This window comes from Rhinolophus ferrumequinum, chromosome 7 (genome assembly GCF_004115265.2).
Source record: "Rhinolophus ferrumequinum isolate MPI-CBG mRhiFer1 chromosome 7, mRhiFer1_v1.p, whole genome shotgun sequence".
NCBI classification, from domain to species: Eukaryota; Metazoa; Chordata; class Mammalia; order Chiroptera; family Rhinolophidae; genus Rhinolophus; species Rhinolophus ferrumequinum.
Genome location: NC_046290.1, coordinates 85,547,269 through 85,691,447, shown reverse-complemented (window position 1 = coordinate 85,691,447; position 144,179 = coordinate 85,547,269). Strand labels below are relative to the sequence as shown.

The 144,179-nt window shown below is 39.6% G+C and overlaps 1 pseudogene; it reads right to left on the bottom strand.

Annotated features, from left to right (window-relative positions):
- Nucleotides 1-68,446: 68,446 nt before the first annotated feature.
- Nucleotides 68,447-69,788, bottom strand: LOC117024635 (tubulin alpha-1 chain-like; annotated as a pseudogene).
- Nucleotides 69,789-144,179: the final 74,391 nt, after the last annotated feature.

Here is a 144,179-nt window from a genome sequence, read left to right as displayed (position 1 = left end):
ATCTGAAAGATGGGGAAATTGACTTGACAAGAGTCACACAGTTAAACTTGAACCACAAATCCAGTGCTCTTTCTATATACACTGTTTTTCAGTTTCAAAATTCTGTCCTGAATCATTTTATTGCTATCACTTGCATCACCCTAAAGAATGAATGCTCTGATCTCAGGGAAGCTTTGTGTAAAGAAAGGGAACCACAGAAGCAGAAGGATATTTAATCGACCCAGAAACTTGTGAGAATGCCAAAGGTGCTGTTATGTGGAGTTATGTGCTACTTAATTGGAACCAACTTCTAGCAAGTGGCTTACCAAGGGGGAAGCAAAGGTAACTGCTGAGAGGGAAAAGGTGGCTTGCTGCACTGGTTTTAGTTTAGAATCTGTCAGTGAAGGTCCTCGCAGGAACATCACTCTCAGGCTGAGTGTTTGATAAGAATTCTAAGAGGTCCTGTACAGGATTTTGTGAAAGCGACTAAGGATGGCGCAGCATCCCCAAGGCATGTTAAGAGTACAGAGCTATCACTACCCAGGCCTGCGGGGGAAAGTGGAGGGAACAATTATAGGAACTCAGAGAGAGAATTGTGTGGGAAAGGCCCCTGATGGAAGCTTTGACCTTCAGTGGAGAGTCACAGCCTGCCCCCCGTGACCCTCATTCTCCTCTTACCCTCTGCTCTCTGCATATAGGAGAGATGGGACCAGGGAGTTAACCCAAACAGAAGCCCCCATGGGCAAAGATTTGGATCAGCACCTCCTAATCATAGCCTCCCAGTACCCCATGGTCTGGCTGTACCTGCCTTCCTGCTGTCATCGAATACCACTCACTGTGCTCAGTGACACTGATTTTGGGACTTTGACCATTTGTACTATTAAAATATATATATATTTGCATATATATTTGCATATATATTTTAAATATATATATGTATATGTGTATATATATATATATATACATATATATATATTAAAGATACTAGTTTGTGTTTTTTTTAATTGTATTGGGGAATATTGGGGAACAGTGTGTTTCTCCAGGGCCCATCAGCTCCAAGTCATTGTCCTTCAATCTAGTTGTGGAGGGTGCAGCTCAGCTCCAAGTCTAGTCACTGTTTTCAATCTTTAGTTGCAGGTGGCGCAACCCACCATCCCATGCGGGAATTGAACCAGCAACCTTCTTGCTGAGACCTCGAGCTGTAACCAACTGAGCCATCTGGCCGCCCCTCTGGAAGCTCAGTGGCAGCTCGTTGTCTTCAATCTAGTTGTGGAGGGTGCAGTTCACTGGCCCATGGGGGAATTGAACCAGCAACCCTGTTGTTCAGAGCTCGTGCTCTAACCAACTGAGCCATCCAGCTGCATATATATATATATATATATATATATATATATATATATATATATATATATATTGACACCTGTTAAAGATGGCGAGGTACACTTTATTTGGGAGCATTGTATTAGGTATAGGGGCCACTGCAGTGAGATTTTTATAGTGGGGGAGAGCAACTGGGCTCAATTCCAAATATACCGTGAGCAAGTGGGAATTTATAGCCAAGGAGCAGATTGGGGGTTGGGGATCAGTGGATGAAAAATTACTAAGAGGAAACATCAGGGGTCAGGGGGATTCTGACTAAACTGTCCTAGCAGGCTTCTCACTGCAGACAGGCCAGGGTGATCAGATGTCACCTGGGGGGATGCTGGAGGATGAAGAACCTGATCAGATATCCAGGGGGATCAGATATGGAGCTTGGCAGGTTGGTTTTAGTTCAATCAACTTACCACGGTTCTTACCAAAACTGACTTTTATATGGAAGCACACAGAAGGGCCTAGGAGAAGATTTAGTTTGAATCTTTGTTAGGGCTACTCTGCCTGGCATTGTTCTCCCTCAGATCAACATCACCTTTTTGGAGAGACCTCCTCCCTCCACCCTAGTTTCTGCTGTACCCTCAGTTCCCCGTTTTCAGCCCCGTGGGGCCCCACTCCCTCTTCTGTCACCGTTTTCTTTCCTTCATGCATCTAGTGGTTTCTCAGGTTGTTACCGCATCTATCCGTATCACTCCCTGCGTAGAGAAAGCTCTGTAAGAGCAGGGCCTTGTCTGTTTTGTTCTGAGCTCTAACCCCAGCCCCTGGAACAGTTCTTGGCATGTTATGGACTCTCAAGATACATAAGATATATGTGCTAATCAATGAATGAGTGAATGAATGAACGAGTTAAGTGTTTTGGGTATGCAGTATAAAGTACAGCCTCATAACCATGAGGCTGGAATGCAGCAAACAGATAAGGCAGCCCAGGGCCCTGGCTGAAATATGTGGAGTTCTGTAACCACATCAAATTATGTCTGTACATTGTCTCTGCTGAATTTACTGGCCTCGGGATTACACTGAACAAAGTCATTGCTGAACCCATCATTTCAACAGTGCTAAACTTGCTGCCTGTTGGAAAGCATAAACTGGAGTTCTTAATAAGTGGCAACAAATACTCTTGTTTTCAGAGAGAATCTCAGAAACATCAGAGACGAGGTCAATTTCATTCTTTTTTGAGAAAGTCTAACAGTTTAGGTTGATGCAGTTATACTTTTGCATACTACACTATTTAACACTCCATGCTGTGCCTATATCAAAGATAGTTTATGATCTTGGATTTTTGACCAGGATTTTTAATATTTTTATTAAATTAATTTTTTTTTCTTTTTACTCACTTGGCAGGTCGAGAGGATCCAGTATGCCCTGTTAGCTGGAGTGACCACAAATTCTATCTTTTTCTGCCAAGTTCAGTTCCTTTTCAACAATTTGCAATTATGTTTGTCCAGGGAAATTCTTTTCTCCACCCTTACTTTTAGCTCTTTCAGGAGTGAGTACTTCTCATTTTTTTGTGATTCACAAAAATCAGTTTTTCTTTTAGAAACAATTAAAGCTTAAATTTTGGGATTCATACCCCATTTTATTAACTTAAGGGAAAAAGAATGAGTGCATTAATTAATTTAGATTTACTGAGGGTCTCGATTGTGCGGAGTGCTATCCTGGACACTGAAAAAATCATAAAGAATGAGAAAGACCTGGTTCAGTTCTCATAGAGCTTCTTGGGGGAGGACGGAATTTTTTTTAAAAACCAAGAAAGTTGAAAATAAAGAATTGTATGTTGTGCAAGGTAGCACATCCACAGGGGCCTTGCTTGTGCCAGGGGTAGCATGTGCCAGGGGACCCTTTCTGAGGGGTGATCTATAGAGTGGGCTGGAGGCAGTCAGGAGGGGTGCAGCAGTCCAGACAAAGGAATCAGGCCAAGCCCCTAAGTGAGAAAGCAAACCTGGGTGCATTGAGACCTGGCAGTGCAAAGAGGCCAGCAGGGGTGAGGAGATGGAGTCAGGGAGGCGTGGCTTGCGGTGAAGTTGGAGAGAAAAGCAGGACCCTGCAGGTCATGGTGAGGACCTTAGATTTTTATCTAACTGCAGTGGGATGCCTTTGACAGTTTTAAAACTGGAGAGTGATGTGATATCGTTCCCATTCTAGGATACATTTGTCCATCCATGGTGAGTGGCTCAGAGGTGGAAAAAATGGCAGAAGGTCAATCAGTGAGGAGGCTGAAACTGTGGGCTGCATGAGACTGAAATGGTGGTAGAAGATATGGAGAAAAGTGGCCAGGTTCATGGTATATTTTTAGAGCTAGAGTTAAACAGACCTGCTGATACTTTTAGATGTAGGGGACAAGGGGAATAGTAATCAATACAATTCTTAGGTTCCTAGGGAGAACACACCGTAATGTATTGGCTATAAACAGTGGTCCTTGAGCCAGAATGCCTGGGTCCTAATTCTGTCTGAGATTTTTTTTTTTTTTGAGGGCACAGCTCACAGTGGCCCATGTGGGGATTGAACCGGCAACTTTGGTGTTATTAGCACCACGCTCTAACCAACTGAGCTAACTGGTCACCCCCGTGTCTGAGATTCTTATTAGCTGTCGACCTTGGCAAAGTGAACCTCTCTGTGCCTTGGTTTTCTCCTCTATAAAATAGGAATAATGAACATATCTACACCAAAGGGATTTGTGAGCATTAAGGGAAATTATGCATAGCTGACTTGCTTATTGGCACATAGTATGCATTGAGTCAGTGCTAACTATTGTTATTGCCGAAACAGGAAGACTGAATAGGGGTGAGAGGAACAGGGCACGGTTTTGAGGGGGAACTATCAAGTGTTCTGTTATTGACATAGTTTAAATTATCTGTTGGAAACACAAGTGGAGACATAAATTAGACAAGTGGAATCACAAACCTGGAGCTCAGAAGAGAGGTCTAGGTCTGAAGATACAAAATTACAAGTCATCAGTATAAAGACAATTTTGAAACCCACGTATGAGGTCGGACAATTAAGTTCAAGAATTCATCCTAGAAAAACTGCCACATACTGCATTGCTGAATATAACTATGGTCACCTATGAAGTACTCCCCTTGGGAAGCTATGCACTGAAGCCAGTGCCTAGTCCACCCTTCAAAGCAATTTTGGAACTCTTTTTCTGGAATGGCCATCAGAACTGTCATCGTATTACCCTTGATGGCCTGAATGTCATCAAAATGTCTTCCTTTATCTTTGGATAAAGAAAGAAGTCACGGGGGGCCAGATCAGGTGAGTAGGGAGGGTGTTTCAATACAGTTATTTGTTTACTGGCTAAAAACTCCCTCACAGACAGTGCCGTGTGAGCTGGTGCATTGTCGTGATGCAAGAGCCATGAATTGTTGGTGAAAAGTTCAGGTCGTCTAACTTTTTCACACAGCCTTCTTAGCATTTCAAATAGTAAACTTGGTTAACTGTTTGTCCAGTTGGTACAAATTCATAATGAATAAACCCTCTGATATCCAAAAAGGTTAGCAACATCGTTGCTACAAGTTAGCAAACTTAATTGTCAGGCCTGGGAGACACAGGCAAGATCCAGGGCTAATAGCTGAGCTCAGGCAGAGGAGGAAAAGCCAGGAAAAAAAGATAAGAAGTACCATCTGGTGTGGAAGGAAGTAAATCTTGAGAGAACATAAGGCAAACATAGGCAAGAATGAGGAAATAAACACTGGTATTTGGAATGCTGCTGAAAGGTCTAGCAAGAGTCCATTGGGTTTGATCACATGGAGATCACTGGCCACTTTGACAAGGACAGTTTCAGTGTGTTTGGGGTTAGGAGGACAAAGGGGTGTGTTGATAATTTTTTTTTGGGGGGGTGAAGTAGTGGGGATCGCACTTGTAGACAACTCTTGAGAGGATTTACTTGGAAGGGCTGTAGAAAGACTGAGCAGACACTTGGAGAGGACATATTTTGTTCTGTTTGTTTTATTTCAATAAGGGAACAACTAGAGTGGGAATTTTCCATTACAAAGTGGGAGGTCGATGACGCAGGAGAAGTAGAACATGACTGAAGGAGTGAAATCCTTGAGAAGTGATAGGTAGGAGTCCAGAGCAAATGGGGAGAGATTGGCTTTTAGTGAGAGGAGGTCTTGAATGCTCAGGAAGGAAGAATAATAGAGTGGGATTGTGGGCGTGGGGTGGTACGATGAAGGATTTGTATTTACTTTCTTCTTCTTCTTTTTTTTTTTTTAAATGAAGTATTTAGGTAAAGCTGTCAGCTGAGAGTGAGGGCAAAGGAGGTGTAAGAGATTTGAGGCAAGGGGAGGTATGGAATAGCCATCTTGGGAAGTGGGGAAGACTCAATTAAAGGAAAAGAATAGAATTGTTGGCTATATGGAGTCCCCATTTGAGCTTTGAGAACCTGAATTTAAAATTCGACCACTGTATTTGATTGCACAGTTTTCTGCCTGCAGTGTTCAGTTGCTGGAAATCTTAATCTGTTAAAAGTAAGGATATTCCGATGTCCTTTAAGCTCAGGGATTGAAGTAGAAGAATCTGCTAGTCTCGTGGCGGTAGTTATATTAATGAAAGCTATTCTTAAAATTTAAGGAAGCACTCACTGTCCTTTCATCATGTTAGACTGCTGTAATAGCCACTTACAAAATGAAATAGACACCACGTGGGGATTGCAGGCTAAGTGTCTATTTGTGACATACTGTGAGCACGTAGGAGGCCGAGCCCACAGTTCTTTGTGTCCTAAGGTGGCATGCTGAGAAGACATTGTGCTTACAGCAACAGTCATTGAAACTGTTTCCTGTTCCAAAGGAGGGCTATCTGATGCTACATACGAGTAGGTTGAAGATGTCCGGGAGAAATACCCCACACCAGTTATTTCCATACTAGATTTTTGAGCAGACTGAAAATCACACTGAGTTGTGGCAAACTGACTGACGTTGCTTTCAATTTCTTGCCATTTCCCAACCAATTTTAGATTAGGTTTGTGAGAATGTGTGTGTGGAGGTGTGGGCGGGTGGGAGGGTGGGCGGGGGGTGGACGGTGATCATTTTCGCTTTGAGAAACTTTAAGCATGTGTTCCCAGCATCAGTTCTTACCACATGTGCACAAAAGCAGAGAGATCCAGTTGGTTATGAGAACAGGTGAATATTTCTAAACACGTCCTCTACTCAGGTTACCTACTCAGGAAGCTTTTCTACACCACGGCTGTGTAACCCTGTTCTGAATATGTTCTCTCCACTATGGCAGGCAAATCCATGCCCCTGAGAATGTGGGCCCTGTGAGGGGCTTTTATTTGATACAACAGCCATTATGAGAATTAGCTTTGAAATGGGATCCATATGAGCTTAAAATGTACTAGAGCAAGGATTTCTACCTTTTGGGAATTATAACATCTTACTTTGCAAAAGGAAAGGGTTTCATATAGAAGCCCTGTTGCTTATACTTTAAATATTAGCTAAAATTCATTTTGTTTGGAGGCTTTTATGATATGCATTGACAGAACTGGCAACAGCCTGGTGGTGGGTTGTAAATTATTTCAGCTACGAGACCATGGCTCATGCCTCTACTGAGACATAATGTTGTGCACACAAAGGGCTGCAAGAAATCATCTGTGGGGAGGTTTTGCACTCGGGGTCTGTCTTAGTCCTTTGGGCTGCTCTAAGAAAACACCACAGACTGGGTGGCTTGTAAACAACAAAAATTTAATTCTCACAGTTCTGAAGGCTGGAAGTTTGAGATCAGGATGGCACCATGGTTGGGTGAGGGCCCTCTTCCTTTCACAGACCTCTCCTCGTATCCCCATGTGGCAGAGAGGTCTAGGGATCTTGGGTGCTCCGTGGAGTATCCTTTATAAAAGCGCTAATTCCGTTCACCAGGGCTCCACCCTCAAGGCCAATTCACATCCCAAGGGCCTCACCTACTAATACCATCCCCTTCGGGGGTTAGGATTTCGATATGTGAATTTCATGGGGACACAAACATTCAGACCACAGCAGACTCCGAACACTGTGAGAAGAGAGGGCAGGAGAAAATCCAAGTCTTCTCCCTTCCTACCAGAAAAGCGTGGCCTCTGCCTCAGGTAACAACCAGCTCTGTCTCACACAGGAAACTATTTAACTATTGTGAAAATCAATAGACAGGAATTCAGAACCTGGCTCTCCCCTTTAATAGCTGTGAAACCTTGAGCTCAAATTCAGTTGGAAGCTTGTAGGGTTGTTATCAAGCTTAAGTGAGCCTCAGAGATTGGGATATCAAATTTGGGGATGTCATGTGAGTCTCTCAGTGCTTCTCAGCAATATTATCAATAGTCAGTTTGTTCTTCTGCTTTCCTTACCAGCTTCTCTCCTCAAGTGTCTAATCCCAGAAATTTCTTATACTTCTATTTCACAAAATATCAAGTATGAGCTCCCCCAGCTTCCTAACTTTCTGTCCACAGAGTTCTCTTCCTTTGAGTCAGGCCTTATCCCCTCACGTGCTCCCACGTCCTTGCAGATCTTATTCTTCATTATCCTCTTGGCTCCTATATCAACTTTCCCCCTTCATTGTCTTCTTTCTCTCATCAGTTATCAAGCACAAGTGCCTTCTACTTAGAAAACAGACCATCTCTTGGACATGAGTCTCTTAGTTTCTTAAGCCTGAGATGTATTAGCACCCTAGGTTCTTTTCCATCTCTCGCTCTGAGAAACTAGTTAATGAATAAATGCTCACACTCTCTTTTCTCTCTCCATTCCTCTAGTCACTTCCTTAATTTGAGCCCTCGTCATCTCTAATTAGGACTATAACAATCATCTCTTAGCCAGTCTTCTTGTCTCTTCTCCTGCTGCCCTTGGCTCGGTACGCCACAGAACAGAGAGAAGCAAGGATCAGGTGGTTTCCCAATGCAGTGGTTCTCAGCCTGTGGTCTGGAAGGATCAGCAGAGTCTGCATCACCTGGGACTTGTTAGAGATGCAAATTATCCAGCCCCATCCAAGGCCTGCTGGGTAAAAGCTTGGGGGTGGGGTTCATCAACCTGTGTTTGACAAGCCCTCCAGATGATTCTTATGGTGTGAAGTTTGAGTACTACTGCCTTCAAAGATGGATGCTGGGAGGCAAAGCCTTGTCTACCACAGGGTTCTATCCTACTGTAGGCACCCCAAGGACCTCGGCTTTAAAGGGCTGCATCCCTGGGTGTTAGCCCACAACCAGTCATCTGATTTCTGGAATGACTTCCCGAACGCACGCCACCCTCCACACTTGGCTATCCAGCGGCAGAATCCAGGTTAGTCTCTTTTCTTTGGTTATTTTGTTTTCAGTGTGTTTTAGAGGTTGAAACTTGCTTGGAAGCACCAGGCTATGATTTAGAATTGTGAGAACAAATGACCTCTTGGCTGGGAGCCGAGTTGTCTCCCTAAAACTTTATGACAGCAGAAGTCCCTGGTACCACGACCCTTGTGCCCCAACCTTCTGTGGCTTTGTCTCGTGTCTCCGTTAATTTTGACCTCACTGGGTAGATGGCATTTGAGTGGGACTTGAGGGTTAAGAAGGCATTTGGTAAGTGGAGAATGAGGGGACGGATATTTCAGGCTGAAGGAATGTTATAAACAAAGACAAGAGGGATGAAATTACAAGACACGTTATACCACCAACAAAAGTAGAACAGTATGGGCTGAGAAGAAACAAGACAGAAAGAGCAGTTTGTAATCAGTCCTGAAGAGCCCACTCAGGGCTTTGGACTTTATTTAGAAGGCTTGTAATGGATAAGTATGTAAGAGTTATAATGTTAGATGTGTTATATTACATGTTTGTATCTCTATGTAATTTTACTTCCTGACCAAAGACATGGAAAGGCAGGCAGCGTGTGTCTAAGTAGATGCAGAGCTGAGCTGAATAAGGCTGATAGATCTCCCTGACCTGTTGCCTGGGGAACTGAGGTAACAGCTGCAGCTCCATTTACATACTAGGAAACAGTAAGAGATCAGCTTAGACTGAGCTGCAGATGTCTGATTGTTCTTTCCTTGCTTTCTAAGGTGTTGACACTGGCTCTCCAGGTGTGGGATTCTTCAGTGGTGACATATTAGCTCAGGGGCTAGAGATAGCTGTGTGGTTGTGAGAAAGCACCTTAAATGAGTCTGATTCCTTCTTGAACACTGTCTCCCCGCCATCTCCGCTCGTCCACCTTGACATCTCTTACTAAGGGGATGATTTTGATCTTCCAGCATAAGGATTGTGACTTATTAAAGAAAACAACTGTTAGGTTCCTATTACGTTACTGGTTTTGAACAGGCACCAAGACGTTTTCCATCAGACGGGGAGCGTTCACCTTCTTAAAAGGCCGAAAAGCTAACTCTCCCTGCAGGTGATCAATGTGATCCTCAGTCATTAGTTTAGCCTCTGGCTGCTTTGATTTCAGGGTGATAATAAAGAACTTAGTGAAGAAGCCACTGCAGAACCGGGCCAAGCCCACAGAGGAGCTTCACAAGCCTGCCTCTGGTTAAAATGGATTTATTTGATCAGGTTAAAAGGTTGGCTGCCCAGGCCCTGGCTTATATGTCGAAGACAAAGACTTAATAAGGAGAGGAAACAGGAGAAGGTGGTTTGAAAGTTTTAAAAATAATGTCGGTTTTTCTTGTGGCTTAATTTCCCTTCATTATATGTTGGGAAATTAAAGGAAGAAACGATTCATCTTTTGACTTCTACTACAAGACATCTCGCCCTCGACGGATAATAAAAATGAGCTGGATGGTAGGAAGCCCCAGAAATGCAGCTCAATCACTCCCCGCAATTACTGTGTCTTATTGATAACTTGCAGCCCTCTCCAGCAAATGCCATCTCTGGAACAAAGCCTGTCACAGATCAGACTGAATCCATTAAAAAGCTTTGATTAACATGTCCCTGGGGTGTGCTGTGGAAACTTTTTACGCCAAATGACAGCCTATTGCTGCGGCTTCGAAATTGTCCTCCTGCAATACTCTTGTGTTTTAATCTAGTGCACAGTTTAAATTAAAAAACGGCAATGACTTTGTGTGACCTAAATACGAGCCTCTTCTTTCAGGCTGGGATTTATCAACTGCTTGCAGATTAAGTGTTCAGAGAAGCCACAATTAACCTAACTGTGTGGTGGCTAATATTAATTTTATATATACATTATATGTAGGTTGTGTGTATAATCCCTTGTTCTTTCTTCTGTTCTTAAACGTGCCCCAGAGAAAGGGTCGTAGTTAATGTGCTTAATTTAGTGGATACAAAGCCTTGTCCTCACCCTCAGTGAGAAAACAAATTTGTTTGTGTTGCAGGAGCACAATAATCACTCTCCCTGGTGCTTTTTTATTGGTCTCTGACATGGATGCTGTAATGAACTGCCGCCTTTTGAAGCAAAGATAAAGCTCAGTCTTCTAACTGTGGAGTCGTTAGGGGCAGGGCCCTGCCTGTTTTCATACAAATATCTCACTTTCATCCTAGGGGGAAAATTCAATCTTGATCGACCCTGTCTGTATGGGGTGTGGTGTGTGTGTGTGTGTGTGTGTGTGTGTGTGTGTGTCTGTATTACTATACACTCTCCTAAAATACAAGTGTTGAATGGTTACATTTCAAAACTGTCATGAATTACATTAGACAATAAAAAATGATTCTCTTAGATGCCATAAAAAGACACAGCAAAAACTACATACAGAAGGAGGGTACCTACCTTGCTGTTCTTTACAGTATTTTAAAGTTTCTGGAGTTGGTGGAAGACAAAACATACTTTTGTTAACAAGATTCTTGGAAATTAAACTTATAAATGAGAGAATATCACCTATGTAATGTCACAGCACTGGGGGCTCCTATACTGTCCCTCTAACTCTACAAAGATAGGCTTTTCTCTTCTAACACCCTAAAATTGAAGTCCAATTCTCCGTTTAAGCTTAGCGTCTTGCTGTGGGCTGGGAACTTGTGGCACGTCCATCTTTCATTATATAGTAGTGCTATGTAGCTCCAGAGGGAAGTCTAGGATAGAGATCACTTTTAAAGAAGGATTTTCTAATTAATTTTGGATATACAAAAATGTAATGGGTTGCATTGTGAAATAGCAAGCTGCTGGTCGGTAAAACAGGCTGGGTAAGATGCATCAAGTGAGAGTGGGGAAGACATAATTTATGACATTGAGAAAAGTAAACTAGTTAGCTAAATTGTGGATCAAAACGTTTGATAGTTCCTTCTTGGGAATTGAAAATGGTTTTCTTTCTTTTCCTTCAAAACTCATCCAAACCTCACCAGAATATAAGCTTCATGAAAGTATGTATCTTGTATTTTGTTTATCACTATAGCTTCTAGAATATTATAAGCACCTAGTTATTGATAGTACCCAACAAATATTTGTTGAATGAAGAAGCTACTAGTTTATAGTACATTTATTTGCCCTGACTTCTCAGAAAAGAGCAGCGCATGGCACATTCTTACCAAAATGGGCAAACTGCGGATGTCCCCACTCTGGGCTTATCTCATCACAGGGATGCTTGGCATCCTCGTGGCCAACAGTGTACATCTTCCCCTTGGCATCACTGTTATCCTTGGACATCTGCTAGTAGATATTCATGCCAAGAGCAGTGAATTTGGTTTTGACAAATCTAGACCTTCAGCACTTCAAGGGCATCCAACAGTGAGCTTACCTACCATTGGCGAGCTCACCAGTTTATATTTAGTCCAGGTTCTGTTCCACATCTCTATTAATAGATAGCTTCTGGCAGCCCAGGGTAAACTGGGGTCAAAGTATATTAGAATAAATAGGATGGTGACTGGATCTTTTCGAGCAGGATCTTTCGGTCAGATTAGTTTCTAATCTGGTTAACTGTAACTGACCTCTTTTCCACTGATCTGGAATACCCTGAACCAGCACAATAGCATCTGATGTGAGTAAAACATGAGACTGGCTTGGAAAAACTCTCCTTAAAGAAAAATAGAGAGGTAGATGTGGAACAATGGCCCATGTGGTCACAAAACAGGACATCATCCTCAATGCCATAACTTGTCCAGAAGAAGCTCTAATATTCTAAACATGTTTTATACTTGGCTTTAAAAATTCACTTATCCCTTTCATGGCTGCCTTTGAATTTGGTAGTCGATTTCCACTATTTCTCAGACAAGGAAGTGGTCCAAAGACATGAGAAAAACGAACTCTACAGAAACAGTAAAAGGACATTCTTCACGTCTTTTGGACATTCTTCGGTTTTCTGTAGGTAAAACTGGGGAAAATTCAAATGTTCCAAGTAGTAAATGACTTTCTAGCAATATAATCATATACTAGATGACCACTGAAAAGGCAAATATATATATAATGTATATAACTGCACATATAAAAGAAGGAAAAGGACATCAATAAACATCGCAGAAGTAAATTTCGTGGAAGTGGGGAAGGTCAAAAAGCATTATTATTTCCTAGGACCTTCACAAATATTCTCATGACAAGTTTATGCAGTAGATATTAGCATCACCATCTTACACATGGAGATACTGACCTTCAGAGAGCTTAAATAACACATCGAAGGGCAAACTGGGAGGAAGAGACAAAAGTGGGAATTCCAATGCAGATTTGTTGGATGCCAAAACCAAACTCTATTCATTACAACAAATAATTTAATGTTCTTTTGGTTATTCTTTTCTGGGAAGTTGCATAAAATAGCAATTTTGAAAATGTAGTTTGATATAATTGCTTCAAATATTAGTGTATCATGAGTGAGCACTCATGTTGCCCTGGTTCATTTCAGGCAAAATAAAAAGTGTTGTTAGCTGATATGGTAGAAAATAATCTCTCTCAGGCAGTTTGACTTTTGTTTCCTTTTTAATATAGAACACAAGGGAATGAAGTGCAAACGCATTTGCTGGTGATCTTTGGGTTTAGAGTACAGGCTCATCTATGAGGGAGTAATACTAATTTAGGTATTGTGGCTAACTTGATATTAAGAGGTGAATAAGCATGTGACCTTTCTACCCTTCTAAATATTAGATCTATCCAATTTAGAAAGTTAAACTTATAAATCTATATACCCATAAATATCCATTCCCTATGAGTCCCGACCCCTCTCCCCATCACTTCTCCACGTCCCTGTTCACTAGTAGAGTAAAAGATGTTCCCAATGTCTTGACTTAAAATCTCAATACTGACAGCATCTTAGGTCATGACGATCCTCTCCTTACCTGTATGATGTACTGAGTTATCTCACAAATTGCTAATATGCACAAAATGATTTTATTTTCTAAGCAATGTATCAAGCCAGTGTCACTATTCTACCTTTCCCAGGAAATCTTAATTATCATTGTGCATTATATGACATTGGCATTTTGTATAAGGCACATCCTGGGGTTACTCTAGACCTAGTCAGTTTGGTAGACCACACAGCCTGGAAGGATGGGGTGGGCTGCTGAGAACATCTTGGGCATGGAGCGTCAGCCTTCAGTTTGGGTCCTGACTCTGCTGCTGACCATCACTGTGGTCCTGTGCACATTATCTAAGTTCCCAGAACTTAATTTTCCTCAGGTATGAAATAGAGATAACATCCGCCTTCTGAGGGTTAAAAATGTGTAACATGTATGTGGACGATCTGGGATAACCGATTCTACTTATTGCTTACAAGTAATATTAGTACAGCTCAGTGCAGTGGTTGCCAAACTGTGGCCCCCAGGCCAGCAGCATCAACATCACATGTTAAGAAGGAAAATTCTTGGGCCCAGACCCAAACCTATTGAATCCGAAGCACTGGGGTAGAGCTCAGCACAGTTTTAACAAGCCCTCCAGGTGATTCTGAAGCTTGCTGAAGTTTGAGAACTACTGGGTAGAGCAGTTAACTGTGGAGACCTCATCTGGAAAATGGGGTAAAAAAGATACTTACCTCATAGGATAGTTGTGAAGAGCATATAATAGGGTTTGGCATTTAATATACACATGATAAACGTCATTATTATTACAGTTGAGAGACAGAGTTTATATGCTGAAAAGAATATTTGCGCTAAATGTCCTTAGGTAGGCAAAATATAGTAGCTGTTAAGTGCATGGGGGTTGGAGAGAGACAACTGTGTTCAAATCCCACTTCTGCCCCATAAAAGCCATTAGTCTTGAGAAAGTCTCCTTATCTCTCTAGGTCTCAATGTCCTAATCTGTAAAATGGGAAGGGTAGCAGTGTCGACGTCAAGTAATTGTGATGGCACATGCTTAGTAGAGTGTCTTGGATGAAAATGCAAGTTGTTAAGAATTATTCTTCAAATAGAAATCGTCTAATTGAATGACAAATGCTCACCCAATGATTTTTATGTCTTAAAATGGTCATGGTTAATTATCCTATCACTGATTCTTGCTTACTTTTGAAGCTTCAGTCCATTTCTATAACACTTATTTTTTTAAACTTTAAGAGTACAAAATATCCTGCAACTGTCGTTAAGAAAACAAAATTCAGCTGAGCAAATGTAAAGATCTAATTGGCTTTATTCAACAGTTCATGAATTGGACAGCATCCCAACTAGCAAATAGAAAGGAGTTCGGAAGAGCTGTATAAAATGGAAGACTTTTATAGGCAGAAGGGCAAGGAGGTTATTCTAGCAGAGTGAATTGTTTCAGGCAAGGTCACCTTCCTTTGGGGTTAGGTTGGAGTCTGTCAGGCAGATTTCCTAGGTAGTGTTGACCAGGAAATTCCAGACTGACTGGTTTGGATTACATTCCTGGGAGAGGCTGAAACTGCAAGTAGTTTAGGTATTAAGTCTCAGTTTGGTAACATGGGTCTTAGAAAAGCGACTCCATTTTGGACCTGTTGTCTCTTTTTTAACACTTCCAATGAGATTCATGTGGGCATTTAATTTGATGTTCCATTTGAAAAACAATACTGTGGTCTCTGAAAGTTCCTTAGAAACAGGTATAACCAGCAGCTGCCATCCTATGTGAGGGTTACTCTGTCTGCCCATCTCTTGATGAAGAACAACTCAGAATAAGACTAATATAGTTGTATACAGTGCAATGCTATGTCCAGTTTCACACTCTCAGGTGAGGCTTTGTTCTTCTGGAAGACAAAGGTATCTTCTGGAAGATACCTTAGGTAGACCAGAAAAACCATTCACAAGAGGCTTTGAATAGAGGATGTACATGCTTAACAAACCTGCTTTTGCTAGACTCCATTGCCTTCTTTCAGCAGGTGTAACGTTTTATACCTGATATTCCCTTCCACTGCCTGGCTCTAAATCTTCTTTGTTTCTACCCAGATGCCAGCTTCTGGTTAACTATTCTTTTTTTCTTTCTTTTTCTTTTTTGTTAAAGCTATCAACCATCTGGAAGAAAACTGATTGGGGCTAGGGTAATTTTGTGTACCTTTTAAAACTACCATGTAGGTAAAAGGATTTGTCAGACCCATGAAAGACCCTTCTCAGGTCTCAGGAAGAAGCTGATTCAAGCAGAGGTAGCAATAGAGGCAAAGAGGAGCATGTTCAAGCTACAAAATGAGTTGAGACATACAGATCTGTCCAATTATAATTCAAACAAAAACAAGTGAGAAACTGTAGTCAGTTGAGGCAGTCTTGGCCAAACATCTGGGCTTTGCATGCATGCATGCATAATTAAGTTTCAGGCAGCTGCAGGCTTCTACAGTGCAACCGGGAGGGCAGGATATCATAATACACAGTAGGTTGCATATCAATGGAACTCTTTTTAAATTCACACGAAGCCTCAGATAAAAAGACATCAGCAAAAATTAAACAGCATTCAAAACGTCAGTGAATAGTGACACAGGCCACCAGAAAACAATGGAAACCGACCTGGTTTCCCCCATTGTTCTGGTTCCTCTCCACAAATAGATTAGAGCAACGGTGCTGACTTTGTTTTAAAATACACACTTGTTAGATCAAAGGGATCAATGCACATTTAAGCAACTTTCAAGGCTTAAATCGCAGGAAGAGTGAAATGATCTGTTTTATTTTAAAAGACGACAGAAAACCACACGCATGCATTGGGACATTGTGATACGCAGATAGCTCCCAGAAGAATGAAATATTCATGGAAGATAAAAATCTCTCCCATTATATTGTTAATGTATATGAGGTTTTGGGGCTCAATGCCCTCTGTGTTCACATAACAGACAGACCCTGTTCTCTGCACACACAGTGTTGTGCACAAGGGTGGCTCAGATCACATCTGTGACGTCACCCTCGCCTGGGCAGTCAGGCCTTCCGTAGCTGGACTGCCCTAGGGTAGCTAGTTACATCATTGAAAGAATTTGTCGGAGCTTGGCTTTTATTGCCTTGGATACAGAGTCTACGGCCAAAGACTCTTAGTGGTGTTTTGTTTACTAATTGCCCCAAGCTTTCATAAAGCCTGAAAGCTTATGTACTAGGGCCACAGCTAGTCTTTCAGACCTCTGACAGGTAGAGGGAGGTCTGAGGTACCTGGGCACATGGTAGAGTCACATTTGCTTCTCTTACTAACCCAGGTGTACCATTATACTCTTCCTGCTTTTTTTGTTTTGTTTTGTTTTGTTTGTTTTATTGCAGACCTTTTTTTGACAGGGAACCAAAGACATTTTTCTCCGAGGCTTTTAATCTGATCCGCCACTCAGGCCTAACACCATAAAGGTTGAGAGGCTACAGGACAGGGAGGCGTTGTGAACAGAACTGGATTTGCCATCTCAGAATCTCCACATCCTCCTCCCCTTGTTCTCTCCCAGCACACTCCCAGTGTTACCCTCTCTCCACCCCATATGCCAGCTCACACAGAAAACACGATTCAAAGGGGAGCTTTTGTTTAGGAAGAAAGATGAAAAAGATGGATTTGCTCTTCATAGACTGCTGAAATAAAGAATTTATTAGTCATAGATCAGTGAGATGAAAGAAAACTACACCTGTTCACAGGACATTAAGAAGGTGGGGAAAATAAATATTCCTCTGGATTTCAGTTTGATTTTTTGAATTTAGTTCATCTTAATCCAGTTAGGGAACTGACTCTACCTACGCGATTAATTGAAGGGTCTACTCTGTCACGATGCAATTATGTGACCATTGCTTCTCCGCGCATTCTGTCTCCCCCTCCTTTCAGATGACATTCTTTATAGAAGATGAGTAATTAAACGATGGCTAAGGCAGAATAACTGCAGCATTTTGTTGTCATTCAGGTAATGGTACTCAAACTGTGAGTTAGATACTTGATCAGTTTCTGTGTAACGTACTGGTCCACTGCTTTTTTTTTTTGACTGCTATTGTCTTCAAATAAATTCCACCTTATCTCCAAGTTAGACTTCAAATCATTTGTTTCCTGGATGTTTGTATCTATATACATTTTAAATTAAATCTGTTGGGGTGACAATGGTTAATAAAGTTGCATAGGTTTCAAATGTACAATTCTATAATACGTCACCTATATATCACATTGTATGCTCACCATCCAGACTCAGTTCTCCTTCCATCACCATATATTTGACCCTATTTATCCTCTTCTACCTACCACCCGCCTCCCCGCTTACCCTCTGGTAACAAGTAAACTGTTGTCTGTGTCTATGAGCTTATGTTTCTGTTGTTGTTTGTCTTGTGTCTATATTTTAAATGCAAGCATAAATGTGCTTACATTTCTGGACTCCCGAATATTAATAGGTATGACACTCAGGAATCAGACCTAATTTCCTCTTTCCCCCCTACCTGGGAACCGTTCTTGGTGTAGAAAATAATGTTTTCCTGATGGGAACTTATAGATTTTGTTCTTTTACATAACCTCCAAAGCCCTGATTTAAATAGGACCCCAAATTTCTTCTTCCAGTGAGTGGAATAGTAAAATAATATAGATGCTAGGGATTAAATAGAGGACTGAAAAATCTTCCCCCCACCTCCGGTGTCACCAGGTGCCGCACTGCATCCGCGTCATCAGCGGGCCGCATGCTGGGCACAGCTCCAGCCTTGTTGCCAGAGGCCAAGCGGTGAGCAGGACTGGCAGGAGGCCATCTCCCTGTGCAGAGGCTCCAATATGGATGTGAAACATCTCACAAATACAGCATACCCCTTTAATTCATCAGGCCCCCCGTCGTTCTGGAGAAGGCTGTTTACTTATTCTTCTACAAGAGGAAGCAGTGATGGTTGATACCTTTGCATTTGACCAATTGCTATCAAAGCCCTGGTCTCTGGGGAGAGGGAGAAACTGTGCCTGCACTATAATCACACTGTCTACTTCACAAGTGTGAAATAGCACCATTCATTTTAGCACCCCTTAAAAAAAACACCTCTCATCTTTTTTCCCTGCTGCCCTCCCTCCCAGCCCCCACACACCCTTTTGACAGCTCAGCGGTGTGATTTTCTGATCTTTCTTCGAAGGATGTCTCAAAAGAGATAAGTGGTAGGAATCAATGCACTTCATCTTAATTACCAAATATAGTTTATTTTATTGTACGTCATTTATCTGCCAATGGCCACAAGACACAAGCCTGGTCTTAGTGCTAAGGATTTGTCTACTTTCCTCAAATGGTATAGAAGCATTTGTGGGGTAATACAAACATCCCCTAACTGAACTTTCTATTCAAGGTATCCTGACCTATAAGGAAAAAAAAATGCCTCAAAATTTAGTTTAATATGTTGAGGCTACTTATTTTAAAGTGTCCTAGTATCTGATATGCATCTTCTTTCCTTTATCATGATTTCCTGTCATGCATAGATGGTTACGGCACTAGCTGGGGAAGGTTGGGGTTCTCCTCAGATAATATTTGTAAATAAATTTTCAACATATCATGTTTCCCCAAAAATAAGACTGGGTCTTACATTAATTTTTGCTCCAAAAGACGCATTAGGGCGTATTTTCAGAGGATGTCTTATTTTTTCACGTACAACAATCTACATTTATTCAAATACAGTCGTGTCATCTTCTTCTGGAACATCGTCATAACATACTAAATGTGTCTGTCTAGTTGATGATCTTAACGGGGGCTTATTTTTGGGGTGGGTCTTATTTTCAGGGAAACACGGTGCAGGAGGCCCCAGGCCATATGTGTGCAGGTTCTCTGGGCATGCAGGGGAGGCCGGGACTGTCCCTGCCCCTACCTCATCTAGACAGCAGCACAATGGCGGTGCCCATATGCCCCACTGTGGCTGGTCACTCGCCTACCCTTTGACATGGATGGCCTCCTTCTGGACACTGAATGGCTGTGTTCAGTGGTGTTTCAAAAAATAGGTGATCGGTATGAGAAGAAATACACCTGGGATGTAAAGTCCCTCGTTATGGGCAAAAAGGCATTAGATCCCAGATCGTAGTCAATGTTCTGCAGCTCCCTATGTCCAGAGGGGAAATGGTGGGAGCAAGCCAGACAAGGCTAAAAGAAGTGTTCCCCATGTTGACCTCTGTAAACAGGAGTCTGATGCCAATTCCCCTTAAAATCCCTCAATAAATCCCCATGTCCTGCACGATAAAGGCCAGCAAACCATGTGTTTGGGCTCCACCCAACCTCATAGCCACATCTCCTGTCAATACCACCCTGAAGTGCCGCCAACACGAGGATCCACACAGGAATAGTTTTAGCTTCTGGGCCTTACTTGGTGCTGTCCCTTCTGCCTGCATGACCATCTCCGTCACTCCTGCCACACTTGCTCCTACTCATCCACTGGTGCTCAGGTTAGGGATCCACCTCGTCCTTGAAGCCTTTTCTGGTTCCTCACTTCCCCAGGGGTTGTGCAAGTACCCCTGCTCTGTTTTCCCATGATACTGCGAGCATCTCTCAGTTCTCAACGGAATAGATGAAATTCCACCCAGACCTTAGTTTAGAGCTATTCCTGGTGGGAATGTTGCCTGGAGAGGCACTGCTTTGAGCATTCACGGGCATTTTTCACCTGTAAGAAGAAAGGACAGCAGTGGAAAGAGAAGTTAAGGGGAGAGGGCAGAGAGTGCTGAGACTGCAGCACAGGAGAGAGGCCCCCAGACCTCAGTGAGGGAAAAGGGAGCAGGAGGAAATGGGCCTACACAAGACCCACTGGCCTATTCTATAGAGATGTTGATACAGCCATTCCCTTCCATTTGAAGAAAGGAGGTAGAATGGAAACCAAGATATTACTATCAGTTCAGTTTTGGGCTGGAAAAAAATTGCTTTTTTGGCTGAACTAGAGGCTTATATTAACCTGATTGGGTTTTTTTTAGTATTATGGAAAATGTGCCTGTGTGATTTAAGATTATATCACTGCAGTGTTGCTTTCTTTGGCCATACTTGCTTCTAGAGCAGCTGCCATTGGAGACTACTAAAAATCACATTTTTTAACAGCTAAACTTGGCTTTCTTCAGCCTCTTGTAAAATAAATTTTGAGCAATGTATGTGCTGTAAATCTAGTTTTTATGTTAAATGTTACATGTAAATATGGCCATAAATATGAATTCCTTTTTTTTTTTTTTTTTTTTTTTTTTTTTTTTTTTTTTTTTTTTAGTATCTAACGTATTTTCTGTTAAACTTAAATCTGGAGAGTCATAATCTGTAACAGAGAGAAAGGGCCTAGACATAATCTAATTGCCTAATTTTACAAGCAAACATGCTAAAGTAAGAGCATAAACTCAGGAGCTGAGTTTGTCTTCTGGCACAGAATTGCTATGTGACCTTTAGCAGATTACTTAATCTCTGTGTCAGCTTCCTCCTTGGTAAAATGCGGATACAAAGAGTATCTACTTCGTAGGGTTGTGTGGAAAATTAAATCAGTTAATAGAAAGTGCTCAATAATGTTTGCTATTATTATTGTTGTTGTTTTGTACATCTCCTGGCAAATTAACCAAGACTAAAATTCAGGTAAATCCTTAGATAAAATCTAGTGCCATAACACGACTGAAATTCGACTCTTATCCAAAGTTCTTTCCACAACTCTCTCTTTTTCCACATCTACCCAATTTTCCTACATTTTCTATAAGATTGTATAGGCATGGTTAAAAAGCATGTTTCCTTGCTTTAGTCGCATGATGTCTACATCAGGGCTCTGTATACAGTGCCACATGCCTTTTTCTGTCTAGGTTCATCTAACTCTCTTGTCTATTACACTCTTTAATTCAATGTATACCAGCACACAGGTGCCTTAGGCTAGTCAAACACTTGCAGGGTATAATCAGCCACCTTCCCTGGAGGACCTCGTTCAAAAAGGGAAATCTTAAATTCGTAATTCTTAAAGATGATGTACAGAAGGCTGGTTGAGAACCAGCCCTCCTCACAGGCCCACAGGCATTAGGGCAGATTCCCTCACAGGCCAGGGCTCGCTGCTCTGGACCACGGCCCTCTGTGCTGCTATGTACATTCTCAAAAGCCCCTAGTGAGACCCTAACCCTCACTGATATTCACCCATTGGACAGACGCTGCCCAGGACCAAGGCCCTGCAACCCCATGTGCCTGTAGCTCTCAGACCAAACATGGCCCAGGGTGTATGGGCAGCTCAGGAGCCAGAGTGCGTTGTGCTAAATGAGGGCTATCGGTCACCAGGATGTCATTATTTCCATTCCTGGTCACCACCTAAAACTTGGTGAACATACTTGCTGACTTGTCTGGGATAATTTGATTTACATTTGTTGCCCTGGTATAATTATAAATAAGATTTTTATTTACTCTCAGAAATACCATTTAATACAGGATAAGACCACACTCATCTCCCCTAAGCATGTTATCTTCTAGGATTTCTGTATTTTCTTCCTTTAGCAGTGGGCATTTTCTGCACCACAACTCTTCCCAATGTATATATTAGCCCCTTTTGTTTCCCCCTTGTTTCTCTCCTCTGCCCTCTGGTAGTCACTCCATTGTGAAATAACCCTCCTATACTCTTAGCCTCTAGAGAATGTATCTCAGCTTCCCAGGCCAGCTGCTCTCCTGACACACATGTTGCTAGGGTGCCTGCAGCTCAGCCTTGGGTCGGGAACCAGTTCTCCTCACTGGTGATTTAGGTCTTGTCCTCAGTGGATCTCAACAGTCTGCCCACCTGAGTTCCTCCTCATGTGATGACAAGAGATGGAGGAGACCTGTTCATTTGTGTAGGTTCGTGGCTTCTGTTAGTCTCATGCAGTCTGTGTAGTAAAGAACTCAGCCTTGTCCAAAGGGAGGTGTGGCCTTTGCCCTTTGTTTCTGGGAGGTTATCTATATCATACCTGACATGAGTATTTTGGTTTAGGGCAGGAGCTGACCACACTGAATGATAGAGTGGGGCCAGCCTCACCCAGTAGACATGGGGTGCAGTCAGGCCATACCAGCAAGTTCAGCCATGTGAATTAAGGTCAGAGCTTTGGGTCACCTGGGGTTAGTTGGCCATTGGCCTGGAGACAGGTCAACCAGGTGGGCAATCAATCAGTCAAGCCTGTATAATGGAGCCCCAATAAAAACACTGGGCAACAAAGCTTGGGTGAGCTTTCCTGTTTTTTCTTGGTTGGCAATAGTTTGTACTTATTGCCACATGTTGATATCAGGAGGGTGATGCCTCAGGACTCCACAGGAAGGGAACAACAGAAACTTCATGTTTAAGGCCCCTCCCTTCTCCTCGGACTCTGCCCTATGTGCTTCTTCCCTTGGCTGCTTTTGACCTGTATCCTTTTCTCATAATAAACATAACCATAGTTATAACAGCCCTCAGTGAGGTCTGTGAGTCCTCCTAGTGACTTATTGAACATGAGGGTAGTTTGGGAATCTCCTGAACTTGCATGTGGTGTCAGGAGTCAGGGCTCTGTTGGATGGAGACTATACCCGCCAACTTTTGCAGTCTGGCCGACTCTGGGTAGGGTCCATCTTCATATCTTTGCATTTCATAGGAGAGGGGACAAGTTCCAGCTCCTTTTCTCTCAAGAGGCCCTGGTTCCTATCTACAAGGCAGAATTGTCAAGGAAGGAACGCTCACTCTTCCAGTACCAATGTGATGCCTCCCTTCTTGGCCAACAAGGTCTGAGTCTCATTTTTCAAGTTCAGCTAAACATGTCCTTTATTCCTGTGCCTAGATAATGAAAACATTGAACCACTTTCATAGCTGACACTAGAATCCCTCTTCACAGCCTATGTGAAACACTTGATAAGCCTGTACTAAGACATTAGAAGTAGGGAGATGATCTGCATGATAAAAAGGAATAACTGATTATTTTTCACTTCTTAAAGGAAGAAATGTTGATAAGTGAAGAGGAGGAAAGGAGGGAGAGGAGGAAGAGGAGCCCTTGGAAAGAGGAGATGCAGCCAGTATGAATAAGAGCAGCAGTCAACGGGAAGCTGAGCTGTGGGTGGCCTAAGGACACTGTAAGAACGCCGATGCCCTGGCTCCCCTCGGTGTCCTTTGGCTGCCCCCATCTATGGCTCCTCTGGGGAGCTCGCACCCTTCCCCATTTTAGAAGCTGAGAGAGAGCCTGAATTTCTTAGCTGTACGGACAGAGTGCAGAGCACAAAACGGGGCAGGGAAGCAGATCCTCTGGAGGCAGCAGAGGCCTTGAGACCAATCTGTTGTGGCAGTGTGCAGAAGCCATAGGGAGGACTTTGGACTTGGGGGCATTGAGATAATTGTACTTGAGATCTCCAGGGTGGATGGCATTTTGGTCACATAGGTATTTACTGTCTCCGACTTTCCTGAGCACTGACCTGTGTTAGCCACTATGCTACATGGTTTCCTCCCTATTTAATCCTCCCCACCGCCCTATGGGTTGGGTACTGTCATCTCCATTTTACAGTAGAGGAGCCTGACATGCAAATTCACAGGTGGTTAGTAGTACATTGATTCTGGCTCCTGGTTGGAATTCCCCAGTGGCTTCTCATGATGTACATGTGAAATTCCAGGGTTCTTATCTGGCCCACGAGGCCCTGTGGGATCTGACCCTGCTGGCCCCTGGGACCTGACTTGCCCCTCCCTGCTCCAGCTTACTGGACGGGAGTGTTGTCAGAAACCAGCTCATGCTCATTTCTACCTCCAGGTCCTAGAGTTGTTGCTTCCTCTTCCCATCCAACTTTTCCCTCCCTCTTGTCCTGGATGCCCCCAAGTGCTCTGTTGCCCACACGCCGTTATGTCTCCCTGTCCAAGTGTGGCGCACACTCAGTGCCACCACAGTGCTTCATGTATGCTCTGTCCCAGTGTTCACCTCAAGGTGCTGAGAGCCTGTGAAGTCCTCCCTGGCTGGGATGGCCAGAGAGCATGCTCTGTGAAGGGTTAAGGAGCAGCATTCAGGTTAGCAAAAGAATGATTATGAAGGATGGTAAGAGTCAGACAGGTTTTGGTTTTTCTAGTTGAGCTGCGAGGAAAGTGTCTTAGAATGCTGGAGCTTGGTTGCATTCACTTTCTGACTGAATGATAAAGTTGTAGGGGAATGAGCAAATGTCAGGCATCGAGAGGACTTAAGGATCTCAGATTCACGTATCCATGCACGGTAAATTCTGTCAATATTTTTTTCTCATTCACCTACTCTCCTCTCTTTCTTATATGTCATTCTGAATTCTAATACTTTAAATCGGCTTGAATTTTTAGATTCTTTGCTTATGGCATTAGTGGATGTGGTAGACAGAATAAAGGTCTCCCAAAGATGTCCATGTCCTAATTCCTGGAACCTGTGAATATATTAGGTTACATGGTAAAAGGAAATTAAGGTTGCTAATCAGCTGACCTTAAAATAGGGAGATTATCCTGGTGGACCTAATGTATTCACAAGGGTCCTTGAAAGTGGGAGAGGGAGGCAGAAGAGGCCAGAGTCAGAGGGAGATGAGACTAGGGAAGACGAACCAGAGAGATGCAATGTTGTATCATTTCAGCAAGTAAGTAAGTTTGTTACAGCAGCAATAGAAAACTAACACAGTGATGTCTACAAAAATGTCCATGGAAAATTCCTCTATTTAGGCCTACTGTTAAGGAGCCCAGGTTCTGAGGCTACAAAGGGTTCAAATTTGGGCTCTTGGGATGTTGATTTAAGTCCTTTCTAGTGTGATGGTAAGAATTAAGCGAGTTCGTATATCTAAAGTGCTGAAAATGGTGTCACTGAGCCCTTAGTAAGCTATTGCTGTAACTATCATTTTTATATTCTACTCTAGCGAGGACTAGTTCTAATTTGCAAAACATTATTATAGTTAGTAAAGATTTGCTTCACGTAATACATAGAAAAACTTAAAACCCAGCAGCCTAACTTCACGATCTGAGTGCAGGTCTTAGCTTTGCATAAAAGCCTTGGCGGTGGTCCATTAGAAGAGCACTGTCTTCGAGATGTGAAAACATTTTCAACCTAAGCACATAGCTTTGAGAGTACACAAGGGAAGCTCTGCATTTAAATCAGGGGGAGCTTGGTACTTCCCACAATTAGCTGATTGCCAGTGAGTAAGGCAGGTTTTGATGCTTCTTCCATAGTTGAGTTGCTGGGAAGGTGGGGTTAGGATACAGGTTAGGTAATGGCATTCTGGAGCCATTTCATGAAAGTACAGCAAGGCAAGAGTTGTTTAGAAATATACTGTCAAGGTAGGGGTGGAGGTCAGATTGAGGTTGTTTAGAGAACTCATTTGTCAACACAAAAGCAAAGGCAGGTTTTTTTGGCAATGTCTAATTTGGAGATTTTCAATAGTTCCATTTACGCATGCAAAGAATATTTGCATTCCTGTATAGAATGGTTTTATACTTTAGTTGCAAGTCCAGCTGACAGTTTCCAATGCAAATCAGAGTACTTGTACTTGCAAAAGGCACTCACCTGCAGTCTGAGGATGATCTAGTAGAGTTCGATGTATGTCTACATTTGAATGCCCATTCATTCATACCTGCTCTCCATTTCTGGTGGCCTTTCCATTAGTCCCTAATTCTCATATAAACACTTTTCTGAAGTGAGGTTTTGATATGTGGTAACTCCAATTTGCACAACACTTGCACGTCTCTTTCTGGATCCTCAATTAAATAGCGGTCCCTTGTCCCAAAAACCAAGGCCTGTTGTCCATTCTTAGTACATCCTGAGGTTTCCTTCTCCACAGACCCTGAGGCTGCCTAGGTTTATGCTGCTTCCTCCTTCGGAAATGGCTTTCTCAGTTCCTCTTTTGCCTGTTTGAGGTCCTACCTATTATTTAACCAAATTTTGAATCATGTCTCTTGGTTGTTCCTGGTTACCTCTATACATACATATTATATTTTTAACAGAATTTTTATTTTACAGACATGTTTACTTGCATTTCCCCAGTATAAGTTCTTTGAGGATAGGGACTATGAGTGCCCCAGATCTGTGAGTGTCTCCTATATTTGGCACATCACCTTGAACATGGTAGTGTCTAAAGATATAAATTAAGTTTTATCATTTGTGAAGCTACAATTTTCTTTTTTTAAAAAGGAAGATAGGAAAAGTATATGAAGTATGAAATATACATTCTAAGGTGAGAGTCTATAAAATGAGTAAATATGGCATGTCTTGGGGTTCTTGAGTTGTATTCTGCATTGTGGCATAAAAGAGACTTATGGCTGAATGAATTCCCCCAACACATACGCGCGCGCGCGCACACACACACACACACACACACACACACACCATGTCATTATTTATGGAAAAGCTTCAAGGTAAAAGAATACAGTCAAGCAGTTTAAGATTACTCTTATGTAGTAGTTATCTATTGCTAGGTAACAAATTACCCCCAAACTTAGTGGCTTAAAACAAACATTAGTTATCTCACACAGCGTCTATGGGTCAGGAATCTGGGAATGTCCTAGCTGGGTGGTTCTGGTTCAGAGTCTTTCATGAGATTGTGGTCACGGAACACTAGACTGAGGCTGGAAGGTCTGGTTCAAGAAGACTCACTCAAATGGCAAATTAGAGGTGCTGGTGGACAAGGGTCCTTCCTTAGTTCCTCACCATATGGCGTGGTCTTCTCCACTGTTCACCTTGAGTGTTTACTGACACTGTGATTGGCTTCCCTCTCTGAGATCAGAGAGAGAGGGGGTGGGGAGAAAAGTGGCAATGCCTTTTATGACTCGGCCTGGGAGGAGGTACAATGTCATTTCCACGATATTCTATTGGTTACATAGTAGGCCTTATTCAAAGTAGAAGGGGACTACATAGGGCATGGCTATCAGGAAGTGGGAGTCATTGGAATCCCCTTGGAGGCTGGCTACCACAGCCCAGTAATGATTGTCTAATTGTATCTTTGGGACCCTAGCAGAAAGAGAATTTGTTGTCTTCTCTTTCGTTTCATAGGGTTTCATGAGTCCTAAGGGATGGTTCCTTAGCTACAGAATTCCTGGATTGGCCTTCTGAGAACCCCTTGCCCTCTGTGCCCCACTCTGAACATGCCTAACTAGCGGGGCCTCTAGTCCTGAACCTCTCATTCACCTTTGAAAAAAATGCGGCAGCCTCACAATAAGTCTACAGCCGTCTGTGGTTTTTGGACAAGAATTTGACTGAACATTGTGAAATAAGTCTTGATGCTGCCAGAATGCCCTTAGTACCTTTGACTTGTTTGTGGGGCTGAAATTAAGGGCTGCTTTCTCCCGAATGGAAGGTATTTCTCTCTCCCTTTGGAAACCCATTCTTTTAATAAGGCTCTGGAATGGCTTCAGTTATTTACTTGACACTCTCAGCTGCAAGATGATTATTTCCAAGATGATACATTCCATTTCAGTGACACACACATTTGAAAGGATTCATGCTTCTAATCATAAAAAGATAAAGTTTTTTTTCCCTTTCTTAACATCTGTAGTCTGATGAATAATTACTATAATTAAACAAGAGGCCGTTGTATATTTGGGTATTTTTTTAAGCTTCAAATGCCTCTCTGTGTGCAAGATTCATGTTGCATCCTCTTTGTTCTGAAGCATTCTACTGTGCAGCGCTCACAACCTACTGAGCAGTCTTAGTGGCTGGCGTTAAAAGTAGGTCATTACGGCCTTATCTTATCACTCCCTTATTCCGCTTCTCCGAAAACCCTTAATAAGTAAACCCATTTTTCCACTCAGGGTTCCATACTTTGTCCTCCCACGTCTCATAGCACAGCAGGCACAGGAGCTGGACTGGTTATTGGGCGTGGCTGCTAGCTCCTCCCATCACCATTACGGATTCAGTGACATCATCTTGATAAGTAATGCCCATCAATGGTTGTTAAGATTACTAGGGATGCGTTTTAGGTGAACCAATGTAAAATATGCGATTAAAGCAATCCGCGGTTAGATTTATAGTGCAAGAGTGCCATCTTCTATTTCTTTGGTGCCTGTCCCCCACTAAATGATACCAGCCCTGTCACCATCCTGTCATCTGATCACACCCCCAGGTTTATTTGCCTTGATATTAGAACATGTTTACTCTTCTGCAGAATCCTGGTGCTTTGCTAGGAAGGCTGACCTTGGCACTGGGTCTACTACCCAAGAACTTGCATCTGCAGATGGGCTGGGTACCCAGCTTTGTGATAGAAGCCATGGAAATACACCAAATTACCCAGAGCTCCAAGAAGCTCCGGGAAGGCTTGAAATCTTCATTTCTCTTTGAGTTTAGCACTTGTTAAAGTTCATAGATGTTAGTTATTTTTGGCAGGCAAGAAATTACAAAAAATTCTGGATGCTCTTATGAAGAAATTGCTTTATATTTCACAATATTCCTTAAGTGCCTTGTGCATGGTAAGTACTCCATAAATTCTTAGCAATTAATTGAAATAAATTTTCAAGAGTTTGTTGTTTGATATTTATGTTTGGCCTATCAGATCATGATCCCAGAGGCAAAATAACTGGAAGGGGGATGGTATGAAGTGAAGCTGGACCAAATTAATATAAAATGTTGGGATGTTGATCATTATAGAAAATCCTTTATTAGTCTATACTAGTATTTAAATAAATGTTTACTATTCTATGGAATGTAATATTGAGCTTGTTACAAGAGAATAAATGATACAAGCATTTGATGAGCAAACATTCTGCCTGTGGCGTCCTGAATAATTTAGGGCACAATCACACCCAGGAATTATAGGCTAATGAGCATTTTCACCTCTTCTCATTCACCCTGAAGAGGTTTTTGTGAAAGTCAGAAAACAGACATTCAACATTAAAGATGTTGAAATGAAACGTACGTTAGTATTTTGTGATTTTGTTTTTCTTTTTTTTTAAAGTAATCCAAGTGAGGTTAATGAATGCATACACTCAGTCTGATCAAAAGAAGTCTGCTGGGGTAATAAATATTTAGGTAGCTATTATAAAGAAGAAAGCACTTATTTTTAAGGCAGAAAGAAAAATGTTTTTATATTAAATATATACCATGTTTCCCTGAAAATAAGACCTAGCCAGACAATCAGCTTTAATGCGTCTTTTGGAGCAAAAATTAATATGAGACCCAGTCTTATTTTACTATAATGTAAGATTAGGTATAATATAATATAATATAATATAATATAATATAATTATATTACCGGGTATACTATAATGTAATACCAGGTCTTATATTAATTTTTCCTCCAAAAGATGCATTAGAGCTGATTGTCCGGCTAAGTTTTATTTTGGGGGAAACACGGTATATTAAAACTGCACATACCTGCATATTAGATACACACAGAGTTAGAGGCATGGCTCATATATCATTTTGGAGAAAAATCAAAGTGAAAATTATCCTTTATAAAGAGTTACTGGTGTCAAGTGGCAGAATCCCAAGTGAGTGGATTCATTTATCCCCACAATGTATCAGATGATCAGCTCTCATAAAAACTACTATTAACCTAAAAAATTAGGATCAGTAAAAGCCTACCTCTACTTCACAAATCTCAAAAAACTGAACCATTAGACCCAATGAGCTCATCATGATAGATTAAAGACCAAACTTAAAGACATTATGAAATTTGTGATTTTAATATGTTCGATTATATCAGAGCAACCCTTTCCGCAACATGATTGTATCATGGAACCTCATATGTTTTCCTTAAAACCAAGAAGACAATCTAAAATAATTTAACTCATTCTTGTTTCATAGCTTGTAGCTCCATCTTGATTTAATTTGGTAAACCGGGCTGAAAAGGTGTTATTCTGGCACAGCCCATCATGACAGCAAACATGACATCAGCCACTCCTATAGCTGAACTCCAAATTTCACTCCATCTGCCACTAACATAGTAATAATATCAAGGGCTAACCTCTAGGCTTGAACCCCAATCATGCACCCTATTCTGGATTACAGCAGTCCACACCCATTTCCTTTTATAAGGTCCTAGCCCAAAACAACCAACCTAGGTAGGGTTTGTAATAACGAAAACCAAAACCAACCCCAAACAACAAACCTAATTAGATTTTTACAATGAAACAGGACTTAAAAAAGTACCTTCTATCAGAATTAGTAACCTTACTTCAAATAGGAACTCTTGCAGCTCTTACCAAAAATGGGCCAACCCATGCCCAACAATACAGTTTATAAGAACAATTTCTACCTTGCTAGAATGAGCTACATGTTATCTCACTCAACCTTCCAGATAATTCTATTTTCTACCATTGCTTCCAATTCCCAAATGAGGATATAGAAACACCTGATTTGAAATTCCCTGGATTTTCCACTGTGCTGAGGTTAGGGTCAATTCTAGAATTACATGCAAATACAGGAAAGTGGTCCCATCTCATCATAGAATTGCTAAAAGAACAGGCAATCCCCATAGGTGATGGTTTCACAGACGGAAATCACCTTTAATAATTTCTTTATCTGGAGCTGATGTTTTGATGGTTAATTTTTTTGACCATGAGGTAATGAAAAAAAATTCTCCAAATGTACCCTCGAAGCCAATTGCGTGTACTTCCTTGCTTCCTGTGGGGAAGTGTATAAGGTCAGGGACAGGCCTCTCCAGACCCAGGGTAGAGGGGCACTATTATTTATGCCCAGGGCAGTTGAGCCCAACCACGCTATGAGAGAGATGCTGAGAATAAACGAGATGGAGATGCAGGGAAACAAGACAGCTGAATTAACAGGATTTTCTTGTTTGCTAACAACTAGTTCACACATTGAAAAAGATGAATTACACTTTTTATCTATGAAGAATGGGACAGTCACCTGACATCCCATTGCAGTGAGTACCATAAGAGCAAAGCTCTCTAAAAGACAGTCATTTCCATGAATGGGTGGCAGAGGATTGAGCTTTGCCGTCATAATGATTTGACAGACCCACATGGATGTCTGCATGTTTGTTTCCCCCTCAAATTTATTTTGAAATTCTAATGCCCTAGTGATATTATTAGAAGGTGTGGACTCTGGAGTTGCTTAGATTCTGAGGGTGGAGCTCTCATGAATAGGATTAGTGCCATTATAAAAGAGGCTCCGGAGAGAGCCCTAGGTCCTTCAAACATGTGAGGACACAGAGAGAAAGTGCTGGCTAGGAACAAAGAAGTGGGTCCTCACCAAATGCAATGATCCTGGTGGCCTTGATCTTGGACTTCCCATCCTCTGGAACAGTGAGAAATAAATTTCTGTTATTTATTAGCCATCTCCAGTCTGTGATATTCTGTTATAGTAACCCGAATGAATTAAGACAGAGACGGTGGGCATCCTTGCAGGTTAATAATTTGATTGCTTTCAAATCATAATCTATAAAGATTTTTACATTTACTTTGAAGAGAGTCTGAGCTCAGTCTAGGAGAAAGGTGGTGGGGGGACATCAGGGTCCCTTTTTTCCCGTCTCAAGTTAGCTTTCCCAGACTTGAAAATTCCACTCAGCAGAACTGTGTTCGTAGCTACCTGGCTCACTCTTCTTGGAAGTCAGGCTCAAATAATGCCTCTTGGAGTCTCAGCTCAACCCCAGTGTTTCATCCAAACACATTGGTTCTCTCTCCATAAGATGCAATGTGGTAAATGCAATTTTCTTCATCTTGTGACATTTCCATGACTCTTTTAGTACCTTTTAGAGAACAGTGCCCTTAGAAACAGCCTAGCCTGCCTGGTCTGCCCTTAATTCAGCGCTGTTTCTGACATGTTTTATGGAAAAGAGAATCTTGTATATCAGGTGTTTTCTATTTTCAGTACCCCAAAATCATGATTTGCTTACATATGTATTTGCAAGGGTAGACAAAAACAATGATGAAAAGATTTTTACTACATTATTTCTTCAATTAAGAAAAGAATGGTCTTCAATTTTCTCTCTATTCTTTTTTTTCAAATTCTTTGTTACCTTCATTTAAATACCTGTCCCAACTAGAATGGTCTTCAATTTTCTCTCTATTCTTTTTTTTCAAATTCTTTGTTACCTTCATTTAAATACCTGTCCCAACTAGGAAAGCCCAGTTTTACCACTATGGTGCATACATACCCACATACTAAAATTTACAAATAGGAATGGGGAGAATTTTAGGGGAAAAATACTACTTTGGGGGAAAGAAGATATAATTTACTTTTATTTCAAAATTCACTATAGAGAGCGAAGTAAACCTCAGATCCACTTCCTGGACATAGGATTTCTAGCTACATGTTAACTTCAATAACATTTTAATGTTATTAACAACAACAACAACAACAAAAATTAAAAGATTCAGGTATTTGTAATGAAATAATTTTGCCTATATTTATTTTATTTCCAAGGCACCTGCATCAATTTGATTTAGTAACATTTCAAATTATTTGACATAAATCCTTCCAACCTTTGCGCTACAGTAATATTAAAACTCTTATTTTTGGTGGCCAAAATCTTTTTGTTCATTTCAGTTATGAAGACATTCTACTTTGTTTTATTTTTAGATTAAAAAGTTTGGGAAAAGTATTAACATTTGTGGCTATGTAAGCTTTTAAGTTATTTGTACTTTTTTAAGGCTGCTTTAATAATAAATTAAATAATATTGAAAAAGAAAAAGCAGAATAAATTTCACTTGAAATTGCATTTTCTTTAGACATATAGTCAGAAAAAAAATCCTCTCAGATTAAAAAACCTTAAATTCTACTTTAAATAAAAATTATTTTCATATATCCTTTAATAATTTTATGTAATTCCTTTTCATAGTTTTTATAAAGCTGATAAAATGCTTCATAAGCTGATGTATTAATTTAGCCATATAATAAGTTATTATAGCACTTTATTCCAAATTTCGAGAGAGGCATAGATATGAAAACTTTGCCAAACTTTGTCTCACTTTTGGGACTCTCAGGGTCAGCCAAGTTCAGTTTCTTTGTGAGTCAGCCATTGCTGGGTTCTTGGCCCTGGGTTTGGAGCTGGCCAAGGAAACTGCTAATGCTGAGAGGAGGCTGCAGGAGGGACAGGATCTGAGGTAGTCTGACTAGTTAGGAAACCACTGCATCAGGAAGGTTGATTGCGGATTTACTCTGGGCCAGACACTGTTCTAGGTGCTGGACACAGAGGTGTGTAGGTACCAAAGTCCTTGATTTCAGGATATTATTTCTTCTAGTAAACCAACCAACAAACAGGAAACAGGGATAATCATTGATATGAAGAACACTAAACTGAGGGCGGCCAGATGGCTCAGCTGGTTACAGCATGAGCTCTGAACAACAGTGTTGCCAGTTTGATTCCCACATGGGATGGTGGGCTGCGCCCCCTGCAGCACCTAAGATTGAAAACAGTGACTGGACTTGGTGTTGAGCTGCGCCCTCCTTGAAGAACAACGACTTGGAGCTGATAGGACCTGGAGAAACACGCTGTTCCCCAACAGTCTCCAATAAAATTTATAAAAAAAAAAAAAAAAAGAAAAAGAAAAAGAGGAAGAAAGAAAGAAAGGAAGGAAGAAAGAAAGAAAGGAAGAAAGAAAGAGAAAACGAAACTGGATCGTGTCGTAGTGATAGACACATGATTGATGGAAGGGCTTGTGTGTGTTTGTGTCTTTTATGTTGGATAAACAAATCAGGGTTCATCCTTGGAGTTGGGGGTAAGGGTTAGTCCTACCCAGAATAAGGAGAAATGTTTTTCATTTTCTTTTCATTTTATTCATTACCATTGTTTGCCTTCCCAAATAAACAAAGATGTAGGCACTGGTCCAGGAACCTTTGGAATCCAGGGTCCGGTTGTGGGGTGGGGAGTAGAATAAGGAGAAAGGAGAGGGAAATATGGTCAATCTTCACACTGTGCTTATTTTCATTCTTGTTACAAATTAAGTTGTTAATCTCTGTTACATACATTTTTTAAGTTATCAAAGTGATTCTTATAGCCCAAGTGCCTCAGGTAGCAAGCATAATATATGCCCCCTGGTGACAAAATAGTTCTCATCTACTCGGAGTGTTTTCTATAGTTAAAAATTAAAAATGAAAATAAACGTGGGAATGGGAATCATTAAAAAAAGAATTTTAAAAAAGGCTTAGTCTTTGAAAAGTGGTTAAATTACAGTAGCTACCTAATATAGGAATTAAGTTTTACCGTTTCGCTCTGTAGTGAAAACCAGCTCATCTAACAGGATTGTCCATGTTTAGCCTTATTATTACATCAAGATGGGTACGTGCACAGAGTCCCACGCCATGGGTGGCACCACGGCAAGAGACATGAATGAGGGGCAGCGTCTACACTGCAGGTCATTACTGTAATCAGCCTTCTTCTTGTCAGACCTTATTTGGAAAGGATTACTGTTTTAATGTTTACAAATGGTCCTCATGATTTTGTTGTCGGCTCTGAGCCCCGAGTTATCACGTCACAGTTTCACTAGAAAATATTCTTGTTTCACTAACCTCAGGAAAACAGGAGGAGTGGGCAGTGCTCCTGGCTCTAGACTCACAGGGCGCAGGGAAGGTCTGTTACTGGCAGGGCTGGGTCGTCCGGTCAAAGTGCTTTTACAACACACACAGGACAAATTAAGCAACGAGCCACCTCCTCTGAGGTTCATAGAAAGTTCTGCTGAAATCCGTTAATGTCTTCCACAGAAGGGCAAGTGGAGACAATGAGGAACCAAGGTGTGGGTAGAAGAAATGTGATAAGCAGCTCTATTTTGTTTACATCTCTGGTGGCTTAGGAATGTGGAGTTTTTCTGAGACTCAAACAGAGAAACTGAGAAACCGCAACAGCTTTCGTTGATTGTGAATACGTGGGTTGCTCTTTACATTAGAAGCTTCACGTAGTTTAATCTGAAAACTCAACAGTCTTTGTACGTTTTTAAAAGCAGAATTCTCCTTATACCCTGTGTCCTGAATAGCCATCTGATAAAGGCTCTCCTACTTTAGGGTCCAAGTGCACTTTTAAAAAGGAAATGACCTAATCTGGGATTATAAGTAAAATCTAAATAAACACACCTAAGCAACTCCCTGAGATTTAAATACGTGTCTTATGTTCGCCCAGCTATAGTTAATTATAAAAGAATAAATGTACCAGGGGCCTAACACTGAGACAAATTAGGAAATCAAGGAAGTTTGTTTTTGGCATCTTCAGGTTTCACTGTGGATGCTTTCCCCTTCCTTCTTGACAATCCCAGCAGCACACTTCTCTCTCCTGGCTCCTTGCCGCGCAGATAAACACGCGCACATTTTATCCAACCCCTTAGCATCTGTTCTGTTCCTGTTCTCAATTTGCTGCTCCCAGCTCTGCTCAGTCATTAAGAATAATTCACCTTTGAACAGATAACAACACACACACACAGTCCTCTGAGGTGTGACGTTCAAGACTCAGGATGGGGGAGAGTGGAGTGGAGTGGGCAGGTCGTGGGTGGGTTTGGAACTTCAGGGCAGGACGTTCCACCTGCGGCCTTCTCAAATCCATCAGCTCAGCCCTGGTCTGTCACTCCCATTGCCACCACAGACATTGCTTTTGCTGACTGAAGTCACTGGATTTTCAATCTTGTCTTTGTTTACCTCATACATCCCCAGATCTCCAGAAAACCAGAAAAAGTTCAAAACAAGCAATTTAAAGAATCGAACTGAAAACAATAATTTAAGAGTCAGCCCTGGCTATTTCAGGTGTGGTTCCTGGACCAGTGGCATTAACGTCACCTGGCAGCTGGTTAGAAATGCAGAGTCTTGGACTCAGACCATACCCGCTGAATTGAAATATAAGGAGATTCCCAGGTGATTGTACACGTATTAACGCCTGAGAAGTCCTGCTTTGGCCCTCAATACTTACCCACTAAGGATTTGAACTGTGGACTCTTTCTTGATCATGGAGCATGCCATGGTGACACGGAGACTGCTTTTCGCAGTTAACCTTGAAAGAATGATTGGAGAAAGAAATATTAATATTGAGTGTTCATGTTGAAGGGCGTTCTCATGGGGAAGGGGTATGCTGTTACCTGAGTGTTATGGGGTCAAATTTGGAGGAAAGAGGGTGGGATAGGACAATCAGACAGATTCATTTCAAGCCAGAAAGGTTTTCAGTGTTTGGAAGAGGGCATTCTGGGGCTGTTATAAGGTATAAACCAACAGAATGATAAAGGAAATTAGAATTATTTAGAAATTTAGTTATGAGGTATGTATCTTCTTCATGGTGTTAGAGAAATGCAGGTTACTAATGTGAGTTATTTTAAAACTACGTTTTGATTTGTGGACCATGATTTTTTCTTTTCTCTTTTCTTTTCTTTCTTTCTTTTTTTCTTTTTGGTCAAAGTGAAAAATTATTTATGAGTTTACAGAAAACAGAGCTGTAGAATGTAAAATGCCAGAAAGTCAGGTGGAGCTGCATAAGGCATTTTCACTTTGGCTTAGGAGAAAGGAGTTATATGGAAACTTCTTGATTTCCTCCCCATTCCTCCATGTCCAAAGTTGAAGGCAGGTTATACTGTAGGGTCCAGTCCATCTTCTGAGCAGAAAAACCCCATATGCCACTTTTCTTCCAGCCTAGCAGCACAGAAAATCAAGTCTCAAGTGCTATATAGGACTGTAAAAGAGAATGAAGTAATTTGTAATATAGCAGCTTCTCATCCTACAGAGGGGAATAGTGTCCATCACTGGACTCAGAACTTTTGTTTCCTTTTACCAACCTTTTACTAAATCCAAGTATGCATTCATAGGGTTAGCATCTGCCCAATGTGATCCTTCCTTAAAACACCAACACACACACACACACACACACACACACACACACACACACACACATACAACAAAACAAAACCCCAAAACATTTAAAAATACCAAATGTCAAGGACTTCTGCAAAAGAACAACTTCCTTCTCTAGCAGAAAAATCCCTCTTCTTATTCAAAAGTGTGAATTTACACATGTAAAAAAATGTATCTGGCAGAGACTGTAAGGGTTTATTCACATATGAAATTAACCTTGTGATATTTTGTCTTTATGCTTCTTTATCACATAAAAGGTTTTATTGCAAAATTGGACCTTTGTTCTTATCCAGTTAATCTATGTCACAGGATGAGTCAGGATTTAGATACATATGTAATTTTTTAGCATCTCTTTCATTTCAAATTTTAACACATATTTGGAATTTGCTACTGCAGTCTCAACTGTGCTTGTCATGATTGTGGCTGAAACTGGAAGCCATTTAAATAAAAATCGTGATGTCATCCATACTTGCTATTTATATAGTCTTCTTGATGAGAACAAAAGGTAAAAAATTCACAAACACCACCATCTAAGTACCTGTTTCAAATTAAATATCAGCCTTCAGCTTGTAAAATAATTTCTTTACAATTAAGCAAATAGCAGCAGAAGATATGTCAGTTGCTTCTTTCTTCCCAAAGAAATCTGCACGATGACTGTACCCTAGGAACTTCTCTGTGTTGAATTTGAGAGGTGGATAAAAGAAAAGAAAAGCAGCCTTTTCCAATCCAAATCATGGAGGTAAAATATAGAGGAGAGATATTCACATTTCAAGATTAGAGAAAGTGGTGGAATAAACAAAGCAGAACTACTCACTCCAGGAGGCAACACAGAAATAGTTGCCAAATCCTCAGTTCAGAATTTTGTTTTCTTTCTTGAGATGAATATAAAAGTACCTAAAAGTCAAGGGACATGTTCTTCCTCACACGAGCCAGCAGAAGCACTTGACTGCCCCGGGGGCCAACCCACGCCTGACCCAAAGGCCAGTTCACCATGGAAAGCCTCACTCTGCCGTCTTTGCTCCTTCCCAAGTTGGACCATGTCTTTTGATGGCAGCACCCAGCCTGGATCTGACTACATAAGTAATAGGTTCAATAGGGTTATGAAGGATTACACTTTGGAAAGCACCATTGTCAGATTCGACTGTTACTGCTTAAACTGTGAAATATAACACCAGGGAACATTATGTTTGAGGTCATGCTTATCTGCTGACAGCAAACTAGACAGTGATGAAAATTGTAGGGTCTAGGACCATGCTTTCACTGCCTGCATCACCCTTGGCCTAGTATTTTCTAGAATCTAAAGATGAATGCATTTGTTCTTTGATCGTTTGCTTGTTGTGTTACATTATCCCATCATCTCTGGGACAAATTTTTCTTTTATTTCATAAGGCATATGATAGTAAAGTGTGGAACTGGACTTACCTTATTCTGTTCATCATTAATCATATCTAGTATTTTTGAAAAGAATAATTTACAACATGCAAATAAAAACGATCACATATATGACTTTTTCAAAGCATCCCTAATTAAAAAACAAAAAAACAAAACCACAACACAACCACTATGTAAAAATCAAACTGTTGAATAGCTATCTGAAACTGTTATTTGGTAGAGAGATGGCAGGATCCAGAAATCAGGAATTCCCTTAAAAAATATGAATCTACTCTAATAGCCCACTGTATAGTTTAAAGATGGTCACGAAAACCATTTTACATCTCACATGCTTTTACAATGTGATTTTGACATTCTTTCCAACAAAGTCTATGCCACGTCCTCTTGGCATGGGGCAGGCTTTAATGGCTGTTTTGATCAACAGAAGGTGGTAGAAGTGATCTATATGAATTATGAGACTAGATCATACAAGACAATTTAAATTTTGCCTTGCTTGCTGGAATAGTTGCTCTTTAAGCTTTCAGCTTCTAAGTAAGTGGTCCTACTGTGAGAACTTCCAAATCAGCCCATATAGAGAGTACATAGAGGAGACCCAAGAGTACACACACACACACACACACACACACACACACAGAGAGAGAGAGAGAGAGAGAGAGAGAGAGAGAGAGAGGCTCTGGATAGTTCAGCCCTCCACTGTTCCAAACCTATCACATGAGAGACCTTGAGTCAAAACCACCCAGTTGAACTCTTGTCCCACAGAAATGACAAGAAAAGATAAAATAATTGTACTTCTTTGAAGCTACTAAGATACTGGCTACAAATATTTTACTGGTTCCTGGCCAACAACATTTTGTGTTTTCATGCCAGTTTTCTGTGGTGATGTCTAAATCTGAGATCTAATTACTGTTGTCACAGTAGGGATGATGTTGTCTAAGTGGCAGGGAAGATCTTGAAAGAAGGGCGAGACTTAGGAAAATGTGGGACAGTGGAAGTGAGATGTTGGAGTCCTATCAGAGTAAAGGAGAACAGCTTGAGCACATTGGCGGAGAAGAAAATGGAAATCACTCATGCAGGAATTACTTTGTTGGCCCAGATAGAGAGCAAGGAGGATTAGGTAACAGTAAAAAGTTGGGGCCAGAATATGGGGGTTATTAAGTGGCAAGTTGAGTTTTGGCTTTCATCTGTGGACAAAGAAAACTGATTGACACTTCATTTTATGTTGTGGCGGATTGGGGTAGGGAGGATGGTTGTGCTTAACTAATTGCTATGTAGCACAGTTTTGATTGTGCATAATATGAAATGTGTCTGATAATCTTCATTGTGAATCTCATCTGAATACAATGCCAAAATCTGTTCTTTCATGCTTGGTCTTCATAATTTGTTTCTCATGTGGCAAGGGTGCATGCTCACACTTTATAAAAACACGGAATATTGCTCACAGCTGTATTTGGACCACTCTTACACTCCAGAGATTTCATTCCTTTTTTCTATTTTTATAACCATCTTTGTCACTTTCACTTCTTTCCTTTTTCCTCTTTTTGATTCAACTGCAGCCGTATCCAATAAAACACAGTGACAGATAGATGGATCTTACAGAAAATCTGCTGATTGCTGTCTCTGTAAACCTCAAATGTAAACAATAGAAGGACATTTGTTTCTCTGTCATTTTGATTTTTTATTTTTTTAAGTATATAAAGATGAAGAACCAAATCAATGCTGGGAAAAAAGAAAAAAAGAATGTGTTTTTGTTGTCTCCTGGCTGGCGTTTTGATAGCCATTCTCCCTTAAATCGGCTTTTACATTTTGCCTGCGGACAAAAGAATTTCTATTCTTCTAATTTTCAAATTTTTCACTGAGGAGACTCTACAGAAAGCCAAAATCCTAGTTATTGAAGTTGTGTGTGTGTGTGTGTGTGTGTGTGTGTGTGTGTGTTTCTGATTCTATGAAGTACTGTAATTAGAATATGACATAAAAAGAACATCTCAAAAATTATGTGGAATATTCAAGAGTATGCTAAGCTTTTGCTTCAATAAAAATCTAAATGTGAATTATTTTATTTTGAAAAGAGCCAGGATATTAACAAAATGAAGTTCACCACTCTTTTCCCACCTCCCTTTTTAAATATCTCACCACCCCGCAACCAGTAATTGAGATGGACGTTGAAAAATCTTTGAGTTCACCACACAATTTTTTCTCAGTTTAGTCTTGGTTGTACAAATACACCCTTTGCCTTGGTAAAGATCCGTTAGCTGTACCTGGATGCCAGTATTTCTTTCACTTCTGAATATAACCTTTGTATTTATACTTTTCACAGCTGGAAAATGCATTCCTTGGTCAATAATATAAGGCACAGAAATTATTCCTTTGTGGTTAATAGCAGGTGAGTGACTCTAGTCCCTTGTGGAGTCAGATGGACAAGGATCCAAATAGCAATACAGATGGATAATTTAGGCACCAGGGGGTCCCTTGGGGTTTGTACTGCTGGAAAACATTTTCAGCCCCAAGTAATAAAAATGACAGACAGTCACTCAGCCTACATGGAATTGTATCCTGTCATCTTTAGTCAGGAAAATCTCCCTCTGAAGTCAGTGGGGGGTTTTAGACTTAAGAATGGGTCTCAGAGTATGCCCCTTTATGTAAAGACAATGGAATTAATGCTTAGAAGAGCAATTCAGAACACATTTCGGTGACATGTATGAGGAAATGATGTATATTTTTATAATTTCCCTTATAAGTGTATCATCACATTACTAGGGATCATGGTAGCCACGAATTTGTCTACGAGGATGGATTGAACTGGCTTATCCATAATATTCCAGGGAAAATTGCTCTTCTTCCTAAAAAGTCTATTAAGAGCTTCACTCTGTCGTCGAATTCTAGCTAGTTGATAACTGCATGAAGTGCCAGATAGGGATTTCAAAATAACGCCCTTTACTCAATTCTGAGGGTTTATGCATAGAGTTAATATTGGAATGAACATGGTAGCTGGAACTCAAATGTTATTCCCATGAAGGATAGAGAAAACTATACCAATCACAGGACAAGTTGTTGGAGACAGCCAGAGCCAGACCCAGATTCCTGATCTGTGGTCCAAACATGGGAAGACGTGTTCTCCCTTCCCCTAACACACAGGCATGATAACATCCTGCAGATAGTGATGGTGCCAGCTGTAAATAACCTTATATAACGTGATTGCTTGTCATCCTCAAAATATTGTTATTCTTTAAGTTAAACTTCTCTTTTAGTTTCCATTGTTTACTTTTGGTAGCTCTTTAAGATGAGGACAGAGGATTGATTGCAATCCCCTCAGCAATCTTAACAAATTTCTGAGACTCTAATAGTGTATATTATCAGATATCAAATACATACATATTATGTCATATGATATATATATGTGTGTGTGTGTATAATATTTATTTAAATCCCACAATGTCCAACAGATTCAAACCTTAGAATTAACGTGTTTTTTATATTTTTTGAGGCAGTGGGATTGATAAAGGATAGGCAAGATGCATGGGCTGTGGGAGGGGCAGGGACTTGATTTGATGCTTCAGGTTTAGCATTAAGTGTTGGTGCGATACAAAAAGAAAAAATAAGATTGATATATACAATCACTGAGAAATGTAGCCCAGATGCATGTATTCAGTTGTAGAACTTTTATCATACTAGTATTGCTTTATTCCTTCCTTATAATTCTCTTCTACTTCTCCTCTTCTGTTTCTCCCCTTGGAATATTTTCTTTTTTTATCAATACACGTTTGGCCAATTTTCTATTAGAATTTGGTTGGATGATGGGCTCGGTAAGTGTTTCCTCTCCACTCTGCCACACACTTGAACAGTACATTTTTTAATATATTGATGAACTGGAATACCTGAACCATGACAGATAGTACATGTGACGGTTCTCACTTTGTTGTCCCTTTGCTGTGTTGCACAGCTGCTGTCTCCCTTCATCCCTTCTTTCCAACCTGCAGACCGTATCACAGGATTCTGACATCAGTTCAACTACCATTTCCCTCAGATTTTTTTCTTTCCTTTTGCCAAGCTCATTTTTGTCCCGCAAAGTTTTTTGCGTAAGTGCCAACAACCCAGTGATCCTCCCAGAAAATTTTGTTGACATTATAGGTACTGTCTTGTTAGCTTCAGATTACTGTTGTAGTATATTTGCATACACAAGAGGCAGTGAGTAAATGAACATAGATTGTTGGCTGAGTTACCATCAAATAGGATGCAGCCATAGATACTGCCCTCAACCAAAACTATGAGGTCTGGGAATTAAAAATCAAAACAGATCTCTCTGAATATCTTCCACTTTCTGCCTGATGGCAATTTGTCCAGTTTTCTTTTGAAAAAAAGAAATGACTCCCAGATAAATGTCTTGACATTATTTCCTAATACATTTCTGATCCCGGTGGCTTACATTCCTGTCAGAATCCAAGTGTGAAAACTAAGTGAATAAAACAGATACTTCTGTTCCTCAGTTCTTTGCTTTGAGAAGTAGAGTAAGATGGGCCCCGACACTAGATACTACTGTACGCGGGGCCACTGGGTGCTTCTTTCCCTGCCAGCACACTGTAATTAAAGAAGAGAGACATCAACGTGGAACCAGATCCCAGGCGCCGTCCAGTTGAAAAGGTCACTGCCGCAAATGAGCAATTAGAGCTCCCTGCTGTCGCTGAGGCTTTGGCTGCAGAAAGAGCTGCAGCAACACAATGCCGGGATAAACCAGCTTTGTAATCTGCTTGTCACAAGTCCAGTCGTCTGGGGTCTGCCCAAGCTCATGCTGTCCGGATTGGGAAAAGTTAGATGTTAAAAATGAGGCGGTCAACAGAACAGAGCAAAGGTGTATTTCATTTGTTGGCTGTGAGGATGTGGTAGACCAAGCATGGGGGCTGTGGTTTTGAAGCCTTATTATAAACTTTTAATATTTGGGAGCTGCTTTTTCTGGCAGCCTCAGAGCTCGGCAGCAAAACTTTGTTGTCTATTAAAATAGGGATTTGAAAAAATGGATATGAATGCCAGAATTACACTGATTGTATTATTAGCACATTCTCTAAGAATCAGCTGCTGTATTAGAGATTGTTCTTAAGATTGTTTCATTTAAAACCCCAAACCTCTGCTTTGCCTTAATAGGAGTGGGAGGTTGGAGCAGTAACAGGAATGGTGGAAGGCCAGTGACAAGGAATGGGTGTGGAAGGAGAAGTGGGGAGTGGAAATGTCCCCCCACAGGCTCCCTGTGGCTGAGCCTGGCCCTGTCTAATCCCCCACTTTCCAAACCCCAGAATGAGGTAAGCAGAGAGGGCTTTTGTGAGTCTCCCAGGAGCCAGAGGTTTGACCCTGAAGGCAGGTGACCCCCTCTCTAAGGTAGCCTGCTATAAACTTCATTTCTTTGCCCACTTCAGTCAAATCCAGAGAAAGAATGAAGACAGTTCTCATCTTCTCAGCCCCAAAGGCAAGATTTTGTTTGATATTACAGACAAAGCCCTGAAATTGCATTTGACGAGCGAGGCCCCCAAATAGCAATCTTCTAAGGTTTTGACACATGAATTGGGATTTTCCCTTTTGTGTTGTAAGGTGAGCTTTCAAATTGTAAAGTAGAATGATCAAGCTCTTTGTGTTTTATAAAGAGGAAGGAGGCAGCAGCCTCGCCCCAGCCTCTCCTCCTTAGAGTGTCTCCTTAAACTCATAATAAACCCTGTTTTTTTTATAGCCTTAGACTCTGGATTTTGCAGTGCTAGGTCATGGATCTTCTGATGCTCAGAACTGTAAATACATGCCTGTAAGATTAATTTAGACTCCTTCGCAGTCATACATTAGGTAATCTCGAGAAAGCACATTTTAATTGTTTTCTATTTTGCTATATAAACTTGTATGAAATCCTGCCCTGACTCTGTCCGTGTTTCGTGTGTGTGTGTAAATCTGTGTAATGCCTAATCGTTAATAAATGGAGTTCTCTCTCTTGTCTGCATTGGTATGGAGAGGTCTTTGGTTGGCGGGATTGATTTATTTCCCTAAAATTGGTCAAGAGAGTGAGAGATACAGAGCCAGCCAGGAGGCAAGGAATGAACATAAGGGTAACTCAGGGCAGTCCAGGTGCTAGAGCATGAGGGAGTGTGGGGCTAAGAAGTCAACGTCCTGGTGGATGGGGAGCGTTGCAGCCTCTCTGCCTCCTTGGGAAGGACCCAAGTCATTCCTCTGCTCATCTGACAGGGGGCGGGGAGTTAGAGGGCTCCACCACGCACTCTGCTTCCAACTTTTTCCAGAGTAGATTCTTCTCAGTTTGGTTTTTTCGATTCCATTTATCTGTTTTTATTATGCAACTTGTCTGAGACTGATGGAGGTGGAGACAGCATTTGGCGCTAAAAGCTGCTTTTCTTTACAGAGACATTTACAGAGAGCTTGTTTCAGGAGACATTTTGTTGTCAAGTCTGGAGTTGATAGCATGGAGTGCTATCACTCCAACAGAAACCAAGTTTATAACTTATAATTAGTGTTTAATGATTACTATTTACACAGAGCTTTACACAGCTCAAGACATTCTAGAAAAAGAAAGGGGAAAGTAAGTAAGGAGAAAGAAAGAGAGAGAGAGAGAGAGAGAGAGAGAGAGAGAGAGAGAGAGAGGTCTTCCTTCTGAATAACTTATGAAAATTTTTAGATTATTCCTGAGGCATATTCTTATTGTGTTATTGTATTTTATTCAGAAATCATTACTGTGATTACTTTAGAAGTAATACTATTTGATGTTTTATTGAGTCCACGTTCGCTGACACTTAGGGGTTCTGGCCATAGCATTCAGGAGTTTATTAATATGTGTATATCATGTATACATGGAAAATACCTAGGGAAAAAATAAGTAACTCTTTGAGGTGGCTTAAGGTACTAGCTTAAATACCATCTTTAGTTGAAGACAAAAGAAAGGTGTGTGTGTGTGTGTGTGTGTGTGTGTGTGTGTGTGTGTGTTTGTGTGCGTGTGCGTGCGCGTAGGAGCAGTTATGGGAGATTACCAGGAAAAACAAGGGTGAACAACAGTAAAGTTTGTTATATGTATTTAAGTAGGTGCCATCAACACTGATAATGTTTTCTTATGATTTAGTCAACCTGTTTCTTACAAATGGAGATTTCCTTTATAAATGTAAATGTCCCTTCCAAAAGGATAACTTCTCTGTTTTCAGAGCTTCACCTGTTTCTCAAAATAATCCTTAAGCCAAAGAACATATTTTGGGGTGGCATATTGTGCTATGCTTCATATTGAATAGGCTGCTTTTCTGCTCAGGACTCGAGCTCTTTCTCCTTTTCCTCATGTCATTGATTTCTTTTCATTCAGTCTAGTTTAATATTTAAATTCATAATAATACAAGAATGTCTTCTTATGGTAAGATTACTGATAAAGGCAAAAATTCCCCGGACTCATCTCTAAGCCAAATTCCCTCTGCACTCATAACCACTATTTCCAGATTGGTGTAAGAGGTTGGACAATTAAGTTCACGAACTCATTGCAATGATGTTGCTAACCTTTTTTTTGATATCAGAGGGATCATTCATTATAAATTTGTACCAACTGGACAGACAGTTAACCAAGTTTACTATTTGGAAGTGCTGAAAAGGCTGCATTAAAAAGTTAGACGACCTGAACTTTTCGCCAACAATTCATGGCTCTTGTATCACAACAATGCACCAGCTCAGATGGCACTGTCTGTGAGGGAGTTTTTAGCCAGTAAACAAATAACTGTATTGGAACACCCTCCCTCCTCACCTGATCTGGCCCCAAAGACTTCTTCCTTTACCTGAAGATAAAGGAAATATCGAAAGGAAGACATTTTAATGACATTTAGGACATCAAGGGTAATATGATGACAGCTCTGACGGCCATTCCAGAAAAAGGGTTCCAAAATGGCTTTGAAGGGTGGACTAGGCGCTGGTGTCAGTACTTATCTTCCCAAGGGGAGCACTTCGAAGGTGACCATAGTGATATTCAGCAATGAGGTATGGAGCACTTTTTCTAGGATGAGTTCACGAACTTAATTGTGAGACATTTGTATATCCTTCAGAATCACTTACTTTGCATATATAAGTGTGTGTGTGTGTGTGTGTGTAATGGTGTGTGTGTACAAAGAGAATACTTAATTTGCTTGTGAAGTTTTAGAAGAATAATAATGATAACCAACATTTCTTTAGTACTTATTTGTGCCAGGCGCTGCTGTACATGTTAAATTTCATCCCCACAACAATGCTGTGAGGTGAAGTATTGCTCATAACTACTTTTTAGTTTTGAGAAAACTAGGAACCCAGAAAAGTTAAATAACTTGCCTAGGATTGCATAGTCAGAAAGTGGCAGGGCCAATATTTATATCCAGGTCCGTATTTGTAACCTCTATACTCTATTTTTCTCTGAAATAAATAACATCCTTATGTAGAAATTGTAAATCCGTATAAGCAATAATGTGTCTGGGAGCTTTTTCTATACCAGTGCATTCTGGATTACGTGTTTCTTCTTAATTGTTGTATGGTTTTCCATTTTATAGGTGGGCCATATTTTATTTAGCCAGTCCTCATTGCTCAACCTCTTGGTTTTTACTACTTTTTCACGATAAATATTTGGTGTGAAGCAAAGCCTTGTATTTGTATTTTCATGAATATATATGCATTTATTTCTCAATGGCAGAGAAGTGGGAATTTTTACACTGATATGATATAATATATATTGCCAAGTTGCCTTCAAAAGCTTGCACTCATTGCCATTTCAAACCTATACTGTATGAGAGTACATGCTTCCCTTTCGTCTTGTCTATACTTGATGTTATTGGTGTTTGAAATGTTTGCCAATTAGATGAGAAAAAGACGCTATATCCCATTGTTTAAATCTGTATTTTTCATATCTGTATTGGTCATATTTTCCCCACTTCAATTTTCTCTTTATGTTTTGCTGTTGAGAGCAGCCACTCTAAAATTTTATTGCCATCACGTTTTTCCCAGGCCATCCCATCTGGGGCTGCAGATGGAGTCACTCACTTTACCAGCAATAATCCATGCCCAGCACAATGCCTAGAACACAGCCAGTACTCAATAAGTAATGACTGACTGAATAGATCATCCAAATTTCACTGATGTCTGACTTAACCTACTTCTGTAGGACCTTTAATCTCCTAACAATGAATTCTCCCCAAGTATAACGGGGAGCCCTCAGGGTCCGTGTCACACATGCTCACAAACATGCCCGTTTAGCTGACCATGCCAGAGCTCTCTGGGGCATCGTCATTTGCAGTAGTCACATTATCATTTTGTGCCGCTCTCCAACTCCAGGTGCCATAGTGTCTCTGGCTCCTCTACCAGTTGCACTGCTCCCTGCCAGCGGCATTATTGATCACCCGGATTGCCACAATGCATGCTCTGACTGTGGGCCCGGGGCTGTGCACCGCGAGACAAGGAAAGACTCACTCCTCATGTTCCATTTTGTTAGAGGACCCTCAGAGCAGTCCCTCCTGCATGTTACTTATTGAAAAGTTTAGAGAGACAGTTTTTTTTTTCACTGTTTACCTACAAGTTCTTTTTCTTCCTTCAATGAGGCAAAGTTAAATGCCCAGTTTCTTTTTCTCTTGGGATCCTTTTTGTCACCCTCCTAGTAACCCTGGCTCCCTGCAAATACACCTTCACCCACTCTGTTTTACCAATGCATCAAACACTTCCAGGCACGCCTGAATGCCAGCATGAAGCCATAGTGAGTTCTTTAGTCTTGCCATCTCCGCAATTCCATGAAATCTCATGCTTTGAATTGTTAGAAAATATAATTATTAATAAAATTAATTGCTTAATTAGAGACAAAAGAGTAGGGTCCAAAGCAATGATTTTGGGATTTTTGTATAAGGAATTTTTTGATAACTGTTTTAAAAGAAGATCTTTCCATATGAAAGATTTCTTCATTTATTCGGCAAACATGTATTTGATGCCTCCTGTACAGTGGCACTGGGGCATAAACACGTAGCCATGCCTTTCAGGGGTGTATAGGGAGGACGATGAAGTAAAAAAAAAAAAAAAAAAAAGAAAATGAGTGTATCCAAGCCTAGCACATTCTCTGATGGTCCGGAGAGGATTCAGAGGGGCCACAGAGCAGGATGCGGTGAATTCTATTATAGGGGATCAGGAATCCCTCATTGTCAAGGTGATGCTTCAGCAAAAAGGATCCACATTTTCAGACGTGGGTGGCTGAAGTTAAGATGGTTTTTTTGTTGTCAAACTTCAGCCATGATGATTGATAGTAGCTCAAAAAGGATCCAACCCCTAATTGACATTTAACCTGGAACTAACCCCAAACCATTCCCAATAAATGTGAGGACATTTTCAAAGTCTAATAACACAAGTTTTGTGAATATTATTCTAAAAATGCTCCATCGTTGTGATAACAGTAAATAAGACAAATGTTAGGAAGCCTCTGAGAAACTTGTAATCACAGGTTACTTTGAGAGAAATATGATCATCATGGTAAAGAGAAAATCAATACCATTTGCCTAGTATAGGAACTGGTCTACGTCTTTAATTTTCATAGTCTATATCTTTAAATTTATATATTCTATGTTACTTATATTCTATGTTTTTCTAAATGAGGTTTTAAAGCAATAGAAAACAATTTAGATGAATTCAAGCGTTTCTGATGCTTTCTGTCTTCAAGTTCCTAATAAATTGTATTTTTTTAAAAGAGATACTTATAAATGGAAGATGAAAGCAGGAGAATGCTAACATCTATGTGATGGTTCCTATTTTATTTTCAAAGTCAGAGGACAACATATAGCTATAGTCTCCTGGAATTGTTTTAGAAAAACAGCTGAAAGCGTACATTGTTCTCTAATTTTAGATGTTCCTAAATGAACCTAGGAAAAAGGAGGGTGGAAATGAGAGGGTGAGCTGAGTGAGCATTAGCCCTTTGACAGAAATATGTTCACAGACCATGTTCATTTATTCATACAGCAAAAACAACATATTTATGCTGGGGTAGGGCATAAAAAGGTAACGTAATGTTTTTCTCTTTAAAGAATTTATAGTCTACTCTAGTAGACATAGACCTAAATGTATAATTAGAATGCAATAGAATAAGCACTCTGTTTATAGCCAGTCTTTTACTAAATTAGGACTACAGACAAAATTGTGTGCTATAGGAACTTAAATGTGGGAATTACTTATTTCACATTAGGTGGGGTTGTCAAAGAGACTTCACAGAGAAGGTAATGTTTTATGGATAAAGAAGTGTATAAGTTTTTAATTTTCCCTTAAAAATAGACAATTACACAACCCAGGAAAGGATAAAGCAAACAAATACAACAAAAGTGTTACAAGAGAATAGTGGCCCAACCAAGAAGCAAACTCAAGTATGAAATGATTTCTTGTAGTTAATAATGATTTTTAAGAAAAGGTCATTCATGTGACTGCATGTTTAGTGCACTTGATCCATCTCCTTTGAATGACACAAAGATCATGACTTTGGACCTGTGAAGAAAGAAAGAAAATCCTGGCACCCTGCTTAGCTCTACAGTGAACTATTTTACATGTCAGATTAACCCAATCATTTTGATTAGTTTTCAGTCTTCACTTAGCTAAATCCTCATCTTCAAGTTGAAAAAGAATGCCCAAAGAAAATCAATAATTTCAGTATAACATGTTATTTAAGGTTAACTAAATCATTAAAAACAATAAAATTAAGGTGGTTATTTCTGGGAAGCAGGATCCTGGAGTAGAAAGGATGAGGACAGTTTTTAAAAATTGAAAATTACTTTGTAATATTTGACTTTTTTTTTTTAACAATTTGTATGTATTACTGTGGTTTTTAAAAGAGGATTAAAACCCTAAGATAGTTTATTAAATTAGTTCAATGCAGAGAATCATAATAATTCAAATGACCACCCTTAATTTTATGAAATCTACAGGTACAATGGATACTTTCATTTCCATTTTTTGTTTCTGATAACACTATATGCAATCCTGTCATCCTCACTCACAGTGGGACATTTACTGTGCCATGCATGTGATTTTGTGTTTTTAGTATTTTAGAGTTACATTATACTCCCTCAGTCTCCCATTCCCTTTTTTTTTCCTACCAAACTAAGACAGGTAGAAGGAAAGGAATTGAAGAAATATGGTTCAGTAGCCATTTGTCCAGAAGATAAATGGTTACAAGAGCTTTTGCCACTAAATTATGCTAATCCACTCTGTAATCCAATCACTATTTTCTAAATGACAAGGGACCCTAGAGCCAAAGGAACTGTAGTCAATTTTCTCCTTTATCCCAATAGGTCAATTGTTCTTTTTTTCCTGAGGTAAAAGAATAACTTTCTTTCCCTGGAACTTGTGAGGGCTCTGAAATGTACACCACATGCAAGATCTGCCAAACTATTATCGCTCCATTAGAACTGGCTGAGATCATAATTACCTAAGAAATACCATTCTTCAACTCTCCTTTCCAGGATGTTGCTGATTTCAAGCACCTCAGCTCATTCAAGAGTCAAGGTTCATATATCCTGTCCTTTATTTTTCCCTCTGGACTTCATGATTCCACATGCTGAAGAATCCACAGAGCATTGCCTTAGAGTTAGTTAATGGGAGTAAAACCCCAGCCATTTGGAACTAATTCATCTATCTATTGCAGGATCCATAAGATACATGGTATGAAATACTCCTATTTTTAAGAAACATGAAAATTCCTCACACTTTGGTTCCTGAAATAATACCATACACACAGGCAAAAATTAGAAAGAGCTGTGGATCGATTTCTCATCATTCAGATGGTTGGTATAGAGATCCAGGAATAAAACACAAATACATGTAGGGCACACACTTTTTTTGAACATTGATGAGACTCGGAATTGCAGCTGCAATAGCATGCGAAGTGAATAGGGGGACTCAGATAATGTCCCCCAAAAGAACTGACTTGGAAGATGTTTTTTCCTTTTACTCCTTGTTTCTACCTTAGGACACTATTAATCTGCCTTGTTTGCAAGGCTTTGATTTGTGTGTGTGTATGTGTGTGTAGGGGAGAGGGTGTCTTGATTAGCTTTGAAGTGTTCTTGCATAATCAATATCATTCTGGCAAGAGCTGGCTCATTGTTGGCGTGTGGCTTTATCAGGCATTTTGCTCAGGCCCTGAACATTCAAAAGAATGTTATCAGTGATTTTTCATCCTTTGAGAGTATGTTTGGATTTGAAACTGTCAAAACGTATTTGGAACCAAGCCTGTTGAATAAATGGATGGGTGACGAATCTAGGAAATAGGATATTTAGAGAAGTGATGAAAAAGAAATGATCCTAAAACTTTTTTTTTTTTTTTTAGCTGTGTACATTTTGGAATAAATAGAATATTTAACACCCCAAGGTGACTTGAAACAGGACTTAAGCTTGTTCTCTATAGAAACCAGAGAAAGGCTATCAGAGGCCTACTTCTCTGAGAAAATGCCAGGTGGGTAGCCATGTTATTTATATAGACAAATAACTTGAGAACTTTCTCAATACTCTCGTCAGATGAATAGAGGATATTATTCCTGAGATACAGCCTCCTGGCTCCTTGTCTCCGGTTCCCAATGCTTCAGTAATCACCTGGGCTTCACAGCAAATGTCATTAACCTGTGGAAAGAAAAAAGGAAATTTGATCTACTTCCACATCTTTGTCTGTCAGATGTGTAGACAACAGAGAGCTATGGAGAAGGTCAAAGAAAGCAGCAAATTGTGAACACTAACTCTTTCCCTCCCTCCCCTCTACATACAGTAGGACTCACTCATACTCCAAAGATATTTATGTACTCTCTAAATAATTATGTGTACAACTTTTTTTTTTAATGGAATAAAGAGAGAATGGGAAGGTTGCAAAAGAATTGCTTCTTTGTAATAATCTAAGATTTTTCTTTCAGAAGAGAACTCTAAAGAAAAAAAAAAAAAACTGTATCAACCTTACTCCCATTCTGCCCTCCCCCCAAATCACACCCTGCAAGATTAGTCTCTTGATTTTCCAAAACACTTTGCTTGCTTTTGGCACTACTTGATTTTCATATCAAGAGTAGTTATCTATAGAAATATTAACCATGTGCTTAACCTGCAACAGGGAGCAATATATTAAAAAACAGTAAAAGTACTAACAAATCACTAAGCTAGAAGAAGAAAATTGGTAAAGGAAGGCAGAAGAGTTAAGAGAGGTAATCAAATTTGACCGTCAGTCTTAACATTGAACTTGATGCTATACAACCATTACTCTAGGAACTATTTATTATTTTAGATCTGTTTTTCATCTAGGGAAAAAAAAAAACAGTTTCATGGATCTCTTTCCATAGTGATTTGGAGATGTTCCTATTGGCATATCATATAATTAATTATGTGATCATTGAAATTTATATAAATCCTTTTATTCTTTCCAGCTTCACTTCCTGTATTTGTTTGGCTTACTGGTTATTTTTAGACTTTGACTTATGTTTTCGGGCCATAACGATTTTAGTTTTGGTTCAATAAATCAATTTTGTAAAAATTAAGAAACAAATAAAATCAAAGCAACAGAACAAACTTAGTTAATACATACCCAAGCATACCAATAGAATCAAGTATTTTAATTCGTGCATGCATATATGTGTAGATATTAAGGGAGGGTATTTTTTTCACAATTTCCCTGTTGTAAAAGAACATCTGATTTTCACATTTGGGGACTTCAAAGAAACATTTTGCCCCAGATTTTCCATATAAAGTAACAAAATGGCTATTATTTATGAACTACATATTATCTAGATGGTGTCGTGTGTATAATAAAAGGGCCTAGAATAGATGTTGACAGGGAGCAGACGTTGATAAGCAGAAATTTTTTATATAAATAAAAAATTGTAAAGCCTGCATGAATTCAACACCTTCATGAACTCATTCCTGTCATGTTTGTTTCTTTAGTGCTCATATTTCAAGCATTTTCGTGAAGGGTTCTCTCTTCTAAATTGAGGAATATTGTAGGATTGTAAAGCAGGTGATACCAGGAATTGAGTTTTTTCTTACTTTCGTATGAGAAACACTTGTTCCAAGAGAGGAGCCTGATAGTGATGCTGGGCCTAGAAGACCTAGTTTGTAGTTTGTTATGTTATTGGGTGGAGGGGCCTCAAGGCTTGTGCTTTGGGGTGATTTCTCGGTGCTGTGATTCTAGCCGGAACTATTTGCCTTCTCTACCAAACAGCGCCAAGGGCCTGAAATGCGATTTCAGGCAAATTATGTAGTGATTTTAAGTTCCAAAAGAATATTATTACTGGCTTCAGATGAAACTTGTAGTAATCAGTTAAGTTTCAATGATGCTTTCAATTTAGTCCTTCTAGAAATAAAGAAAGACGTCTAGAATTCTTTGCAGTTAGAGGAATCATTTCTGCCCCTGCGAGGCCTATTTTCAGACCCCTTTTGATTCGTGTCAGTACCGTTTTGTATAATAGACGTGTTTATTTTTGTTTCCAGGAAACTATTTCCTTCTACACAGTGATGATAAACTTAGGTATCTCTCTTCTCAAAGGCAACAGTTACAGGTGACGTGAGAGCCAATATGCCATGGCTTTAATCTTTCCAAATGTAAATATATCACCCTGCTTTGGTCGGTCTCCATTAATATCGCTGCAGTATATTACAGAATATTTTGACATTTAGATCCCTGGGTATTAAAAGGGAAATTTAAAGAGAGCACCATGATATAGTCACATGAATGCAAAAGAACATGGCTATTTCCAGTGAATTTGTCTTTCTTATGCTGCTTCTTGGGGAACAGACGAGGGCTTCATACCTCACTGCGGTAAGTGCAAAGAACACTGATTATGAGACCAAGAATCTTGGGTTTGGGGACACTTTGTTGCTCTGACAACACGGACAGGTTGTTGAAACCCTTTGAGTCTTCGTTTTTTCCCCATGTATCAAATAATAAATAATGCGTGCTCTACTCGTGTCCGAGGGTTGGGGGAGTGAGATGTGGGTACTAAATGAACGAACACGTTGTAAACTGTCATCCATTGTATAAATATTGGAGTAAATTAGTTACTTGCCTTTGGTTACAAGCCATGGAAATCAATCTTAGCTAACTAAATCTAGAAGGAATGTATTGGGAGGATATCAGAGGCTCACAAAAGTGCCAGGAGCCTAGAAGACCTTGCTGGGATGTGGCAAGACATAAAGCATCTCCAGAGACAAATCAGCAGGGCACTGTAGAAGCCCTGGCAGGAACTTTCTAGGGGAAGGAGTGGAGCTCTAGAACTTCCAGGCCCTTTGACCTTGTGCTCAGATTTAACACTGGGGAAGGGGTACCCAGTTTGCTCAATCTGAATCTGGTGCTAGTGTTCAGGGTAGCGAAGGGCATGGTCCCTGATAGTTGTCCCACCAGATTGTGTCTGACGGGTAAGAAGTCGTTTCTTGAAAGGAATCAGAGCCGACAGAAAATGAATGGATGGTGGACAACCCTTATATCCAGCAATGTGAAATCAATATTCCTTATTTCCCAGTTTTGGATATAAAATGTACACATTCAAATTTAGTGACTCTGAGACTTTGTCCCTTGCAACTAAAGAGATGGCAATTTTTTTCCTTCTTGGAGTTTCACCAGACAACTCCCAAGAACCTAATGATTGCTCAGACCAAAGGTTCAGTCCTGATTATCGTGGTCTCAAACAGAGAAGAGAAAACCTGAGATCTGCCTCCGCCTACTGAGGAGTCAGTCCTCTTTGGAGCTGCCATTGATGTTGCTGTCCATTGTGACCCTATTGAACTCCGATAGTCCATCTCCTCTGGCGCCAGCCTCCTTGTCCACTTCTTAAAGTTGGGGTTGGCTGGATACTCATTGTAAATCAGGGGGCCTGATAACTGAAGAAACAAGCTGTCTGTTATTGAAAGCTGCTGCCGAGCTGGGGTCCTTGCTATAGTTTCTCTCTGCATGTAGAGGTGAAAGAGGGCACCTCCCTGTTCCCTAACTTCCTCCAGGCTTGGCCGTGATGCTGGTGACGGGGTCCAGAGGATTTATTTTCTCTGTCATATGCTGTGTCTAGACTATTCCTTTCTCCTGATCTCTGAGCACCGGTCCTGGGGGTGGAGGAAGTCCCTCCCACTTTCTGTCCCAACGCCCAGCCCTGTGTGCTACCCTAGTACAAGTGAAAGGTTGTTTTGTTTTGTTTTGTTTTTCATGAGGAAACACAATCTTTTAAGGGTACTTTTTACTGCCTTTATGATCTTTCTTAAAGACTCAGAGGGAAATACAAGCATGTTGTGATTTAGCTAGTATGTCTAACCACTCCTTCAGATGGGAGAGCAACTTGGTTTTGAATAAAAATTGAGTCAGAGAAAATTAAGGCACTTAAAATAAGGACTGAAATGTAGCTAGGGAAGTATGACTGACTGGTCAGTTTGGTGAGGCAAGAGCTATGTGTCTTTTTGCTCCCCTTCTCCTGCCCAGTTCGAATTCCTTCCATTCTCTTTACAGGGTTTGCTTACTTGGCTCATTTGTAGATAGCTTATTTTTCCATGGGTCCCCACATGTTCCCGGTTGGTATAATCAAGTAAAGAAAAAAAGTGATAGTGCTTGAGTTGGTAGTGGCAGGACAGCAGTGAGGAGGAAGCCAGGTGAATTTGAGGTAAAAGACTGTGGTAGACATTAGAGAAAGCATGTGGAGCTGGCCTCTCAAGCTGCTGAGGCAAGGCCAAGAGAAAATTCTAGTGAAGAAATATACCTGTGCCTTTCCCCTCTTCCCATCCCCAAAACAAAGTACAGTGACTTTTGCATGGAGACAAGGTTAGGACATGGAAGTCTTATTTTATTCTCGTGCTTTTTGGCCTTCTAAGCAGATCTCAAATATCAAGTCACTTGTAGCTCTGTGCTCAGATGAGCCCTATGGGACATTTGGGAAGAAGAGAAACAGACTAAAGCTGCTGGATCCTATTGTATATTAGGTTAAGTTGCCCTGTGTCAGGACTTCTCATAAAAGTCAAGTGGTTACCAAGCTGGGGGTCAAGTAGCAGTGTATGTTAAAGTTTGAGCTTATTTCCTTAGTTGAGATTTTTTTTTAATCAAAAAATTCAGTGGATACAGACTTCAGTTTAGGATGATACCAGGCTTTCTTATAATGCATAGCTATTCAGAAATATTTCCAAAGATGCCACAAATGGTTTGTTTGGGAAACTTCCTCCCCACATATTAACTGGATCAGTGTTTGCTGTGAAATCGGAACACATGAGAGTAATCAGATCTGCTGGGAAGATGATAGTTTGGAATTTCTGCTTTCCAAAGCATTTCACAATTTCAATCATGTTTTTTTTTTCTTTTTTCCCTGAGAACTCTGTATCCTATGGTATCTCTATCTAGTTATAAATGCCTCCAGGCTATATTCTACAGCTCAGTCAGCACGCTGTCCAACAAAAGTTATGTTCATTTATAATACATTTCAACTGTTTGGCAGAGTCTTATCAATATGCTTTGGCTTACCAAACAGAAAGATTAGCATCTAGTTTGCGCATTTGCTTTTTTTCTCTAACACAGATGTATTTTTTTTTTTTAAATCAAGACATCTTGTTCAAATATTTTTGTTCAACTTTGGATGATGTTCCAGAAAAGGTATGAAAGAGGCTCTGTGAAATATTTTTGGTGTGATATAATGAGTCAAATAAGGAGCAGCATACCTTGCAATTTTCAACACATCAAAAATGTGCTCAGGGTATTAAAGGAAAGAGAAGTTGAAACACACCATGCCTGTTTTCTGTTTGCTAGCACATTTTGGCAATAACCACAATTGTTTACATGGGGGAACATGAGTCAATCTAATTTAACATGATGTTAATGTGTTTTGGAATAAAAATGTGTAGAATATATCATGAAATTATGCTCTGGTACTAGAATCAAATAATGTCAGAACTGAAAGAGCTAAGAAGGTGTTCAGTTTTACACTCTCATTTAAATTCAGGCCCAAACTGGTGAAATTACTTGCCCAAGATAAAATAGCTAGACATTTGCAAAGCTCAAATGAATTTGATCTTACACTCTTTGTCGACTGTTCTACCTTTCCATGAAGATGGTGATATGTTCTCTCTATGGTCCTTCTCCTCACATTTAAAAGACTACTTTGGATACATACTTCATTTGAGGTGACCAAAGTATGTCAGAATATCAAATGACAGATTGTGAAAATTAAAACCACGGCTAATTATTACCCAGCCTATAGAGCCTCTGCATCTCCTCCATTAGCCTAAAAAATTGAATCAACTATTCAGGTAAGTTGGGAAAAATTCATGTTTTTTTCTGAAGTTTACATCATAATTCTGTGACTGAATTTGTCCAAATTTACAACCTATTTCTATAATAGGACAATAGACTTTAGGGGCAGAATAAAATTGGAGATCAGGGAGAGGGCATTAAAATCTTTGAAAGGGGAAGCTGAATTTCTTGGATAAAAATACTTAAAGAAAACCATTTGTTTGAGTCCTAGCATGTTGAATAGTAAAGGAGAATGAAATTTCCATATGAGCTTTGACCACAGCAAGCAAGATTATCTTTCCTCAAATCCTTAGGGGTAATAGTAGGTGTCAGACAGACCTGGGTTCAAACCTGGATCTGTCAAACAAGCTGTGATCTTAAACTTGGCTCTCAATTTCCTTATTGAAGAAATGGGTAAAACAATAGTTAACCTCAGGGTGTTGCAGTAATTCCATTACAAAAATCAGTTACATTTCTGTACAGTAACTACAAACTACTGGAAAGAGAAATTAAGAAAATCCAATTTACAGTAGCATTAAAAAGAATAAAACACTTAGGAATAAATTTAGAAGTGAAAGACCTGTACCCTGAAAACTATGACATTGATGAAAGAAATTGAGGAGGACACAAATAAAAGGAAAGATATCCCATGATCCTTGAGTGAAGAATTAATATCGATAAAAGTTCTATTCTACGCAAAGCAATATACAGATTCAATGCAATCCCTATCAAAATTTCATGGCATTTTCCACAAAAATAGAAAAAAAGAATCCTAAAATTCATATGGAATGCCAAGAGACCTGAAATAGCTAAAGCAATCTTGAGAGAGAAGGACAAAGCTGAAGGCATCACACTTCCTGATTTCAAACTATATTACAAAACTATAGTAATCAAAACAGTAATATGTTGGCATAAAAAACAGACACATAGATCAATGGAACAGAGTAGAGAACCCAGAAATAAACCCTTGCATATATGATCAACTAATTTTTTTACAAAGGAGACAAGAATAAATAATGGGAAAAGAATAGTCTCTTCAATAAATGGTATTACGAAACTGTATATCCACATGCAAAAGAATGAAATTGGATCCCTATTTTACACTATACACAAAAATCAATTCAAAATGGATTAAATGATTGATGTAAGACCTGCAGCCATAAAACTCCAGAAGAAAATATAGTGGGTAAGTTCCTTGAAATTGCTCTTGGAAATGATTTTTTGGATCTGACACCAAAAGCAAAGGTAACAAAAGCAAAAATAAACAAGTGGGATTCCATCAAACTAAAAAGATTCTGCAGAACAAAAGAAGCTATCAACAAAATGAAAAGGCAACCTATGGAATGGGAGAAAAATATTTGCAAATCTCTTATTCATTAAGGGGTTAATAGCCAAAATATACAAGGAACTCACACAACTCAGCAAAAAAAAAACCCAATTAAAAAATGGGCAGAACTGCATAGACATTTTTTCAAAGAGGACATACAAATGACCAACAGGTACATAAAAATGTGCTCAACATTACTCAACATCAGGAAAATACACATCAAAACCACAATGAGATATATCACCCTACTCCTTTACACATGTCTATTATCAAAAAGACACAAGGTAACAAATGCTGGCAACGATGTGGAAAAAAGGAATCCTTGAACACTGTTGGGAATGTAAACTGGTATAGCCATATGGAAAACAGTATGGAGATTCCTTAACAAAATTAAAAATAGAGCTACAATATGATCCAGTCATCCACTTCTGAGTAATTTTGTTTCAAAGGAAACGAAATTACTATCTTGAAGAGGTATCTGTACTCCGGTGTTCATTCCAACATTATTGACAATGGCCAAGGTATGGAAACAATCTAAGTGTTCATTGATGGATGAATGGATAAAGAAAATGTGGCGATGTAATAATGGAATATTGTTTGGCCTGTCGAAAGAAGCAAATCCTACATTTGCAACAACATGGATAAACCTGGAGGACATTATGGGAAGTGAAAGAAGACACAGAGAGAAAGACACATATCCCATGGTATCACTTATATGTGGAATCTTAAAAAAGAAAAAATGTTGAACTCATAGAAACAGAGTGGAATGGTGGTTGCCAGGGACACAACAGTGGGAGAAGTAGAGAGAGGGCTGGTAAGACTTTCAGTTCTAAGATGAATAAGATATGAGGATCTGGTGTGTAACATGGTGATTCGTTGATAATACTGCATTATATAATTGAAATATGCTAAGAGAGAGGAACTTAAGTGTTCTCAAACAAAAAGTAAATCTGTGAGGTGATGGATGTGTTAGTTAACTTGACGGTGGAAATCCTTTCCCAATGTATGCATGTATGACATCATCACATTGTACACTTTAAATATACTACAATTTTATTTGTTAATTATACCTCAGTGAAGTTGAAAAAAAAATATGATGTTGTATAACAGCAAGAGGTAGATTCTAATTGTCTACCTCATTATATCTGGGCTGGCCTTGTGACTGGCTTTGACCTTGAATGTAGCAGAAATGATGTGAGTTCTGGGATCTGGGCTTGCTGAGAGTATGTAGTTTCTGCCTTTGCCTTCTGGAAGTGCTGCCCTGATACCACCATGAAAGGAAGTTGATTTAGTTTATTGAAAGATGAGAGGCTACACAGAGGAGAAATGATCTAGCCCAGCCAACAGGTTGGCAAGTGGCCACACGTGGGAGCAAGGCCCTCTTAGTCCTTCCAATCTAGTTGATCCATCAACTGAATGCAGCCATATGTGAACGTTGGGTGATAAATCGACACCTGCTCCATGGATACACTCATACTAGGAGGGCATACAAATGCTCTTATGGCATGCAGATGTTTGTGAGGTTGTGCCCACATCCCACTCTGGGTTGAGTTTTCCCTGAGGCTATTTCTTGTGGTAGTCTGCTGCATTCAGAGGCCCTGTGCCTGCTCCTTTCCCCATTCACGTGATTGGTGATACAAAGGATGAGAGCTACCACCTGTGTGATGCCTTGGCATCGGGGGTATGTATGAGATTTGGCTCATTTCTGATGTTAGAGTTGCTGTCCACAGATAAATATACTGAATTAAGAAAAAAACGGCACAGGAGGTTAGGATTCCTTTTTTTCTAAGTCCCATTAAGATTCCATATTTGGTACATTTGCAGGACAGCACCAACAAAAAGTTAATTTTCAGTAAATGTGAACTATTCCAACTATTAATAAATATCAGCTAATAATAATAATTTACACGGTGTTTTAAAGTTTATAAAGCATGCTCAACCAATTTATCTTAATTGAATCTCAAAATGATCCGTTGGGGAAGTTTTTTCCATAGCTTAGAAAAATTTAACCTAAAGTTAGTAACTTGTTAAAATCGTTAGAATCAGAAGTTAGAAGCCAGGCTTATACCCTGCTCTTCTGATGCTATTTTTAATTTCTAGATTTCTTCTTTTGTATAAGGAACATGTAAACAATATGATATCATGGACATCATTGGTGCTTAGGGTATTAAAGTTTGGTTTTCAGTGGTGAATTAATTATGTAACTTGATTTCAACTTTCCTCTTGGCTTAGCCTCTGAGATGCTTGCTCTCTTAGGGTGTGTTAGTTAACATGATGTTTACTTCTCTAATGTCCTTGCTTAAAATGAGTACGAGTCATTCCTAACATATTTCGCATTTCCTTTCCTACTACAGAATGACGTGATACATATTATCACAAAGGTCTGAGAAGTAAAAGCATCTGCTTAAGTAGCTAGCAGTCTTACTGCAATGAAGCCTAGGTTGGCTATTAGTCCTCCAAGAAGCACAAAGAAGCCAGAGCAAAATACTTCCAGAGGTGGTAACTTGCAGTGGAGGTCATTAAAATGTTTTCTGCAAGAGACTAAGACAATTAGCCATTAAGGAAGTATAAATCAAAACCGTGAGATACCACTTGATGGCTATAATCAAAAGGACAGATAATAACAAGTGTTGACAAGATGTGGAATAATTAGAAACCTAATATATTGCTGGTGGGAATTTAAAATGATATAGCCGCTTTGAAAAGTAGTCTAGCATTATCTAAAAATCTAAAAATTGAGTTACCATATAATTTCACCTTTAGGTATATACCCAAGGGAATTGAAAGTATATGTTCATGCAAAATCGTGTACGTGAATATTCATAACAGCATTTATCATAATAGCTAAAAAAGTGGAAATGACCCAAATGTCCATCAACTAATAAATGAATAAATAAAATGTGGTATATCCATTACAATGGAATATTATTTGACAGCATTATTTTGACAATAAAGGAATGTAGTACTAATATATGCCACCACATGGATGAACCTTGAAAACATTATGCTAAATGAACGAAGCTAGGCATCAAGTCTATAGTATGATTACATTTAGACGAGATGTCCATAACAGGCAAATTCATAGAGACAAAGTAGATTAGGGGCTCTGTGGGGAATAGAGAGGTTGGGAGGTGGTGACTAAGGGTATAAAATTTCTTTTTGGGGTGATAAAAATGTTCTAAAATTGACTGTGGTGATGGACGCACAAATGTGTGACTATACTAAAAGCCATGGAACTGCACAATTTGAATGCATGAATTATATTTCAATAGAGCTGTTAAAAAAAGAAGAGAGACTAAAGCATTGGCTCAAGATATTAGAATGCCAAAAGCTGATCTAATATGAATGATATTCAAATTTTGAAGGAGATAAATTGTCATAAAGGATATAGGAGTTGGAGATAAAAGCACTGGAGGCTTTCTTCATTATTAACCAGGAAATCTGTGATTCAGTCTCAGAGGTCTGGCCTCTGGGCACAGGATGATATTGGTTTTTCCAGAAACACAAACTATTGCCGATTGCATTAAACACCTTGTTCCTCAATTTGCTGAACGTTGTAGAGAAAGGTAGTAGTGCAGTCAGTGTTCTTCTGAGGTTTTATCTTGTTCTTTCACTTGGAATATATTCCTTTGTTTCTTCATTTTACTTGACTCTCAGTATTGGTTTTTATGCATTAGATAAAGCGGCCACCTCTCCCAGAATTGAAGGAGTAGCCTCCTGTAAAAGATAAACCTTATTGTTCATCCATCCCCTGGCTCTTTGTTGTGTCTCAAACCTTTGTATTGTCCAAGCAGTCTATTTCATTTTTAATGGCTCATTTTTAATGGCAGTTGAAGGTGTGCCAAGACCTGTCAGCATCCCAAAGGGGAGGATCTCAGTTAGCACTAGATTCAGGTTGATTGGAAGCCAGACCTTCAGGCAGCAGCTTTTAAAATATGCAAATATATACAGTCCTATGGGATCGCAAGCAGAAGCCCTACAGACCACCAGTGCCAGGCAGTCTAGAGATGTCCCCTTGTGGCAGCTGCAAAAACTAGGGCACCAGATGCATGTAAAAGGTACCTGGCACTCTGGGTGGTGCAAAGATGGCACCCACTGGCTGGAGAGGCAGAGGGGGAATGTAGAGATGGTGCCTGCTAGGAAACAAAAGAGAAAAAAAACACCCTAGAGTTAAAAAAAATGGCATCCACTTGTGGGAGCAAGGCTGAAGAAGAGCGTGAAGATGGAGCCCACTGGCTGGAGTGAGGCAGAGAGAGAGTGTAGAGATGGTGCCTGCTGGGAAAGAAAAAAGGAAAAAAAGAAAGAAAGAAAGAAAAAGCCTAGAGCTTTAAAAGACAAAAAGATGGTACCCACCGGCTGAAGCAAGTTTGCATCCCTGGAGAGCACCCCAAAATGCTCCCACATGTGTGTCAGATCAGATGCCTGCCCCTTAAGCCATCGCTTTAAGACAGGAAAATGATCCTTTCACATGCAAAGTCCAGGCGCCCCGTGATCGGCCACTTCTGCCTTGGGCCCTGGGGCTGGTGAGTCCATGTGTGAGCTCTTTAAGAGCCATTCTTCAGATGAGGATTGCCTTGGGTGCCTCATTTTTCAGAGCTAGGGGTTTTGGTGGTGCCTCAGGTGCAGGTCTTAAAAGTTGAGGGTGCTCAACGTGGGGTTCAAACTCTTTGCTCCTCGGGACAAGTTCCAGGTTTTGTGTTCCTTTCCAATTGTGGATTGCTGTGCCGGGGCTGGGTTTTATGGCTCGATTGTATCCCAGCCTCTCCTACCTACTTTGATGAGGGCCTTCTTTCGTTTGCTTAATGCGTAGGAGTAGCTTGGCCAGTTTTTAGGTGGTTTTTTTTTTTTTTTTTTTTTTTCCCCCCAGAGGAAATTATTCCATATGTAGCTGTAGATTAGGTGTGACCATGGGAAGAGGTGAATTCAGGATCCTGTTATGTCACCAACTTGAACGAGAAGCCTGGTCAGTGTTCTCGACAGCATTTAGGCTCTTGCATGAGCAGTGGGAGGAGGTGGGACCGAGGAAGGGGAGAGAGCTAATGTTTATTCAAATCAGCTGCCATATTCAATGGACCACATCAGGCTCTCTGTCTCCCTTTTCACAATCATCCTATAAGACAGGTATTATTATTTCCACTTTAGAGTCGAGTAAATTGAGGCTGAAAGAGAACAAGCCTTGGTCACCTAGCCCACAAGTGGCAGCACCGGAATGTAAAACCAGCTCTATTTCTTGCTTAATTCTGTGACTTTCTTACTTAAATGTCTGTAAGTATGATCCACAATCCCTGAATCAGACAAACACAGGGAATGGACAAACGAGTTTGGGTCCTACAGAACTGAGGACAGATGAAAACGCCACACAGAAATTCCCCGTGATGCTGCTGCCCTGTATGAGGCTGGTTTGACTGATCATATTCACCTTTGATTCAAGGGATGCGGTCGGTCACGCACTGCTGCCTGGAGACCGGTACCCGAGGGGATCCTGCTGACCAATACCCCACCTTCCCTTGCTAAACACATCTGATTGTTCTCCTTTGCAGATGGTCAAAGCACTAGCCTCTATAGCTAGATGCCCCCCTTGCTTCTGAGTGTCCCCTTGGCACCCAGGGACTGCTTCACCCAGGGACTGCTTTGTGTAACAAGGCTCCAGGCAGCTGCTGTGAGCCTGGAGGTCAGGCGAATGTGGGCTGAGGACATGAGGACACCTGCCTCTTGCATGCAAAGATGAAACAAATGACAACATTTGTTGTCTTGGATCTCAGCAGCCCAGGCAGCATGTGTGAGAGCCTCACAAGCTCTGTTTTCTTCCTAAGTGTAGGTTCCTCTTTTCATATCTGGAGCAGGGAACAGATGTTTCATCAAAAGACACGTTTAAAATAAAGATAATTATGCAGTAAGAGGCTTAATTACATCAGCTTATTCAGGTCCACTTAATTGCCTGACAGCCTGAGTGCCTCCCACTTATTTGCAGCAGAGGCTCTCCTGTTTTGCTGGTTTATCAAATCCTTTGATGGCTAGAGGAAGATGTTATTGACTTAGCAATTCAGAAAATATCAATTCCTTATATACAGCTGGTAGAGGAAAATGTAAATATTTTTAACAAACAATAAAGAATCATAATTTTCCTAGGGGTGGCTTATGGTGTCCTATAAATGATTAATAACTGGAATGACTCAGAGAGGTAAGCCGAACAAGATATTTCATCTTTAGTTGTCTCTTGGTCATATTTGAAATATTTTTGTCAAATTACAATCATAAGGAAAAGGTGATTTGCTAATTTAAGGAAGTCGTTTGGATCATGTGACAACGAGGCAATTGACCAAAACTTTAAAGGCATAGATTAGTTCTGTTTCAGACTGGTGTCCTCTTTCCCTTTTTTCTTCCTAGACCACCAGCCTTTTAGAAACAGCATTTTTTAAATCCCTGCCTCTATCTTCTCGCAACACTCGTGTCCTCCACCAAACCTTGCATCCTGATTCCTTCCTGCCCAGATCAGTCTTCTGAAAAAAATTTGTTAAACTGTGCTTCTGTTTAGTCCTTCTTCCATTATGTGGTCTGTAGCATTTATGTAAACTCTTCCATGGATTCCAGGATATTGCACCCTCCTGGACTTACCCCTTGAATCAGTTGGGATCCCAGCAGAAAACAGATGGCACATTCACAGAGTAACCGAAGGGAACCTAATCCAGGGGCTCTTGACATAGATTGAGGGAGCCAACAAGCGATGAAGCAGTATGCTGAGACTAGAGATGGGGGAAGCTGTGACCACCACTAGAGCTGAGACGGGGAGCAGTTAGCAGAACTACTGCATGGAGAGGACCCACCTAACAGAAGCTGTGGACTTCAGAGAGAGACAGGTAACCTGGGGCAACCCATTAGAGAAAGAGCTAGGGGAATATATACTCCAAGTTCACTCTCTTCCTAGCCTCTAATCTCTGCCAGTGGTTCTCATTAGCCAGATTGGACCCAGTGCCAGAGAACAAGGGAGCTCGCACAGGCAGTTCATATAAGTCAGCCTCCCTGAGCAGAGAGCAGGGTGGAAGTGAATTTAAAATGGCAAATGGAAAATATTCACTACATCTCCATCTTTCTTATGTTTTCTTCTTAGTCTCACTTATTGGCATTTGATCCCTCACCATCTCTTGTAAGTATAATGTTCCTGAAGGCTCTGTAGACCCTTCTTCTTCTTGTCCTAGACAATCTCACCTGGTTCTTGGCTTCAAATATCACTGCTATGTTGACGATTTACAAGTCCCTATGTCTAGTTCTTTTCTCTTAAACTCTGCTTGCTGGATGTGTCTATCTTAAATGACTCACCACTCCCTCCATTTTTAACACATTCAAATGGAACTTCTCTCAATTTAAACTCATTCTTGGGATAATGTTCTTCTCCCATTTAGGCTGGAATCATTATACTTGTCTTTATTTCCTTTTAGCCAGTTGGCTACTAAGTTCTGTGAATTCCATCTCTGAATTCTCCCCAATATTCCTTCCCTCCTTCCTATCACTGTGGGCAAGGCCATAGTTCATACTCCCATTGTTTCCTATGTGCCTTTTCTATAATAACTTTCTTGCTTTTAGTCTTTAACTTCTACATTGTCCTCCACACCATTTCTGAAGTTATCTTTCTAAACCAGTTTACATTTTGTTAAATTCTTAAGGAAAAGCCTTCAATGTCTTAACATTACCTAAAGAATAAACTCAGTTGCTTAGGATGGTTTTCATAGCCCATTCCGCCGTAATCCCTACCTGTGTGTCTATCTATCCTCATAGCTTAGTATATATCCTTTTAAGTAATTCACACTTTATGCCTCCCTTCCTTCTATCATGCTACTCTTTCTGCCTCTTCTCTTCCTTTAAATTCAGATGTGCAAATGTAAGTGAGGGAAGTAGTCCATATAATACAACGCGGAGGGTAGAAGACTGTGGCCACTGGAGAGAGGAGGCCAGTGTAAAGGAAGTTGTTTTTATTTAAGTTCTGTGGATTGTGGTCCTGTAGGAATGTAGGAACTTTGTTTTCCGATGTTTATTTTTCAAGACTACCTAAAGAATTTGAATTTTTATATGTATCTGCAAGCGACCACCGATCACGTGACTTTATCACGTGTTCAAGATCTACTTGTATTAAAGCCTCTCTGACAGTTGCAGTACAACAGATCTTTGATAGGCACATTCGACATCCACCGATGAGAGCAATTTGAACATTGCATATGCTATACAAGTTTCCATATCTCGCTGCTCATTAGCCACTGGAAATCAATGGCCACATCCCACGTGCTTGCTACATGTAGGAAATACAACACTGTGGTTAAACAAAAAAATTATGAAGCAAGGCAGGTATCTGATGATTTTCAAATGTTGGAAGCTGAAACCTGCTCATATTCCTGCATCCTGAGAGATTTGGGGGCAGTCCATCAATTTTCCCAACACATGATGGCAAAAGCAGCTACCTATGGAGACCCAAGGTTTAATGATCAGAAGGGAATGCAATGAAGTGCTATTTTTCTGAAGCAGTGGAGTGATGGGTGATTTGCAGCTTCTAACAGGGTGACTCTGGATTCAAGGCTGACCGCAGATTCCTGAACATGGGGTAGTCAAATTTGACAGCTTTATCAGCAAGGATGTGACCAGTGCTGTGAATTAACTCTTTAAGCGGGTAGGTTTTGTGGACTTTCATACACTAATTTTGCATTCTAACCTGGTTCCCTGAATAGAATGGGTCAAAGCTTTGACTAAGAATTAGAAAAGGTCTTAGGAAAGTGCAAAATGAGTTGTCCAGATTATTAGAATACTCCGACTTCTTGGAATTTATAGACTTCTATAAGGCTAGAGTTTTGCCAAAACTCACACCACAGCACCTAATCCTCTTACTGTAGCGGGAAGGTGCGAGGTTCCCAGCTGCTTGCTGGGTCTCTCATGGGTCCTTGAACACAGCATGCATCTCCAGGTAGGGGCAATAGTGCCTGTGGTGTGGTGACACCAGATGCCTAGTTTTGGGGTCACCAGTCTGAGATACAGCAAGCAGGCCACTAAATAACCAAGACCACTTATGGGTGAACCTCCTACTCCTAACTCCTGTACTCCTTTGGGTATTCTCATGACGGACTTTATTTTAGATTTTATATCATCTATCCTCCTGTAGTTGTGATGATGGATACACTTTTTTTCTTTTCTTTTTTTTCATTCACGACAGGGAATACTTTATTCAAACCCATCAGAGAAATGGACAGTTTGGGACTGTAACAAAGCATCGTATTTTACAGCATAGGCCAGTAATTGTATATGAGAGTATACACAGTTAAGTATAAGCTTAACTGATCAGAACACAGCTTTTCAATGTATAAAACAGAATAAACTTCCCTGTGAAAGCAGCACCTCTGTGACATATTAACTGTAGTATTCCTCTCCTTCTTCCTCACCGTCTCCTTCAACAGACTCCACACCACCCACATCATAATCCTTCTCAAGGGCAGCCATGTCTCTTGGGCCTCAGAAAACTCTCTGTCTTCCATGCCCTCACCTACGTGCCCATGAACAAAGGTACACCTGGCATCTATCACCAGGTCAGACTCATGGTCCAGGCATGCCCAGGCCTCAGTACCAGGTGTGGTGCTGCTCAGCGTGCACACAGCTCCGTGTACTTTGGCCAGGTGTCCACCAGGTACCACAGTGGGAAGCTGGGAATTAATGCCACCTTCGAAGTCACTGGGGCACCCGTCCACACACTGGATAGTATGCTTGGTCTTGATCATGACAGTGGTGGCATCGACATCTTTGGGGACCACATCACCATGGTACAGCAGGCAACAAGCCATGTATTTACCGTGGTAAGAGTCCCATTTCCCCATCCTGTCAGCTGGCTCCAAGCATGCATTGATGATCTCTGCTACAGAAAGCTGCTCCTGTAGACTTTCTCAGCAGAGATGACAGGGACAAATGTGGTCAGAGGGAAATGGATGCAGAGATGGGATACCAGTTTGGTCTGGAATTCAGTCAGGTCAACATTCAGGGCTCCATCAAATCTGAGGGAAGCAGTGATGGAAGACACAATGTGACCTATCAGCCTGTTCAGGTTAGTACAGGTTGGGTACTCAATATTGAGGTTTCTACGACAGATGTCATAGATGGCCTCGTTGTCAACAATGGAGGTACAATCAGAGTGCTCCAGGGTGATATGGGTGGTGAGGATGGAGTTTTAGGGCTCCACTGCAGCTATGGAAACCTGGGGGTTGGGGGGGGGAGACTGGATAAATGGAGAACTCCAGCTTGGACTTCTTGCCATAATTGACAGAGAGACGTTCCATCAGCAGTGAGGTAAACCGAGAACCAGATCCCCCGCCAAAGCTGTGGAACACCTGGAAGCCCTGAAGACCTGTGCACTGGTCGGCCAGTTTCCGAATTCAGTCCAAGACAAAGTCAATGATTTCCTTGCCAACAGTGTGGTACCCATGTGCAGAGTTGTTGGCAGCATCTTTCTTGCCTGTGGTGAGCTGCTCTGGGTGGAAGGGCTGGCAATAGGTGCCAATGTGAACTTCATCAATGACTGTACGTTCCAGGTCTACAAATACTGCCCTGGGCACATACTGGCCAGCACCTGTCTCACTGAAGAAGGTGTTGAAGGAGTCATCTCCTCCAATGGTCTTGTCAATTGGCTCTGGTTATCCGGCTGGATGCCATGTTACAGGCAGGAGACCTCCCAGTAGGCATTGCTGATCTGGACACCATGCATGGTTGATTCTTTGCAGCTGCCAGGTGGAGAGGAAGAGATTATTTCTTCTTATAGTGTGACTCTTAGGTGGTTGATGTAAAAGCAACTGCCTGGATATACTTTCTTAAATGGGATGCTTTATCCCCTGAACTTCACCATTCCTGGCCCCACAGAAACCTCATTAAAAGGCCTGGCTTCCCACCTTTCCAAAACAGAACACCCTAAACCTCAGAAAGCCCTACAGCCATCCTTTGTTCATTGAAATCCTTTCCATCATTCATGGTCCAATTCAAATGACTCCTTGCTTTTGTGAATTATTTCCTGATTAGCCAACCAGAATTAATGGATCCTTCCTCTGAGCTGCTCTAGGTATCTACTGCAGGAGAGGGAAAGAATGGGTGTCAAATTATATACAGACTTCACAATGTGACAGATTTTGTGCAAATAAGAAATATTATCTTGTTTATTCCTCACAACCACATTGTGAGACAGTATTTTTAGCTTCACTTATGAGTAAGAAAACTAAGGCTCAAAGAAGAATTATAACTTGCTTACGATCACACAGATATTAGTAAGTAGTAGAACCAGGATTCATATATGAGTCTTTTTCAGACTAAAAGTCTGTATTTCTCTCCACAACACATTGTTTTCCAATTTATTTCATTTCTTCTATAGCACGTTTAGTTTTTTACATCAGGGATGCAAACTCAATTTTTTCAGGTGTCAGGTGGGTAATATAATTGTGTGGAGTGGCCAAATGTAAATCAGCAAAGAATGAGCAGGAGAGTGCATGCCCACCTTAAAGCATTCAAATTAGAAACTCAGCAAAAACAAGCAAACAAAACAGGACAGTAGAACAAATTTCCCTACAGGCCTTGAGTCTGCAAACCCTGGTTAAACACCTGATTCCACTACAAAAGTAAAATCTACAGGGCTGGGCTTGTAAACTACTGACTTTAGCAAACCCTCACTCTTTTGTCCAGGCCTCTTCACAAAGTAGATAACCAATACATGTCCACTCAATTAAATAAATAAATAAAAAAAAACTTGTCATTAACCTTCAAAACGATTGTCATTTTGCTTTTATAGAATCTATCCATACCTAGGTAATTTGAAACTGTTAGAAAGGTTTGGATAAAATCCAACTCCCCTCAACTGCAAAATCTAGAATTCTGAAGTGAGAGATGAGACACCAAGGCCAAAAATTACAGATGGGTCTGTTTCCTTGTTGTTGGCCTCAAAAGTCACAAAACGGATGGTTTCCCATTGGCCTTGAAGATGTGGTCTGTTCAATAGGACAAAGTGATTTTACCACTGAGATGCATTTTGTGGATAATAATATCCACAAGCTCTACTTAAAATGAGAGAACTACACAGTGAAGACATGAATGAAACTCAGGTGTGACTCAAGAGTATGCCTGAGGGAACAATGGCTGTGGCCAGTTCCTCATTTTATAGGTTACTCATCCTTCCTAGACAATACATCAATCTAATTGGCCTTAAGGAGAAACTCTGGTATGTGGTTTTCGTAAAACTGAAAGAGAATTGCTTCGAGGAAGGCAAGATCCAAAAAACTCTGTCAATTACTGTGGGTTTTCTGACAAGGAAGATTTATGGATAATCTTATTTTACAAAAATTATAAAGCCTCTGAGCTACAAATAAGTACCTGGACCCAAACTAGAGGATGAAGAGATTATTTTGTTATTCAGGAATGTGTTTGTCTTCATGTTCTACGATTGTAGACTTTGTATAAATTTACACATACTGATTTTCTCAGTATGAAGTTTAAGGTTGTCTTTAAAATAGAAGGCCTTACTCAAGATGAAGTTACCAAATTTATCTTAAAGGAGGAGAAGGATGATTGTCCTGTAATGATTTTAAACCCATGCTCACGGATAGAGTTATTTCAAGCAAATACTGATAAATTTTGGAAGTCTTCCCAATAAACTTTGAGGTTTTAGCCTCATATATTATCATTCTGTGGCTACATTAACTACTATTTTTAAAGGCAGCCACAAAGACTGACCATATGCAATTGCAGTTCTTAAAACTGCTTTCCCTACGTTTATTTAAATGTAATTAGCACATGTTTTGAATTAAATTTTGCACCATTTTGCCCAGATTTTTCAAAGAAACCTATTCTTAGACAAATATAGTCTACTAATATAACATGTAGGACATATTAACTCTAATATTTACTGCTTAGTTTTACTTCCCTGCTTAGCTAGCATCTTGGGACTTTCTCAGTAAATCAAAGACTTGTTTCAGGTCCTACTAGCAGTATTTGGAATGGGATGTTTTGAGTTTTCTATTGATCCTTGGATTTTAATTCCCCAAATTTCACCCCATTCCCTGATCCAAAAACATACGTCTCTCCATACTTTATTCTCCCCTTCTACTTGTATTACATTTTTTGGTTGCTGAATTAATATCATATTCAGTGTTTGGATTATTATGACCAGATAAATTTGTAACTAAATATGACTATATATACAATGAACTGTATATTATACTATATTTAATATATTTGAAATCCATTTTATTTTCCCTAAAATTAATAATTTGAACGTTTTAAGCTGAGCATGAACTCTAAATCTGACCATTTCACACAATTATATTACCCACCCGAACCCAAAAGAATTGTTTTCTATGATCCTGTAACCCATACTAGTACTTTCTGAAAGAATTCTAAAACTCCTTTCAATCTAGTCTAACACATCAGCTTATCTATCAGTTCTTTCTTTTTTTCTCTTAGAAATGCCCTCCTGGAACCCTTTATCTTCCCTTTGTGATGTACATGAGTTCTTCTCTAGACCCAATGCACAGCTGTTGTCCGGAAACTTCTGCTCTAGGATGTGGTAAATTATAAACATGCCCAGTATTTTCACCCTTTCCTGAATCCACACTCTATTCAATGTCTCTGCAGCTCCTTCCATCAAGCAGTAAAATTCATTTCCCTTCTCTTGAATCTTGGCTGGCCTTGTGACTTCCTTTGCCCAATAGAATGCAGTGGAAGTGATGATGTGCCTCTTCCTCTAGGCCCTCCTTCCTGGAAGCTTGCTGCTCCCATAACAACAATCTCAGCCTACTTGGAGGATGAGTAACCATGTGGAACAAAAACGATGCATCTTGCTGAGGCTTGTGAGACTAGGTAGTCCTTAGTTGACCTAGAAGTTAATTGTAGACACATGAAAATATCCAAGACCAGAAGAACTGCTCGGCTAAGCCCAGCTCAACTTGTCAACCTGCAGAATCTTGCTCTAAATAAAGAGTTGTTCTTTTAAGTGGTTATTCAGAATCTGATACAACTGGTTCCAAGAGAATGTGCCAGGTGAATTTATGAGAGGAGGAAAGATAGCATTGTGAGGATGTGGTAATGTGTATTAGTCCTCACTAGGCCCTGAAGGCATAAGATTCTGAGCTATTAGCAGCAGCCACCGGTTTAAGAATAGGTTGAAAGTACTTTAAAAAAAATAGGAATATAATTCACACTGTATAAAATTTACTTTAAAAATATACAATGCAGTATAGTTTACAAGTTTGTGTAACCATCACCACTAATTCCAGAGCATTTTATTACCCCTAAAAGTAACCCCATATCAATTAGCGGTCAGTCCCCTCTCCATTCAAAACTCTATCCTGAATTCCTAGCAACCACTAATCTATTTTTGTCTTAATGAATTTGCTTATTCTGGACATTTCATATAAATGGAATCATACAATATGTGGCTTTCTGTGTTTGGCTTCTTTCAATTAATATACAGTTTTAGCCTTTACATTTAGAGCTTTGACCCATTTTGAGTTACCTTTTGTATATGGTGTGAGGTGGGGGTCCAATTTCATACTTTCCCAAGCAGATATTCAGTTGAGAATGCTGAATATATTCATTGTGGAAGGTAAATTCCTTTCTAAGCAATTCTAATACAGGAGGCAACGGTAGCAGCTCAGACTCAGAAATGCTTGCTTATAAGATAAAGTGGAGTTTGTGTTACTAGGCAGAACTTAAGCTCAGGCAGGAATGAAATCCCAGAAATGCAGAAGACGAAGGGGCAAGGGAAACTAAGTTGTTCAATATGATGGATGGGAAAGAAAAGCACTTCAAATAATGCCCGGTGACTGGGTTCCTATCACTCCAAAGTTTCATACTTTGTAAGTTAGCAGTAGTATCTCAAATGCACTCTGAGAAATGAGACAGTAAGTTTAGAGAGATCACCACAGAAGTGGTGAATAGTGTTTATGCCAACATAAACATTTTGCTGGCAGAGTTTACCCAATTAATTTTAAGTTCACGGTTTGTGAATTCTGGTTAACAGGCACCAACTGATTGCATGTGGTGATGCTGAACCCAAACTGTTTTCATCTACTTTCCTTCCCTTGGACATCATTGAATTTTTGCTCTGTGGCCTCTAGTAACACATAGAATGGGTTCTGAGAAGAGACTTTTGCCAGTAGTAACTGTTCTAGAGGCTGGAGATCATTTTGTTTTCTCAATTTGGCAGTGGTGGAGCTAGGGCTGTAATAATATTGTGTGTTCAGGCTATTAGAAAAGGGATTGTGATATTGCAATTTATAATGAGAAATATATCTTTGGTCTTCATACGGGCACAAAGCTCTTAAAACTCTTGGAATTTCCTAAGTAAATGGAGCAATAAAAGTGTCTTTTGTTATGTTAATTAGGTTAATTTTGGAAAGCACCCAAGGATGGGGGCTGGTTGCAAGTAGAGCCAACCCTGTGATTAGAGGAGTGGAATTTTCAGTTCCATTCCTGGACCTCTGGGGAAGGGATAGGGTCCGGGTGTTGACTCAATTGCCAATAGCTAATGATTTAATCAATTATGCTTGTGTAAAGAAGACTCTATAAACATACAAAAAGATGGGGTTCGGGGAGCTTCTGGATTGGTGAACACGGAGAGATTTGGGGAGAGTGGCGTGCTCATAGAGGGCATTGAAACTCCCATGCCTTTTTTGCATACTTTGCCTTATGCATGTCTTCCATCTGGCTGTTTGTGAGATAAATCCTTTAATATCTTTTGTAATAAACTGCTAATCTAGTGAGTAAATGGGTTCCCTGGGTTCTGTGAGCCACTCTAGCAAATTAATCAGTCCCACAAAAAGGGTCATGGAAACCTCTGATTTATAGCTGGTTGACCAGACGTACAGGCAACAAACCTGGACTTGCTGTTGGTATCTGAAATAGAGGACGTTTTTGTGGGACGGAGACCTTAGTGTGTGGAATCTGAGGCTGTTTCTTGGTAGATAGTGTCATATTGAGTTCAATTGTAAGAAAACCAGCTTGTATTCAGGAATTTCTTGGTGGAGTGGGAAAACCCCTTCACACATCAGAATTGGGTACAGAATCTGAGGGATTGTGTTTAGAGCATTGGCACTGAACTAATACCACTTTTGATGCACAGAAGGAACTAAATTTGTGCCAAAGAGAGATAACCCTGGATGAAGCTGCTGATGGAACGATTTTATTGAGGCATCAAGAAGTCTTTATTTGAGAAATGAAAGAATACTAAATCAGGGAGCATGGATTTTGAGCTTTAAGAATTTCAGACTTAGGATCATTAACTTGCTAGGTTAAGAAGAACTGATTTTTAACTTTAATCCCTTTAGACTTGAACTTGCACTAACTTTTACTCACAAGGGCAAAATAATTTGATTTGTTCTTCTTTTTTATATATTTGATCTATAATGCTTTTGAATTTTAATATGATAATGAGAGTGTGCTTATATTAAAATCTGAGTCATGTCTACATTGTTGACATTTTTTAATTGAACTATTTTTATGCATTTTATTGGATATTTTCATGTTCTCACTTAATCTCATTACTGACTCTTTCATATATTATGTCTGTGCCTGGGCATTATTTAGGGTGAACAATAGTATAGTAAAAGGTTTGTCAGTTTTGGATGCAAGGGGTTTTGAAGTTAATTACTGCATTGTTCACACTCATTTTAGATCATTCTGGGTGGGAAAATCAGGAGTCCCAGGAAGAGACCCCAAATAGGACGGTATGGTGGAAATGACTTCATCAATAATTATTGTGAGATAGCCCTATCTTCACCCCAGTGTGATAGCCCCCCACGCCCCTCTTGGAACCTCAACTTATCACATACTTCATGGTTAAGCTCAATGTGTTAAGGAAAAAAATCCAAAGTTAGGGAATTTTATGGTGAAATACTTCTCTTATTCCAGATGTTTCTGTTCATGAGGGGATCTCATATAGTATAATTCCTCCACTTTGGCTCATTCCACTGGAGGGCCCAGGCTTCTCACTGCATCCAAAGGGAATATCCAAAAAGTAAGCATTCGAAGAACCTCAGGCAGAAGCTGCAAAGTTGATGATAAAGTAGCCTATGTGGTCCCAGAATTTTATGTCTGTTATATTCTCTTCATTAAACATGTCACTAAAGCCAGACTAGGTTCCAGGAAAGGGGAATTAGATGGTACTTTTGATGTCAGGAGCAGCATGCTTGTCCAGGAAAGGTAGGAATTGATGGCGGTTTTCTCTGGAGATTATTTGCCACATATGTTATACCTTTTTCCATCCTTTTACTTTCAAATTGTCTGTGCTTCATAATTAAAATGTTTCTTAGAAACATTTAAAATTGGATCTTACCATTTTTAACCAATTTAAGAATTTCTCCATTTTAGTAAGTATATTTAGTTCATTTATATTTAATATAATTATTGGCATGTTGCCTTTAAGTCTCCCATGTTAATATTTATTTTATATTTAATCCATTTCTTCTTTGTTCTACTGTCCTTCCTTTCCTGTCTTTTCTTGAGTGCATTGCATTTGTTTTAGTATTTCATTTTCTTTTGTGTGTTATTTTTGTGCTTCTTTGTGTTACATTTGTTTTCAGTAATTGCTTTAGCGTGTACAATATGAATTATTAAATTCTCATTGACTGTAATGACTAACATAAGTAATTTAAAATAGAGTAACTTCCTCTATCGCCTCCCATACTTTGTGTTCTTGTCATTTTATTACTAAATAGGTTATAAATACCATAATCCATGTTAGTATTTTTACTTTAGTCAAAAATATTTTAAAGAAATCATATATTTATATGTGTTTATATGTAAATATTATACTATATAATATACAATGTCACTTAATAAGGGAAATAATATATGTGCACAATATGCATTATATTGTAATAAACATATATGTGTATGTGTGTATATGTGTGTGTGTGTGTGTGTGTGTGTGTGTATCACACATAAGACAAACAGACAGACGGACAGACACCATCTCAGGGGATGTCTCAGATCTCCTTCTCTGCCCTTCTCTTTCGGTCTACTACCCCTTAGCACTCAGTGAAGACTTATGGAACAGACATGGTCAGTGGTTGTTGAGGCTCCTTCGGGTCATACTCTGTCTCTTCCCACGTGAGGCTATGAAAAAGTCATTAGAATTGGGGCTGCTAAGTGTGTGGTAGACACCTCCTCCTGCTGTAGCTCTGCCAGGTATGAGAACAGTGCTGACTTTTCTCTCCTGTAAACGGCTCTGCGTTTTAGGGAATTTGGTTCATTTGGGTTTCTTCGAGTCCTCTTCGGATGGGTTTTTAGAAACTGTGATTCTGTAGCTTTTTTTGCCCTGTTTTTGTCGTTAGTTTGAGAGCTGCTGTCTCTTGTGCCTTTCTACAAGTGATTTAGAGCCGAATTTTCCAAATGCTTTAGAATGAAGAGACTTCCTATTTAAGGTTCCCTCAACCTCAAAGGCTTCTACTCTTGAATTTGTTTTGCTAACCATGTTTATCCCTCAAATTTCAGCTTAAATATCATTTTCTTGTGAGAGACTTCTTCTAATAATCTCTATATTTCTCTTCTAACTGTAAATCATTTTCTTCCTGAGATTCTCAGTAGTTGTCATAGTGATGGGACTAATACTCTGATTAATGTGGCTATTGTAACCCACAGAAAATAGGGACAGATAGGGAGAGAGAGGATTTCAGGGCAGCCATTGTCTGCAATTTTGTCTGCCTTGCATTTCTTTTGTTGTCTTTTCCTATCAGTGGCCCCTATTCCTTTGGAGAAATGGTTCTCCCACTTTCTACGTAGACCTGAGAGTCTGTTACTTTCCAGTACCTCTCAGTCATACCTCTCTCCTATGCTAGGTGGGCACGTGATCTAGGCTCAGACAACCATAGAACCCTACTTCTAGTATTAACATTGGTTTTATTCAGTAACCCTTGGCTACAAGGGGCAGTCTCCCAACTTAAAGAAGCTTAATCATTACAGGCAATTTATTTGTTTATGTAACTGAAAATTACGAGAACTTTGTTTCAAAAATGAAATCACAGCATTTTTTTCCACATGTGGGTTTCATTTAGTAATGAAAATAATGAATGTTAACTTTCCATTCTTATACTATTTTAGACATCACATTATCTAATAGGTTCCTTATAGACACAATAGGTCAATGGATCTAGTTTCATTACTAATTCTTTAATAATTGGTCAATATCCTGTAGTTAAACTGTCATAACCTTCATTTATGGGAACAATACCTTATATACTAATGAACCACTGCAGTTCATTAACAAAAATCAGATTATTATGGAGAAAGCATATCTGTGGCAATAATAGTTTCTTTAATTTTAAATGGTCTAGTTTTAGGGATACAGCATCAACATAGTGCAGACTGTGTAGGATCTATTTACCTGCCTTTCTCTTTTGCTCGCTTCTCCCTTTTTGATCTCCCCTGTTTTTTTCTCCTTTAGTTCTTTACCTCCTTTGCTGCCTTCTTATCTATATCTTCCCTCATATCCATCCCTCTTTATTCACTACATACTATTTCACTTTTATTAGAATACATATAAAGGAGACAATAAAACTAAATAGAAAGACAATCTCCTAGGGCAGGATCGGTCAATGAAGAAGCCCTGAAATGTTATAACCTCTTCTGAGAGTGAGCCAGTTTCTAATAAAGTCATTTAGTGTAAGAGAATTCCCCAGGATGAGGCGTCTGGCTAAGCTTGCTAGGCTCTGGGGCAGGGTTCTCCAGTCGGTGGGTTGTGATGATAAAACCAGCTCTGAGTACAGGAGATTTTCATTTGATGAGTGGTCTGAACATCTACTTAGTGCTTATAAAATATTTGCTGCTGAAAGCCACAGAACACTGATAAACAGATCCTGGACAGCGGAGTTATGGCAATCTACTTAACATGAGGAGAACAAATTATGAGTCAAATGTTTCTGTTTAATGACCTTACTCAGAGTATAGGGCTGCTCAAGCTGGCGTTAACCCTGCATGCTCTGTGCCTGGCCAAGATCCTGGAAAGGACGATGGAGGCACTGAAGCGATTCAGGTGGGTTTGTCGTCAGTATGAAGGCACACGGAGAGGAAATTTAAAAAGGCCCATCTGGTAAAGGAAATAAACAATTTGTAAAACTGCTGTATGGTATTGAATACACTACCTAGAATTCCTCTGTGGCTTACATTTCATCTTCCTTAGATGACATGTGTTTAGGCTTATTAAATCTTGTCTTCAGCATAATACCGTATTCTTTTATGTTGTTGGGGGAAAGGAAGGAATATTTGTCTGTTCTCTATTAGTCATATGAACCTAGGTCAGCCATCTCAGCCCAAGTTCTATAAATATTCTCATTGAAATCTGACTCCTTTTCTGTCCTTCCAAGGTTATGCTTTTCTGTAACATATGCAGAAAGGGATGGCTTCATCTCACTTATGGGAAACAGACTAGGAATACGTCTCCTATGCATGTGATTTTAAAAAGTGAATGAATTTAAAATACTGTTTGCTTCTTAACCGGCTACCAAACATGCATCTGGGGGTATGCACGGAAGTTACCTATCTGAGAGTAAGTGAAGGTACCCTTGGGGGGCAGTGAGAAAATTGTTTCTTTGCTGCTCATGACCTAAATGTTGTTCTGAGAATTTGGCTTACTCGGGGCTCTGGGATGGTATCTGAGGTGTCCTATTTGGGGTGTCATATTTCTGTCCTGCATCTTCACTTCATTCACTAGCACCCCGCACACTCACCTCAACTTCTCCCAACCACAAGTATACACATTCATTCCCACATGTTCAGGCATGTGCTCCAGACGTGGGAGTTGACTGCTCTGAAGCGTTGACTCCTGAAAGCCATTTTTTAGTCCTCCCTTCACCCCACGGCTGGTATTGCCGCTGGAAATTTACCTGCTGAATCCAGACATTGAATTGGAAATAAAGGTATGCAAAATACATGTTTTAATAAAAGAATCCACAGAACCAAATTAAGCCCCACAGTATTTTTCTCCCTATTGGCACCCTCCCAATAATTTCAGATTGGTTTTCCTGAGCCAAGAATTTCCTTAAGTGAAATGCACTGTGCTAGGAAGGCTTTTAAGACCTCTTCACCTCGAAGTGCAAACCTCTGAATGGGGCCCTAGAAAGCAAAGTCTAGATTTGGCATGCCACTTAAACCGTGATTAGTAGAGCGTGTCAACATGCTAGAAATAGCTGGATTTGTGAACCTCCTGTTCTTCAGCTCTTGATTGCCAGCCAAGCCCCAAATCATTCCCAAAGAATGAAAAACTAAGATAATAACGAGAAAATAGACTTTTCATGCCGGAACTCAGGGAAGCGTCTTATTGTCCTTATGCTGGCTTTGAACTGCGTAGAACAAGGGGTAGTGACCTCAGCCTACTGGTCCTGTCTTTAAGATAGTGCACTGTGTCACTATACCCAGACCCTCCCTGCTCTTTAGGGCTCTGTTGCCTTATTAGTAAACTGGGGACCAATATTGCTAGCTTTCCTGTGTGGAGCAGAATGCGTTTCTTATACCTATATACCTGGTGCTTCCAATCACCTGGGATATTGGGGTGAGGGGAGGTTTGTAAGCTTAACTTCTGTTCTGAGTTAGTGTGAGGCAGACTTGATTTTTTTCTTCCCGCTGCAATTTGTCCTTGTGCCTTGCTTGACAAGCTGTTGTAAAATGTTTAGAGAGCTCTCTTCTGTTTTGAGGTCTGAATCTGAGCGAGGTGGCGAATGGACACACTTTAAAGATTTTCTCCCTCCATAGCCGGGGTGGGCGTTCACTGCGGCCATTCGTTAGGGAGAATCAGCCCATAAATCAGTACTCATTTTCCATTTTCTTCTTATTGATGGAATTGCTGTAGGAGACCAGCTTGTCTCTCAAGCTACCAGAGCCCTACAGCACTGAAAGCTGCATACAATAAAAGTTGTTTTGACAGAAACTGACCAAACATGACAATGGACAGAGGGGAATGACAGAAGGGAGGGGTAGGGGCTGTACACGCTTGTCTGTTTTGAACTGAGATGCTCTTTCTCTCTTTTCTTTGTTAAATTACTTTTTCACATGAAGGACACAAAGGGAACGGCCCCTACTGGCAGCCAGAAGGCAGAAAACAAACCCTTTGAAATTTCTAATTTGTTTATAGATAGTCCTCCAGGAGCCGGCTGGAAAATAATTTTGTCTGCCAGAGACAGTGAACAGCTACCCGAGGGTGTTGTGGTTTAAAAAAAAAAAAAAAAAAATGACTCTCTAGTTTTGGTCCTTGAATGTCTTATTGTTTAGCACTCAGTGGTTGTTCTGAAATTACTCATCTGGCAGAGAAAGAAAATAAAAGAAAAATCCCTCCTCTAGTCTCCAGCCTGAGTTTCTAGGAAAGTTACTGTTAAAAAAAAAAAAAAAAAGTTTGATTTGGTTTTATTTGTGTGTTGATTAATTTTGGAGTTATGAGGTTTGTTAATCTTGTCCTCTAATATATGTTTTCCTCTCTGAGGAGGATTTTTATTGTAGATACTTCCCAGATCAGTCACTTCATACAGTTGAGGAGATGCTGTCTTCGCTCTGTGATGTGATAGCGAATTGAGCTGCTTCTCTAGATAGATAATATCACAGATTCCTTTGACTCTCATTGTGCAAGGCTAATCGGAGGGTGTTTCTGAATGTGGGCAAGATATGGATTTGGAGACAAGGGATCTCTGTTTTCTAACATAACAAGTTTCTAGACGTTTTTCCCCTCAGTTTGGCTGTTTGTGAAATGGGGAAGAAGGTAACTTTTTCTGCATTTTATTGGGACATTGTGGAGGTCCCCTCATACCTGGTATAAGTGAGCAGCACTGTTTTACAGAAATTTCGATCCCTGACTTGGAAGAGAATGCCTCATACATTCATTTTATTTTATAGATCAGGAAATTGACACCTAGGGATTTGATAAAGGAAGTATTGATGTTGAGCGCAGTTATGGTCAGAACTCAGGTCTCAACTGTTAGCCCACTGCTGTTTCCACTAGTCCTTCTATTCTCATGGAATTAGGGGTGGTAGTCATTTCAGGTGACATGTCAATTTTACATGAATCCCTCTAAATCCATTGGCTTGACTCATCCCTGTAAGCCCAGGAGAGGGCTAGCTATTTGCCTTCTGAAGCTGGAACAGTAATCCAATTGCCTGCCTCTCTGTGCTTGTGTCTTGGGTGCTGAAAATTGCTAAAACTACACAACGCTAAAAACTGGGACAACCACAGCTTTAAGGTCTCCAGGTTCTACTGGCTCTCATTGCTCCCTGATTATCCTTCTGTGCTTCCCCAATGTGCTCTTTTTCCCCTCAAACCTCCATTCTCCTTCAACTTCCTGTCCTCTCACCTTCCTGTTAACTCTCATTCAATGACCTCGGTCTGTCTTTTACAGAGAAAATGGAAGTCATTAACCACGGTCTCCCTCAAACTCCTATCTCTACACCCACACCTTGTATCTCTACCCATCTTGTTCTCCTTCAGATTTCTGTGAAATGTGTGTCCCCTCTTCCAAATTGATGTCCCTTCTTTACTAGACATTTTGTCCCTGTTCTTTGTGCTTTTTCAGAGATCTGAGTCTATTCACTTGACTCTTTCTGTCTTATGTCTTAGCTTTGCTCTATTTGGTGATTCTTTCCAATCTTTGCTTTAAGCCACTTCCGCTGACTCCATATCTACCTTTAGCTATTGATTTATCTTTCTCTTTTTCTTCACAGAAAATCTTCCTGAAATAAACAGTCTATATTGCTGTTCCCATTTTTTTTTTTTTTTTAACCTCCCACTTATTTTTTAACTCACAGTAATCTGGGTTTTATTCCCACTACCCTTCTAAATTTATTCTTGTAGGTCACAAGAGATGAGCTTGTTGCACAATTCATTGGATACATACTTTCTAGGTATAACCATATTTAACCCATGAGCACCATTTGCCGCTGATGATAACTTCTTTTATGTTAAATTCTTCTCAACGACATACATGGCATCATGTATTCTTGGTTTCCTCCCTAACTTGTTGACCACATCCTCTTTGTTCTCTGTGCATTCTCCTTTTCATCTGTCTAGGTCTTTAGTATTGGTATTGGGTAGATCCTCTCCTAAATATATGATTCCATCCATTTCAGTATGTTTAATTTTCATCCATATTCTGACAACTTCCAAATCTTCATTTCCAACACATATGGTTTTTCTGAACTTCTGAACTTTTCTGACCCATGATCCAATTAGCTACTGAACATCTCTATTTGGGTGTTGTACAGGATCTCCAACTCAGTATAGAACAAATTCTCTTTTGTTCCAAACCTGCTCTTTCCCCCGTGTTACTTCTCTCAGTGAATTGTGCCATAGTTCACCCAGTTGTTCAGGCCAGTAACTTGAGATTTCCTCCTTGATCCTTTTGCCTAGCCAAAGCTTCTCATCTCATGTCTCCAAGACATTTTCGTACAACTCTAAACATTTTTCAAATCCATCCGATTTCCACCATACCTTAATACCTATCATCGTCGTCTCTTGTTTGGATCACTCCATAGACTTCTCACTGGTCTCTTTATCTCCTGTATTACTCCCAGTCCACTTTCTACACTACAGCCAAAGTAATATTACTAAAACAAAAATCTGTCAAAGTCATTGTCTTGTCTCAAATTCCTGAATGGCTCTTCATTGTCCGCAAAAGGCAATACTCTGCGAGTTGCATGATCTGGCCTCTCATTATCAATTCTGCTTCGTCTTGCCTGTTTTCCCTACTTGTACTCTTTATTGTAGTAAAGTTATTTCATTTCATTCCATGTGCTATGCTTTCTCTATCTCTTTCAGTCAACAAGGATTTATTGAGCATTTACTATGTGCTAAGCACTGTGCAAGATATTCACTTGTAGGCCTTTGGATGTGCCTTCACTGTTTTCCTCTGCCTCCACTCTTTCTTTCTTCCACCCTCCTTTTAGTATAGCTAAATCTCATTCATGATCCTGGAGTTAGTTCCCCTGGGAAGTCTTCCCTGACACGCTCCATTTTAAGGATTCCTGCTGTATGCTTCCCTGGCAACTTGTGTGTCTTCTACAACGGAGTTCACTGCTTTTTTTTATACTTGTTTGTTTAATTACAAGTCTTCCACACTAGAATGTGTGGGTATAAGGGCACACAGACTATTTTCTTCTTTGTTTACTACTGTGTCTCTATTGTCTAGAACAACGGAGAGGCTTAGTACGTATTTATTGAAAGAATAGGCAAGTGAGTATTTTAAAAATTTGGAGACAGAATGTGCATTATCTTATCATTAGTATCACCTTTCAACTAATAATAATAATATAACATGCCTCTCATGCAAGGAGTTAAGAAACACTGTGTTTAAATTCCATCCTTTCATTCTGGAGATTTTTAGAACATTACCAGAAAAACCTAGCATAAAGGAAGGGCGAGGTTAGATAATTTATTGTCAGGGCACACTTACAAATGTCGGCAGAGGGCCCTAAATTAGTCCCACTGTGACATAGTCCAGGGAGGGCCTCAGCAGGTGATGTTTTTCTTGTTCTCCACTGTGTTTCCCTGAAAATAAGACCCAACTGGAAAATAAGCCCTTGCATGATTTTTCAGGATGTGTATAATATAAAATAAGCCCTACTGTATTTCCCCAAAAATAAGACCGGGTCTTATATTAATTTTTGCTCCAAAAGACTCATTAGGGCTTATTTTATATTACTAGCATGCTGAAAAATCATGTTACAGCTTATTTTCCGGTTAGGTCTTATTTTGGGGGAAACATGGTAGTACTAAGAGCTAGAGAACAGGGTGTGATGACCAGCCTCTCCCTCAGGTACATGGAAACAGAGAGAACAGGAGAGGAAAAGAGAAAAGTGGAAATGGAGCACAGAGCTATGTAGTGATTATAGAAGTTCTGCAAACCATATGTTTTTAGTCTTTATAGCTTAAGTTCAAAGTCTAATGGGCAGGAGCCTGTGATAAAATGTAAAGGAACATTCACGTACCGCAAGGTTGCTAAATGCAAGGACTTCTTATTAGTATAAAATCACCTAGAGGAACAAGAATACAAAGTGGCAGAGAATGCCTTTATAACGGTACAAAGTTAATGAGTACAGGAATAAAGGGCCTAAGGCTAAAAGGCAAAACCTAATATTTGTGTAAGGGATAGAATGGTGATTATTAATAAGACCCATAACACATCGTTAATGGGTTCACGGCTAGCAAAGTAGCAAGGATTCCAACGTGATGATTCCATTAGGTCATTTATAATCTGTGGCAATTGTAAAAAGTCCCCTGGAAATATTCACATATCAAATCTAATGGCAGATCAGATTTAATAAAAGCTATACTGTTTATTGAGTTCTAGCAAATGCCGTAAACTGTGCTAATACCTTATAAATGTTATTGAATTTAGTCTTCCCATCAACCATGAAACAGATATTATTCCCATGTAGGACGGGTGTGATGAAGTGGATGTGAGAATGAGGAAAGAGACTAGAAAGTGAACCACAAGCCTCCAATTGGAGTGATCTGATGTGTGTGGCTGAAACTTAGCTTAACATGTTATCTGCAGTTTTTATCATCACTTAAAAAAAAACCTGGGAAATATCACTAGAAGTTCCATGTTAGTGTATCTTGAATGAATAATACTTTAAGCTAGCAATTAAAAGTCACTTTTTATTGAGAGAGTTCTATGTGTCTACTTTTCAAATAGATATTGGGGCATTATTTAAAGCAGTATCCAGTCCAGCAAGAGTGCTCCACATATAAACAACAAAATAAAATCAAACAGAGAAGCACCCTACTTGATATTGTTGTAGGGATGTACTAATCTGGCCCTCCCGTCATCCCTTCCTGTCTCTCTGATGACACAAATTCTCTTTCTTGTAGGGAATTCATTCTGTCCAGGACCCTGAGTTTATCAACCTTAGGTCTGGGTCCAAGACTGAAACAGCCAATCAGAAAGAAGGTACTACGTTCCCACACCTCTCACCTCATCCTGGATTCATTCAGGAATGGGCACGTGGCTCAAGCCAAACCAGTTGCATTCTCTTCCTCAGGAGTTTGAGTCTTGAGCTGTATGGCACAGGGCAGAAAACAGGAGGAGTTGTTTCTTTCTGATGGCAACACTCTGGAAAGGTGGCTCATTATTCTCCACTCCCACATTCCTAGAACTGTATTGTTTCCTTCTGGAGGGCTGATGGTCCAATTCCTTCAGTAAGTCTGTGAGAGGTTTTGAGCTCACCAGTGAGTTTCCTCTTGTGTAATTTTATCTTCCTTCCTTCCTTCCTTTCTTTTTTCTTTTTTCTTTTTCTTTTGGATTGTTTTCTGTTAGCTAAAGTCTGCTTTTGTTGCTTGTAACCAAAATACCCTGAATGATACAGAAATTGGTATCAGGAGTGGGGTGCCGCAGATCACCCACCAAAGCTGAAAGATGGAATCTGCTGAGTTGTGGCAGGGTGGGGGCAGTGAGGATTCTTTCATCTCGGATCGAGAAGCTGGCAACGCTTGTTAAGTGGCAGCAAAGCAGCTTTTTATGATGTCATTGCTTGTTGTTTCTGGTACAGAAATATGCCTACTTAAGCTATGATTTTGGAAGGTTTTGTGGAAAAATGTGAGGATCTTGGAATTTGTTGATTACTTTAAAAAAAATTGATAAAACTTAGTTTAATTTTAAAAGCAGTTTTAGGTCCACAGCACAATTGAATGGAAAGTACGGAGTTCCCCATCTCCACACAGTTATAGCCTCCCTCTGCTGATTCCTTTTTAAAAATTTCAATAAGGTATTATAAGAAAAATACCAGCTAGGGTCTAAGCTGGACCTTCTAAAATTAGAGATAAGACGAGAGAGCTCTGCTGTGAGAACATTTTCAGTTGAGTTCTTATGAGGATATACTGTCGTGGAGACCTCTCTCTAAGACACAGAAGAGGAAAGAGTAACCCCAACCCAAACCCATGCCCACAGACCACGCTTGACACGTTCCCTGACTTCAATGACTAGTCTGTGGATTTTCTAGAAAGTTAATTGTGCAGTGACCAAGTGACGTTTGAAGGCGCTTACTTTGCGAGGTCTAGGTCTGCAATTTCCTATCCCCCAAATCTAATAAACAAGAATTGGGTTGCTGTGGCAATGAAGCCCCCAGAAAAAGAAATGTTGTTCGCTACTTCTCTCATATGTGATTATGCGGAGCAACGGACATGGATGATTTTCCCAGAGGACAGAATCGTGGCAGTTATAGTAACTAACCTAGGAAGCCATTCTACTGCCTGAAAGGGAATCTGCAGCCTGTCTGGCAGGAAAGAAAGACAGTGAGTGAGTGAGGTGAAAGGATATGTATTTGGGAACATTATTGTAGGTGGTTTCTAAATGGCTTGGTACATGTATCTTGTTTTGCCTTCTCCACTGTATATGGAGTGTGTTGGGTGGGTAATTTCACAGTCTCTTGTAGCATTAAGAGCCTCACTTGCTTCAGCTGAGACCAGAGGTGCTGAGACACAGTAAATCAGGCAAACTGTTGGATTGTCTTCTTTGAATAGTGTGCTTTTGGTAGTTAGTAGAAGAGTTCATAGTGGAAATGTCTTGGAAATAGTATGTGTGAGACAAAGAGTGAGTGATGAAATGAATGTTAGCCAGACTAGAGGTGGAATGTGATGGAAATCCGTGATCTTCCCCGCAGTTCGTGCTTCCGCTTTTAAAGGAAGAACCCAATTTTCTGTGCGGTAACCATTTTGTTTGTTTAGTGTAGGCTGACCATTGCATCCTCTCCCAGAACCTTCTCCACAGATGGGGTGGACATATAATCTAGGCCGTAAGATACTAAATTTCTCCTTTCCCCTAGTCACAGTGACTGGTTTAGGGGCAGACATGTGATCTAATTAGAGCTCCCTCTGTGACATTTCTGTTAGCACTATTGGAGCAAATGCTTTCTTTGTACTGGAATTACTAAACCAATAGGAGGTGAGTCCTCAGCTGCCCACAGCCATAGGCCTGCCATATGGAGAGAGCCTTTTCGGGGAATGGAAAGAAAGACAGTGAGTGAGCGAGGTGAAAGTCTGATTACATATTTTGAGCCCTAGGGTTTCTAAAATCATCCTTTCCCCCCCAAGCTAGCTTGAATGCTGTCACATACATTACAAAACAGTAAGGAGCAATAAAAGTATAAATGCTTAATTATTTGCCTAGAGGACAGCTTTAAAGAGGACAAGACTTTTGAGATGGGTTTTGAAGGATGAGCAATGGTTTTGCAATCAGAATGTATTGGGAAAGGCATTCATGCAGAGGTAACAGCATGACTGAGGGTAGACTTACCAGCGTTTGCACTGTATCTGGGAATAGATATTCCAAACATTGGCATATCAGATGGAGAGGTGGAGGATCATTCTTGAAATGCAGTGTGGAGTCTGCTTATGAAGGGTCTGTCTGCTACTTGGGTGGCTCCTGCTTTATCATAGAGCCTTTGAGGACGTTTAAGTAGCAGAGCATCGTGACTCCGCCAGACGGGAGAGGCAGGCTTGTTAGAGAGCATGAGTGATGGGAAGAGGAGACTCGGGGGCTAAAATGCCTGGAATCAAATCCTGGCTCTGTCACTTATTCCTTGTGTAACTTTGGGTGCATTATATAATCTCTTCATGCTTCATTTCCTTCATCTGTAAAATAGGACTGACATGAATAGCACTGATAGCACCGGGAAGGTTTGTTAGAAAGATAAAGTAAGTCAATGTAAAACACCTATATAAGTGCTTGACACCTGCCAGTTGCTCAATAGAGTATTATTATCTGTGATTTAGAAATAAAATTCTGGGGAGAGAATTGTGGGGGTGGGTGGGAAGAAAACTATTGCTCATTTGCAAGTACTATCCCTTTAACATAGATTAGTTCCCTAGCCTAGGTGGTTGTCCCCTAACAGACAGGGAGGTCCCAGGAAAATAGGATGTAGGACTAGCATGTTTGGGAATAATGGAAACAGAAGAAAATGACGGGTTTAGATCATGTGATGCCCTCCAGAAAATACACTTGGGAACACTTCTTAAGTGGCAGGGACGAGGGCTGGAGCAGCCAGGGAATGGCTTAGGATCACTGGGCCATCGAGGGAAATGGCTGTGGTTAGGGAGCAAAATGTCAAAATCCAGTAGCCAATGAGAACATTTTTGCCTAGAGATGGCCTTGACTATGGCAAATCAGTGGAGGAGTCTTTGGAGATGTGAGGGATCACTTTTCAATTGAAACTGCAGACAAGGGTCTGCAGGAGGCTAAAGCGATAGCTCAGAGGACAAGGGGTGAGATTATTCAGCGGACGCCTCAGCGAGAAGTTCCGCAGGATCCTTGATAATCGCAACTAGTCAGGGATTCCATGTGATGCCCTATCAACCAGAACACCAGTGTAGCAAACACTTTAGCCCCAGATATCAGCAGCAGGGTAGCCAAGCCCCCGAGGGCCACTGACAGGCTTAAGGCAAAGGCAGAGAAAAATTTAAAGGTACAGGACGATAAGGAGCCAGCAAAGGAAGGATGGGGTTGTGTAAGAGATAGAAAAGGAGAAAGTGAGAGAGAAAGAAGAGAAAGGAGGCGTATAAGGTGGGAGTGAATACCTAACTAAAACAGTTGATATATTCTCTAAAGACCCATTTCCTACACTGCCAGAGAACATTCTGGGGAGGTCTGATAAAGCCAGAGAATTCCATCATTAAGTATCTTTCACCTTCTCAGGACTTCTTGACCATTGGAAACTACAGAGTGGCTGAAGTCTTCATTCCTGAGTAGTTTTGAGTATGACTTCATATGTGATTGCATACACTAGACCAGCAGGACACAGCTTTGGTGATCTATTGCCTATGGTATTTAAGACAGTGCCTTGCAAAGAGTGGCTGCTCAACAAACACGAATGCATTACCTATTTGCTGCTGCTTAAAACACCATACTAGCTGGAGGAGAAAAAAAAATAGTTGCACTGACTTGAGTTTGAATTTTAGCTCCGTCAGTTACTACTCTGTGACTTTGAGCAGCTTACTTTATTTCTGTGAGCCTTCATTTCTTCATCTGTATCATGGAGAGAACATTGACTCTGCAGGGTTGTACTGAAGGTTAAATGAATTGATGTATATAGTATGTGGTATAAAGTAAGCGTTCGATAAATGTTGGTTAAAAATAAAACAAAACGTCCCCTGTCCAATGTAGTCTCCGATTACTGTCAATCATAACTTAAAAAATTCACAGAGTTTACAAACGTATGCTGTGACATGTGAAATTTGGAGGGAAATGCCACCTCAAGCATTACTACTTCTGTAACATTCTGCCTGGTTTCAGTATGCAATCTGACTTTCCCAACCAACAATAGTTGGTCCTTGAAGGGAAAGTGAGAAGGTGAGAAATCTGATGTCAAAGCCAAGCTCTGACATTTACTAGTTGTTTGATGCTAAACAAGCTGCTTACTTAACTGCATCTTAGAAAGATCCAGTCTGTCTGGATCATTATTCCATTTCCAATATCTAGAACAGAACTTGGTATATAGCCAGCATGCAGTAATTACCTGTTGAATCAATATAAAATGAGATCTGGTAGCAATTAAATGAAAGAATAATAGTTGCTGTTTTTTGAATGCTTGCTCTGAGTGCTTTACATTTGCAAATTCACTGAATTCTCACAATCATCTTGTGAGGTAGGTAAGATTATCATCTTCATTTCGTAGATGGGCATATTTGGGCAAAGAGAGATTAAAGATGTTGCACAAAATTATAAAGCTGGAAAGGAAGAGAATCGAGTTTTTTCCTAGGTAGTCTGGCCCCAGAACGCAACCTTTTAATGACAATGGCATACTGATACTCAATATGGATATTGTAATTGCCTGCCTAATATCCTATTCCCCTATCTTTTGATAACTACTCAAATGTTCATTCAGTTATTTAAACTTCCCTCATATGAAGTTCATGTGCCTTGGGAAAAACAGCAAGTGGGTCAAGCCCAAGATAATGTGCATGATCCCATTTTCTGTACACAATAGTTTAGGAGTCAGCACATGACTCAGTTTCGGCCAGTGATATTGGAGATATTTTCTCAGGGTTTCCAGGAAAGGGGCTTCCTAACTTTCTAATTCTTTCTAGAGAGCTTCTGGAAACAATTGCCCCTCCCACACACCCCCTCTTTTTTCTATTTCTGTGTTGGCAGCCATTTTGTGACCCCGAGAGGGAATCTGCCTTAGAACGAAGTTGACGTAGTGAAAGGCAGAGTAGACAAGACAGGAACTGAATCTTTACTGCTGTCACTGAAACACCAAACCAAAAACCCTAACTTCAGTTTTTGGCAAATACAGTACGGAAAACTTTTTATTCCTTAACCATTTGTAAGTTGCCCACGTGAGGGCAACTTAATACTTTACAATTTATTTTCCACAAATGAGGATATTCTCCTGCATAACCAAAATGGAACTACCAAAATTAAGGTATGAACCCTCATTCATTACTTTCATCTTATCCTCAAATCACATTCAAGTTTTGTCACTTGTCCCAGAATGACTTTTATTGCAAAGTAATCCAGTGCAGAATTTTACGTTGCACTTAGTTGTAGCTCTGCCTCTTTCAATCTAGATTAGTCCCTCAGTTCTTTACTTTCACGCTCTTGACACTTTAGAAGATTACATGCCAGTTATTTTGTAGAGTATCCCTCAGTCTGAGTTTGCCTGATGTTTGCTCATGATTAGATTTAGGTGATGCATCTTTGGCAAGAATGTCACAGAAGTGAGGCTGTGTTCTTATCATGGCATGCCGTGAGGGGTACACGGCGCCAGCACAGATGCCCTCCTCACCTCGATCGCATTCCACGCCCCACATCAGATCTTTCCATCACCTACTATGAAAACTTCTTCATCCTGCTCAGGCTTCAGCAGCGTCCAGCTTCCCCACCCTACACAAGTGCAAATGGCTACTTGGTTCAGGTCCTACTTATTGGCTTTGGACTGAATTGTTTAGGAACAAAAAGGAAGGGAAACAAAAGGAAGGGACAGGAGAGAAAAAGAGAATGAAGAGGAAGAGGAAGAAGAGTCAAATGCTAAATTTGAAGCTTACCGTACCTCTTGATTTTTAATTACAATAGAGAATTGATCTTCTTTATGGTATAAGCAGTACAACCTTTTTTGTTTGTTTCTGTTGTTACTTGCAACCCAAAAGCTATCAACCAATTTATAAATTTCATGATAAATAGTAGGCAAACCATAAGCGGAAGCTATTGTTGTGATGGTGATACAATTGCAAAAAGGCATAAGATCTGAGTTTAACCCAAGAAATAGCTGTGTCACATGGGACGAGACATTTGTTAAAGTCCCAGGTTCCTCATATAAAGTGAGGATATATAAAGCAATTCTTATTATGAATTGCTTGTTAAGCTGCTGTGAGGGGTTGAACTGTGTGCACCTCAAAAAGATATGTTGAAGTCTTAGTCCCCAGTACCTCAGAATGCGACTTTATTTGGACATAGGGTTTTGTGGATTGAATTAGCTAAGAAGAGGTCATACTGGAGTAGAGTGAGCCCTTAATCCAGTATAACTGGTGTTCATATAAGGAGATGACCATCTGAATATACAGAATTAGAGGGAGAATGCAGGATGAATGTACAATCTGAGGAACCTCAAGTTTTGTTGGTCATCACCAAAAGACAGGAGAGAAGCATGGAACAGATTCTCCTTCGAGCTCTCAGAAGGACCCAACCCTGCCAACATTTTCATCTCGGACTCCTAGACTCCAGAACTGTGAGTGAAAACATTTCTGCTGTTTTCAGCTGCCCACTTTGTGGAACTTGGTTATGGCAGCCCTAGGAAACTAAAGCACTTGCTTTATAAAATGTAAAGATGTGTATAAATATAAATGATTATTATATCTTTCTAACTTTGTCATTGAGCATGAGATCAGTCACTGGAAAGTTCCAATCCTTTCCAAAGCTTTTCAGTGTTTTACATAGATACATGCTGGAAAAGATAGAAAAAACTGACAGCCAGGAAGATGACTTCATTCTTGCTTTTACCCTGTGACACAAAATCCTCACTTCTGAACCTATCAGAAAACATGATTGGTTTACCTTTAAGACATCCCTTGAACTTTAGGCCTCAGGTGATGTTACCCAGACAAGACTTAATTTTGCCCTCAAGAATGTACATGTTTCCTGAGTTATTCCTTTTGTGTGTCCAGAATAACACTAACAGTAAACTTTTATTGCACAGTTACTGTGTATCAGACACTGCTCCAAGCACTTTAAGCATGTTATCCTTTTAATCCCTACAATAACCTTGTGAGGTGGGTACTATTATTCTTTTTATTTTCTAGTTTAGGAAACTGAAGCACAGAGAAATTAATATACCCTGAGTTATACTGTTGGTAGGTGGTAGAGCTGGGTTTCAAATCCAGGAACCTGGCTCTACATCACATCTTTAAACTACCACACTGTAGTGCCACGTACAACCATTTCTAAAAATTAACTTTATGCACTAATGTGGTTGTAGTACTAAACCATAATATTAAAATATTTAATATTTAAATTTAAGTTAAATAACAATTTAAAGAAGGTAACAATAAAATAAATGGCAATTTACACAGATATCTACATATGTGTTATTACATTAGTGAGTTATGATATATAGATGTCATGCACTGATGAGTAAGGTATATATATGTATGCATGTGTATAACAACAGGAAATCCCTGGTTTACACAGTTGGTCAAATATGTGCTGGGAATAGTACACCCTTTCAAGTTATTTTTAAAATTGATGTGTGGTGATGTAACTGTTCAATATATTGAGGTCTAAAAGAGGGGACATGTATTTTGTTATACCAGTATTATAGTACTGATAGGGAGTGTGAGAAGATGGATTGTCACCAAGGAATGCTACAGGAAGAGGAGCCTAAAATCCTTATTCCCTTGGGAGGGTATGTATGTGTCTATGAGGAGGCAGGTGGACCCAGGTGGTTTCAGATTTGGAATGTAGAAGAATCAGTGTGTGTGTACTTAACAACTTTGGCCTTGGGGCCATCTCAATGTATCTCAGTAAGAATAGATGACAACCACGAAAGGTCACTGGAGATTGTACATCTCAGTTACAGCCAGCACAGAGAGTGGCCAATGACCATGGAAGGGGTGCTTCTTTCCTGGTGAGCTGCTCTTGGAAGTTCCTCCTGTAAGCTCCTCTTGGAGAGGAAAGAAAAGGGAAAGAAAGAAAAGCAAGTGGAGAAATTCTCGAGTTTGGCTATTTACACCAAAAAGAAAAAAACCTAGACGTGACTAAGAGTATCTTGAACTGGCAACATTTTGTCTTCTGCCATTTCACAAAGTGGATGATAATGAACAAAGAGAAGTTGAGTCGCAGACCATAAAGTTTAGCCTTTTGCCCACCAAGTTTGTGGTGATGAAATTTGTTCCTGCTACATTAATAACAAACAGAATGCTCTTCATCAACTGCATTTTTTTTGAGCATTTCGTTTATGTCTGGTTTGTTTTCAGTGAACTGCAAAATTTACTTTTGTTATATCACCGACCTGATCCGAGGTGAGATTTACCAGTCAAAGATAATCCATCTAAAGCAGTCAGCTTCCATTTCTCTACCAAGCAAGGAAGGTTTGAGAGTTATCAGCTTACAGAGGTCTTTGGGGAGGGGGGTGAACCTTCCGTGCCTGCCACCATCATCTTGAAACCCTTCTGTTCTCTTGCCCCTGAGCACTTGGCCTTCCCAGAATCCAAATGTACACAGCATTTCATTAATATAGGCTATCAGCGCTTGTCATGTTTCCGGGTTGGTTTAAACTCCCCAGTGGCACTACTCCTTTATTTCTCAAGGGTAATTTGTTTTGAAATTATATGTTTTTGGTTACACAATTTTACATGAACAATTCCCTTGCACAAGTCAAAGAGTACCTCTGGGCGCTGGAAAATTTAATTTTTGTTCGAGGCCAATTACACTCTCAGCAGTTTCTCTTCAACTTCCTCCTTAGTACTTTCTCTGATGAAGGAAAGTCCTTTTATTATTTCATGAATTAATTCACAATATTAGTTTCTTTGTTTTGGGACTGAACTACTCTAGTCACCCAATGTTCCTTTGTAAGTTCCTGGGGATTTCCTTGGTCATACCCTCACGCTGCTGCCCCCGAAATTTTTCTTTTTGAGTTGTACAAACCTTAGTCTATCAGCTTATTAGTTCTGTTAACCAAAATATAAAAGCCTCTTTCTATTGTCTGCCAATCAGAGGGAGGTATTTGTCCACTAATGAGAATTTGCAAAATGCCCTTTCTCAGTGGTATAGTGATGTACGCATGTTTTAAGTTATAGTTTTAGTAACATCTGTACATGTGGCAGTGTCTTTTAACTCACCTGCTTTGGAGAAGTCTTAACTATAAAGGTCAAAAAAATTGTGTCTCTTACAACAGAAAATAAATCTAATAAAAATCAACTGGTTCCCTCACATTGTCAAGCAGAGAACACCACTTGCTATAAATCAAAATAATCACATATTGATTTTTTTTCACTAATGTTAAAGCCAGTGGTCTGTTTTAGTCATGGAATTTTATCCAATCTGAAATAGTCAGTGGTATTTATTAGGCACTTACAATGCATTAGGTATTTGCCTAGGTCCTTTAACTGTGTTAATTTAATCTGTGCAGCTCTAGAAAGTAGGCAAGATCATTAGCCCCATTCTACCAATGCTGACTTGAGGCTAAGAGTGGTGAAATCAGTTATCAAATTCTTGGAGTAGGTGACAGAGACAGGATTTGAACCTGAGTAGGCTGGCTTCAGGCCACTGCATTAGTTTCTGCCATAAACACTGAACTGTGTGACTGCTCTTAAAAGTTCCAGATTGATTCTTAGGCATTGCATTAGATTTTTGCTTTTTCCAAGCCTAGTTATTTTTTGAAGGCACATTTCCCTTAGCATTGATTTCAAATGCATTATGTCTTGCTCCATGAAACTTTTCAGTTGAATTGATTTAGCATTAAGTAGTACATCTTTCAGAAAAGTTTAGATAATGAACTTTATTTGGGCATATTGCTCAGTTCTCAGCATTTGGTTTTAGTTTTAGCAATAGAGTCACAACCCAACTCCACCTAATTTAAATTATTTGTTTTGATCCAAAAGTTGGCTCTATTACTGGACAGAAAGTGATAGGCTGGTCCTCACATTTTATCCATTTTCACTCTCACCATTAAACCCAGTAAAAAATAAAAGTACACCTAATTTCTTGATGACTACAAGTGATGGGCCAGGACACAAGAAGCCCACCCATGGCCAGAAACAAGTTCTAAACTAGCAAGATACTAAATCTCAACAAAGTTAATAGTGCTTAATGTATCTACAGAAAAGTTTTACTGCCCAAAACAGCGAGGCATTTTCCAACACTTAAAATAGTATGTTACCAATGCAGAAAGAACTTATGCATGTTTTTTTGTCTTACAATAATTAAGGTTCAAAGAGGACCAGCTTCAAATTATACGATTAAAAACTGAAATAAAGAACAAGGAACTACATAAAGAAGAGTAACAAATCTGTATGATCTTAGGGATATGTTTGACTATTGTGACTCCTGATCAAAAACCCACAATTAAGACAAAAAAATAAAAACAAAAGGAAACAAAACAAAACAGAAAAACTGAGGAAAAACTGCTTGGCACAGGAAAATGAGGCAATTTACTAAAGAATAGGGATCTGGTGTCTTGCAAAACCACCACTACACATTTTTCCCCCCGTTATTCTGTCTGAAACTGAGGGTGAACAAGACTCAATGCCATTAGATCCAATGAAAAGTCATGTAAATGGTCGCGCGTATCCTTGGAGACCAAGTGACATTTCGCCTTCCCAAGACCTGTCTGGATATCATGACTGGGTCAATGAGAAGTCAAGGTGAGTGAGCTGAAAGCATATTCTGCTTTCATGGCCTGTAGCTGACCAAAAGAAACAAAAACTTGAGGATCAAATTTCATGGTTTATTTTAAATGTTGCACGTGTATCTTTAATTCCAGTAAAGGAATTCACAGTGTTGGGGAGCCACATGTGTGTAATAATAAATGGAAAGCAGCAAATGCAGTTCAGCATATATTTCAGCAAAATAATTTTTCCATCTGCCCTCCTTCATCTTTGAACACCTACACACACACATACACACACACACTCACACACACACAACCCTCCATTGAGCAAAAAATATAACCTAAAATTTATTAAGCAACTTCTGCCAAACAAAAAGAATAATTAAGACTTTCAGCTTAAGGCAGTGTGGCTATATATGTGCAGAAGCTCATATGTTTGTCTACTGGTGGAGCTTAGTCATATAGAAATGGAATTTTCTGCAAAATTAGTGAGATATTTGACGTTTTTAAAAAAGGATGATATCAACAAGAATGTGGCTTTTCAAAAATTCTTGCTGCCTCGCTGAACCACAACAGCAAGTTACTTCAGAGTGCATGGGGGCAAATCACATCACGTCATTATGTCATGGATCGCAATCAAGCACAGAGGCTGAAGCAACAGGCCTCGACGCTAATCTCCATGCCAGACGGGACGCTTGAGAAGTTTTCTGATGGGAATAAAGGGGAAGAGATTGAAAGCTGAAGTTAATGATTAAGGCAAAATGAACCCCATAGGTGAAATTATTTCAATAGCAACATGTCTCGTAGCCAAAGTTGTGATGATTAAGAAAATAAATAGAACAGGTCAGAAATTCCCAGGCTGCCTCAAGTTACTGAGTAGTAGGGTCAATCAATGCATAGTTGGACTGCCTGCTGCCTGGGGGCCGGGCAAGAACCCACCATCCAGAGATGCCTGCCAAAGGGGGGAAATACGGGTCATTGCAAAGGAAAAGGTTCTTTTTCACCCCTAAAATTGGAAAAAGTAGAAATGTATGCATCTTTTGTTCATGTCCTATTTTTTTTTTAACTTTAAGGAATACCTCAAAGAGTATGTTACCTTTTTAAAATTTATGAAAGTGAAAGGGTATTTTTTAAAAGAAGGATAAATAATAACATGCAAGTCTATATGCAAAAAGTCCCGCCAGCCAATCACCAGTCATAGGTCAGTGTAAAGGACTTTATTTTAGTTCTCTTCATTTTTTGCCCTGAATATGCAACTAACAGATGTTCATGGTACGAAAAAGTTGGAAAATATAGGAAAAAATATATGGAGGAAAAGAAACAACCAGATATTTCTGTGTCCAATAATGACTATTACTCATATTTAAGTTTATTTTCTTTCCAGTGTTTTTCCACACGTACAGATTTCTTCCATAGTTCAAGCTGTAACATGTATACAGTTTTATATCCTGACTTATTTAACTTCATGGTATGTATTTTGCCATTAAAATTAATTATAAGTGTTTATAATGGCACCGGTATATTTCATCATACTTGTAGACTATAATGCATTTATCCAGTCCCATGTTATTGGACATTTTCTTTTTTGTTATTATTATTAATCTGTGGTGGAGATCTTTAAGCTAGGATCATTGTTACATTTTTGACTATATTTTTAACGATTGATCCTAAGGAATTTTTTTTTAAAATTCGTGTTCCCATTTGAGGGAAAATAGGGCCATCAAATGAGTATGTTTAATATGTTCCAAAGGTGGAGCCCTCCGTCGGAAAATTCTTGACCTTATTCCTCAGTTTAACCATATGACTCACCAGTGAATGGATCAAATACATATTATGTAATTCACAAAAATCATTCTTGCTCCAACTTCATTCACGACTCATATGAGGTACTGAGCCGATCTGATGGTCCATGTGAGGCCTTGTGAAGCTGTGGTTACGGCGATCGGAGTCATTGCTTTAGGCATTGTAGAAATGCAACACTGTAAGGCTGAGTAACTCTTTCCATAGACACTACCACAGCTAGATAAATGATACCTCGGGAAAGTTATAAATTTCTATCACTTGATTTTCAACTAGAGAATGTAATACCACAATGCTGACTCCTCTGTCCTCATCAGATCACAAACAATGATAGACTTTCCACCTGATTTGACATGGCAGCTGAATCTACTGTATCCATTTCAGACTCCACAAGACTGTCAATCTCTCCACTGAATAATAAAAAACCCACATTTGCCAAGTCTCTTGCTTACATGCCAGATGGAGAAAAACTGCCACCACATTCAATTTGTAAGCTTGAGTATCTGATCAGAGGGGAAAAACAAAATTGCGATTCTTGTGACCAAGAATGGAAAGAATCATGTAATAATCCACAAATGATGAATTTATAGAGAAAGAGAAAACAGGATATGTAGGCTGACAACACAATACACCTATTGCTAGACAAAGTTAATACTCCTATAAACATATGAAAGCTATATATTAACAAATCTGGGTGTGTTCTCGAAAGTATTTCTTCTCAACTTTGCAAAATTGCTGTCACCCTTAAACTCTTTGATAAATGAGATTTTTAAGGATTTGTTTAGTGGGTTAGGGGAAGGCAAAATATACTACAGAGGAGGGAATTAACCTGATGAGAGTGTAAATATTTTAGAATGTAAATCTGCACAGGGTAAGACTGTGCTCATTTCTATCCATTTAGATCTGGCATAGATTTATACATATTTAGGCACTCTTTTTACTGTGACGATAATATGACTGAGGTAGCAATAATAAAATTTTGAATTTTTATAACTGGTGAAGTTGAACAGGAACAGAATATGCCACCCCAAAATATGTCACATTGGCATAAGGATTATTTTGAGCTGAAGGCATTGAGAAGAAGCAGATGCAAGAAAAGCTCTCAGCCCTTCCTCTATTTGCCTGTGTCCCCACTCCCTTCTGCCAGGAAGGACAGACGTTAGTCACTGGAGACAATTCTAGAGCCCTACCAGCCGAGCAATAGCACTAGAGGAATCGGTATAATAAACCTTGCTAAAATTAGCCCTCATCTACCATTAGTTTCCTACATATTGGCCTTCCCACAACTTACTACTCCTAGAGGTTGAAAGTCCTTTTCCATTGTCTTGTCACTTGTCTAAAAATGTATAGCTCTTTTGTTAAGATGCTATATAAGCTCAAGTGTTAGTCACCACTCTGAGTTACTCATCCCTGGGGATACGCCCATAAGTCTGTGCAATGCACATGTTAATAAACTTCTGTTTGTTTGTCTCTTGTTAATCTGGGCCCCAGCCTAAGACAACCTAAGATGGGTAGAGGAAAACGATTTTTTTCCCTCCTTTACAAAGTGCTGGTGTCTATTATTTTATTTTGATGTATACATACTGACACACATTACAAAACTCAAAGGTGGATAAACATGATATTTATATATGAAGAAACTGAGACTCAGGTAAGATTCATATATTGTATTACACAGCCAGTAAGAGATGGGTCTGGGATTGATACCAAAGTTTTCTCCTGTCTTTTGACCACTTTTATACACAAGACAAAATCCTAATCCTATCTAGCATTAAGGAACTCTATTTGGAACTCTCAGGCAAGGGCCTTAAGGGTGGAGCTTCCCTGCCTAAGGCTTAAGGAGGTGGGTGGCAGAAACAGTCCATCAGTCATAGATGGTTAAATGAGCCTTTCAGTAGTTAGTCATCAGGAGAATAAATATTTCTAAAATGGTTCCAAGAGGAACTTTGTGGTTTAGGTTCTTTGACCATTGTAGTATTTCCTGTTCTAGCTTTCCTGTCCCTATACCTTTAACCTTTATTTCCTACTTAGCTTGCTTTTCAGGTAAGGCCAGTATCAGTGAAAGTATCACTGACACTGCAATTTCAGAGCTTTTAAGCAATATGGACTTTGGTAATGTAGGCACTGTGTTTGTTTGGATTTTTGGTAATTTGGTGTACATCAACCAAGAGGAAAATTGGTAAAGATTAACGGAATGATGTATGTGAAAGTATACTGAAATTAGAGTAGAGTAAATCATTTTTGTTACGTTATGACTAAGATTCTATTTTTAAATGATATTCTGCATAGGTGTATTTGTGTCTGCATGTGTTTGCATGCGTATGTGTGGATAAACTTATGTGTGTGTTTGATGTATATACACATGTGCATGTGTGTATAGCACACATGTGTGAGTGTATGTGTGAATATTTTATATTATATGAGAAAAATATTTATGCAATTGGTTAGAGCCATGCACTAAAGGCCTGAGCTATTATCCTGATATTTTTATTTTTTGCACATGAAACATCTCTATAATATTTGACTGTGTGAGTAGGATTAACATTTGCACATGTACTAAAAGTAAATTATTAATAACTTCCCAAGGCTTTTGGTCTTTGAAGTTTCTGCCAAAAATGAGAGTGAGGCTCTTAGATAACTTGCTTGCATGTGAGGATATTCTAGGTCTGGCCTACTCACCCACTTGCTCACTGCAGTTCTGCAGAACTTGGGTCAAGGGTATAGCCCTGTGTTGTCAATTCTTCTGAGCTGGTGCATGGCCAATCCTCTGATCTGAGTCTCTCTATATTTTTTCTTCACCTCTTCTTAATAGACTAGCAGGGAGATTGGACAGTACGCTCCAGGTTTCCCTATCTTCCTGTTGTTCATGGCTTTCATGGTGGAAAGACTGCAAACTTCCCTCCAATATGGCACTTCCTCTCTGACACTCCCATGGTACTCTCCAAATACCCCTTTTCTATTCCCTGCCACAATGAGTGTCACTCTTTGTTGTCATGTTTCACTGCTAGACTCTGGGTACCATAAGGACAGAGACTGTCATATTTGTACCTGGTGCATGGTACATGCCCACCAACTAAAATACTGGCCTGAAGGCACAAAGCAATCTATAGTAGGTAACTGGGAAAAGCTCCCAGGAACCAATGCAAATACTGAGTATAAAGAATTAATCCTGGACCTGGAATCCCTCTTCTCTGCTGATGAGGCAAATAAAGCCAATTTTTAGAATAACTACATACATTGTAAATAATATTAGTGGCAGAATGTAGTGGAGAAATGCGACAACCCATGTAAAAAAGAACCTCTTTTCTCTACGTAGTTTCAGCTTATTTTGCTGAGTGTGACATCTTTTATTAATATATACCTTTACAGGAAGGATGGAGGCATTCTTTGTTATATAGGCATAAGTGCAGGATGAAGAACTTTGAAAGAGAAAAGCAGTTAGAATTCTGTACAAAAAAAATGTTTTAAAAGGCGAAGGCACACACAGTTGGATATATTTGGGAGTCAAGTGACCATGAAGAGGAAAAAAAAGGCAGAACTCCTTCCTATTCGTACATGTAAAATGTAAATGCATGTTATTTCCCTATAAACATCATATTTGATTTATAGAGCACTGTTTTTCAGAATTTAAAACCATAGAGCGACAATCCATAGAGTGAACTCTTCCTCTAACAACCAAATCTTGATCAAAAAATTAGGATTAAAAGTAAATATATATATAAACAAAAAAATTCTTTCTCATCTCACATCAATTTCAAAATCAAACCAATTTTATTTCAAACAGTTAGCAAGAAATGCCCTGCCTATTTACCACCTGCATTTTCCCAATAATTTATAATTAGAACCCAGCAGTAAGTATTGATTTCCAATTGATGGATATCATCTGTGCCCTAATAAACTGACAGACCTTCAGAAATCTATCCAGGGAGACCTTTAGAATACATGACATGAGTTAAACATATTTTATTTAACACCAGAGGAAATTTGCATTTCATCTCTCAGGCTTTTACAAAGCTGCTGTGAATGATTTAGCTTAGCTTTTAGATTTCAGAATCGTTTCATTTCAATTTGGGCACACTCTTGTGTAATTCTTAGCCTTTGTTCAACCAAATGTGGACAGCCGACATTTAGCATGTGGAATAACATGTCAAAAATATGGGATGCTTAAATTCACGGTTTGTGGATTTAGTAAAGATGTGAAATAAAGCCTTTGATGCGTGTAAAAATCACAGTAAAATGTAAGTGAAACCTAATTGTAAAATGTAAATGAGGTCTAATTGTTTACCATGCTCTTGTAACTGGAATCCTGCTGGGTAATCTGCCACAGCCTCCCCTAGGAAGTAGTAATACCACCGTTCAGTGTAGTCCAGGGAGGTTTAGCTCTGACAAATGCTATCATTGTTTATGAGCAAATGGGTGGGGCATTTCTTCCAGGCTTGAGATTTTCTCTTTTATTAATATAAATAAAAGCAACTTGCTCAAGGCATGGCCACTGAGGTCAGAGGATTCACAAAAAAAAAAAAGGCTAGTTTTAAGACAGAAAGTAAAGAGTTAGTGTCCCTAAAAGATTGCTTTGAACAAACTAAGTATCCTAGGGTAATGCATTATTTTATCAGCCTTATTTTATTATTTTAGTCTACTAGTTTTCTAAGTTGAGAAAAAAATGAGATGAAGATCTCATCATTAAATATTTGGCATTGCTAATGTGTCAGTTTACCATAACTTCCATTTAGATTTTTGTAGCAGAACAACGTATTTTTTTGGGGGGAGGGGGTGGGGGGTCTTGTTTGGTTTTTAAGGAAGACAAGAACACACAGGTTTACTATAGAGTATAGGCCTTTCAGCATTCCTATGTGGATTTTGTTTGTTTTCTGGGGGAAAAAAGGACCCTATTAGCAGGTTCATTTGTATAATAATCATTCATTAAAATAGACTCTGTGGCAATGAAATACTGTACTTGAATTCCAGCACAAAGCCTTGAAAAAGCTAAAATGTCAAAACAATAAAACTAATTAAGGCAACAATAGAGCTTTTTCCAGCTTAATGACAAGCTGGTCCAAAAACGCACTTCAGTGATTTTTCTTTTCTCCAGAGACACTTTACGTAAAGCAAGGATAGAATTTTCTGCAGTCATTATCTAGCCCAGCTCCACTAGGAACCTAGCCCATCTGAACTGTCTGGCAGAAGAGGTAGCATGTCTGCTTTGGGCCAGCTTCCCTCCTTCCCTCTCTCCTTCTCTCCCTCTCCTCCTGTCTTCCACAAACATTTATGACTGTTTCCTAAGCTCCAGGCGCTGAGGATGGATACCAGACTGAGCCCAACTGTGGGTCCTGAAGTCAAACAGCTGATGGGCTAGAAAGAGAGACAAAAAGTGACTCTGATGGGAGGGGGCGGGGAGGGAGAAGTAACACATTTCAAAATTACAGAACAGTTGCAAGAACAGTACACAGAACTCCTGCATTCCCTCTGCCCAGAGACTGCATTCAGATTTTGCCAGTTCTTTCAGCAATGTCCTTCGTAGCAAAGGATCCAGTCCAGGATTGCGGGACGTGGGTCGCTCACAGTTGTCACAGTCTCTTGATGTGGAACAAATCTTCAGTATTTCTTTGATTTTCATGATCCTGTCATTTTTGAAGATTATAAGTCAGTCATTTTATAGAATGCCTCTTGATTGAGGATTTCTTTTCGGAAAGAAAGGTTTAATTGAACCAAATGCTAGCCAGAAAAGGACCAGGTCCTCGGGCACATGGTCTGAACCACCAGCAGCAGGGCTAGGAGGAAAAAGCAAACATGTCCACTGCCCTGGAGTTGATGGGCACTTTTTGATGTTGTTTTTTGGGCAAGAAAGATGTAAAATATTTTGAAAGAATTTACATTGGTCACAGATCAATGGGGACGGGAAAAGATGAAGCAGGGAAAGTTTTAGGACAGGTACCCGGTGTGTAAGTAAGAAACATTTATACTTTTGATTGGTTACAGACAAGAGTCCTGACAGTTGATGCATGTGCAGGATTTGGTGGTGTCTGGTGGTTGCTATAGAACTTGATTCAAAGCTCCAACATAATGTGAGCAGGCTTTTGTTAGTTGGCCCACAGTTACTAACTGGTTAACTACTCTTGTCTCTTTCTTTTAGTCTCCCTGTAATTTAATTTAGAACATCTCAGGATTTTTCTCTTGTAAAGTATCTGTTAGGTTATCCATCATGTTACTCTTTTAAAAAATATGGACAAATATTTTGTGGGCAGATACTTCAAGACCATGTAAAATTCTGTTCCTCGCTTCATGTTCCCTTACTACCTTTAACATCCTTTGATGTTTCCTGCCTAAATTAATTATTACTATAATGGTTGCCAAAAGATGGTTTTCTAATGCCATTGTTTCCATTATATGTAGTACATATTTTAATTCGGTGGTTTTCTGTAATAAGGAATAGTTTTCTCTTCCTGTTTATGTGTGTATTTATATCAGTGTTGACACACAGATTCTTATTTCCTGAATACCACTATTATTTGGTGGGTTATAATCCATTCCTATTATTATTTGGTGCTCAATTTCCCCCAGATTTGGCCAGTGGGAACGCCTTCAAGTTTGCTACTATGTCTTTTTTATATGACCCCATTATTCTTTGAGCATTTTCTTAGTTTCTGGTAACACGTGATATTTCAGGCTCCTCTTGTGCCACAACCATCTATGCTACAATATTGATCCATTTTCCCAAGGAGCTCTAGAACATTTAGGGTGGTCTTTGAAAACTCAGATTTGGGCTGCTAGAGTGTTACTGCTCCCTCACACTTTCAGTGCAAAGATTTGGGATGGATATATATATATCCTTTAATTTACATTAATGCCTCCAATTCCAAGCCAATACCTCAAGATTCATTCTAGCTTCCTCATTTTCTTGCTTGCATCTCTTTTCTGACAGGAGAAATCTGGCTCCCATTATTTTAATATCCTGATATTTAGTCAGTTTTCTCTTCTCTAGTGCCATTCTCCGCCTTTCCCCTCTCACATCCTCCCTGCTGTCCCCAATCTGGGTTCAGGCCTGCTTCCTCTGGTGACCTCTTTGTCCAGACCAGTCTAATACCTTGTTGTTGAAGGAAGGGAAGGGAAGGGACGGGAAGGGAAGAACAGGGAAGGGAAAGGAAAAGAAGAAAAGGGAAGGGAAGAAATACCTTTGTAAAGAAGGGAAAGGAATGAGAAAAGAAATTGTGGGTATTTGCTGTAGACACTTGATTGCTTGGTGTGTAAACATGATTTCATTTTAAACACAATTGATTTTGATTTGATAGCTCTTCTGAGCGTTGGTTATGCAAATTAAATATTGGTTTACAGGGCAGTCACTGAACTCCATTTGTACAATTCTCCCCAAATATTTTCATAGTAGCCATCAGACGTTTCTTCAGGACTTCATGAACACAAGGTCTTTCTGATTATTTTCTTCATGTTCTAATGTAGAATGTATAAATAATATTCATTGGATAGCAAAAAATTAATTTTGTACTTCTAATATTACTCATGAACACATTACTCACAAATATTACTTTTGAAATAAAAGCTACAGTTATTGTTATAATGAAATCTCTGTGAATCAATGGTCTAGCTCATGTTCAGTATCTCATATAGAGATGGAGGAAGAGTCCATTGAAGAGGTATTTGAGCTGTGTCCTGAAAAGTAGGTAGGATTTAGAGCACTGTTTATTCAAGAATGTTTTTTGGAATACTGGTCCTGTGACATTGACATGGACTTCAAAAAATGTTCCATGGTCAAATACTTTTGGTAGATATATTATACTGTATGCTTACCTTAAAAAATATCACAAAAGGATCTGAGAAGTCTTTTAGTAAAGAAATGTGTTAAACTTCATTTTACTCAGCTTTTTCTATACTTGTTTAATGATAATTGTTTTTTGAGTGATAACCAGACAGCAGCAACAACAACAATAAAGCAGAGTTAGACACATGGGGAAAAGATAATTTAAGATGGAAGATAGGAAAGTGAGAGTGACTTGAATATACCAGGTTGGCAGAAAAATGTCAGAGATAGTAGTGATACACAAGGTTAAAAGTATTGAATTCAAGCTCAACGATTTTGTTTTTACTCAAACCAATGTATAATAGGCAATTATGATGTTTTCTGCATTCACTGTTTACAGATTTGAGAAGAGATAATATTTGTTGAGCGTCCCCTACATCACACACACACACACACACACACTCTCTCTCTCTCTTTCTCTCTCTCTCTCTCTCTCTCTCTCTCTCTCTCTCTCTCTCTCTCTCTCACACACACACACACACACACACGAAACTTAAACTACTTAATCCCATAGAACTTAACAAGACTTTACTTTTCTGTTGTCTTTAATAGCATATTTACTAAGGAGAATCTTACACAGACAGATAACTTAATTGTTCATTTGTAGGACTTTTACAAAAAGACTCATCAGTTCTTCAATGGAAAGTATCAGCAGTTTACAAAATCCAAGACTCTTTGAATTCCTTGCCTCGAAGATCCTTACCTTCCTGTTTCCACTTGCAGGAGATCAGAATATGTCACCTCAAATATGCTACTTGGCATAAGAATTATTCTGAGCTGAAGATAATTGAGAATCGACAGAGGCAGAGGGAAGCCATGTTGGAGCTTCTCTTATCTAACTACAAGCAACAACTCTTGGAAAATAATGCTGCCATGAATTCCTTCATTTGGGCAGATTTATTCCCAGAGAGAAAGTATGAATGAAACCGCCCCCAAACCCCTTCTCTGGGTGATTTTATGGCCCTGAAGGAGAACAAAAGGCCCTACATACTATACATAAACATTATAATAAAATTGATTTCCCAATTTTTCTAAAACCAATATTTTTTTCCTAAAGGAACTTATTTATTCTTCCCACAACAAGCCTTTGCGCCCCTCTCCCTTTCCCCTACTAAGTTAGGTACCTAGCCTTTATCTTTAATAATTCAGTGAGCCAGCTACTTCTTTTGTTGGCTTCTATGTGCAAATACACCTTTTCTCCTGTTAATCTTTTTGTCGGTTTAAGTCGCAGGCTCCAATCACTAAATGTGAGAGAAAGTATAGGAAAAATGTTTTTTCCTCCCCTGCACATCAATCCTGAACTGTTATATCGTCATCCTTATCCAGTCCCAATCATGTTCCCACACTGAAAGACCTAATTTAATGCAAACTTCCAATTCTAAATAAATGCTGATCTTGCCTTCCACCTGAGACACTACCAAAGCTCGATTGAGGTGGTATTCTCTCTTACTGTGTGGCAAGTAATAAACTCAGCTCTGTCTTATCAACAGGGTTCATGGGTGAAAACTATGAGCTGACATTTGGCATTATCTATCTATCTATCTATCTATCTATCCATCTATCTATCTATCATCTATCTATCATCTATCTATCTATCATCTATCTATCTATCCATCTATCTATCATCTATCTATCATCTATCTATCTATCTATCTATCTATCATCTATCTATCTATCTATCTATCTATCTATCTATCTATCTATCCATCCATCTATCTATCATCTATCTATCCATCTATCGTCTATCACCTATCTGCCTACCTACCTACTTACCGACCTACCTACCTATCTACCTACTATCTATAATTTACACTATGTTTTAAACTGAAAACTCCCAACATTTTTAAACTGTTAAATAAGGCGATGGTTATTGGAAAGGATCCTTATCAGTGCTACTCAACAGAGGCTCCAACCTCGAAATCAGTATTATCTTTAGGTAGAATATTGGCCTCAGTTTGGCTAATTTGGCTAATTTTCTCATTTTGTGGTGAAGAGAAAAGTAGGAGGTATGAGTAAATGGGACTTGATAGATCTGGAAGACAGAGAAGGGTTTCTCCTCATCATGAGAGGAATAAAAGACCTGGAATAGACCTGAAAGCAGTGTAAAATTGGTAAACTTCCAGGAGAAGGCTTGCCTTTTTTGAAGGCTGTGTCAGAAAGCCTGGAGAGCAAAAAAATCCATGGCAGGCAAATCTAATACTTTTAAGGAAAAAGAAATTAAGTTTTTGCTTATGTATCCAACAAAACAAAACAATAGTTAAACAACAGTAGCAACAACAACAACAACCAAAAAAAACCCGACAAAGTTAATAATTTTAACTTACCCATAATTCAATGGATGTGTTTTTTCCCTTGTAGCTTCAATGAGATATTTGCAAATATTTTTCTTTTTTGCAGGCACTGTATATAGGGATGTTTCCCCTTGAGTTTGGTTCTTCATAAACATGTTCAATACCATTCTAGTTTTATCATTTGCAATTCTTCATTCTTGCCTTTTGGGTGCCATGAGGTACTGCTAACCCAGAAATATGTGAAAATGGAAAAGACTTCTGGTAATTCTTATTTATCCTTTTATATACCAAGTAGGTATATCTCAGTCCAACCATTCCCTGCCCTGTTTCTTCCTTCCAAGTTCACGTGTTTTATACCTCTCCTAGCAGGCATATCATTCTGAGATCTGGGTTCATTTTCTTCAATTTTCTCTATCCGTGGGGTGAAACTTTCAACCTTAGATTCTTTATTTTTCTAAATATTTGAAAAAACGGTTTCATGGTTAACATTCACATGGAACAAATTTTTGTGTTTGTTAAAGATATTTAAGAAGCAAACATGCACATATTGCACATTGCAAATTTGAGGAGTGAGATTTTGGCAAGAATATTGCCCTGATCATAAGATAAGACAGGAGCCCTTGTACTTTAAGGTGTTGTTTGATCATTTCTTGAAAGATAAAAAAAAATTAATCTTTCAATTTTGTTAGGTAAAAATATTATTAGTTTCCATTGTATTTCTTAAAAAAAAAGTTTCTCTAACAAAATAGAATTACTACCAAGTTTAAGCTATTTAGCATTTATCAACTCTATATTTCTTCTGTAATATGTAGTTCAAATCTGTTTCTCTTTTGCCTATTAGGTTATTTATATTTTACTTATTAATTTGTAAGGACACTATGTAATAAGGATAAAAATCCTTTATATCTCATGCATGTACAAATATTTTTGCCAATTTATTATTGGCATTTTATATTTTCTGATATGCAGAATCCTTAGATTTTTTTATATTCAAATCTATGAACACTTATTCTAGATTCCTCTTATGTTTTTTTTGATTTATTTATTTTCTTAGAATAACTTCTATATCTGAAATTAGAGGGTTATCTACATTTCATTTTCTTTTAGTTTGGTTTTAATTCTGTTGAAACTCTGAAGTTTCAGTAAAAATTGGAAAAATATTTTAGCTAAAAAAGTTTTCATAGCAAAATAAAATTACTACAGTGGGTAATAAGAAATATGAAAATTTGGAGTTAGGAACTTTGAGCTCATTCAATTCAGTTAAACCCACATTTATGCCAGCTATAAAAAAGTTGTTTTGATGGATATTCTAAGATGGTGGTTCTCAGCCTTGGATGGACGTTAGAATCTTCTGGGGACAGTCAGTTATTCTATTGTTTGGGACTTCCCTCCAAGAATTTTGATTTAATTGGCCTGGGTGAGGTGCAGCCATCTGCATTAAGAATAAAAACCTCTGTAGGTCCTTCAACCACAATTGAGAACCAGTGTCCAGTGTTCTTCATTTCTAGAAATAGAAGCTAAGACATGGCAAGGACTCAGGACATTAGAATTTAGATAAATGTTCAGGTGGTTGGTCCATCTTTGTTTCTACTGCACTCCAATTTTTCTTGTAGTCATGAGATCATGGACTGGAAAACCTGAGTACAATTTTCACTAATTTTGAAGGCCTTCTTTTTTCCCTCACATTGATAGGAAGTTGGTTTCATGATTCCATTTATTATTTGCCTGGTTTCATTTCCTGCTATGATAACTATCACATCAATGCTTTGATTTAATATTCTCCTTCCATTTGCCCTCCCAACAACCAAAGATAAGCAGAGAGACTTAAAAAGCCACATTTGGGGGACATTTTCACTGATACCTGAAGTTCTCTGCCTTACCTTCACACTCAGAGATTAGTGGTTTGAAAAGAAACCTGGGATGGAAAACAGATGGATGAAGAAATGGGACAAGACATGGGAACAAGACGACAGCAGAGCTCGAATATACAAGGTGTAATCAGAACACATGGTGAATGTTAAAATGAAAAAAAAAATTATTACAGTAAAAGGTACATTGACATTAATCCTCCCTCAAAATACTCCCCCTTGCTTCGAACACACTTATTCCATCGTTCTTGCCACTTTCTGAAGCAGTTCTGGAAGTCCTCTTTCGTGAGTGTCTTTAGTTGCACTGTTGTGGCTGACACGAAGTCCTGAATCGATTCAAAATGTTTTCATTTCATGGTGATTTTGACTTTGGGGAACAGCCAGAAGTCCCATGGTGCCAAATCCGGTAAATAAGCTGGATGAGGAAACACCGTAATGTTTTTATGTGGCAGAAATTTCCGTACCAGAAGTGATGTGTGACTCGGAGCATTGTCATGATGAAGGATGAAGTAAAGACACTCATGAAAGAGGACTTTCAGAACTGCTTCAGAAAGTGGCAAGAATGATGGGATACCTAAGTGTGTTCGAAACAAGGGAGAGTATTTTGAGGGTGATTGATGGCAATGTGTCTTTTAATGTAATAAATGTTTTTATTTAAACATTCACTGTATCTTTTGATCACACCTCGTATATGGAAGATCCAATTCCTTCTGCCTTAGAATTTCTTGTTCTTCACCAATGTAGTGGAACCCTCTTAGACCCCAGAGATGTGGGAGGAGGGAAATGTTTGCCATACGCAGAAAGGAGCAGTATAAATAATTTATGAAGATTTGCCAAGTGCCTGGTAAAGTTTATAATGATAGTGACCCAGCTTTGCACTTTCTGAAGCTCCGCGATAACGAGTAGTGTTTTGAGTCACTTGATGCCTCTACTGTAAAAATGAAGGTAGCCCTGAAAAAGGTTTATCTGATGACTTCTACTTCCAAAGAAGTTGAAAATTCACTTCCGAGTAAATAACCCAACTAGATGTTGGTGCTCTAGGAATTTTGTCTATTTCATTTATAGTTATAATCCCAACATTTAGGACAGTGCTTGACACACAGAGCTGGAGCTCAGCAAATGATTTAGTTAATGAATGAATGAATATCAGGTCCAAATAATAAACTCAAATTGCCCCAGGAGTCTGGCAGACAATGTAAGTGAATGGATCAGGCTGGATGGAGGATGATAGAGAAGCAGGGTGCTATGGCAAACTGGACATCTAAACGTTTATTCGTTTTTATTGTTGTTTAAAATGCTGTGTTGGTCAGGCAAAGCACTCAAAACCAAATTTGGCAGCTGCCCATTTGTCATCTCTGTACCTAGTTACTGTAGTATTTTCGTAATTTTTTTGAGTTCAGATTGGAGTGAAACCAAGCCCCTTTGAGTACTCATTTCTCTGTTAAAAGGATTCCCGCAGGTGTCTTAGATCAGGGAATCCAGCATTTCAAAGGTAGATGATGAGGACTGAGAAATGATAGGTACAAGCATTTCAGCTTTTAGTGACTGAGAAATCATTGTCCAGTGCGGTTAAGTGAAGTATGTGAGATAAAACAACCTGGTAAAAGAGAAGCCAGTTCTGGATCCAGGGGAATGGCATCCCAATTTGCCATTATTGCTCCCACACCACGCTGACTGTGCATTTTATGGAAAAAGCTTTATTGCATTAATTCTCTAAATGATCATTGCTTAACTGGAACCATGCCTGCTTTTATTTTAATTGAGATTTTATTTTCGCCTGCCTGGAGCAAGGAGAGCATTATGGTATTTTAAATGAGAACCAAGGAATTACCTGCACTTCAAATATTAGCAGTTACATTCTGCTAAAGACACATGTGGACTATCTATTAGAAACATGTCGTAGGTAAACCAGAAACATTGCATATTAATTGTTATAAGCGTATTATCCATCAAAATGTAAATTTCCCAAAGTGGGCTTTATGTGGATCATAATTTCCTTTATTACAAAATGGACTTGAAAACTCTGGCTGGCTCCTTGTCCTTATGTAAAACCTTCATTTCCTGTGGTGCTTCCAATTTATTTTTTCACAGCTTTAACAGCTTTCACACTGTGATTTTCTATATCTGTTGCAAATGTTCAACAATTTACAGAGAAAATTTTAGTCCGTGGCTTTCTGCTTTTAGCTTTTCATGTATAAAGATTAAAGAATGAATGTGCAATCAGCAGATGTATAGAAAACATCTCCTGCTAGAATAAAATAGATGGTTCAACTTCTGAAACCCCAGTGGAATTTATAATATCTACCTACAGCACTTCCTCTCTTTTGTATTGCCCTTTCTGATAAATAGGCTCCCAGAAGAGACAATTTGGGAAACTGGAAAGTACTTTATTTTTCTTTAGAGCATACCATAGCATTGTCCAGGCCTCGCAGGTGGGAGAAACATCGGAAGCAGAGAAGCAGAAGGAGACCTAGGGGTGGTAGTGACTGACAAATCAAAGGAAGACTTACAACACCTCATGCAAACCTTAAAGGCTAATGCTCTTTTGGAAAAATACCGCAGAGTTTGAGATTACACCTAGAATATTGATTATCAGCTGTTGCAACCTCAGAACTTAAAGACATGGTAATGCAGTCAGGCACATGCTCGTACATTTAGTTAGAGGCAAGGGGCTGATTCCTAATATTGTATACGATTGTGGTATGCATGCGTGTGTGCGTGCGTGCGTGTGTGTGTGCATGTCTATGATTTTTGCATTTCTTTAGTAAAAACGCTCGTGTTTGTAGAAATGCTTTTCTTTGAGGTTGGATTTATAAAAGGACAACTAAAACAGGGGAAGGAAGTCTTCAGCCTGCCCAGTTTGCTCTGATGTGTCCATGGGGAACCTGAGTATTCTCAGGCTTCATGGGTGCCACTCGTGATGATAGATCTCAGTTCCAATCTGTCTGTACCTCATCTACCTGACCTAAACCTCTTTTTCAGAAACAAGAGCTACTATTTAAGAAATTCATGACTAGAAAAGCTTTTCTTACATCTTTATTTTGCACTTTTTTTTGGGGGGAAGGGGACCCGATGGAAATATGTGAACTGCTTTGGGGGTTCTAACCCAGCCTGTGCACACTTCCACTACCTGGTTATTGAGGTGTTGAGGAGGAAAAGTTCCTCCCTACCCTCTCAATTCTTCTGGATGATCTAAAGATTAAATGGATGTGGAATAGAGCAGCAGGAGAAAATCAAGTTTAATTTCAGAGGTACTGGGCCTCCATAAAAATATGAGACTCAAAGATAATCAGGCAACTGAGGCTTATATGCCATCCTGAGCTAAGGAGAAGGGGGCAGGGTCTGGGGCTTTAAAGGGGAGAAAAACAATTTACAGGAAGACGGGAGGAGCAAATGTTTGGTAAACAAATGTTTGCCTTGCCATGCAGAGACAAAGAGACACGGAAAAGACTTTGAAACAGTAGGCCTTGATAAGTTCCTCCCAGTTTACTACACAAAGCTCATACGAGGTCCGACAATTAAGTTCATGAACTCATCCTAGCAAAAGTGCTACAAACCTCTTTGTTGAATATCACTACGGTCACCTTCGAAGTACTCCCCTTGGGAAGCCATGCACCGATGCCAGTGCCTAGTCCACCCTTCAAAGCAATTTTTGGAACTCTTTTTCTGGAATGGCCATCAGAGCTGTATCATATTACCCTGGATGTCCTGAATGTCATCACAATGTCTACCTTTCAATATTTCCTTTATCTTCAGGTACAGAAAGAAGTTATTGGGGGCCAGATCAGGTGAGTAGGGAGGGTGTTCCAATATAGTTATTTGTTTACTGGCTAAAAACTCCCTCACAGACAGTGCCCTGTGAGCTGGTGCATTGTCGTGATGCAAGAGCCATGAATTGTTGGTGAAAAGTTCAGGTTGTCTAACTTTTTCATGCAGCCTTTACAGCACTTCCAAAGAGTAAACTTGGTTAACTGTCGGTCCAGTTGGTACAAATTCACCATGAATAATCCCTCTGATATCAAAAAAGTTTAGTAACATCATTGCAACAAGTTCTCGAGCTTAATTGTATTCTTTGTAGTTATCTCTGATGATAGCTCCATCTGGAAGTGACTCCCTAATTAAATTATTTTAGGCAATTAAGGGGGAGGTAAAAAGCTTTCCTGAGAATTTTGTTCCTTAAAAATAATCAGTCTAAAATAACCCTCATGTCAAAGATATATTTTGGGGTGATAAAATCCTGCTCCCCTACAGAGGTGACTGGATGGCCACAGTACATTGGGTACAGAATCAGTGAGGAATCAAACAGGAACTTTACAAGTTGACTTGTGACCTCTCAAAATTTATGTGTTGAAATCCTTACCTCCAGTACCTCAAATGTGACTATACTTAAAGATAGGGCCTTTAAAGAAATAATTAAGATAAATGAGGTCATATGGGTGGGCCATACCCTTAGAAGAAATTAGTACACAGACAGACATAGAGGCAGTACCACAGGGAGAAGGTAGCCATCTACATTGCAAGGAGAGAGGCCTCAGAAGAAACCCACCCTGCCGACACCTTGATCTCTAATTTGCAGCTTCCAGAACTGTGGGAAAATTAATTTCTGTGGTTTAATCCACCCAGTTTGTGGTATTCTGTGATGACAGTCCTAGCGAACTATTATAAGGAGTTTCAAGAATATATTCGCTTAATTTTAAATGATTTGTTTTATACGCTGTTTGACCTCATATCCAACTCATTTATGTATCTACTGCTATTACACTTTTTTTTTTAACCAAATGACATTTATTTAAGGTATACAAGGTTTGTTTAACATCTAAAAATCAATGAATGTGATATGATAATAACACTTTTAAAGACCCTCTTCACTTTTTGCTTGGAATATAATTGGGCTATAGCGAGAAGGTAATAACTCAGGGTGGGAGGAGCCCTTACCAGTGATATGATAAGAGTGGTTGCTTGGGAAGATATAGAAGGTTTGGGAGAAAATTCTCACTGGCTCGTGAGCCACATCTCCCTCTACCCCTCCCATCTACTGCATGGTGGTTATAAGTATGGATTATGCGGGGAAATAAAATAGAGCACTATTGATATTATAAACGTGTAACATATAGTAACTGCATATTTGAAATGAGAATATATGTTCACTCTTGTAAATCCATTAAGAGAATGGAGAGATCATATTAGCTAAATCTTGCTGAGATGGAGATTTAAGTTGGATGTCGAGGCAGTGCCCAGAGGACAGTGATATATACCCGTGCCACCCATATTATGGTCCACAAATCAGCAGCATCTGCATCCCCTTGAAGTTTGTTGGAAATGCACAATCTTGGGCTCAACCTCAGAACTACGGAATCAGAATTTACATTTTAACAGGATCTCCAAGTAATGCAAATTAAAATTGGAGCATTACTCATGTATGGTACCAAGTAAGAAATATCTGTTGAGGGAGGAATCCCAACACATGATGAAGAGTGGAGTGGTCTCACACAGCAGTTGGTGAAGTTAAGTATCACTTAAGGTAGAGGGTTTAAGAGCTGGGTCCCATAGTTTAAATTTCTGGTTATCACTACCACTTTCCTCCAAGATGGAACAGGTCAATAGAAGCTTTCTTTTAGGAGTTTCTTGAATGGTGTCACCATTATCCATCTGTCTTCCCATGAGCTCAGAGCCACAAAGACTTACATATGCCAGTGCCCAGAGACCCGTCTCCTCATGTCTCCTCACTCTAGCTCTGCTCTCTGCATCTAATAGTGGGAGGAGAGAGGAAGGGGAGTGAGGAAGGAAAAGCTTAGCGAGCCACAGGTGATATTTTTTCTTACTTTATTTTATTCCTGAGTGACCTAGAGTAAAAATGATTTTTTTTTAATTTTATTTTTCAGGAGAAAAATGAAAATCACTTGATTAATAAATTGAAGTTCTTTTCAAAACTCAAACCACTAAGGCACCACACTTTGGTATCACTGTTGTCATTTTCATGATCTTTCAATAAGAATATCTTTAGTATCCATTGCTTGACCTGTGTGGTTTTTCATTCTTACAACAACTCTAAAGGAATATATTGTCATTTTTGTATATACAATGTGAAAACTGAGGTTTGAGGACTACATATTAACACCAGAGTTGATGTTCCAATAGAGGGGTTGACTCCACAGCCTGCAGGGCCTATTCTAAGCTGCGTATATGCTCACGCATTATTCTTTCTCCCTCTTCTGCCTTGCCTTCTTTTATGCCCTGCTGAACATTTACAGAAAGGTCCACTTTTTCTTTTGAAACCTGTTTTCTCATCTCAACATGTTGTAATGGATGCTCTTTGAGATACTATCAAGCTCCGTGTTTCTATAATTTACTTAAAAGTCAACCCCACACAAGCAGATATTCAGCCAATTAGCTCTTACAGTCTGTTTTTAAAAAATGCATCTTTAAAGGTAAAGAAACAAAAATAACATTGATAAGCGCCGTGATACACACAGAACAAACCCTGATGTGATCCCCAAATGCTGCATCTCTGTTTTCTTTTCATCCCTTGTGTCTGTTGAATGTACTGAGCCTTGAAAGATGACAGGTGAAGGGCTTTGGTTCACAGTGAGGAGTGGGCAGAGAAGGGGTAGAAAGGAGAAGGAGCTTTGAAGAGGAAGGTTCAGAGCAAAAATAGAGGAGATAACATACAAGATGGGCACCTGCCCTAGTCCTCTGTGACTTAACAAATTGAAAATGAGATTATATTAAAACTTATTAATATGATATTTTCTGAAAATGGAAGAGAGTGGAACAGTTGGTGAGAGCAGGGTGTGGGAAGTGGAGAAGTGCCTAATTGGACATTTCCTATTTTACAGTTTTGCTTCCTAGGTAGAAAGCAGTTCAATTTTTCCCTCTTTGGCATCAGTCCAAAACATCAAGCACAACTCTTTTGCAGAAGACCATCCACACACATTGCTGATTGAATCTTTTTCCAGAGCAAAGAGTTAATGATAAGAGTACATGAAAAAAACAAGCAACATTTTAAGAAACCGACTTCATGTATCTTAAAAATTAAAGGATTGAGTTGAGCAAGTGGAATCAGTGTTTTCAAACCATAAACAAGGCTGAGTTCGGATACTGTTATAAAAGGTAAGAAACACACAATGCAAATAATGTATAATGCCTTTTAATAATATTTTGTCCTATGGAATCTTTGGTCCTCTAAACCAAACGCTGTGAATACTCAAGACCAATATATTATGTTAGAAACACGAAATAAAGCCCAGATTGGATCAGATAAGCATTGTTGCCTCCCTTTCTAATTAGAAGCCAGAGTACAATTAATGAAAGCTATGTAAATGTGCTCCAGGCTGTTAAGATTACAAAGGGAGTTCAGGGCTGGCGATGAAGAATTGGGAGAATAGGATCCACAATCAATTACAGAGAGGTCCTCCTATCTCGGACAGGCACACACATTTTGATATCTCATCAGGGAGCCAATTGCATCCAGGCACCTTTTGGAAGAAAGATGTAGGAACATGCTCCCTCCTATTTGGGGAATGATACAAGGGGGCTATTTTTGAATGATTAATTAAAGGGAATCAATCTTCATTGCTTTGCTACTGACGTGAAAAGCGCCATGCCTGTGCAATAATCGCATGCAATTATTCAACTACCCCTTTGGCAAGGACAACGTAATTAGTCCTGGTGGTGTCTAGAGATTCTCTTTATTCCCAACAAATTGGCAGTTTTAATCAAGTGTTGCTGGAAATTTATCATAACACAGGGAAAACAATAGGTGAAGGTACAGGGCCCCAAGCTGTGTGACTCCTATCTACAAAGGTACAAATTTACAATGCTAACAACATGATAAATACTACCAATCCATGAATGCGTTGATTATAATTTCATATCAGCACCAAGACTTGGCAGTTCTTATTTGTTTAGAAACATGGCTGTAACCCTTTTTGTGCTGCCTGGTATTTGTTTGCTGAGGAAGCTAAGGTCAGTTCTGGGTGCTGCTGGCCTGGAATTTGGAAGGTTTAAAAGCACAGGGAGGAGAGGAGGCATCCAGAAATGCTACTGGACTCGCACTGCAGGGGTCTGGGAGCTGCTGATAGCAACACTTACCATGTCCTAGTTTGTGTTTTATTCAGAAGAGCCTTCTGCTGGGGTGATTTGCTAGGTACGCGAGGACAGGTCTTCCCACTCTCTTTTTCTCTTCTTTCGTGGATTTTCATGCCTCCTACAATCTTTGCTTAAAAATAATAGCTACTATTTATCAAGCACTTACAACATGTGAGGTGTCATACTAAGCAATTTACCTGTGCTGTCTAATTTAATCCTCTATAGTATCTTATGTCGGGGCATACTATTATTTGTATCATCCCTCATTTTACAGAAGAGGAAATAGAGGCTTGGAGAATCACAAACCGAAGTGGTTGGGTTCCATGTCTGTGCACTTACGTGCCGTCCTGTGCCACCTCTTGCTCTCTCTTAGGTTGATGTGCTTGTCATTCCTATGGACCTGGCAATGAAAAGGTAGACCGACTTTATATGCTTCAACCTGAATTAGGATGCCACTGCCTACATTATCTTTGCTTTCTCATTTCAAGAAGAAATCATACAAACCTTCAGAGGTTTGTGTATTTTATGGTGTGCTTTCATAACTGGCGTACATATGTGTGTGTGTGTGTGTGTGTGTGTGTGTATGTGTATGTGGCGAGGGGTGAAGAGGGTAGGTGTACAGAGAGCCGGAACTTCTAAAACTTATCTCATCAAGAGGAATCATCTGGTGTACGTGTTAAAAATCAGGTTCCCAGGCCCCTCTCCACATCTATCCCATCAGATCCCAGGGAAGGGCCTGGGGATCTGTTAAAGTGCTCCAGGTATATCCGATGAGCGTGCTCCAAGGTAGGATATCTCAGTGTGCTCCCTCAGGAGTTAGTTCGAAGGGATAGTAATCATTATATGAAAAATATTTCCCTTGGTCAGATAATCTAGGGATATGTGGGTGAAATAATATTTAACAAGTTTCTTCTAAGAGACTTTAAATGTAGTGTACGGTGGGACTTTCAGGAAGTAACTGTGGTATTCCAATGTTTCCTTAACCCCTTGGCTATGGAGCTCTCCCTTCAAGAAGCATCTCTTGGAACGAGGGATTTGCAGAATATACCCTGGGAGATCCAGTTCCAAAGGATGCTTAATAAAACCTAAGCATCCCCAAGAAAACTTTAGCTGCTGGCTTGAATAATTATGGAATCATTTGGAGGCATTATCACCAGTATTTTTTTCCCCTAAAGGTATTTAAGGCAATTTCTGGAAAATATTTATAAGGAAACAGTATCAGACTTACCCAAGAATGAGAGCGTGCGCTGAATTTGCTTATTTCAGGTGAGCTTGAGATGTATTAATTTTCTATCTGATGGGAGATTTTAATAGCACATCCTTAGAGTCATGCTGGAATGGTCCTCAGGAAATAAACCATGATCCAATTTTTCTTTTTCTATTTCTGCTGTCATAGTAGCAGCCTAGGCTGAGGGAATAAAAGTGGTTATTTAAAGGCTGTTTTGGCATTCAGAAGGAGTCTGGGATCCTAGGCTGAAAAGGGTTGGAAACATATCTCATAAATCAAAAGATGTTAGCCCAAATCCCATTGCTTAAAGGTGAGCCCTCTTCCAAACAAAATCTAAAAGCTCCAAGAAGTCATGATCAGCACGGTTAACACCAAAGCAGCTGATTTCTGGCCTTTGTAAAAGACAGTGTACTTAAAGCAGGTTTCAGGAAGGAACACATCAAGAAGTAACTCCCAACCCAGCAGAGCTCATTTGTGGACAAGGCCTTGTCAGTTGCTGCCCTGATCTCACTTTCACTCCTTTGTTCTACTTGTTGCAAGAAGAAACATCTGGCTCCAGGCCTGGAAAGCAGACTCCATCTCTGATTGCACCTGCCCCACGAGGAGAAGGAGAAATGCTTTACTGACAAAAGGTAGGATTTTCAGAGCCGCATTCCCACCCATTAAAGCAGCTTGTTTGATCCCTTCAAAGCTCAAGATCAAAGGGAGGCTTTTCAGGAGCTGCCAACCCATAAAGCTACAGGCTAAGAGAAGGACCTCTTTGTTTTCACACAGCCAGGTGGACTCGCCATTCCAGTTCTTAGCTGAGAAGGAGGGGCCGTGGGCAGGTTGAAGAGTTTTCTCACATCTGGCTGCTGTCATTTAGGTCCTGGACCTTCTCAGGAAAGCAGAAGCTACTCCAAGAAGATCTTGGCAGATCAGACCACTATTTGGCAAAGAACTCCCTTAAATCTTCTCTCTTTCCTCACCTCCACCTGGAAGCCAGCTTACCAGCATTCAATCTGAAAGGCATGACCACATATTTTTGTGCCCAGGGAAAGCTCCCAGCACCTTTCCTCCCCTGTAATTTACTGGACCCAATCATGAAGAAACAATCCTTTAGTTTTAAGTGTATTTAAAAATCTCCTTTTAGGTGGTACTTGTTGTTTTTGACTACAGTAGAACGTATGAGGCAGGGAAATGAATTTGGACTAGGTTCCCTGAGAAAGTGTGATGAGAGGATTCTGAGCCCCCATCAGCCTGTCACCACCTCCCTGCCAGTAGCAGAGTCGCTTGGCCCCAGGCCAGCGCCACATGCTGGTTCTGGCCATGGCTCCAGCAATGGCAGGGTAGAGTGTTTTTCTGGTGCAGAGGCAGCCAGACTGTGACTTCCGCTGGCAAGGACTACAGAGTGCTACAGAATTTTTTTTTTTTTTTTTTTTTTTTTTTTTTTTTTTGGTTTAAAAAGAAGAACAACCTCCTCCCACACACAAATAAACATTTATAATCGTATCCAGCAAAAGCCACGCAGTCACCGGGAGAAATACAGGCCTGTATAGAAGGTAACCAAGGATGTGCCTGGGCCTGCATCTAACAACCTTCATATCAAGTACAGAACCTACAGGAAGAGATACAGGTGGGAGAAGTACAAATCAATTATGAATCTGAAAGATAGAGGAGAGAATAAATACTCCCTGGGTAACTGCAAATAATGACAGAAACCAGATAAAACAAAGGCCAAAGGAATGGGATAAGAAAAAACCAAAAAAACAAACCAAAAATCCACCAAATTCTGGAGGCCTAGTGGGCTGGGGTGTGACAGGACCAAGGCTGCTATTTGATCCAGAGATCCGTTGTGCCCTGGGAAAAATGTTTTTCCATAGAAAAGAATCTTCATGGAAACAAAATGTGGTGGTATTGATGTAGGTGATGTTGGTTCTGCCGGCAGTTTCTGAGTGCTGGCCGGGATCGTGTCTCGTGAAGCCGAAGAATGGAAACACGGACCAGGGAGAGGCAAAAAGTTTTAAAAAGAGGATAGTTTATTAGAGGCAGGAAAAGAGGTTGCAGCTCCCGAGCGGGAGGGGGTCTCAAATGGGGGGTGCCCTGTGACTGAGGCAAAAGCTCTTACTTTTATACCTTCCCTTGCCTGCTTGGGGAAGGGGAGCTGTTTGAAGAAGGGAACTTGTTTGAAGAAGGGAACTGGTGCCTTCTAATGAAATTTGTCTACCAGGTTTGTTCTGCTTGCCCATCCTAAAGAAACTAGCAAAGTAACCCACTCTTTATTTATCAGATCTGCTCCATTTGTCAGGCTAAAATGAATTTTATGATTAATCCCAAGGTCTCGTTACATTATGTCCTGGAGCAAAGGAGTGATTTCAAAACCTGAAGTTTTAGGATATGGCTGTCTATTGTTTATTCCACCAGGGACCTCCCTGTCTACCTAGGGACTTGCTAACTCTCCTGTATCAGTATCACAGGGTTCTGTATATATATAGAAATTTACTGAAGCATGTTTTTATTGTTTTCAAGCTATGCCTCTTTTCCAGGTCCTGTGTATGAGGCCCGTTGGAGAAAGGGATGAGCGTAAGCTGAGGTTGGAGACATGGAGAAGTGGAATCGTCCATTAATCTGGAGGGAGAAGGTAGGGGCCTGAGTGACAGACAGGGTCACGGCAGTGAGAAGTGAGGCAGTTGAGAGGAAGTGAACCGTAGGGAGTGAAGTAGGAGGCAGGAAGCGAGTCAGTTCCTGCATCTTCTGGGACAGAACCCTGATCTGAGACAGGAGCCAAATGGTTTTTGATGTCACCGAGTCACTGTCTTTTCCTGGGCTCCACCTGGGTGATTGTTCTGCTCTTGTGTCCCCAGCTGGACTTCTGTTCTGTTGGCAAGAGTGACTGTGGTGGTTAGAATGCACTTTATGTATCATCCAAAGTCTGTGTAGCATTCTCCCCTGAGAAAACAAGGGAAAGAAGGAGCGATGGTAAACATTGAGACAATGAGATGTAAATAAGACCTTTCACTAGCTTGGAGCGATCAGGCTAGGACACAGAGAAGCCAAATTGAGGTTTGGGCTGTAAACCTGGCCCTCTACGCCTTGGTTAGAGAGCAGCAGAGCCAAGCATCCTGCTTTAGTGCCCATCTTGACAACGGAAGAAAGCAGCTCGGGATTTTCCCAAAGGTAGAACTCTCTTGGGTCTCATTTCTCTGTATGTTGGAGGTAGCGTTTTAGCAGGTTATGGACTGCAATTCAGAGTCATGACAGATGTATTGGTAACCACATGCTTTAGGTGGAGGGTACAGATAGATATACAGAAGGCCTCACATCCCCTGATCCCAACATTTCCAATTTTGGGAGAGATCCTATGTTTCCACCCAAAATGCAGTCCCTTCTCAATAGAAGATGATGTTAAAAGACAAACCCTGCTTTTTTTTTTTTTTAGAGTATTGTAGCTAAAATACACCTTAGTTTGTGTGTTTTATCAACATCCTATTAGGAAATTGAGGCCCAATGAAAATAGTTGACTTGCTCAGACCTGGGGTGATGGGTGGTCAGGAGAACTGTTGTGACAGGAAACACTGAAACAAACGAGGCCATTTTGATCAGTATGGATACTTGCCAAATCAGGAAGATTAGCTTATAGCAAATTCACCGTCTTTTTCTACCTAAATAATAAACCTATGAGGCATTTGTCTGTTTTAAGATTTCAGGGAAAGCACGTGGTGGCAATAATGGGGGAGTCAAAGACCTTAGTTTTGTAGTCCTGGTTCCAGTCTCTCACTTGTGTGAGCTCTCTAAGCCTCAGTTTTCATAAAAGTAAAGTGAAATTCATAATAGCTACCTTGGCTAACTCAAAAAGTTGCTGTGAGGATAGAATGTTATGTATGTAAAAGCATTTTGAAAACTGTAAAGGTTTTATATGTAAGTTATTATTATTTCCTGTGAAATCGTCTTTCCTAAGGAAATAGTTTTGCACTTCAGGTAAGGTAATAAAGCATTACTCAAGCAAAACAAGTCATCTTAACAAATTGGATGGCTTGTTAATTTTATAGGCCAGAAATAAGGGAGGTGATAGGGTCCTTTGAACATTGTTACACCATGAATTCTAAGCACCAATTACCTATGACTACAAGTTTTCTTGATCTACCTGACTTGGAGAAAACCCTGGTGATACATTTGTCAGAAATGAGTAGAAACTGTCAGTGAGGTTTACTTAATGGTTCTCAAGCCACAAGTATTTATTGAATATCTGCTCGTACTATGCTAGATGCTGAGGGAAAAAGTGAGTTGTGTAAGATTGTAAGCCTTCTGGCCACAAGTGTGGTCTAATAAAATATAGAATCTTAGCACACATAAAACGCATTTGTTTTATGTATCTGAGTAGCTGTGATTGCAATATCAACATTTCTAGCACTTCCAACTTTCCCAATCTCAGATACTGCCTGACCCATCTCCTATTTTATGTTCTAGCAAGTCTCAAAAACTTATAGCTTCCCCCTAACACCATGACAATTCTGTGTCATCATTCAATATATTCTCCACCTCAACTACTTTCTCTGTTTTTCCTATATTTCTTTTTCTTTGTCACTTTTTTTTGGGGGGGGGTTACTGTCCTAAATTGTGTATTAGTTAAGAATTTTACAAACATTACTAAATAGCGGTAACGGTGGAGCTGAAGGGTATTGCGCCTTCTCCAAGCTGCACAGCGAGAACCTCGAACAGTGTGGTGGAACTTGTGGCCCTTTCCAAGGTCATGGCTCCTGTGGCCTGCAGATGTCAGCCTTCACATCTCCCTGTGCAGTGGACTGGATTGGTGATCCACTGAGTGTCAGCCTTTATGGAAGAGATCAATGAGGAAAACCTCAAAGAATGGAATCTTCATCAACCCAATAAGAATTCAGGACTCTCAGAGCCCCACAATGGGGTCCAGCTTGCTCCTTGGCAACAAACTGAAGGCTTTGAGTGAACTTTAGCTGGTTAACACCGTGACGGAGAGGTTTACCATAGGTCGCACCCTTAGGAGATGGGCATTTGTGGCCACCACTGTGTACACAGATATATGGTATAACCTTGCTTGGCCTTGTATCCCAGCCTGTGTGCTTTATCGGATTGGATGGGGCGGGAGGGCCAGGTGGAGCTTAGAGATGGAGCTGGCCAAAATGCCAGTGGCGCACCCAGAGAAGAAAGCACATTACATCGGACTGCTTCTTCCTCCATAACTCCTGGAGGTACTTGAAAGCGCCCATCTTGGCTTACCTGATGGCTGTGGCCAGACAGAAAATTTCTAATTTTTTTTTTCTACTCTCCTTTCTTCTGCTAAAACACATTAATTCTTTAAGACTTGGCTTAGCCATTAACTTTTGCAGTGCATTCAGGTTTCCTCACCTCATTAATCTTGTTAAGTTAGATGCTGCTCCTGTCTGCTTCTCCAGCAACACGTAGAATAAAATTTAAGTTGCACTTAGAATGAAATCTAAAGGCTTTCCCTGGGCTATGGGACTTAATCCCGGCCTCCTGCTGGGCCTCATCTCCCACTGTTGCCCTACAAATTGTGGCCTTCTTTATATTCTTCACACTCTTCCAATGTACCACACTTTTGAGGATCTTCGCCTCTTCTGTTTTCTCTGCCTAGACACAATACCTGTGTGTTGATTCAAATGTTATCTCCTCAAATATTTGTGGAATGGTTGAATGCATGTCTGTGCCCCCAATGTCTAACAAGGCTAAAGAAATGTTTATTGAGCTGACCTGAAAAGATGACATAATTTCTGAAATCCACTGTCACAACAGAAGAAGCCAATTTTTTTTTCCAGGTGAATATTATCCACACAGCAGCATTTCCTATCCAATGTCAAAGTGTTATATTTCTGAATTAGTAAGATTTTGCCAAGTAACTAATAGCTCTCATGATCTTAGAACTTTTGTCTTTTATCTTAGATATCAGTCCAAACTCTTCATTTGATAAATGAGAAAACTGTGATATTCCAATTACAGAGTCCTGGGCCATACCACTGTTACGACTTTCAGAGTAGGAGTGTGGATGCTGAGTTAACAGAAGGATGAGGTTACGTGAACATGGTTGTGATGGTCAGAGCAGGGAAGTAGTAATCATCATTGAGAGTCAGTATTCACTGTGGATTCTGCCTAAATGCCAACATCGCAGTTCCCTCTGAATCTCTGTCCTTTGTATTCCCATCTTTCCCTTGCATTCCACTATTCCCTACTGACAACACATGGAGAAGGGGGAAATAAAGACTTGGCAAGAGGGGGAAGTAAAACATAATTTTATGGAGACATTTTAGGGCTCAGACTAGATCCCTGACAGTTTGGGACTATGTCACATAAGACAGCAGGGGACACCTATTTAATGTGGGTTGTTGAGTTTGAATTCCAAGAGCCTCAGAGTCTTGATACGTCTGTTGGTCACTTGGTGCAAATGGCAACCCCAGCATGGGAATAAGGGCAGAATGCGGCTTCTGAAAGTTAGAAGGATTCAGTGAATATTGATTTGCTTGGACTTCAGAGACCTGGCAAGTACTCCAAGAGCCCATCTATGGTTGCCTCAGGCTGTGAAAGTGTGTAGGTATACAGGTGCAACTGGGGTTGTTGAAACCAGGCACTCACAGCTTTAGGAAGACTTTCTTAGCAGTCCATTGTAAGTAGTGATCTATGTTTTAACAACTATAGTAGTCTTAAAATTTTAATCATATTGCAACAATCAATGAATCATTGACTTTTCATAATCATTAGATTTAACACCTGTGTTAACAGGAACCAGTCCAGAAGTGTGACGAAGGCATGATCTATCTGATTGGCCAAAAGCAAACAGGATCAAACCTAAAATTAATTTCCATATTTTTCAAATTCTAATGAACACACTTATAATTATGTATATAGAGAGAAGAACATTGAACAGCTGGGTAGAAACATTGAAATTCTTGGTTTTATTTTGAGTCCTGCTTGCTAAATAATATCATAACTTGACTGCTACATTTTAATGTCTACATTGGCCCCAAATGTGGCTTGAATAAACACATTGCATTGCTTGAAAATATTATGAAAGTCCTAACAGTCACCAGTTGTGTTGATAAGTGCCATCAATCTTGAGGTTTAGTTTCTAGCCTAAATTATATATCTCATCATAATCCCTTGAATTCGTTCCTTGAAAAAGGTGTACTTCATTGTATTATAATGTGCTGTCATAATCAATATCTGGAATTATGATCACGTAGGATATCAAAAAGGAGACACGGGGAAGTACAATGGAAAGAAGTAGGCTGTAGGCCTGGCTCTGGTATTGGCTATTGATTTTAAGACAAGTCACCCTCTCAGAACCTTGGGTCTCACATCTGAAAAATCAGTGGGCAGGGCTAGAATAGAGAGTTAGAAAGCCAAATATCTCCACAGGATACAGGTTGGCTAAGGATGTAAGAGAAGCTTGCAGGCTGGATTGAAACCTTAAAAAACAAAAAGAAAGAAAGAAAGCAAAAAAACTCCAGCAAACTGGTGTACTAGACCTAAATCTTGTACAATACCTCAGCCTCAAATGTTATTCCTACCTTTAGGTATTCAAAAGGAGCCAGATATAGATGTTTAGATATCCATGCTTATTTTTAAAGTTTACAAGTAATACGTACTGAAAAATTATTTTGTGAGCTCAACAAAACTCACCTGAGGTTATGTTTGGCCTGTGCATTGACTTTTTGTGCCGTTTGGATAAAGAACATTTAAAATTCTTCCAAGGTGTAAAATGTCATGAAGGAAAATATAGTTGTGTCATCTTTCAAGTGTCGTAATGCCTGCTCTCGTTGTAGACAATGGCATCATGGAAACCGAAAAAAGAGTATTTAATGATCTGCTGAGGAAAACCCTAGCTGCTTGCATCGGCTGGTCCTGTGTTTCATCCTTCTCGTCATGTTTAGCCCTTACCTGGGAGTGTTCCTCTTCAGCATAGGGTCACCTCAGAAGGTGATCTTACTGGGACAGGAGAACCACATGACCCAGGAAGAATTGCCTTAGCTTTCCACATACTGAATCTTCTTTTCAGAAGGGAACGAAGACCATTTTGACAAGTTATAGACTTCAAAGACTATAGCAATAGAATGGATGAGTCGTGAGCAAATAAGTCACTTTTGCAAATTTGGGTTATTTTTCTAGTTTCATAAACAAAATTGAAACTGTAAAACTCTACAGTTGGCATTGTTTAATCATTGACACCAGGGTTAATACAAATTGCCTGTTATTATGTGTGCAGTTGAATTAATTAATAATATATGGAGAGGAAGCTCTGAATAGATGAACAGAAACTTTGACGTTCTCAGTTCCCCTTTTTGTTCTGCTTCCTAAATAATATCATAATTTGGCTAATATAATTTTCTCCCTCCTCAGATTGCCCCTTAAACTTTATTGCCTAAAAGCCCCACAGGATAGATAAATGTGTTGATTCTTTCGAGTTCAGGTTTGTAGTGAGTTTTGAGGTCATCAACTGGTATCCCTGTTTGAACATATGTCTTTTGTTAGCATGAAAATTTTACAGCCACTAAATATTGTTTAAATATGTACATAATGTGCTTTAGAAAATGTCATTCATGTGTTTAGCAAACATACGTACTGCACCCTGTCTTAACCTAATTCTTCCATTACGGCTATCATCAGAATCTCCAGAAAGAGGTTGCCTTTTATGTTCACCGTCTCTAAAGTCACCTTTGAACTTTAAATTTTTTTCCTCAGGATACATTTCAATGTTCAATGTTTTATACAAGTGAAACAATTTTGCACACTGCCAGAAACCTACATTACTTGTGGCAGAGTGGTGATTTGTTATACTGAATGACATTTAGTTAAAGATACCAAAAAAAAAAAAAAAAAGAAAAAGAAAAAAGAAAAATATGAGGTAGAAAGGAAGAAAAGAAGAGAAAAAGCATGGCTCACACAGCTAGGCTTGTATGTAATCTGAATAAAGTCCAACCCTGCTGAGGTCTCTAATGACTTTGCTAAAGAAGTTGTCTTGTCAAATCTATTTAAAAGCTTTTGCCTTATATGAATAATTTACCAACAGAAGCAGTTTGGGAACATTCTGATGAGGTTTAAAAAAAAAAAAAAAGCTCAGTGATAAGCAAGCTTGAAAGAGTTGAATATAAAATAGAAAAGTTTTGTGGGATCTTGAGACTAATTCTCAAATGATCATTAGGTATATTGTTCTGATTTTAAGAAGGACTCTCCTAAAGATTTCCATTTAGAGAAACAGCCTACTTAAAAAGGCACAAATTCAAGTAAGAGGATCTGTAATGTTTCCATAGTGATTTAGTCTGTTGCCTTTTTAAAAACAGCCCCCTATTAGGAAAATTTTATTTATATTTTCATAATTCTGTTTTGAAGACTACTCTTACTGGAGTTAGAGAGTATACTGACGTTATTTGTGTACATCCTATGGCTATATTGACCACTGGGCTGTCATATTTTTATAAAATTCATCATGTTCATCAGGCAGTGATCTTATGTGCTTGATGAGGCAATGATCTGATTTTTTGGTCTTATTATAATCAGAAAATTATCCCAGAACTTATTGGAAACATAGACTGAAAAAAAAACCCTGGGAGCCTCGCCTCTCTTTGGCGGTCTCTCCCTTTTGGGGTATTTCTGAGCTTATACTCATTTGAAAGATGAATATACTTCAATCAGGGGCTGCTTACAGGGAAACACATATTGGAAACCAACTGTATGGTTGGTACTCAGGAAGTGCTTTACTTGAAGATATTAGAACGTGAGAAAATATGCAAGAACTGAATGGATCGAATGGGCACTGATGACCGTTAGAACTACTCCTTGTCTCCACCCTCTTCACCAGGACCTGTGTGTAGGTGTGGACGTAGGTAGAGAGGAAATCCAGGTCACTTATGAGATTTTCATGGGCCTGGATGCTCCCAGTTAAGTCATAACAGCCTTATCCACGCTTATGTTAATGTAGTAACTCTCCATAGGGAGCAGAATCACTTAAGTAGATAATGGACAAGAGAAGGTTTCTGTTGGCTTTTCAAAGGTTACAACTGGAATCTTGTCCAAAACAAACATTTCATCAAATGCATTAAACTCCAGGATTGGGGTCTGACTGGATCTCAGAGGCTTAAATATAAGTAGCAAATGTGTCAAACTGCAAATGTGGCAGTGTGCATACAGGAGGAGAGTCAGCCTAGGGAAGAGTGAGGAAAAGAAATTGTGCAGATGTCAGATTCTCACAGGTCCAGACCCAGCAGAGCCAGGGCCTTTTAGCTGGAGCTACAGGAATCTCTTGGTGGTGCTTCCCATAAGGAGTTTCTTTCCTGTGAACAAGGCAAGAGGCAGGAGACCAAGGCCAGAGCCAGGATGAGAACAAAATGGGGCAGTGGGCTTTGTGTGGAATTAGAGAACTGTAGGCAGGCCATGTCCTCCTCAGCAAATGGTGTGGGTCAGCCATGCTGCTGGACCTTCCACATGCCACGAGCCACAGGGTACTGCCCTGGTGAGCTGCCAGGCAGGGCTGTGGGCCGGCTCGATACAGGATTTGTATCTTCCTCTGTTAGTTCCCAAACCTCCCAGCCCCTTTGGTTCAAATTTAGATTGCAGGTCTGGAAACTTCTAGAACTCAGGAAATTGGAGTTAGGGTAGCGATGTGATTCTATTCATATCTGTTAAAACTTCTCATAATTCAGTCCTTTGGACCTCCAATAAATGTTACTTGATAATATTTATCGAACGCTTTTATTGGTACTAGGGGAAGAGGGTGAGTAACATAGTTCCTACAGACTGGGGCTGTGATAGAGAACTTGTAGTTTTTATTAACATGGCAAAGTGAATTCTCTTCTTTGCTTCTATCCTTTGGAGTTTTTCTCCATTGCTCTTTATTACTTATAACCCTATTGATAAGCAAATCTCCCAGTTAGGGTTGTCAGACTTAGCAAATAAAAATACAGGGCCAGTTACATTTCAATTTCAGATAAACAATGAATGCTTTTTTTTTTTTTTTTTTAGTATAAACGTGGCCAAAAATGTTGCACGTCTCAAATATATAAAGGTTTTGTTGCATGAGGAAACATACACTTTAAAAAAACATATGTATCTATGGGTTGCCAGATTTAGCCAATAAAAATATCAGATCTCCTAGTGAAATTTGAATTTCAGATAAATAACAAATAACTTTTTAGTTATTAGACATTCTTATACTACGGTGTATTTGTTGGTTATCTGAAATTCAAATTGAATGGGGTGTCCTGTATTCTAAATCCCAACACTAAGATTCTTTCATCTTTTCATCTTGTTAAACTTTTTGAATCCTCTACAAAGTGTTATGTACAGGTGTTATAGACTGAATGTTTGTGTGACCCCCCCCAAATCATATATTGAAGTTTTAACACCCAATATTATAGTATTTTGAGATGGGGCTTTTGGGAGAAGAGGGTTACTTGAGGCCATGAAAATGAGCCCCCTCCATGGGATTAGTGCTCTTGTCAGAAAAGACACCAGAGGGTTTGCTCCCTTGCTCTCTCTCTCCCCCTCCTTTCTCCTTCCCTCCCTTTGTGCATGCACAAAAGAAAAGAGAACACAGCAAGATGGTGGCCACCTATAAGCCAAGAGAAGAGGCCTCAGAATAGAAACCAACCATGCTGGTACCCTGATCTTGGACTTCCCGACTCCAGAAATGTGAGAATATAAAATGCTGTCATTTTAGCCCCACAGTCTATGGTATTTTGTTATGGCAGCCTGAGCTGACTAAAAATCATAAGGCATGGTGTTACATGTTGTGACAGAATTCAAAATGAGTAAGATGTGGACTCTGCCCTCAAGGACCTCTCTTTCTAGAGAAAATGGAAGCATGCACAATCGTGCATCGAGGCATGCACAATCGTGCTTCATCTGTTTTGCTGCCCAAATCTTTTTTACATCTGTTCCTTCCTGTTCCAGCCATGAGCTCTGCCCCAGGATGGACCCCATGTGATTCTCCTGAACGATAGTAATATGACATCCGTAATATCCTACTTTCCAGGTTCCCCATGGTCCAATCCATCCTCAATACTGTCAACTGAGGTAATTTCTAAAATATGGATCTGATCAAACTGCTCCCCTGGGAAAAAGCCATCAGTGTTTTCTTTATTTTCTGTAAAATAAGTGCAAGCTACACAGTATCGCAGAGTTCTATTCTAGCCTCATTGTCTACCTCTGCCCGCTTGCTACCCTTTCCTCTTTCTCTAATGCTCAAGCAATAACACCTGCTATGGATTGAATTGTGTCCCTCCAAAAAGATATGCTGGAGTCCTAACCCCCTCAATATACCTTATTTGAAAATAAATCCTTTACAAGTTAAAATGAGTTCATTAGAGTGGGCCCTAATCCAATATGACTGACTACTAACCAGTGTCCTTATAAAAAGGGGATATTTGGACATAGAGACAGACATGCATATAGGGAAGATCATGTGAAGAGACACGGGGAGAACATTAGGAGAAAACGTCAGATTGGTCACATCTATAAGCCAAAGAATGTGGAAGACTGTGAGCAAGCCACCAGAAGCTGGGAAGAGCAAGCAGGGATTCCCCTACAAGTGTCCTCCTATTAGTCCTTCCTTGCTGACACCTTGATTTTGGACTTCCAGCCTCCAGAATTGCATGACAATAAGTTTGTGTTTTTCTAAGCCAACCAAATTGCAGCACTTTATTGTGACTGCCTTAGGAAATGAACACACCACCTGCCTTTTTTTTTTAATGTGTCATGTCATGCCATCTGATTTTACTCATGCTATTCTCTGTATTTACAATGTCCCACAACCCACCTCTCTCTATTGACTCTTACTCCAAGGCCTAGCAAAACCTGGGAAAACTTCCCTGAGCATGTACCTTCCAGACAGAATGAACTGGTCCTTCATCTATGTTCACAGAGAAATTTATTTGTACCTCTACTCTAGTATGACCATGTGCTATTGTTCTCATTCGTTTCACATCTAATGAACATTGCAAATATTTGTCAGATATATAAAATACGTAGCAGAGTGCTAAATGTTTGCACACTGTGATTTAACTTTCTGTGTGAAGCAGGTTTTGTTAGTGGTCCTGTTTACAGATGGGGAAATTTAATGTTAGGAGAGTTCAGTAAATTGTGCAAGATCATGGTAAGCATCAAAGCCAGAATTCAAATTCAGGCCATTTGATTTTATAGTCCATACTCTTAACCACTCTGGCCCACTGTCTTCCATTTCTATGTCTTTCTCTCCCTTTTTAGGGATTAGATACTGTGCTTTCCACTTCCTACCTCAACACCCCACCTATAGCTGCTCTCAATAAAGTGTTTGTGGAATTATAGTGTATTGCATTACATTTAGTTGCAATAGCTGTGATACAGGTGTCTGTCTTAGATGAAAAGGATAGAACAAATTGCAAAGGAGAGAGATACTGGAAAATTGGCAAAGGTTTTAGTTAATATATGATTGCAATATTTATCACACAGTCACTCTTCATGCATTGAAGAGCCCTATTAAGTTGTCACCAAGATAAATAATACGTCTTCAACATTTACTGTACCTTTTCCAAAGTTTTGATTTTTGCTGCATTCCAGTTACTTGTTCTAGTATCTCCACTGACCTAAACTGGGAAAAAGTAGGAAAAAATTAGTATTCTTTGTGAGATATAAATATCATATTTCTTGAGATTGAATATCCTTAGAATTTCAGAAGTAATTTCCGCTAAATAAGTGTTAATTGAAAGTTTACTAAGTGCAATGTAGTGTTCTAGAAGTAGTGATTAAGAATATGAATGATATAATAAACACACTCCAAGGAAGATTATGTCACCTTTCTTTAAGGGTATTAAGATTTACAAATATTTATTTTGATCTGTTTGAGATCATAATAATGTTTATTGTTTTTTATAGCCTCAAAAGACATGTCATTTTGTTGCTAAAAATCCAAGGATGTCTTATGGAAGAGAATAATATTCTTAATGAATTATTTCCCAAGTGCTGGATGTTAATAAGTGTTACCAGAAAAAAAGTACTCAAGTATAGGAAATAAAAACAAAATCAACTAGTTTTCTATTTCCTTTAACTGCAGGATTTCTCAAAGGTTTAATTTGCTAGTAGTGATTCTAAATTCCAAAGATGAAAAATTATAGCATTTTACACACTTATTTGACAACAGAATTTTTTCTCCTTTTCCTTCTCAATGAAGTCATCCAAGGAAAACATTTTAGGAACTGCTTGGTTTAATATTACTTTGCTAGAGATTAGATGTTTTAAAATAAGTTTATCTGTTCTGAGTAATATTTGTCTTGGAATATTTGTTAACTAACCTTCATTTAGTTAACAAGTTTATCAATAATTTAAGATTTATGCAGTAAGCCATCTTATTCATAACTCCTGTACCAGACAGATAAGTTTCCATGTTTCTTTTTCTCAGTAAGGAAATTACAACTGAGCATTGGGCTTTTTACATACTATTGCATTTTCTTCTTGACTTTAGATCAAGAAGCATCTTTATCCATCATATTCTATCATATTCTCATAAATTTATTAATGAGTAAATGAATTTAAAAATAGCAAACTTACTATGTCTTGGAAATTAAGGAAGGTATTTGTATAATTATTTGTGTAATTACTGATATACCATTAAAAGTAACTGAATTCATCCTTACTAAGTGAAATCACAAAAATGTAAAAACTGAGAGGGGAGTAAAGAGTAAAATTCAATAGACGCAATTTTTGTTTAGGCATGGAAGACCTGCTAAAGAACTAAATATTTAGTAAACATTAAGATTGTTTAGTTAGCTTATTGGTCAGTAATATGTAGCAATTATGACTGTGTTGATAGAATTGAAAAAAATTTCAAAATGGGAACTATTACTGTTCTTAAAAGTGGCTCCAGAATGTTCTGGGAGCAAGTGCTGAGACAGTGGCTCCTGGACCTGGAAGTTTCTTTCATCATTTAGGGAACAATAACAACCTGAAATTTGGGAAGAGAGAAAAGAGCAAGGACAGGACTGTTTTTTTGTTGTTTTTTTGTTTTAAATTTTACTAGTAGAGACTCATATGTAAGAGCTAGCTGATAATTATCTATAACAATAATAATGAACTTATTAAATTATAAATAATTCAATCCGCTTACTCTTCCTCCCTCCTTTCTTCTATTTCTCCTTCTCTCTCTTTCATCTAATTCATACCAGGCAATAGCTATTTAGACATATTGAATAAATATATTTGCAGGAAACGAAGTTACAGAGAAGGAGAACACATTTGACAGTGGTTTGTCATGACAATTAGTGGACATTTTTCTGCTGGTTGTGAAAGTTTCTGAAACAAGAGATCAAGAGACTTTAGGATGTGACCAGATGATATTATATCTATACCTAATAGTTCAGGTTGAATGTCTCAAATCTGTTAAAAAAAAAAAAAATCCATTCCCAGAGGAAATTCTTAAGGGGAAATAAACAAATGCTTATTAAATACCTACTGTAGTTGCTTTATATGTAGGTTAGTTTATATAATCCTTACAATAACAATGTAGGGTAGATATTATCTTCAATTTATTGATAAGGATACTAAAAAACAGAGAAATTATGTAACTTGATCAAATTTATACAGTATGTAGAAGAGCAGATTTGAACTTGAATCTTTTGACATACATTTGATAATTTTTCAATACTTATTCCATTATACAATCATGTTTTGTGTTTCCAGCCAGCCCAAGATACAGAGACTGGGACTGGGGAAAAGATCTCTCTCTTACATCTCTATGTAGATCACCGCCAATCAGGTTGCTTCTAGAGATGTGGAAGTAGTTTTTATCTTAGTTAAATGTAGGATAAGCCAGAGGAGTACAATGGTATAGGTTATCAGAGTCTGCCCCAGGATGGTTGAAATTATACTTCATTCTTTGCATTCCTTCCCATTCCCAATATAATGTATCCATTCCACCATGAATAACCAAGGGACTGGGTATAAGAACAGGTTTTATAAAAATACTTTCCCTTCCCTCCCTTCCTTCTGTCCTCCTTTTCTCTCTCCCTCTCTGTTTCCTGAGAGAAGGGGTCACAGCATGTCATGCCACATGGGGAAGTGCCAGATTTTGGTCAGGAGGCAGAAGTAGGAATAAAGGGAAAGCCTAGTCTAGAACCTGGTGTTTCCTTGGAAAGATGAGGCAAGACAGAGTAAACAGTTCAGGGTTGGCTAGTGTGAACATTGTTAATGGACTCTGGGCTATAGAGGTGGTCTCTAGTCATTTGACACTTCGCCTGAGCTTGACTTAGAGCAGTCCCCTGGCTTGGTGTGTGGAGAGTTAGAAAAAGGAGGTCATTGGGGAATTTTGGCTTGGGATTGGTTGGTTTACATCTATAAGACATGCTCCCAGCCCTTTGCTGCCGCTAAACATTGACTAGCCCCAGGAGGGGCAGTCTCTCCCTGGCCAGCAAGATTTTTAAGATGTCAAAACATCATAAAATATAGAAAATAAAAAACACGATTAATACATCCTCTATGCCCTTCAGCCAGCCCTTCTAAGTCTCAGACCAGAAAGGGCACTCTCTCTACATTAAAGTACATCTCCTACACTTCAGAAAACCATGTCAAATTCTATTCCGAACCCCTTACCATTCCCTCTCAAGAAGCAGCTGTGAGGACAGTGTGTAGCTCGTAGGTTCTACGCTCCAAGGGGACTCCAGCCAGGGAAGACGGAGGCTGTTTTCCCGGTTTTGAAATCACCCTCATTATTTCTGAATGATTGAGTTTCCACTCCTCACTCCTCAGGAGGAACAAGGGAAAGTCATCACCTAGTGCCGCCATATGAATTTTGTCCCCCCCCCCAAATTCCTACGTTGAAGCCCTACCTAGTTGGAGATAGAGCCCGCCATATGAATTTTGTCCCCCCCCCCCAAATTCCTACGTTGAAGCCCTAACCTAGTTGGAGATAGAGCCCCTAAGAAGGTAATTAAGGTTACATGAGGCCATAAGAGTGGGACCCAGACATAATAGGGCTTTCGCATAAGAAGAGACCAGAGAGCTTTCTCCCTCTTTCCTTCTTCGCACAACACACGCAGAGAAAGGCCATGTGAGGACACAGAGAGGCACTGCCTACAGGCAAGGGAAGAGGCCTCAGAATGAAATATATCTTGCCAGCAACCTTGATCTGCTTTATCTTGGACCTTACTGCAATGTTAGAGTAGATCCCACTCGACACCCTATTGTGTTTCTACCTGTCCACATAGAATGGAAACAACATAGCTAACTTCATGTGGGTTATTTTCCCTGTATATGTTAGTCTAAAAAGGCACTCCAAAGAGCCTGGTATAGTGCTTGCTGGTAGGAAGAAAGGCAAGTGCTTTGTTTACCTGAGAAGGGGTATCGCCTGTTTGTCCCTCAGCTTTAGGCTTGCGTTTGTCACCCGGCTGACATCACCATAGAGAATCCTGCCTTCAGACCCCAGACTGTTAAAATGCAATGTCTCCCTGCAAAAGGGAAGGTCTCATAATCGCATGGAACTTGCGTACAAGGAAATTCTAACTGGCCCAGTAAACCAGGCTGTTAATTACGTAAAAGCCATTCTCGAGTTTCTCCTTTTGTTGTTTTATTCCCACTGTCTAGTTGCCCTGTTTTCTTTTACAAGCAGACACTGCTTGGAAGCTACAATTGCTGCCAAGTGGTAACAAGGGGTTCTCCACAGGCCACAGATTCCCGAATCGAGAACAGGTGCAGTCATACCCCCTCCGCAAACAAAGATATTTTTGTTTGAATGGGCACACCATGGAAGAATGGGATGTATTAATAGCTAAATAGTGTCTTTATTAACAGTAGAACAGCTGGCAGTTCTGTATGACAGTGCTCATTCCAATCCATTTTATCCAATTGCAGGACTATAAGCACGCTCCACCGTGGAACTAAGGGGACCACACGCAAGCAATCAGCCATTCAACAGCACTCTAATTGCTTCAACAGTGGGAAGTATGTTCTCTTCAGCCACTGTTATTCTTTTAGGCGGAATTGTTGGTGCACTCGCCTATCTAGAATCAAGTGTTGCTAAGGCAGACTTGAGGAGACTTTCTTGTTTTACAAGACCTTGTGAGCAGTCCTCTCGTGTCCCGGCTGATGGAAACCCCTGGTGATGATGCCAGGAGGGAAGCGGATGCAGGGAGTCTCAGCATCTCTGTCATCCCCTAGCACAGTGGTTACCCGAAAGAGGGAAAAATAAACTCCCAACTCATAAAGATCCTGTTAGACCCTGCTTGAGAACCTTTCTTCAGGGCGTCCTACTGAGCTGAAGAATAAGTCAGGGGAGATGTATACATGCTGTGAATGTACTCTGAGTTACTGAGCAGTGGGGAAGCTGTGCTGGAAGGAATCAGTGTCAGGGTGTAATCAGACTCCGCAGGTAAGAGGGAGGAAAGAGGGGAAGGAATCGCAGGGTGGGCACACGCACAGCCAAGGCAGCAAATTTAAAACAAGGCCTGGATCATCTAGGCACACATTCAAAATACGAATAAATTAATTCCTTCAGTGTATTTGATCAACGGCGGATCAGGCGAAACATTATTACATCATTCGCAATGTCAAATAAAGGAGCTTGGGTTACTTTCTTATCCTTTTCAACCACGGTTTAATTTTCTTTGTGTGTTTGTTTTATTCGCAGTTTACCCAGACTAAGAAAATATTGTTTGCAGAGCGCCGTGTTTCTGCCTTTTTACAGGATAGTTTCTGTTTGGTGAGTTTTCAAAGCATTCTTTGGGGAGAATATGAAAAAGCTCTTGGCTGTATTTAGCCCAGACAAATATAGGCAGATATGAAATTATGAATCTTCCTGATTTGCAGGGTTTCCTTTGTTCTCTCTGACCATTTGGGGATTAAACGGCTCAGAGGAACAGTTATTATTCAGGATTTGCCAGTCAGGCCACTGGTCCACCTCTGGTTCATCCATGTCATTGCTGGGACTCCTTGTTTTGTCCTTGTTAATTCTTAACTCCAGATAATAAAATTATAGGTTACTCCAATTTATCTACCCCTGTTTTGTTAAATTGCCCCCAAATGGCTTTCAAACATTTTATATATATATGTGTGTATATATATATATATATATATATACACACACATATATATACAACACACATATGCGCGCACACACACACACACCACACACACACACATACTTTTTTCTTTTTTCATCTCTACTTGACAGCATTTTTTGAATAAGAAGCACATTTTTGGCCAGGACAATAGATTTAGATGAAATGGAAATCATTGTTGAAAATAAATAGACCCTAGAGAGTTCAGGACCGTGAAAATCACCCGTTCACAAAGAAAGTCGCCAAAGCTTTAATGAAAGGCAACAAAGACACAGGGGGCCAAGCAACAGACTCCCAAAGAAGGCAAAAGGTCATGTCTTTTATACAAAGTCTTTTATGTTGCTTTCACGATGGGTTAAGTTTTTCGGAGCAGCATAAATTCCCCACAAGAATCCTTAAATTCTCAGCCCTCCTGCCAAGAAAGCGAAGATGCGCGTATGCATCTGTTTGGAAGATTCCCAGATGCGTGTGAGAAATGGGCCAAGCAGCCTTCACTGCCAAACACTCCACGGAGCTGGTCACAGCCTCATGCAAAGAACTTCATTTTCAGGGCGAAGGCACCTGCAGACAATGCTGGGAAGGGAGGAGGGGGAGACGGGGATATTTTTGGCAACAGGATGTCAGGGTCTGCTTAGAGTAGAATGAACAAATCAGATTCCTCTCTGCTCAATATGGATATTTAAAGGGGACACACCCAAGCACGTCTGCTTTTAAAAACTAACATCTACATGTGGGAATGACTTAATCCCACACCCCTTACTCAACAGTATTTTCTTGCTGTCCAGTTGTGTTTATAGTCAGGGAAAAGTGGCATCCCTGGCCCTTCGTATTCAGGGTTGCTTCCCACTTACATCAGCATCTTTCCATTTCCTAGGACATGGAACACTGTCCAAAGAAGATTCCATATACTCAGACAAGCATGTTCAAGAGAGTAATCTGACTCCTGGACCTTTTTAAAAGTTCGTACCTATGTGTGCTCTTGAGAAAGTTACTTCTGGTACTTAGTAGTAGCTGCCATATTTGCCATGTCTCCCACCTCGGTAACATGAATATTCATCTTGTTTGTCATATAGGAATAGGAAGATATGTTCTTTTTTTTTTTTTTACATCTATTTAAACCTTTCAACGTTTGAATAACTTTCACAATAGTCTTATGAGCTAGGGCAGGTATTCTTATGTTGGTCTCTATGTGGAAGTACGAATGGCTCAAAGGATGCGCCCCTAGTCAGTGGTACCAGACGCTTCCCCACTAAACTGAGCTTTCCTTCATCATAGCGCTAATTGATTTTTAGTGGAAGCAAGAGTTCAAAGGGAGGCATTGATAAAATTGCATTGCTATTGGGAAGTAACAAAAAGCCACGTGCCTTGTCAAGATTTCCTGAAAGTGAATGGATAGTTGTCATCTTTTCAATTTTTATTCTTTCTTTTGTATCTGTCCACTGGATGCCCAGACTCTATCCTAAGTTTTAGATCTTTTCTTCCTGGGGATTTGGTGTTATTCTTTAGTCTTATTTCTGTGGCACTTTCTGTCTAGCTATGCGTCCTAGTTCCTTTATCTGTAAAACTGGGACCCTGGTCTCAGTTTCTTTTGCACATAAGGGATACTGATTACACAGAAAAGATAAGTCCTACAACTTTGGGGACTGTTCTAACTCTCCACGCCAACGATACAGTGTTCTTGCCAATTTGGCATAGCTTTTTCCTACTTTGGCTATGCATAGGGATAGAAAGCGCCATCTGGGAAGAGTGACTGTCCTTCCCCATGTGCAGACTGGCCAGGGACCCACTGACCATGTGTGCCTGAGGATGGGCTCCTCTCTCCTTTATGGCACCATGCAGGGCCTCTAGCCCACAGCCTGGTTATTCAGCCAGAGGTGTTCCCACCAGCAATAGGAGGAGGGCCAGGTGTCCTGACTGTAATGAGTTACCGAGGGAGTTTACTTCTTTTTTTATATATATACTTAAAGTATAGTTTGACATACATATTATATTAGTTTTAGATGTACAACATAGTAATTTGACATTTATATACCTTCAATGTGATCACAACAATAAGTCTAGTAACTATCATGAACCATACAAGTTATTATTCCTATATTCCCTATGCTTTATATTACACCCCATGACTCATTTATTTTATAACAGGGAGTTTGTACTTCTTAATCCCCTTCACCTTTTTTGCCCATTCTTCTACCCCCCGCCCCCCTTGGGTAACCATCAGTTTGTCCCCTGTATCCATGAGACTGTTTTCTATTTTGCTTTATTTGTTTGTTTGTTTTGTTTCTTAGAATCCACATACAAGTGAATTCTTTCTCTGTCTTACTTATTTCACTTAGTATAATATCCTCCTCTAGGTCTATCCATGTTGTCACAAATGGCAAGATTTTATTCATTTTCATGGCTGAGTAACATATGTACCAATTCTTTATCCATTCATGTATCGAGACACTTAGGTTACTTCCATATCTTGGCTATTGTAAATAATGCTTCAATGAACATAGGAGTACCTATGTCTTTTTGAATTACTATTTTTTTTTTATTTTCTTTGATGAATACCAGAAGTGGAGCTGCTGGATCATACAGTAGTTTCTATTTTTACTTTTTTTGAGGAGCCTCCATAGTGTTTTCCATAGTGGCTGCACCAATTTGTAATCCCACCAACAGGGCACAAGGGTGCCCTTTTCGTCACACCTTGCTAGCACTTATTTGTTATCTTTTTGACGATAGTCATTCTGACAGGTATGAGGGGATAGCTCATTGTGGTTTTTGATTTTGAATTCCCTGATGAGTAGTGATGTTGAGCATCTTTTCATGTGTCTGTTGGCCATCTGTACATCTTCCTTGGAAAAATATCTGTTTAAGTCCACAGGGGAGCTTATTTCTGATGAATGCCTTTGTGATTCTTTTAAACTCTGCTGAGTTGGTTTGGTCTGTAATATGTAGACGCTGATGTCTCAGAATCTGACCCATTAACTATCTACTTCTTTTATTAAGTGACTCCAAGGCTGATGTTGACATTGTCTGGTGTGAAGCATGCTGGGATTTCCTCAGAGGCTGCTGAGGCAGTGTCAACTACACTGCCAGATTTCTTCTGAGATGGTTTTTTAATTGAGATACCAATTGACATATAAATTATATTAATTTCAGATGTACAAGATAATGAGTCGGTATTCCTATATATTGCAAAATGATCACCACAATAAGTCTGTGTAACTCTGTCACCATTAATATAGCTGCCAAAATTGTTTTTCTCATGAGGAAGACTTTTAAGGTCTGCTGCCATCACAACTTTCAAATATGCGATGCAGTATTATTAACTGTAGTCACCATGCTGTACATTACATCCCCAGGACTTATTCATTTATAACTGAAAGTTTTGTCCCTTCTGACCCCTCTCCCCCGCTCCCCGACACACACACACACCTCTGGCAACCACCAATATGTTCTCTGTATCTATGAGCTTGGGTTTTGTGAAAGGACTCTTTCAATAAAACACATAAATTGGCTAAATAAATGTGGTATCTTTATTCAGTGGAATAGCAAGAACACATTAACAAGGGTGATGCAGTGCTGTATTTACTGACCTGGAAAGACGCTCATGACACAATTACATGTATAAAATTATTCCACTTCCATAAAATTGCAGATATATTATAATATCCATATATATTTATACATGTAGACAGATGTCTAGAAGGTTATTTATGAATTAACTCTGGTCATCTCTGAGTCATAGATGTTGATGACTTACAAATTATTTTCCTATTGTAACTATAAGAGGTGATGGATGTGTTAACTATCTTATTGTAATCATTTTGCAATATACTCATATACACATATCAAATTACTACATTACTACACTTTAAACTTACACAATGTTATATGTCAATTAAATCTCAATAAATCTGGAAAAAACAGTTTTTAGTACCAGGAGAAAGTAAAGCTAACTTTGTTTGATAAAAGATGTCTTCTACTGCTTTTTCATTGATACGCTTCGTAATTCCATTCTCTTTAGCTTTATCAGAAAGCACTTACAGAGTGTATAGTTTGTCATTGATGCATTTTTAGACAGCAGGCAAAGAGTCATTTAGATGAAACTTAACCTTGCCCTTCCACAGCAAAATGAAGCAGGAACATAAAGACATACTCACAACCAAATGAAAATGAAACTCATATATTCAACAAAAATGAATAGGCAATGTTTCCCTAGTCTCTTTTGCGTATTTCATTCTAAAGTCTGTGACACCACCAGTCAGAACCAATTTACACGTATAAGTTCTGGGTATGAAGTTCGGGGTTGTTTGGATGCAATTGCTACAGGGATCTTAGAATTCCAAAGGTAGGAAAGACCTGTAAGGTCACTTAATTCAACTGTCCACTTACTATATAATTTTCTTACTGCATGTAGCTCTTATATCTAATGAGAAGTGAGCAAGTTTCTATAATTTACAGTCTGTCAGAGATCTCAAGAGAAAAGGACAGGCTTTTTAATCTCCCTGAGAATATGTTCAGAAAGCAGTTAATGGTGTTTGCTGGTGGTTCTCAGGTGAATTCTCATAGCCGTATAGTCAGGAACATTGGTGGAATAGTTTTGAGAAGCAGGGAGGAGGAAGTCTTCAAAATTCTTAGAGCATCATTTAAGTATAATGTGACTATTAGATAAATAATGGAGATCAGTGCATTTGTCAATGATTGATAATACATAAATGATGTTAGAATTAGGGAGGAAGGAAGAGCCACATAGGAGAGGAATCGAAGTATTTATGGAACAAGGAAGAACACACCCAGGTACACACATCTAAAAGCTGAAATGACAAGGAGAGGAGAAGAGGGAGTAAAGGTACCGTGAGATGGAAAGAGAAGAGAAACTCAGATTTAAAAGGCTAAGACTGTGACGCCTAAACAGCAATATAGTGGTTTTCTTTGATTGGGAAAATTCAGAATCCATGAATCAGGAAGCACATTATCTTTCATATTCATATAACATGTTCACGTATTACTTGGATAACAAGATTTTTTTCATTTTGTCCAGAGACTTAATTGTGTAAAAGGAAAAAAAGAACAAAAGTAGCACCTTAACCTGGGAATCCTAAAGAGTCTGTGGATAGAATTCAGGGACCACAAAACTTGGATGGGAAAAGAAAAAAAGCCCTTTATTTTTGCTAATCTCTAACTGAAAGTCAGTGTTTCCTTTA